Source organism: Lissotriton helveticus, chromosome 7 (genome assembly GCF_964261635.1).
Source record: "Lissotriton helveticus chromosome 7, aLisHel1.1, whole genome shotgun sequence".
Classification (NCBI taxonomy): Eukaryota; Metazoa; Chordata; class Amphibia; order Caudata; family Salamandridae; genus Lissotriton; species Lissotriton helveticus.
The window spans coordinates 901,987,630-902,131,808 of record NC_136068.1 but is presented as its reverse complement, the minus strand read 5'-3'; positions in this window follow the sequence as shown (position 1 = coordinate 902,131,808).

Below are 144,179 nucleotides of genomic sequence, written 5' to 3'. Positions count from 1 at the left end.
AAAGGCAGCGTTATTAAACCGTGGATAAGGCATGTTGCCAAAAAACCCGCAATCCTCTGCTGATGATGTCACTGAGCATGTCATGAATGATGTAATATGTGACATCATCAGTAGTGGATTATGGGTAATAGTATCTCTAGTTTACTCCCCTATAGCTGTCTTTCTTTTAACATAAGTGTGTGTTTCCTTCCCTTATACTTACTGTTTTTGGTTCGCTTCCAGTTCGCGTACCAGCGAGCGAACTAGGAAGCGAACTAAGAGAAATAGAGGTTGGCACAGTTCCAAATATTGTACCAATTTTTTAATAACGGGGAGGTAGTTCTGAAAAGAACTTTTTTTTTTATTTTTCTGAACATTTTTTTAATGTTTTTGAATTTTTCGGAACAGTTTTATATTTTTTTGGGTTTTTCTTGGAGGGGGCAATGAAAACGATTCATTGTAAAGGGCTCAACAGGAGCAACAAAACAAAAAAAAGAAGTATTTATTATTTTGGGCGTTTCGGACAAACTTGCATATGATAGTCAATAGCTCTGTTGATCAGAGTGATGCTTCTTTCTCCGTAGGAAATGAATCCATCGCAAAATACGCAGGTGTGTTTTACTTCACCAAATCTCATTTGTATATTTGGCACCATCTCCCTGCCCTCTGGTCCCGTTACTTCCGGTACAACAGATCTTCTGGCCATAATAGGGAGATTATCTAGGTCGTTCCGAAACTGTGCAGCACTGTAGTTGTTAGGATGCCACCTAGTCATATGGCGATGCATTGTGTAGTTTCCGAAACTGTATTTTTTGTCGGTCCCTCTGGACAGTCTATCTTGACATATAAGGCAAGTTACGTATCTTGCATTTACTTTTTTCTGACCTTTGGGAATTTTAAAAAATTGCCAAATGAAGTTTTCTTTCCGGTGAGACGTCTTGGGCTGCTCAGGCAAAAACTGCCTCTCTTCGTGCTCGTCCTCCTGTTCCTCTTCTTCTTCTTCTTGTTGAATTACAACTTGAGCAGGTGGTCCACTCTTCCTTGGATGTGGTGGAGGTGGTGGGGAAGCACCAGCTGAAGCTACTAAAGAAGCCATTGCTCAGTGATCACAAAGGGTCTTTCTCTCACAATGATGAAAGTCAGAGTGAGGAAAGAAGGAGGGATTTTCATCATTTGGGAAAAACAAGAGTTCTCAACCAATCAAAAGTGTTCATTTTAGATTATATGACCTAGTCTTACATCATTAGGAAACCAAAAGTGAAATGAACCAATGAAAAGTGTTATTACCAAGTCACATGACTTGCTGTGTTTACGTTAAGCGCTTTGCAGGGCCTCCCGGTTTGCTTCCAGAAACCTGCGCTTTGGCACTCGCTTCGCGTACCAGTTCGCTAACGTAGCACGTCATATGACGTATCACGCGACAACGTGGAACGTCATGCGGACGGGAGGCGTCACGATGTTGTTTTCTAACGCGGCACTTGCGGTAAAGAAACGTTTACCGGCTCGCGGTCTATTTCGCGGCATCAAGGTCAGCTAACGGGAAGCTTCCCGATTCGCGAAGCGGGAACGAAGAAAAAAAAATATTTTAAAAAAAAATTATTCATAAACATATAAAATATATTTTTGGATTTAAAGAAGAATACATTTTACAGCTACAGATATTAGCTGTTAAAAAAACAATGAAATTCACAGAAAAAACCATAGGTTATAGACCATATATAGTTAGGAATTAGCATTTACAAAACCTTGAAAATTCACTGAAAAAACCATAGGTTATAGACCATATATAGTTAGGAATTAGCATTTAGAAAACCTTATTTCACTCACACAAAACCATTGAAATTCCATATATAGTTAGTTGCACTAACTATATATCGCGCACCCGCAATCCACTGCTGATGATGTCACATATTACATCATTCATGACATGGTCAGTGACATCACTGATGACATCACTGATGACAACATCCAGTGATTATGTGTTTCTGTAAAGTTTAAATATGTTTTACATATTGAAGAATGAGTGGATGTATAAGTGTCTGAATGAAGGTTTTAGTAGGTGCGTGATTGACTGTATGAGTGAGTGATTAAATGCGTCTTACTAAATGCACGGGTTAGTGACTAAACTGTCTGAAAGTGTGCATCAGTATGTCTGTTGTTGTGCAAGCTGCTGCATGTGTTGATCAGTAGCTATATAAGTAGCTATATGGGTTATTGATTGGTTGCACAAGTATTTGTATGGGAGACTGAGTGTGTGTATGGCTGGCTGGGAGGTGTGTGACTCTGTGCAGATCAATGTGTACTTGTATCAGTGATTCTATAAGAGAGTAAGTATGTGTTAGTATATGTTTGAAAATGTAAGGTACTCTATGTTTAACTGTGTAGATTAGAAAATGGAAGTGTGATTGATTCTTTACAGGACTGACTAGGTGTGTGAGTAACTCCATGGATGAGTGGCAGAGTGTGAGTGTCTGTATAGGTGTATGAGTGCATATGATAGTGTTGTAAAGATGAGTGATTGTATGTATGAATGATTGTATGGGTGAATGAGTGAATGTGTGTGTAGACGTAGGAATCAGTGAATGCGTATGTAGTAACTAGTATTGGTGTGTCAATGGTTTCAAAAATTATACTCTGTATTTAACACTGGGTGTAACAGAGGTTATATTAAAGTTGAGGAGATGCATTGTATTGTCACATTAATGATATCATCATTGATGTGACCATTGATGTCAAAAGAGATATCATCAGTGATGTCATTTGAGATGTCATCAGTGATGTCATCAGTGATGTCACTGACCATGTCATGAATGATGTAATATGTGACATCATCAGCAGTGGATTGCGGGTGCGCGATATATAGTTAGTGCAACTAACTATATATGGAATTTCAATGGTTTTGTGTGAGTGAAATAAGGTTTTCTAAATGCTAATTCCTAACTATATATGGTCTATAACCTATGGTTTTTTCAGTGAATTTTCAAGGTTTTGTAAATGCTAATTCCTAACTATATATGGTCTATAACCTATGGTTTTTTCTGTGAATATATATATATATATATATATATGTATATATATATATATATATATATATATATATATATATATAAGCTCAAAATCCTCCCCAGTTCGCGGGAAAGAAGGCAGCACTCACGGAAGTATTCAGCAAGGCAGTTGGTTTATTTACAAGAACAGACGCGTTTCGGAAAAATGTCCTTCTTCGGTGTTTTAGACACATTCTGATAAACACAAATGAAGGACTACTGGCATCTCTCAGTTACGGGTGCACCATCTTGCAAGAGTAATACAAAGACCAAATTGCTGGCATTCTCTTATTGTGCTCAACGGATTGTATGGCACACGAAAAATTACAAAGTCCAAATCTTCAACCGTCATATATGACTGAATCTTGCCGTGGATCGGCAATGGCAACCAAAATAGGTTACCCAGACATCCTCCAATAGTATTAACACAATTACCAATTCCAGTGCAATGTGCCTACGTAAATTAAATCTTCTGACTTCAAAAAACTTAATCCAGAACTAACTAAACATTACAGATGAATATTCAATCATCACATTCCCAATGAGTATACGGTTCAATCATGCATAAATTCATAATACTTCATGAACATTGCATTGGAGATAAACATAGATCAATAATCAGTACTCGAATGTCACTTCAATTCATTGTCAGTGAAGTAGTTCATTATACACAGGATAACCTCAATATATTTTCACATGGACCCCATTCACTACCTGACACTAGTACATTCCTTTCAATTACCTAGGTGCACTGCCAATTCCTCCCCACTGTTCAAGCCTCCTGGGAACTTCGTCTGTAGATCTACAATGTACCGGGATTCCAGTCTCCACAATCTCTGCATTCTATCTCCTCCCCTCAGGTTTTCTGGTACATTGTCTAGACAGAAGTATTGTAGTTGATTTCTATCACTTTTATGCTTGATAAAAAAGTGGCGGGCTACTGGATAGGAAAAAAATTTATTCACAATAGCACGCATGTGCTCCAGGATTCTCAGCTTGACAGAGTTAATGGTACTCCCTATTTAGTTTAACCCACAGGGACATTTCAGGCAGTACAACGCGAAGGATGTATGTCAAGACATAAATGTGTTGATCCTCTTTCCCTCCTTGCAGCCCTTTACCTTATAGGACACTGTTCTTTTGCTGAAGGCACAAGCTTTGCATCTTCCACAAGGGAAGAATCCCTTCGCTTCCTGTAGTGACCCTAATTTCTTTACGATAGAGTCTAAGTGACTTTGTACCAGGTATCTCGGAGAGACCGTGCTTTTCTAAAAGTGATCAGAGGAGCAGGTGGCATGTCAGAACCGATAATGTTATCGGTCTGCAGCACATACCAATGTCTCCTCATGATTCCCCTAAACCAGTTAGAGTCTTGTGAAAGGAGGTTATCATCCAAAGCCTCCCATCATCTTTCTTCGGTTCAGATTTTTGAAAGAGGGTCTCCCTAGGTAGCTGTTTAACTTTATCAAGTGTGTTTTTTAAAAGTTCTTCATTGTAGCCTCTCGATAAGAATCTATCAATGCTTTCCGTGGCAGCTTTGTCAAAATCCCTTTTCATCAAGCAATTACGCTTTAACCTGGGAAATTCCCCATAAGGGATATTATTAATCAGGTTTGAAAGATGGCTACTAGACGCATGTAGTGTACTGTTCCCTGCTGTGAGTTTTCTGTAAAGGGATGTTTTAATCTTTCCTTCCTGTACCTCTACCTTCAGATCCAGGTTGCTTGCTGCCACCAAGCTCACCTGGCCTGAAAACCTTAAATTGATGTCATTCATATTCAGTAATCTTATATATTCCTGTAAATGAAGCTGATCGTCACCCCCCAGGGCTATAAAGAAAAAAATGTTGGGGGGTGGGGTCGAAGGTCCTCAAAGCCGCTGGGACCACCACCCCGGGGGCTTTATGTATTGTGAGAGGGGGACTGCATGGGCCCCCTTCTGGAGCACTCAAGGGCCCCGTTACCCCTCGGGGCTACAAAAAAAAAACATGCCTGGGGGCTGCAAGGTCTCCAAAGCCCCGGGGACCACCACTCCCTGGGACTTTATTTATTGTGGGAGGCCGGCTCCTGCAGTGTCCCGGGGTGTCTATCCTCCCCTCCCATCTGTTCTATCTTTCAACATCTAAATCAGATTGCTTTTCCACATGGGGGGCTGCATGTTAGTAGCTCACCATGTGGAAAAGTAATGCCGGCTCCGAAACGCGTAGAAGTTGTGCACCAAAGGCGCTGGAGTCGCGCACCCTTCAGAATATGAGTCGTGCCTCCAGCGGGTGCACACCATGGGGCCGCACTGAGCGCTGTGCTGGGTGCTCGACTTTTACTTTTACCGTAAAAAAATAGCCCCTATCAGTAATTCCTAATATTGCCGGGGACTGTGTACCCCGGGTCTTATAAAAAAAGTTGGGGACCGTGAAGTGAGCCACAATGGCCCCATGTTCCCGCCAGTTCCCCGCGTCCTTCGGGAGCCGGCATTGCTTTTCCACAAGGGGAGATGCTAACTTGCATATGGAAAAGTTATCTGGTTTGGATTTTGAATGTGAGAACAGATTTCAGTGCTCTGTCTTTCAAAATGCAAATCAAGTTTGCTATGGGAGGGCGAGAGCCGCGAGACTCCCGCCCTCTCATAGCAAACAGCAGTGTCCCAATGCTAGGCACCCCGGGACACTGCAGGAGCCGGCCCTGGGGGAGGACCACGGAGCCTCCCTCCCACAATACACAAAGCCCCGGGGGGTGGTGGTTCCCGGGGCTTGAGGGGGTCGTTGAGGCCCTTCCACTGCTAATTTTGCAGGGGTGGGCCATGGGGTCCACTCCAATCATTTATTTTAAAGCTATGAGGAGTGGCTATCACTGTTGCATAGCAAACAGCAACAGCAATATTGAGAAAATCTTCCGGTAGGATAACAGAGGATTTTTAAGTCCATTTTCGGCGTTTTTGTTGTAGGTTGTTGCGTTAAAGCGGCGACAATTTTAATGCTGTGTTTGTAAATCTGTCCTTAAGTTTTGTAATTTCGACAATCTTGTCTCCCATTTAAATAGGCACGCAGTATTTTTTGAAGTGCATTGTTAATCGTGAAGCAATACTGTCTAATTGTGATCGATAAAGAATTGAAAGAGTTGTGTACTTCTTTGGCTCGTAATGTGCATAGGGGCAGATTTACAACTTCTGTTACTGTTGCATCATTTTTAAGATGGGAAAAGTGACGCGAAAGTGGTTCAAGGGGCTTGTAAATCTGCTAGAAAGTGTTCTGTCTTACTTTTCTTTTCTTTCTGTCATGTAGAGGATCCTGGGTAAATATAACAGTTTCTGTACAGCCAGTACCTTTCAACGCTACCCCCAAACTGCTTTCTGCCTGTTACCATAGTAACAGTTCATTGAACACTTAAGTGAGCACAGAGGTTAGAAGTTCATCACACTATGTTGGTAATCGAAACAGTTACTGTGCTGGAGTTTTAAAAGTTTTCCATATTAACCGTTAGTCGTAGAAAAAGTCAGTGGAAAATATAATAAGAATAATAGCGGGGGTTCGCTGGGGCCCCCACAGTCCCGGGGCTTCACTCATGTTGGGACGGGGGTACAGTAAGCTGTGTAAATTATATCGGGACAACAACAATGCGGTGTATTGCGTCTTTTCTTTGATATAATGTGGAATAATGTTTATTTATTAGGCAGTGTTCACTTTTGTTATGGATAGAGTCACTTTGTTACAGGAAATGTGTTAATATGTAGGACAGCGTGTTTTGTATGTGTGCGTGGAACAGATATAACGTTTAATTGGCTAAGGTGTTCCAACAACAAGCTTAATGTTCATTGGGTGCGAACTATTGAAAGTAGAAGTGTTTTCTGCATTTCACTTCTGCTCCGGAGAGTAGCAAGGACATCTAATTGGCTTACATATTGTAAGGAGGACTTTCCTGAGCTTTGTGTTGGTTTGTTGCGAACTATTGAAAGTAGAAGTGTTGCCAGCCATTCACTTCCGCTCTGCGGAGTAGGAGGGACATCTAATTTGCTGATGTGCTCCAAGGAGGACTTCCCCAAGCTTAATGTTGATTGGCTGTAAACTGCTGAAAGTAGAAGTGTTGTCAGCGATGTCTTCCCTCTTCGTGGAGTATTAGGGACATTTCATTGGGTAACGTGTTCCAAGCGGGATCTTACGACGCTTAATGTTCATTGGCTATGCAGCATTAAAAGTAGAAGTTTTGGCAGTCATTCCTTCCTCCTCTGCGGAACAACATGGACATTTTATTGGCTAAAGTGTTTCGAGCACAAGTTTGCTCCTTATTTGGTGGGAATGGTTCACTGCTGTCAGTGATTTTGTGACGCACTTCCAAAGGAATATGGGAAAAGAAAGTAGTAGAGGGGAGGTTAGGAACACTATTAACTCTGTACAGTGGTAACAAGGTAATGGACAGGGATTATGAAGGTATAAATTGTTTTTATATGTTTTAAGGGCCATTTATATAATTGACGTGTGCTGTAAAACTCACGGCGGAAAAATGACACCGTCTTGCAGTGTTTTTTTTATCAAGTTTGCGGGTAGGATACTTCCCAGGAGCACTATTTACTTATAATGTGGTGTTTACTTTTCTGATGGGAAGGTGTGGTTGCGCAGCAAAAATTTCAGTCTAGGTTTGAAACAGTTTTTATTTAGCTAATACAAATAAACGTTCTTCAGAAACTGATGCTGTATATATGAAGGGGTGACAATTAAATATGCTATTTCATAAAATATCAGTTAAGTGTGGCCATACACTCTATTTTTCTGCTATAGTTTGTAAAAGTGTTGCCCCATATTCTTGATAATGTAAGAGGGCATCAGTTACTTTTAGATAAAGTAGAATAGAAGTGCTACCACAAACACTCCCGCACTACATTGTCTGAGGTCAGGAAAACAAGTAAAATGCTGTTAAAACAAGTGACTTCATGTTACATAGAAATGTATGCATTATTATTTTTCAAATTTGTATTCTGTAGAATTCAGGAATGTTCTGTCGTAGTGCTTAGAGGTCGCAGAGTGTTCCGCTAACAAATCACATACTCACTTAAGAATATATAGGATGGTACTATTATAATATACAGTACTGGTCCTACCTATTTTTCAGGGAGAAGGTGAATAGGAACCGCAAATGAAAAGAAAAGAAATTAGAAAATAACATTCAGAAATGTAGGTTTTATCAAATATTTAAAGTAACAAAGTATGTATGAAAGCTATATTTGTTATTCTGCAATTTCGTAAAAATATGCTCCCTGAAAAAAAATCTGATCAATTACGTTCTAATGTTTTCTAATCTGTATTACAGATGGCACCAAACAATCTCCTATTCCTCTTCTATAACAATAGGACAATCTATTACAATATAACAATTGATATCATTGTTACAGTAAAAAGAAAAGGAAAATAAAGTTATCTATTTAAATACTTTCGAGCGGTAATCATTTTCTGAGCTTCTTTTCTCCGGGAGCTCAAACAGTTTGATATTCGTGGCAACGGGTCATAAATTCCTCTGAGATCATGACTGTGAAAATTATAATATATATATTCACAGTATATGATCGAAAGGGAGCAACAGACTAAAAACTAGAAGCTGGTGACTTTGCTTATATATCTTTACTCTTAGTGACGACGGGTCATGAACTCCACTGAGATTAGCATAACTGTTAATATTATAATATACATATATAATCCCTAGGGGAAAACACACTAACAACTGGAAGGTGGTAACATTGATTGTAAATGTTTAGGGTCTGCGCCGACGGGTCACCAACACCTCTGAAGCGAAGTACAGTGTCAATATTATAATATAGAAAGTCGCAATATATAGGCTGAAAGGAGCCAGAAAAGGAGCAATGCTTGTTGTAATCTATCTCTTTTTGAAAACAAGCTGCTGACGTTACAGATAAAAAGGGAAAAGCATGCAATAACACTTTTTTCTAGATATAAATGTTTTAATATTGACAAATAGCCACAAATTATAACTATCTACTATGCCATAATGAAACAACTTACAACTCCGGAATATGTTTGTTGATGCAAAACAAGAATCCGATGCTAGAAAAGGGAACCTGCATCACAGATTGGCGACACAGAAATAACTCGCGTAAACGAAACTAATCGCACAATGGGTGTCGTTTATATAGTTTTTGGTTGTTTAGTAGTCTATGGAAGGAAGATTTGGCCCCGCCTATGTAGATGTCACGTTTTACAGTTTACACATGCTCACGTTTTAACTGTTTTACATATGCACGTGTTGGGAAAATTTACAAACTGTGAAGCTGTAAAGGTTTCGATTTCCATCGTAACACGTATTAGGTCCTTATTATCTACATACTATGGAGAGTTTAAAAAGTGTTACCCGGTAAACTGTGTCCTTTGTATTGTCTTGATTAAAAACATCTAAATAGAAAATTTAAAAAAAGTATATCGTTTACAATAGAAGAAAAAAAAGAACGTATTAATATTTGTTATCACTATGCTTTTTAATTAAAAAAATGCAGCATTTGTAAAGCGTAAAGGTGTGCCGATCATTGGGGTGTTGGGAAGATTAAGCAAGGTGTTACCTACAGTGAGATAGTGGTGGGCTAAGATGGTGATGAACTTTGCAATCGAACTGTGAACGTTGTTGTTGAAAGTCAGGTATTATAGGTGCTGCGTCATACTTTTACCACACTTATATGTTAATTACTGCTAATTAAGTTGAAAATATTCTTAAATTATAAGGGGGCTCCTTGATTTATGTTTTTTATGATTTTTACTAAGCATGAGCGTAAAATCCGTTACGCTCGCGGATTTTACGAATTTTCGGTAAATTCGCGATCCGCGAACTCCCGCGAATTTACCGCGAATTCGCAAATCCGCGAGCGGCGGATTCCGGGGGCAAAAGTTCAAGCCTTGCTGGCCTGTTGTAACTAATTTACGATGGCACCGGCAAGCTGCCAGCGCCATCCTAAGATAGTTACTAAATTAGCTTCAACAGGAAGCTCTAATAGATAAGATAAAGCAGGTCATCGAGCGCCTGCTTTATTTTATCTATTAGAGCTTCCTGTTGAAGCTAATTTAGTAACTATTTTAGGATGGCGCTGGCAGCTTGCCGGCGTCATCGTAAATTAGTTACAACAGGCACAAAACGGTGGCGTCTTCTTGAATAAATATGAAGGGCAGGGTTCATTCTGGCACGACGGTCCTGGCACAAAAATGAAACCTCAACTGCAAGCACTTACAGATATCGATTAAGCATGTGCCCTAGTTGAAGCTTAAATTCAGTGACTCATTCATCGGCCCAAAAAACAATCGTGAGCGTTGTCAAGGCTGGGCGCATGTGCCTTCTTCCCTAATATACCATCGAAAATCAGCTGTGATGCTGGACAGAGGCCTTTGCATCCTTGACTTTCACGAGCGCAATCCTCGTGCTGTTCCTGTGGCCAGGAGCTTCTGTATCTTCATCTGTTGCTCTGATCGGTCTCTGACCTTTAATGCACACAAGAGGCATGTGCACTCGCATGGAAGCCCCGTCCGTTTGGCCCCGCCCACACACTCGTGGTGTGCACCGTCTTCCCGCCATTTACCCACTATGATGGACAGCTCACTCAAGGGACCCCTGCGCCCTTCGGCGCGATTGCATAGTAACACACACCTGGTCGCTGTAGACAACTCTCTGGCACTTTAGGCTGCTGTAGTGTAGTAAAAGCACTATACATCTACCCAACGAGGTAGCTCTTACTGATTATCTAGTAGAAAGTACTCCAGTTGAGTAGAGGTATGGCACAAAACGGTGGCGTCTTCTTGAATAAATATGAAGGGCAGGGTTCAATCTGGCACGATGATCCTGGCATGGAAGCCCCGTCCCAAATCCGCCGATCCGCAAAATCCGCGAATTTTGCGGATCCACGATCCGTGAATACGCAAATCCGCGAATCGTGGATCTGCAAAATCCGCCCATGTTTTTACAGATAAATACAGACAGAAAAGTATTTTCCTCTCTGTATTTATTTTAAAGTGTGGATAAAAATGGAAATTGGGTTATTTTTTGAGTGTTTGTAAATGCTGTCAATGATGAGTAGTAGGCCAATAGGTCTGTCGTTCTAAAAGTAAAAGGGTAAAAATAATAAAAGAGCCATAAAGAGCAATGTATATCCTCGTATAGGAAAACTTGCACATTTCAATATGAAGATTGTGTATAATTTATCTTCTAAGAGTGTTTACATGAGTGAAAACGGTCAGTCTTTCAGCCATGAGTGCATATTTATCAGTAAAATAAATGTGGAAATATACTAATTTCAGATTCATTTTTTACAAAACTCGAAATATATATAGGTAAATACACATACAATTATTAAGTTATACTAAAGAATTATCTTTTAAAAAACCTTTGAAATTCACTGAAAAAAACATAAGTTTCAGGCAGGTTATAGTTAGGAATTATCATTTAAAAAACCTTTGAAATTCATTGAAAAAACCATAGGTTTCAGGCAGGATATAGTTAGGAATTATCATTTAAAAAAACTTAGTAATTCACTGAAATATCCATAGGTTTCAGGGGTGTATAGTTAGCTGGACATTTCACTAATACAAATCCATTGAAATTCCACTGTTATAGTTAGTTGTACTAAGTATAACTCGCGCGCCCGAAATCCACTGCTGATGATGCTGATGATGTCCCCCTTACCCCACCACTCTGCAAATGCACTTACCACGCGCACTGCTGCTTGGGTTAAGAAATCCACTTTATTCTTGAGGCCCTAATGAAGCAAGGGGACCTCATTCCTCTACCTTCAGAGCACTGAGAGGCACGTTTGCAGAGTGGTGAAGAAAGGGGGTGTCGCCTCTGACCACCTCTCAGCAATCTCACTGTGTTGGGCTTACTGGAGGTAACAGGATGCGTTGTTGGCCCCTAAGGACCCTCAGCAACTAAGTTGACTTCATGCCCCAACCAGCAGGCTGCGAGAAGGTGCATTTGCAGAGTGGTGGAGAAAGGGGTCAGGGCCTCCAGTGAGTTGACGTTTTTTTGTTCCTTTTTCTACTTTTTTTGAAGGAGGGCCACATAGCCCCCCTTCCCTGGACCATTTTGGGCCTCAGGGACCCCATTCCCCCAGGCCTGCCTCTTTTTAGAATTCTTTTTTTTTTTTTTAATAAAGGGTGGGGGGCTGCTCAGTCCCCCTCCTAGGCATATTTTGACCCCAGGGACCGCATCTCTGGAACCAGACTTTCTTTTTTTTTTTAAAGGAATGGCAGATCCCCTGTCGGTGGCAGTCCCCGGAGCTGCAGTATAGGCCATAGGTCCTCCCCGCATTGTTTTTAAAAAATGAATCCATGTTTGTAACCAGGGAGGTGCCCGCCTGCATTTGAGTCATTTAGCCCAGGGAAGGTGGTGGTCCCTGGAGCTGTGGGAAGGCCTCCTCTGCATTCATTCATTTAATAATTTGTTTATGTATATGCAAAAAAGGAAAGAACTCTGGGTAGTTCCCAAGTTTAGGTGGAAGGCAGCTCCTGTATAGAGCACCCTCAACACCAGCGACACTCTAAATTTCCTCACCTCAAATGTCTGTTTTTCTATCAAGGTTTTTGGGCATAGGATTAGCACAGTGCTATCCACGCCGAGATAGAAATGGACAAAGTCTTTTGCCATTTGTACAGCAAAGTCTTTAAGCATAGGATTAGCAGCCGAGCTGTGAAATGACAAAAGCCATTTATCACTCCAGGCACAATATTACAGCTTTGAATTGGTAAAATACCATCCAAGCCAACCTGAAATGAATAAAAGCAACCCCTGACACGTGTTTCGCTCTCATTACAGCTCTTCAGAGAGGTTTAGATTTGTCCAGACACAAGGGAGCACCCAGTATAAGTCAAAACAATACCCTTACAGGCATAGAGTGATGCATAAATTATGCAAAAAAAGAAAAAGAAGGAGAGAACTGTGGGTAGTTCCCAAGTGTAGGTGGAAGGCAGCTCCTGTATAGAGCACCCATGTATATATATATATATATATATATATATATATATATATTCACTGAAAAAACCATAGGTTATAGATCATATATAGTTAGGAATTAGCATTTACAAAACCTTGAAAATTCACTGAAAAAAACATAGGTTATAGACCATATATAGTTAGGAATTAGCATTTAAAAAACCTTATTTTACTCACACAAAACCATTGAAATTCCATATATAGTTAGTTGCACTAACTATATATCGCGCACCCGCAATCCACTGCTGATGATGTCACATATTACATCATTCATGACATGGTCAGTGACATCACTGATGACATCACTGATGACATCTCAAATGACATCACTGATGACATCACTGATAACAACATCCAGTGATTTTATGTTTCTGTAAAGTTTAAATATGTCTTACATATTGAAGAATGAGTGGATGTATAAGTGTCTGGACGAAGGATTTAGTAGGTGCATGACTGACTGTATGAGTGAGTGATTAAATGTGTCTCACTGAGTGCATGGGTTAGTGACTAAACTGTCTTAATTTGTGCATCATTATGTCTGTTGTTCTGTAAACTGCTGCATGTGTTGATCAGTAGCTATATGAGTAACTATATGGGTTATTGATTGATTGTCCAAGTATTTGTATGGGAGACTGAGTGTGTGTGTGGCTGGCTGGGAGGTGTGTGGCTCTGTGCAGATCAATGTGTACTTATATCAATGATTGTATAACAAGGTAAGTATGTGTTAGTATATGTTTGAAAATATAAGGTGCTCTATGTTTAACTGTATAGACAAGAAAATGGAAGTGTGATTGATTCTTTACAGGACTGACTAGGTGTGTGAGTAACTCCATGGATGAGTGGCAGAGTGTGAGTGTCTGTATAGGTGTATGAGTGCATATGATAGTGTTGTAAAGATGAGTGATTGTATGTATGAATGATTGTATGGGTGAATGAGTGAATGTGTGTGTAGACGTAGGAATCAGTGAGTACATATGTAGTAACTAGTATTGGTGTGTCAATGGTTTCAAAAATTATACTCTGTATTTAACACTGGGTGAAACAGAGGTTATATTAAAATATGAGGAGATGCATTGTATTGTCACATGAATGATATCATCAGTGATGTGGTCATTGATGTCAAATGAGATGTCATCAGTGATGTCATCAGTGATGTCATTTGAGATGTCATCAGTGATGTCATCAGTGATGTCACTGACCATGTCATGAATGATGTAATATGTGACATCATCAGCAGTGGATTGCGGGTGCGCGATATATAGTTAGTGCAACTAACTATATATGGAATTTCAATGGTTTTGTGTGAGTAAAATAAGGTTTTTTAAATGCTAATTCCTAACTATATATGGTCTATAACCTATGGTTTTTTCAGTGAATTTTCAAGGTTTTGTAAATGCTATTTCCTAACTATATATGATCTATAACCTATGTTTTTTTCAGTGAATTTCAATGGTTTTTTTAATAGTAAATATCATAAGCTGTCGAATGTCAAGTACGTGGTAAGTGAAAACATTTTCGTGTTTATGCACACTGATCTGCTTTGAATGGTGCCCCCCCCCTCATTTCTATTAGGAGTACTCTCTCTTTGCACATAGTGAAGGGTAGTTAACGCAGGCCTTTGCCCCCGTTGTAATACGTCGTGCCTGCTTCTCTCTCCATTTGATTGATTGTTATCCAAGTATTTACTGTTTTAGAATTGGTTCTCTTTGGTTCATTCTCTATTTACAAACAAACACAGAGTCGCAATACTCTGTTTAGTCTTTGCAGATAACGAAAAATCGTGTAAAAAAAAAAGAAAAGGAATCGAGCAAAATCAGTAGGCCACTAACGGGATCTCTTTTTGACCTCGCTAAAATAGAAACATTAGGAACAACCCCTCATGACAAATACAAAACTAGTGAAATGAACTGAACTCCACACAATGATGGCTGCAAAACAGCTCGGCTCCACCACCCACCCCGCCCAAAATAACGATAAAGAGCGGCTGCCATGATTGGTTGCGGAATGGCCACGACGGAGCTACGAAATGGTACTGCTCTCATGCTAACCCCAGCTTCAGTCTGAAACATCCAGAAACACTGTAGACTACCAATTCGATCAGTTCCGGTAGCGCCCCAATGTAACCCGGTAGAGAAGAACTAGCCCTCCCCTCTTTGACTGATGGTTCTTGTTGCCTGTCCCTTCTGTTGTCATTTAACAGAACTATTTAGCCTGCTGAAAGGGGTTGTGTTCCGACCGCTGGTTGGTGGAGACATTTTGACTATATTCTGGACCTGCGTTGTCGCGTAATGCGTCATATGACGCACCGCGTTAGCGCATCCGGAAGTCATCCGGGGCGCGCAGCGCGTAACGTAAGCATAACAAGTCATGTGACTTGTTAATAAAACTTTTCATTGGTTCATTTTACTTTTCTTATTCTAATGATGAAAGGCTTGGTCATATGACCTAAAAATTACGCTTTTTATTACTTCCGAACATTATTTTTTCTTAAATATATGTTATAATGTTCCAGGCTAATGTACTTTCCCGGAAAATTTACAACTGTCCTGCAAGTAAAATATATTCTTTTTTCGAGAAAAAGAGCGTTTCTTCGTCCCATGACGGAGCCGTTGAGCAAAAGAGGGTCGACCTGCTGTCTTAGTCGCCGATACGCCTGAATATGAGATTCTTATCGATCACTTTATGTTGCAGGAATAGAAAACACAACAGCCCTTGACCATTTATCTTTACTGCGTTCCTTCGTATTATACCTTTTACCCTTCATGTAATTGGTCTGCTTTATTTCACTTGCCTTTTAATGATTCTAAAACAGTGACTATTATTAAAAACTTTACCAATGTATATACTACTACCATGTTTTCTTTTAAAAACCTTTATTGTGAAAATTTCATTATACAAATACGAGCCTATAACCACGTGGGCCGGCCACAGAGCAAACTGTAATCGTATATGATGAGTAGACATTTACACTGTAGAGGAACGTAACGGGCGGGCCATTAGGTTGCAAGAACCAAGGTGTCTAACAGTTACGGAATCGGTGGACGTACATTTTATAATTAAAATACGCCAGGGCCAGTTACAATAAAATTATCTAGATATACATTTGCGGGCAAGTACCATGGGTGACGTTAATTCGAACTTTCAATAGTACAGTAAGCAATAACACATCAGAACTTAATATCAATAGGGATGTCGAAATATTCAATCAATTCTCGTCCCCGCCCGCCATGTGCTTCAAAACTGCATACGTATCTCGTGATTTCAAGGTTCTGCAACCAGTACACAACAAGGAGTTACGAGTCCCATTTATTCCGGCGCCATTTTGGGCGAGGACGGGCAGGTCCAGGATATAGTCAAAATGTCTCTACCAACCATCGACTATGATGATGTTCATATGCTGTATTTATTAGAGTAACACTCATCTGTCCACATGAAATTAATTTGCCACAATCTAAACATGTCATTTTAATCTTTCCAAAGTTCTTCTAAATATTTGGGACCGTTTCCCTTGCCTCTGATGCTGTCAGTGCCACTTCTTTGATGAATGTACTAGCAGGTCAGGTGTTCTCCTCCAAATCTCTCTTTTATGCAGCACTATAATTAGTTGGTGCCACCTCTCCATATGACGATGCATGGTATAGTTACCATAACTATATTTTTTTTCGGTTCCTCTGGAGAGTTCATCGTGGCAGATGAAGCGTGTAACGTACCGGGCATTTACCTTTTTTTGCATGTACAGGAAAGGAAAAAAAAATCGAGCGTCCGAGTTCTAAGGTGTCGCAGGGCCATTTTAGTGGACCAGGCCCAAATCCAAAGAACAGGCCGCCATTTTGAGAGTCCTGTTGCAGCCGCCTGTCGCTGTAGCATCAAGAGCAGCCGAAACTCAGCTGAAAGGCAACTGAAACAGTAAAGGGGCGCCCCACTACAGCAGACGAGCCTCCACCTAGGAAGGCCCGTTCACGCCGCCTCCCCCCCCCCCTTCGGGCACCCCACGCCGTTATTCGGAGCAGTATTGTAGGATGGCCACACCAGTGCGGCAACTTGCTAGACATCACCTCGGTGGTAACCGAATCTCAACGCCTTGTGGTGTCTTCTATTCAGAAAACATTGTTATGCTGCCTTCGACATATTCGCCGCAAGTGCGCACACAACTCAACTGCATAGCTTGCTAGACACCACCTCGGTGCCATCCGGATCTTGGAATCTCAGCGCCTTTTGGTGTCTTCTCTTCAGAAAATATTGTTGCGCTGCCTTTGGCCCCATTCGCACATCGGTCCGCTACTGACGCCATCTCACAGGCTAATGGGGCGCCCCACGCCGAGTTTCAGCATTGTAGGATGACCACACCAGTACAGCAACTTGCTAGACATCACCTCGGTGCCATCCGGATCTCGGCGCCCCACTGCAGATGAAGTGCCTCTCAACTATGAAACCACCACGGTGACATCCGGATCTTGGCGCGTTGTGCTGCCTTCCGCCTATTCGCACATCGGTCCGCTACTGACGCCATCTCACAGGCTAATGGGGCGCCCCACGCCGAGTTTCAGCATTGTAGGATGACCACAACAGTACAGCAACTTGCTAGACATCACCTCGGTGCCATCCGGATCTCGGCGCCCCACTGCAGATGAAGTGCCTCTCAACTATGAAACCACCACGGTGACATCCGGATCTTGGCGCGTTGTGCTGCCTTCGGCCTATTCGCACATCGGTCCGCTACTGACGCCATCTCACAGACTAATGGGGCGCCCCACGCCGAGTTTCAGCATTGTAGGATGACCACACCAGTGCACCTTACTAGACACCACCTCGGTGCCATCCGGATCTTGGCATCTCAGCGCCTTGTGGTGTCTTCTATTCAGAAAATATTCTTGCGCTACCTTTGCCCCATTCACACATCGGTCCGCTACTGACGCCATCTCACAGGCTAATAGGGCGCCCCACGCCGAGTTTCAGCATTGTAGGATGACCACACCAGTACAGCAACTTGCTAGACATCACCTCGGTGCCATCCGGATCTTGGCATCTCAACGCCTAGTGGTATCTTCCATACAGAAAATATTGTTGCGCTGCCTTTGGCCCCATTCGCACATCGGTCCGCAACTGACACCATCTCACAGGCCAACAGGGCGCCCCACGCCGACTTTTACCATTGTAGGATGGCCACACCAGTACAGCAACTTGCTAGACATCACCTCGGTGCCATCCGGATCTTGGCATCTCAGCGCCTTGTGGTGTCAGTCAGAAAATATTGTTGCGCTGCCTTTGGCCCCATTCGCACATCAGTCCGCTACTGACACCATCTCACAGGCCAACAGGGCGCCCCACGCTGACTTTTACCATTGTAGGATGGCCACACCAGTGCCACAACTTGCTAGACACCACCTCGGTGCCATCCGGATCTTGGCATCTCAGCGCCTTGTGGTGTCTTCTATTCCGAAAATATTGTTGCGCTGCCTTTGGCCCCATTCGCACATCGGTCCGCTACTGCCGCCATCTCACAGGCCAACGGGGCGCCCCACGCCGACTTTCAACATTGTAGGATGGCCACACCAGTGCGGCAACTTACTAGACACCACCTCGGTGCCATCCGGATCTTGGCGCGTTGTGCTGCCTTCGGCCTATTCGCACATCGGTCCGCTACTGACGCAAACTCACAGGCCAACGGGGCGCCCCACGCCGACTTTCAGCATTGTAGGATGGCCACACCAGTGCTGCAACTTGCTGGACACCACCTCGGTGCCATCCGGATCTTGGCGCGTTGTATTGCCTTCGGCCTATTCGCACATCGGTCCGCTACTGACGCCGCCTCACGTGCCAACGTATTTTCTCCGCATTTTATACCCTATGCCGCACAACAGGTCATGTGACTTGTTTATAAAACTTTTCATTGGTTCATTTTACTTTTGGTTTCCTAATGATGGAAGGCTTGATCATATGACCTAAAAACAACACTTTTCATTGGATGAAAACTTTTTTTTTTCCCAAACGATGAAAGCCCCACCTTGTTTCTGGATGTTTCAGACTGAAGCTGGCGTCAGCATGAGAGCACCACCATCTCGTAGCTCCGTCGTGGTCATTCCGCGAGCAATCATGGCAGCCGCTCCCCACCAGAAGCCTACAGGAGTCGGGGGCCCCCAAAACTTTTGATGAATCCTCAAGGCGGAGGGGACGCTTTCGAGAATGGGGTCCAAGACCTAGCAGACAAGCGTCCGATTTCCAAGGTGTCCCAGGGCCATTTCAGTGGACCAGGCCCAAAAAGGAAACAGCCTGCCGCCATTTTGAGAGTCCTGTGACAGCCGCCTATCGCTGCACCGCAAGAGTGGGCGCAACTCAGCTGAATTGCGGCTTTTGACACAGTGGACCAAAAACGGACGGAATGGCAACTGAAACGGTAAAGGGGCGCCCCACTACAACAGATGACACTCCACCTGGAGAGGCCCGTTCACGCCGCCTCCCCCGGGGCGCCCCACACCGTTATTCGGAGCAGCATTGTAGGATACCAAAACCAGTGCGGCAACTTACTGGACATCACCTTGGTGCCATCGTTCTGCTGCCTTGGAACTATTCGCACAACAGTTTGCTACTGATGACCCACCCCCCGCGACGCCCCACGCCGGAAATCTGGACGTTGTGCTGCGTTGGGACTATTCGCACAGCCGACCGCTACTTCGTTGTTTTTCCCTAAAAATGTTTATATGTTATTACTATTTTTGTTTTCTTGTATATATTTATAAGTTATTAAAGTTTTATAATCTTACTACTTTGTCGGAGTGCTATATATTTTTAATGTGACCCATAATTGTAAAAACTTTGATGTACAAAGAGTCATCCCTGGAATCTTCCGCTTCAGGCTCGGTCCCCTCCCCAATCACAATACAGGATGGTTTTCAGATAATAGGAACGCGTCTGCTGTGACGGATCTCATCGAGTGTGGGCCTTGATCTACTATAACTCCTTTGAAGAGGGGTGATTCTTTACAGCTGGGGCCATAAACTACATCTGCAGGGCTAGCTGATACCCTAGGACCGGCCTGGACAATCGGACACAGAGGAAAAGGAGTGTCAGAGGGTGCGGTAGTGAATAGGGCGAAAGGGAGGTGTCGGGCGGGCACAGGGTGTGATTCTCAGGGAAGAGCAGCGCAGATGGGGGAGGTTTATTACCCATGCATAAGACAGAGAGCGGGGGTGACCACTGCCTGGGGGAGATGCTTGCGAGGGTGGGGAGCCATGCTAAGGATCGACAGCGTGCACAGAGTGGGTCTGGTCAAGGCATCTAAAATGGCTGCCGTGCAATACAAAAGTGTGGCATTTGAAAAAAGACAAGATGGCGCAGACAATGTTTTTCAACACTTCCTGATTTCCTTAGAATCGAACGTTAACAGACGTTGGGGCATATTACCAAAGTTAAGCGATATTTATCCCTAACGATGCTTAGCAACGATTTTTTTACCGCTAAGCATCGTCAGAAATTATCGCAGATAAACCTTGCTATTATCAAGGTTTATCGCAAATACGATAAAAAACGACCGCAATGCATTAATATCGCTGAAAACTCAGCGATATTCATGCATTACCGAGCTAATGCTCTTAGCCATGTTATCCACCTCCCATTGGATAACATGGCTAAGAACTGCTCAGGGCAGGTGCTAGCTTTTGTAGATATTCGCGCTTATCTCGAATATTTCCAAAAGTTGATAATAGGAGATAGCGATGTTAGCGACTGTTTCCAGTCGCTAACATCTTGGCATGCCCACTTTGCATGTCATTAGTGATAAATATCACTCACATGCAAAGTGGGGCCCAAGATGGTCGCTATCTCCTACTAGCCGTCGCTAACTGGTGTTAGCAGCAGCTAGGTAATACAGATATAATTTTATCTCCGCGAAGCGGAGCGCTGTTACAGATATATATCTTTTTTTGAACGTTAATTTCTCAAAATCCACTGAAGCACATATATTGAGACCTAGCAAAGGCACATCGAGCTACCAGTCCCTACAATTTTGCCAAGTTTCGTGCAAATCCATTCAGCCGTTAGATTATTATTATTATTTTTTTTTTGCCCCGCGGGGCCCTTTTAAAACCTCCACATCAAACCTAAGAGGTCAAGGAGGATCTACTATGCCCCCTTATGGTCATTTGCCCCTTCGCTTTGGCCTCCTCTTGTCTCTCGATCCTACCGAGAGACAAGATGGCGGCCGCTACGGACTGTTTGCAATGTTTACAGACGCCGGAGAACCAATCAGCTTCGCAAACCTCCGTTACGCGAAGCGGAGCGCTGTTACAGATATATATCTTTTTTTGAACGTTAATTTCTCAAAATCCACTGGAGCACATATATTGAGACCTAGCAAAGGCACATCGGGCTACCAGTCCCTAATATTTTACCAAGTTTCGTGCAAATCCATTCAGCCGTTCGATTATTATTATTATTTTTTTTTTTTGCCCCGCGGGACCCTTTTAAAACCTCCACATCAAACCTAGGGGGTCAGCGAGGATCTACTATGCCCCCTTATGGTCATTTGCCCCTTCGCTTTGGCCTCCTCTTGTCTCTCGATCCTACCGAGAGACAAGATGGCGGCCGCTACGGACTGTTTGGAATGTTCACAGACGCCGGAGAACCAATCAGCTTCGCTTCACAAAGCTCCGTAACGCGTAAAGTCCGCGAACCGGAGCGCTGCCCGGTCCGCTGTTACAGATATATATCTTTTTTTGAGCGTTAATTTCTCAAAATCCACTAAAGCACATATATTGAGACCTAGCAAAGGCACATCGGGCTACCAGTCCCTACAATTTTGCCAAGTTTCGTGCAAATCCATTCAGCCGTTCGGGCTAAAAGTGAGGCCAACCGCCCTATGGAAAACTCAATGTTAAAAACACGTTTTGGGACCCCCCTTTTTTCTCGGCCCCCCCTTGACGAACCCCCCCCAAATTTTCAAGGGCTGCTCAGAAACAAAATGTGCCATTTTCCTGAAAATTTCAGCCAATTCCGTCCACAAACGCCAAAGTTATTAGACATAGAATTTTCAAAAATCCCATAGAGAAAAAATCCTAACTATATATACCTACTGGCGACCGCCAGTAGGTAATATATATATATGTATATATATATATATATATATATATATATATATATATATATATATATATATATATATATATATATAGATCTATATATATATATATATATATATATATATATATATTTTATTGAATTTATATACATAACATTCCTGGTGCACAATGAACCATCAAACACAAAGCATACATATCATACAGTGGTGAGTAGGTTACAGAAATATAAAACACATGAAAATCATCTGTAAATAAATGTACCACTGATGTGGGATGCCCATATAGCAAACAGACACACGACCCTCAAAGCTTCCCACCCGCAAAGTTATGTCGACCCGGAATCCAAGTCACCGTAGTTATGTGGCACCCGAGGCAACACAGCAGGCTATGGGCTACACAAAGCATTCATTTATTTAAATAACCCCAGGGAGACGGCGGCATGGCCCCCCACATTCCTGTTATATTTAACCCCGGAGAGGTGGTTGTCCCCGGGGCAGCAGGGAGGCCATAGGGCCTCCCCGCATTATTTACTATTGTCTTCTGTACCCAGATGAGGTGGTGGTCCCCAGGGCAGCAGGGGAGCCGTGAGGCTTTCCCCCTAATAATAATGTGACTGCCCTGGGAGGGGGCGATCCCTGGGGCTTTGAATACCCCAAGGAAGGGGGCCCATGCACACCCTCCTGTAGTTACACATGCCATCAGGACATGGCCCACCCGCGGGCTGATTTAAAGCAAAGTGCAGGAACCCAAGCTTAATTTAAAAACAATTTTGGTCAGAGTCACAGATCCAGTGTGACTCCTGCCAAAGTTAAAAAAAAAATAGGGGGTCACTTTGGTCCCTTTGGAACCTCCCCAAGAGGCATAGGAGGTCAGGGTGTTTCTACCCTGCCCCTTTTCATTTTTCAAAAAAAAATTTGTGACTTGATTCAACCGAGTCACAAGATGGCTGCCAACACTTCCTGATTTTAAGTGTTGGCATCCAATCACATCTCATTCACAAGATTAGGAGGGGTCATGGATCCACCAAGGCCTTAGTTGTATATCTTAAAAATCTTTACATTTTTCAGCAACTAAGGAATGTATTTGCACCATTTTACAAAAAAGGGTACTTACTGGACCAAGAGCTACCTTTCTGCCAAATTTGGTGTAATTCTGTTAGCCATGACTAAAGATTCCTATGGAAATTAACATGGATAAAAAGTGTTTTTGACCCCCGCCTTTCTCACGGCCCCTGCTTCATTGATCACCATGCAATTTTCAAGACAGCAGCTGAAGTGAGTGTTGTATCAGTTTTGAAAATGTTATTTCTTTGAGAACCCATCCATTCCATTGGCACGGCAGAGAATATTGATGCAACGCATTTTGCTGATCATGGGAAGCCCACTAATGGAGGAATTGTGTTATTATAATCAATGAGCTGGCAGCTTAGGGCTTTATCAAGAACTGTTATGTTTCATTTCAAAGACTACTGATCCCAGAATACAATGTTTATATCACGTGGCCCTCACCTGTGGGCAATAAAAGATGTTAGTGACGTGTATCAGAAGTCTTTTGCCAGTTATTTTGCTACCGCTCATGCCTGTGATCAAGGACGCATAGAAATTCTGAAACGCGTAGGGCATATTTGAAAGTACCTGTGAATCTGCTGACTGCGTTGTTGCCTTAATTTACGGAGAATTGCCAATGGAGAGTGCATCCTAAGCTTTGGGAACTTGTGGAACTTGATTTATTCACTGCAGCCCTGCTGTTGGGATTGCACCACCGTGGACGACAGCGGGCCGGTGTGCTCCTTATGTTTGAGAGCTGAGACCGGTCCATTGGCACGTCAGAGAATATTGATGCAACGCATTTTGCTGTTCATGGGAAGCCCACTAATGGCGGAATTGTGTTATTATAATCAATGAGCTGGCAGCTTTGAGCTCTATCAAGAACTGTGGTGTTTCATTTCAAAGACTACTGATCCCAAAATACAATGTTTATATCACGTGGCCTTCACCTGTGGGCAAAAAAAGATGTTGGTGAGGTGTATCAGAAGTCTTTTGCCAGTTATTGTGCTACCGCTCATGCCTGTGATCAAGGACGCATAGAAAGTCTGAAATGCATAAGGCATATTTAAACGTACCTGTGAATCTGCTGACTGCGTTGTTGCCTTAATTTACGGAGAATTACAGATGGAGAGTGCATCCTAAGCTTTGGGAACCAATATTCTATTCCCAATAACTTTGGCGCCAGTTGACGAATCTTCGCGAAATTTTCAAAACTTTTGGCCAGCTCCGGTCGGCTCTTATCCTGATAGTCTTGGAGTGATTCCTCAAGCGGGGGCTGAGATAAAAGGGGGGTTCAGAAATGTGTTTTTTTCAATGCAATTTTCCATTGGAACCTTTAGTCGCAGCTACAAACCAAACTGCTGAAAGGAATTACACCAAATTTGGCAAATACGTAGCCCTTGTTTCAGAGTCATGCCTTTTTCTCAAATAGTATAAATCCGTTCAGTAGTTGCTGAGAAAATCAAAAGTAACATCATATATATATCTATCGCCACGGTGGTTCTGCGCACCCTGCCGAGCACGAGCTGTATGATAATTGGCCATCAACACTCCAAATCCGGAAGTGTTGGCAGCCATCTTGTGCCTCGGTAGAACCGAGGCACAAGAAGGCAGAGAAATAAACGTGCAAAATGAAAAAAGGGTGCAGGGTAGAAACACCCTTACCCCCTAGTCCTGCTTAGGGGATCCCACAAGGACCCCCTGGGCCCCCCAATATATATTTTTTTAAATCGTTAAGATCCACGCAGGGTGTGCGGATCCTGCCGGTAATAAAAAAAAAACAAAGCGCTGCCTCCCACGCTTTATTAATATTCAGCCCCCGGGTGGGCCAAATCCCGGGAGCAATGTTAGATTTGAGTGAGGAGCCCAAAGGGACCCCCCAGCCCTGGCTTTGTGAATGGTGGGTGTGGGGCTGAGCGGCCCCCCTCTTGGAGCCCTGTTATGGCCCTGGTGACCACCACCCCCCAGGGTCAGCTCCTGCACGAGTTTGCTATGGCGGGGTGGGAGCCTCACGGCTCCCGGCCTGCCATTACAAACTGCTTGGGTATTTGGAAGAGAAAGCAGGAAACCTGCTCTCTCTTACAAATACCAAAGCAAATTGCTTTTCCACAGGGGGAGCTGCATCTTAGCAGCTCCCCGTGTGGAAAAACAATGCCGGCTCCTGCAGGACGTTGGAAGTCGGCGGGACCGTGGGGGGATTGGGGATCCCCCCATGACCCCCAACGGAGAGGGCCAGCCCCAGGGGATGGGGTCCCCGGGGCTATTAGTGGCCTGGAAGGGGGGCCACGCAGCCCCCTCCCCAAAATGTAAAAAATATATTGAAAAATAAATAAATAAAATAAATAAAGGCCTGCCCCGGGGGATGGGGTCCCCGGGGTCATAAATTGCCTTAGGAGGAGGGCAAGGCAACCCCCCCTCCAATATGTTAAACATAAAGAAAAAGGGCATGCCCCGGGGAATGGGGTTCCCGAGGACGATTATGGCCTCGAGAGGGGGGCCACACGGCCCCCTTCCTGAACATTTCATTTTAAAATATAAATTCGGATGCAGGCCCTGGGGGATGGGGTCCCCAGGGCCAAAAAATGAGAAAAAGAAGGGGGGCTACACAGCTCCCCTTCTTAAAAAAAAAGAAAAGAAAAGACCGGCTTCCTGCCAGAGGACACGCCCCCTTAAAAGGCACCGCGGGGCGCGTTTGCACAGTGGTGAAGGGAGGGGGCTGAGCCTGAGGTGACATGTGTGAAAGCACCCCCTGTTGCGCGTTTTAAGTTGAGGAATTAATACGTCTTCAATCCTGAGGGTCCTGGGGGGCCAACTAGCCCATCAGCACCACGGAGCTGCGTTGCAGAGTGTTGTAAAAAGGGGCGTGGCTTCTGAATACCTGTCTGCAACGCAGCTCTCTGGCACATTTTGGAGGTACCTGGTGGGCTAGTTGGCCCCCAGGGACCCTTAGGATTGAGGAGGAATTAATTCTCCAACTTAAAACGCGCCACAGGGCATTTTTGCAGACATGTCACCTCAGGCCATGCCCCCTTCCTTCACCATTGTGCAAACACGCCCCGTGGCGAGTTGTAAGTTGGGGAATTAATTCTCTTTCAATACTGAGGGTCCCACGGGACCAACTAGCCCAACAGGTATCTCCAGTATGCATCAGGGAGCTGCGTTGCAGACAGGTGTTCAGAGGCCATGCCCCTTTTTACAACTCTCTGCAACGCAGCTCTGTGGCGCTTACTGGAGGTACCTAGTGGGCTAGTTTTAGCCTAGGGAGGTGACTTGTGCAAACATGCCCTGTGGCGCGTTTTAAGTTGGGAAAATAATTCCCCTTCAATCCTGTGGGACCCTGGGGGTCGTAGTAGCCACTCACCTGAACTTCAGGAGGTTCTGATGGGGCACTGCTGTCCCTCCTATCCTTCTGGACACTATCTCTAGTAGTAGTTGGTGGGTACTGCGCCAGTGAAAGTGCTCAAAGGGAAGGGATGAAAAGTGAGAGAGAAATATAAAACAATCTGCTGACCGGATTCTTCTCCAGATTTCCTCAGGAATGGTGTGCTTGGTCAGGAATGGGAATAGGTCTGTCAAAGGACAAGAACAATGAGCACATTACTCATGAAGATCCCTATAGCATAATACGATTATGAATTGACAATACCTACATGTACAATACTAATTCCCTCAGAGAATGATTGACATAGATTGACATATCAACTTGTTAGGTTTCTCCCTTGACACTACCAAGTAAGTGGAATTCACATTCTCACCTCAATCAGGGATTACTCTTTTTAGGTTCTCCCTTCATGCATCAGGGAATTATAACCAATATTAAAGTAAAATACACTCTCTCATTTCACGTGCATAAACAAAGTGCAAATTGTCCAGCTGTTCAGTCTCTCTTTACACAGACTGGGCTCATAACTAGGCTATATAATGTGTGCACGATAAAAGATTATCTTGAATTTTTCACTCTTTTTTGCTTCCTGCACATTGCTTAAATACCTTGTAATTTTCTTTTTCTTTTTTTTCTTTCAGGAATGCTTACCTGCCAGGAAGACTGCACCACTGGGGGCTACGGATGCCGGGAACTGGGGCACAACTCGTTAAGCCGGTGTACAGGTGAGGTTCTCAAAAATGAGAACAAGTGTAGTCTCATGGAGTGGGTGCGGTTTTAATAGCTGCACCCGTAAAGATGGCCGCCAGAGCAGGTGGAAGACCATGAGCACCGTGCATACTGCAAACATGCAATCTGGGTCAAAACGTGAACAACATGTGGAATGGGAATTATGGGCCTGGCTATGCCACCAGGGAGTTGGCAACCTGGGAAACATGTTGAGTACACAGTACATATGTATTAATATTGAGTTATGAATCATGAATAAAGAATGGAGGGGGACCACAATCTAATCAATGATGAAACTTAAATGCCGGGCACAACAAGGGCCTCCTGTTGGAGGTTTGTGGACCGCTGTGGCAGGAATTGTACTACTGTGGACAGCTGTGGCAGGGATGGTGGCACCGGCCTTGGCAGGGACTGTGAACCATTCAGTCCCTTACTAGAACTATCAAAAAGTGTACTCAAGAATGGGGTGGACATTTCTGGTTGTCCCTGACCCTCTGGTTGTATTTGTAAGGGGTCAGTCCAAATGTTGTGACACAGATGGCCTTCATGAAGGAATACTTGGTCTGGTCATCTACCCCTAGTGTGAGTAGTGTATCCCTCTGTTAGAAATGGAGACTCTAGTTGGCAGTGTTTTACAGCCTGTCCAAATGGGAACCCCTACTTAAATCAGGGTAAGTGTAGAACACTCTAAGTTTACCTGTGCTCACCCACTGGTAGCTTTGCACAGAGCAGTCAGGCTTAATTAATGAGGCAATGTGTAAAGTATTTGAGCACACACACACACACAGTGACATAGTAAAAACACCGCAACATTTCTCCTCAACAGTTTAGAAAAATGGTTAATATTTATCTAAGTAAAACAAGACCTAAGTGATCAAACAAGCACCAGTTTAGATAGGAACTTTTCAAGATTAAATGCAGTTATAACACATAGAAACACAATAGCTCTGGTCAAGTCTATCTCAATGTGCTGGTCGGAGTCGATTCCACAGGTTAAGGTCAATGGAGATGGAACGTGGGCCAGCAACGAAGTCGTGCAGACCCCAGTACAGTACCTAGGTAAAGTTGAAAGTTAAGGACGATGCATGGCACTGTGGTGGTGAGGTGTTATGGGGCAGTTGCAGCATTGGTTCCTTACTGCTATACAGGTTGTTGGCACGTCAGTGGTCGGGGACAGTGCATTGCACAACTGAGGTGAGGCATCACTGAAGCAAGGGAGGTGTGGGTTCCTGGAGGCAGTGCAGAGTCATTGAGCCGCTGATGCCCAGGGACAATGCGAGGTGCAGGGGTGTTGATACGGCGGTTGCAACCAGGCGTCGGTTATGATAGTGGTGCGGTGTCGATGAAGCATCGAAGGTCATGCCACGACACATCAGTTTTGCAGTGTTGATGTCACACCACAGGGGCAACTGGTGTAGAAATTGAGTTGGAGTGGGGTGTCGCGAACTTCAGTGATGCCGTACTCAGGACGCAGTTTTTCGGAGGCGTGAGTTGTAGGTCGCGGTTATTGCATTATGCTGGGACCACAGCTTCAGTGCAGGCAGCAGCATGATGCCAAAGAGCGGTGCTGCGTCTGAAGAGGTGCTCAAATTTGATTTGCTGATTTTCTTCTTTTTAGTACAGAAACTCAATTCCAAGGGCCCAGGAACTGGATTTGTCACGACTAAGCAGAGTAGGGCTCTCAACAGCGGAGGCTGTAGCCAAAGTCTCTGATGGCTCTGAGACTTCCAACAGGAGGCAAGCTCAACTTAAGCCCTTGGAAAATCTTAGAAAGCAGGATGTAAAGAGCAAACTCCAGTCTCTCAGTCCCAGGACAGAAATAGTAAGCAGCAGAGTTCACATTGGATTGTCAATCAGTGAAGAAAACATACTTTACTGAAATACTTTTTTTTCTATGGAGTACAGAGTTATAGGCATTGATTATTTCTCTATTGGTGATTGCGCTATATCCTTTAGTATTCATTATTCCTGTACACTGAATACCAACAAAGTTTTACAACAATACAAAAAAATGCAAATAAGAAAAAAGTAAAGTAAATACTGAAAACATTATCTAATCTCTCTCAGACATGCATTTGAGATGGTGGTCAATATATCCATGCAACTTAGTATATCTCAGTCTATATAATCTGACACTATTATTTCAATACATGCTTGTGAATACTTTCCATAATCCGTCAAACTTTGCACCACCACCATACGTTATGTAATGAAATTATTCTTGACCCATACTCATTCAAGCTTGTTAAACTATTCGTTGTAGGAAGAGGATTCCATTTTTAAACAAATTAAATTACAAGCCAAGGTTGGACTGAGGTAGAATATAACAGCCCTTGTTCAATATGGTTCTGCTAGTTATTCCAGCATCTGAGCTCCCCAACATTGCTGTAACACATAAACATGTTGATATTCTTGTGGGCGACTTTTGTACGTTGACTTTCTCTTTATGATATACTCTGTCTGTCCTGATTCATTAATTCTGGAATAAGAGTGTATATCATGCAGCAATATCTACAAAATTTAGCATACAACATGGGAGTATGCTATCTCATTGTCTGTATGACTTGAGCTGATTGAATGGTCAGTTACACAGTCTTAAGCACATGCAATTTCTATACACAATGTAAAAAGATTCTACAGATGTTGGTGTTCGTTGTTCGTCAATATTCAATCTTTATTGGTCCTTTGTCCAATGCCAACACATGTTTTTCATTTGATTGTCTTGTCCCACGACTTCATCAGGGCTAAAATAAAACAGGAGCCTGTATTTTACACAGGCCAAACATATGTTCCTGAGCGTGAAAACAATCACCCTGTGACATGTGCATGCTCCTCATATCCAAATGAGTAGCCATATAGTGGAATCCCATGCACCAGTTAAATACATAGATAAGTCTAGTATATCAGACATAATCATCACATCAATAAATGCTAAATTCATAAATTGTTTATAATTCAATAATTAATCGAATATACATATGTAGCCTCTTGTGTCACAAGCGGATTGCCCCACCATCAACTAAAAAACCTCAATTTGATCACAGTTGAAGCCAATAGAAAAGCCATTCCCTGATCGTTCATGCTGAAAGTGACACTTGATGTTGTGTTACTGTATGCAAGTATTAGGCATGAGAAGGGAATAACAGCACTCAGACACATTAAAACACTAGGTCTGCCAGCTTATGGGAGCACATTGAAACGTTGTTGACGATGATGGCATTTTTCTTGAAAAATAATGTGTTTCTGTTTAACAATGATTGTTATAGACAATTACAAGGAACTGCAATGGGTTCCAGATTTGCCCCTGCATATGTGAGCCTCTTAATGGCGTGGCTGGAGAAGGGTCAGATTTGGGGCCCATGTGATGCTAGATGGAATGAGCACATTTTGTAGTGGGGGCATTTCATAGACAACTGTTTCATTACATGGAGAGAAAATGTGATGCAACTTGAGGATTAGTGTGAATATATGAATATTAATGACTCAAATATATAATTCACATGCCACTATAGTAAGGAGAGGATTGTCTTTCTTGATGTTGAACTTTATATGAAAGACAACAGAATACATAGTAGACTAGTGATACTAGGTGTACTTGCTGTAGGATCTCTTGCACAGAGTGAGTGCGATTTGCAGTATGTGATGGGCAGCACTGAGGGAGGGAGCCACACGGAGACTCTGTGGATTTAGCGGTATCTGGGCAAAGGACCCTTATGCAGTTCTACAATTTCTTTTACCAGAAACAGCTTTTTCAAATAGATTGAGAGAGCAGACACGCTGACTCTTTCCCACAAAACATGAATGAGGTTTTGAACTTGGTAAGCATTAGTGTAGTGGAGAGTGGGACATGAATCTAGTAATATAAGTGATATTTTGATATATTGGCATATGGATTGCAGCCTTGACATGTTATGTAATCATTACTTTCAGTGATACAGTCGCAAGCCTAAAAACTTTCTCGGGCACTGCACCGGACTGGTGAAACTTTCCCTTGTGTTGGGTAGCAGGCTCATATATGAATTTAATTCACAGGAGGTGTGGGTATTATAAGATGTTCTCAATTTCCTTACCAAATCATTTAAATAAAAAGACAGGTATTTGTAGCACAATTGGTGTTTTGGAATCTTTGTTGATACTCATGTGTCTTGGCACTATGTTTTGGACAATGTTTTTGTCAATTTAATTTTAGATTTCAATCAATCAGGGTTTATAAAGCATGGCTACTCACCTGTGAGTGTCTCAAGGTACTGGGTGGGAGAGTGGCGGGGCTGCTGATCTGTCTGAAGGATAGGGTTCAGTCCACCGTGCAAGGAGAATCCCCATACATCAATCCGCCACTGCAAAGACCACTCAGCACCTGTCATGGCTGCAAGAACAAACCCATCTTGGGACCTCGGTTGAATAAACTGACGCAGTACCACAATCCGCCACCGCATTGATAACCAGTTCATCACGAATTTACATGCATCGCACCTGTGCGGCAAGTTTTCCCAATGCATCACCCGCACACCAAAACTGCCTTGGAGTTGACGCATGACTTCCCCCTACAGTCCAGATTCAAAGAATCACTTCTCCTGAGAGCTGCAGAACTGTTGTATTTCCTCCCCAAGGGCTCAGGAACTGACCTCTCTGCAGCTGTTTTGCCTTGTGAATTTTAAAGCATCAATAGGTACTTTATGTAGAATCATGCATCCATAGTTTTCTATGGACCAAGTTGCTTGAAACCTTTTTAAAGTCATAGTCTTATTACATGTATAGTTGATTTTTGTTCTTTTGGTCTTGTTGAGTTTAGATAAAGATACTTTATTTTTCCTAAACTGGGGTGGGATCCATTTGTGGTGTTATCACTGTATTACTGTGTTTTTTTAGTACAAATACTTTACACATTGCCTTTGGGATAAGTCTGTCTGCTCGTGACAAGTTACCCAGGGGGTGAGCAGAGATTAACTAAAGTGGCTATCCCCCTAACCCTGACTAGAAGCAAGGGTCCCTATTTGGACAAACCTCTGCCAACTCGAGACCCCCATTTCTAACACATGCCAAATTTGGTATTTTGTAAGAGACTTCTCTAATCGTATTAGGGTATGTTCCAAAAATGTAGTGCATTATTGTAGTGCACAGTTCCAATCATTTTCAAGACTAATTGATAGATGGCTGCAGGACTACGCTCATTGTTAAAAGTTTGATTCTATGACTCTGCAGGTTCAGCTGTATGCCATATCAGGTGGAGAAAAACTATTACCTTTGGAGTATTATATCTCTGTTATATAGGTAATTATCACATTGGTGGCCTCAAGGGTGTAACATTCCAGACAGACAGAATGTTAAGAGACAGGCCATGTACATTTGTTGTTAGATTGAAGTGACATAAATTGTTCTGTTTTGAAACTCTTTAAAACTATAGGATTAACCAACATGATTTAAGATGCAGGATCTGGGGAGGGTGGCTAAATGCCAAAGATGGCAGTCGCATCTACCTTGACCTCCCACTGGGTGCCTGAGATTCACGCACCATCCAGCACTATCCTTGCCTTACAAGAAGCTGCAATGCTTCCTTTGTGAGGTGAAATTCACTCTCCATCCCTGGGGACATTTCTGATAGTTTTACATGTAGGAAAACTCAGCGATTAATATGAGCTGCATGGAGGGCAGCCCAGCCCACACACTAAGAGGCTTCGGTGAATTGCATTTTCTCCCTCTGTCGGCTCACCTTAAGGGACCCCGGTGAGTGACCAGGGACATCAAGACATTTAGGAGACCCTCCCACCAACATGGCATTGGCCTGTCTGGGAACCGAGGGGGCCTCCTAATGTCAACGTACACCGGCAGAAAGCAGAGTGGCCTACAGGGGTGACTCGGTGACACTCGGCGGCCTAAGGTGAGAGACGCGGGCCCTGGATGAATACACTTGGTTAATGGCGGCTTTGCCAAACCGGTTGAAGGCCCAGAAAAAGAGTGTGGACTCCACAGCTGATGATTTCCTTACCCCCCTGCTTGCATGTTGGTGCAGGTCAGGCTTTCCCCTGTGGCTGATGGCCCACAGAATGCGAATTGGCCAGACCAGGTGGGCCATTCTCAATCATGAATCATGGGCTTGGGACTCCCTCCTTGCCCCGGCATATCAAGAAGCTCTATCTTCGTTGATGACACTGCATCAGAAAAAAGGCATTTTTCCTATTCTCGCTGAGTAGTATAGGGTTCCTGCTCTACCTGTGCTACCTCCTGATCTGAGGCTGCAGCAGACGAGACATGCCAGCCTAGTGGGTTCACTCTAGATTGGTGGCGGCCTCCCCGGATCTGTTGGAGATGCTGAAAATGCAAAGATGATTCCACCATGGCCTGTTCCCTCTCCCCTGCTTCCACACTGATATGGATCTGGCTCCCCCTGATGCCTAGTCGCATATGGGAGATTATTGAATGGGCTTGACCACATGAGCCTTCGGAGTTGCACTCTACGATAATAGCACATATTCTCAATTTTAGGGGCCGTGATATTTTGCTACAGAAGGCCAGGAAGAATGCACCCATAGTCATGGAAAATGCAAATGTGTCCCTCTTGCTGGATTACACGTTGGTGGTCCAGCGCTGCAGAGCGTCCTTCCTGGCAGTCAAGAAACAACTGAGGATATTGTGACTCACCTAAGCATTACTGTTCCTGGAACTCTTGAAAGTAGTCCATGATCAGCACACTTTGTTCATCAACATCTTATAGGCAGGATGAGACTGGTTGGAACACCACTACCCCAATGCATGTCGCCCTCCTCGGTCAGAGCCATTGTCTAGGTAGGTACGAAGTCCCCCCAATGGCACCGCTGTTGATTCCCGAAACTGACGGCTTCTAGAGCAGTCCACTCCTCAAGCCCTGGAGGACAGGCGGCCCGTCACAGCAACTGTCTCCTCCATTAGGAAACAGCAGCTGTCAGTCCCGGTAACTAGACACATTATCAAATAAAAAATATAGAATGGATAGAATATTAAATCCAAAATATAGAATGGACAGAATATCCAATGGACATAATATAGCGGTTAATATCGAAATGCAGGTAAGTAATATCGACTGTCAAAATATCGAAGTACATAATATAGGCATTCAAATATTTCGAATGTTTAATAATATCGATTTTGTTTAGTGTTTTGTATGTATATTATTTTTTTAATGTATGTTTATTTTTTGTAAGTAATTAATTTTATGTTATTTAATGTTTGCATAATTTAATTCCTTAGCGGGTTGTGGGTTTATAGGGGAATAGGGTGGGAAGTAATTTAATTCTAGTAAATTAAATATGAATTTTTAGGAATTAATCATTATTTTTAATTTAATTTTGCTTTTTAGTTCTGTAGCGGGTTGTGGGCATATAGGGGAAAAGGGTGGGAAGTAATTTCATTGTAATTAAGTAAATGTTTATTTTTATTTATTGGCATTGATAATTAATTTATTGTTATTTAATGATTAATTGTATATAAATGTTTATTAATTGGTCATTAATTTAATTGTATTAATTTATTGTTTGGAGTGGGTTGTGGGTTTATAGGGGAATAGGGTGGGAAGTAATGTAATTGCAATTAACTAATTATTGAAATTAATATTGTGTATTGATAATTAATGTATTGTTCATTAATTATTATTTGTTCTTTGTATTACTTATTACATTGTTGGTATTGAAAATGAATTGGTTGTTAATTAATTATTAATAGGTAATTTTCTTTTTCAAATAATATTTATTGGTATTTATAATTCATTAATTATTAAATATTGTGTCCTTGGTAATTAATTTCAATTAATTTTTATTGGTATTGGTAATTAATGTATTTTTATTTAAAAAATAATTCATTACTTTCGCTACTGTTGCACTCACTGGAGTGGGAATAGTAATTTTTACCCCTACGCTATCTAACGCTTTCCCTACCTACTGTTGCACTCTCTGGAGTGGGAATAGTAATTTTTACCCTCCTGATATCCAACGCTTTCCCTACTGTTGCACTCAATGGAGTGGGAATAGTAAATTTTACCCTCCCGCTATTCAACACTGATGTACATTTATTTTTAGAGCGTGCATATATTATTTATTAATTTTAATATTTTTTAATTAATTTTAAGAATGTTTTATTTAAATATATTGATTGTTTCATTAAGTTAGTATTACTTTTAACATATTTAAAAAATTCGATATTTTTTACAAACTATATTTTATACAACGATATTTTGTCTTCGATATTTTTGTATTTACCTGTTGGTAGAGAGGGAGCCGATATTCTGATCTTCGATATTTTGGTGCTGATATTCTGTCCATTCTATATTTTTGTTGTTGATATTTAGTCAGTGATCTGTCAGTCCCCTCTAATCTTCAAATAGTACTGCCTCCGATTTGGATTCCAATGCCCACATTGCTAGTTTTCCCTCTGTGATACCACACGCAGCTGACAATGTGATTTAAGACTGTGGCCACTGTGAGGTCCACCTTGCTTTCCGCCTCTTTTCACCCCCTCTATCGCACTATTTTCAAAGGCCACACTTAACTGGGATGGAACTGTTGTTCATTTCTTCTATTCCCCTCATAGGCATTTTTTTCCTATTGTATCTTGATGACACCCATGCGGGGTACCCGAACCTTTACTGACCTGTACACTCTTGTCTCGCCTTGCAATATTGTTGGACACCCCCAAAGAAAGTGCAGGAAAAAAACATTTTGTTATAAGGGTTTAACAGTTTTTTACTGTTTGGTAGAACAATTATTTTTCACTGGACCTAGTATTGGGTGAATGTTCTCATCTTTTTGCCATCACTTGCTCTAATGTTTCATGTAACATAGAATATGTAATGTGGGTTCTTCATGTGTATACTGCGTATATATTACTTATATGCTACTTTTTATATAGCATTGTAAAATACTGACCTGGAATGTCAGGAGTATGGGGTGTGTCTACAAACGCCACAATTCTATCCCAAATCCACCACTGCAAGGCAGATATAGCCTATTATAGGAAACGCATATCTCCACCGCTGAAGCACTTAAGTTCCAAACTAAATGGAGGGATCAATTGTTTGTTACTACATACTCTGTGTTTGCCGGAGGGGCAGCTGTCTGGTTGAAGACCGGTGTACACTTTGAAACTAGTGGCACTAAAATGGACGCAAATTGTCAAAATTGTCTTTGTCCATGGAGTATTGGATGGCGAAATGATAGTGCTGGGATTGTGTGTATGTTCCAAATGCGGAACTGGGTGTTTTCCTGAGATGTTTGAAAGAGCGTTATGCCACAGAGTAACTTCCCCTGGTAGCAAGCTAAACTCCCGAAGGAGATTCTTCCAATGTTATTCAACAGGTAGACAATAAGTTGGAATCAAGTACTGTTTATTCTACATGGTAGTTGAGGCCAACTTCAAATTTATTCTAGGAATAATATCTTTCTAGACATGAATGACCCAAGTTGTTCAGACCCTTGTTCAGGCCCAATGCATTTCGGGCGAACCCTTCATCAGAGGAAGTTAGATCTAGAGAATAATGAAATGGAAACCGCAGATGTAAAAGTAGCCTAATCCAGGCAACACTACTTGATTCTAACTAAGTTACCCCTCTAGCAGGCCTCGCAGCCTTACGGCAGGGTGCACCATACCACAGGTGATGGCATAGCTGCATGAGCAATATGCCGCTACAGTGTCAGTGCCATTCACACACATTGTAAGGGCAGCGAAGCCATTTTGAGTACATGGGCTGGGAGTTTGTTAACACAAACTCCAACAGCTCCATGATGGTTTTGCTGAAGACTGAGATGTAGACAACTTCTCAGCATATTAAACCTACACTGATGCCAGTGTTGGATTTATTATAAAATTAACTCAGAGGGCATTTTAATGATGCCTGTTGAAAAACAACCGACCTTTTGTGCATTGGCTGACTGTCCTCGCCAGCCAGACGCCACCAGAAAGGTTTCTGACCTCGTGGGGTAACAGCCTTTGTGCTCTTGGAAATCAGAAACAAAGCATGCTCTGGGTGGAGGTGCTTCACACCTCTCCCTGCCAGGAACAACAAAACTTGGTGGTAAGCCTCAAAGGCTCTCACCTAGTGATGTGCTGATTTGGGAGCTCCAACTAGAGGAGATGCCCACCCCCAGGACTGGCAGAAAATTTGTAAACAAAGTAGGAGTGTTCACCTCAGCCTGGCACATCCCCGGGGTCGCCAGGAGCTGAGGAGAACCCCTCTGTTAGAAATCCTCCATCTTGAATTGGAGAATTAGGTTAGTAGGCATGGGGATGTACCCCTCTCCCCCTCTCCCCAAAGGGAGAGGGCACCCAAAGAGAACAGTAGCCATTGGTTTCCCCCGACCTCAGTAACACCCTTAAATTTAGTATTGAAAGCGTTCACCTGAACCTTGTTCCCCAGATTCGGTGGACCAAAGAAGGAGATAGAAGAGAAAGCTGCTGGAACAGGAACTCAACCACTGCAGACAAAGTCTCAGCAAAAACCCTGCCACCTATTTACTGGACCAGCTGCCCTTCCAGAAACACTGCAAGGCTTCCACAACACTCCAGAGACCTTCCAGCCTTCAACCAATCTCCAAGAACTTCTCTGTGGGCTAGAGGCTCTAGTCCCCAGCACCCATCGGCACAAAAACTCTAGTAGTTGAAGACCGACACTTGTATTGACATGACTCACTACTTCAGAAGAACCCCAAGACCGCAGCGGAAGAGGACCAACACATTCGTCGATGTGACTCTGACCTGCCAGAAGAAAGCATTGTAACTATACAGCCTCCATGACCCAGAGGGATCATCTCGGCGCAACAACCCAAGCTGATCACAGCCCTGTTATGTACCCTCTTTCAAGTGGCCCTGTCGGCCCCCACCTGCACAACAGTGGCCTCTCCAAGACGGCCCAACCTTGGTGGGATTCCTCCATCCCCTGCGCATCTCCATAATCCCGAACCCGACTGCTGGGCCTCCCTTCGATATACTGTGGCCCACTGATGACAACCATGGCGGTTTCAGTGTTGGCGGTCTACCTCCATTGCTCCTCTCCGACCGCAAGAGCAACCATCATTGCTGGCAACGACTGCTGCACAATAGGTACTGAACCCGCACCTCTTCAAGTGCTCCCATTCTCCATTGACTAGCTGTGTGCTCGGCAAACCTGCACCCATCCACCCCAGTGCTGCTGGTGGTGGTGCAGTACTCACCCTAAACTGACCCTTGCTTTGTGCCATTCTAAATCCCTGGAGCCTGGAAAAGTAAGTTGTGTACTTACCCGCTGATGAATAACTCTGTTTTTCCTTCCTTAGGATTGCATTGAATCTATCAGTGTTACCCAACAGGCTACCTGTTTCAAGTGTCCAGTGTTACTGTTTCTGATTAACAAGCACAAAAGTATTTCCAAGATTATAAAGCATTTCAACTACATGTTTTAGTACCGCAGAACAGTCTACTAAGTTCAACTTGGTCCCTAGAAATAAAAGTAACTAAAGTAATATTCTTGTACAAACATTGGTCTGGAGTCCATCATTGAGTGTGTGTTCCTGCCTTGGATGCGCATGTACACCAAATGCATTCACATTACCCTCTGATAAGCCTAACTGCTCAGCCCAGCTACCAATAAATTGAGAGTAATGTTCTATTTACATTACCCTCTGACAGTCCTTTGCAGACTCACTGGAATCGGTGCACATTGTACCTCTTTTTGGTATAGTATATATAGAGCCAGCTTCCTACATTAGCTAGAAGAAAATAATGTGTATCACAATAGTGTCATTCTGTCAGTCTGTTCTAGGTCACTTTCTCAAAGTGACACTAATTTAAAGGCATATGGGGTGCTTTCATCGGCTTCTCAGTTTCTTTCCATGAAAAATAACTTTTTAGGTAGACTGATAGTGATAAATAACTTGCAGTAAACCGCACATAACAAGATTCACACAATCAATATTGTCTTTTAATCAAAAAGTAATTTTTTAATGTTTTCAATATTTGAATGCGCTGACAAGCATAGTACAACAAACAATGACGTATTAACAATTACACAAAAAAAATATAGTGACTGATGTGACAATTGGTGAAGTGAACCATCAAATTCATACACAACAAGACAACCACATAACTATAAAATGTCTCTGTCCTCTTCTGAATTTCAGCAGTAACCCACAAAGTCTCTAGAGTATATGGTTACTTGGAAACAGGACATGAGGAAATGGCTTTACTGTTGAAATTCGAAAAAGGACAAGAGCTTTTTATACTTATATGGTTGTCTTGTTGTGTATGCATTTGATGGTTCATATCTTTATTTAAGAACTGTTGCATCAGTTGCCTTTGCTAATTTATATTTTATTGTGGAGTTGGAGTTCACACACTGAACTTTGGGGGTGGTATGGGGCATGCAGTTTCCACTCTATTCCCAAACACTCACACATCTTTTGTACAACTGCAGCCACAAACTCACCCAGTTGCTATTTATGCCTTGGGAGACCCCAAACCAGTGCATGATATCTTTCATCAAGCATCGCACAACTTTAGTTGCATCATTCTTCCTTGTGGGAAATGCCTCCGCCTATTTTGAAAACTGACCAGCAAATATTTAAATCCATTTACTTGGGGCATATAAGCAAAACCAGTTGGCAAATTGGTAAAGGGACACTGTAGTACTGACAAGTGCTCATGTGTACCAGGGGACTGGCCTTTAGAATGTTGGTCACAGACAAGACATTGAGAGCAGAATTGTGGTGCAGTAAATGCTGTTATCCCTGGTACAAACTAATTCTGTTTAATCAAATAATTCATCCCCCCTTTTGCCGCATGTGTGTTTCCATGCACAAGTCTTGTAAGTGGAAGGAACATGCCACATGGGGCCACAGCTCTGCTATCATGGTGTGCTTACAATCCCTCTTCATTTTGCTCGCATTCGACATCAATTTCCACTCTCTCCTCATTTTGGTGTTGCAGACCTTTGTGCTTCCTTCACATCAGCTTGCAACAATTGTATCTGAATATACTGAATTATTGGTATGCTTGTGACCCTTAACGGCACAATCTCTACTGGCTGCAACATGCACTCCCTTGCTGTAGTGTCAGCCAAGGCATTAACTCTGGCAATCTCAGTATTAGGTCCTGTGATGGCTTCAGATTTTATTACTGATATCTTGTGGAATAGTAATATTGTCTTTAATAAGTTCTTTACTAAAGGACCACTTTGGATTGGATGCCCTGCTGCTGTTATGAAGATACAATACTGCCACAGTTGGCCAAAATCATGGACAACTCCAAAGGCGTAACGTGAGCCAGTTTCAATGTTAACAGTCTTCCTATCAGTTAGGAAGCATGCTCTTGATACATCATACAGCTCAGCTAGCTGGGCAGACATACCAAGAGGCAGAGCTGCACTCTTAACTATGGTGTCAACTATTGTAATAGCATATCCTGCTCTGTAATGAGTGTTGGTTAGTCTTGTGGAGGAACCATCACTGTACCACTCATAGTATTACTTTTCTAAAGGTGTCTATTATAAATCTGGCCTAGATGCAGTGCATTTTTCTATAAACTCAACACAGACATGCTCAGGGGCCTTATCAGTATTACCAGCCAATAATGTTGACAAATTAATAGGCGGGCATCTTTTAATAGTGATATTAGTGTAAGAAAACAAGGTGACCTCATGACCTGTGTGCCTGGCAGCTGAAAATGTGTGTGTTGCTGCAGATTACAACCACAATTGTACCCAAGGTTGCACATAAACAATACAAGGGCAACACAATGACCATTACAGCTGCTTTGGCCCCTACTCACAAACAATCCGGATGCCCAGTCACTGCAGAAGGCAAGGTCACAGAGTAGTATGACACCAGTCTTTTTCAGTACCATGTTGCTGTGTCAGCACACCATTTCAAATGCAATTTCTTTCTGACACATAAAGATGGAATCAGAATTTATAATATAGCAGCTCCAATGCTGGTGCAGTGCACAATGTTTATTTCAGTTTCTTTACATTCTGCAAGTTTATTAGTCCATACAATGTTGAGTGTATCTTTTAGTGAACATTGTCTTAGGATAGCATCATGGTATCTGTACTCAGGGATCCACTGACGGCAGTAGTTCATTATTCCGAGGAAGGACATCATCCCTTTCTTGGTAGACAGGTGTTGCCTTCTCTGAATCAATGTCATCCTGTCAGGTGATATGCGGCGTGTACATTTGGATACCGGATAACCCATTTAAATCACCACTTTTTAGCAGCACTGAAATTTTGACAATGAGGCTTTGTGTTCTCTCTCACGGAGGTGGTTTAGCAGAGCTACAGTATCTTTTTCACAGGTCTCAAGTGATGACGATACCACAAGGAGGTCGCCAGCATACTGCAAGATGATACTATCACCTTCCAGTGTCGGCTGTGCAGGTGTCAGCATTACATTCACAATCACTGTGGCCACTTTCTGGCCAATGCTGGGACCTAAGTTGTACCTCACTGCTGATATTGCCACTCCACTGTCTATCAAGAAATCAACCTCTTTACCTCCTCCTCAATTGGAAACATGGGGTTTTCCTTGAGAAAGTCTTATACTTTAATCATAAAACACTGGTTCAGGAATTTGGGTAACCATCTTTCTCTCCACATTGTCCTATGCTGATCCTTGTTGCCCCCTGAAAGAGTTCCTTATAGAGTGCTGTGTCTCTTTGATGTCTTTGGACACAGGTGGCACGGATGGCTGGCCTAATTCCTTTCAAAAATATCATTCCTATCATTTCTATCATTCCTGTCATTTCCCCATGTTTCTCTCCTATTCTCTCTTCCCCTAATAATTCTGCAATCCTGGCCCCAGTGCCAGTACTTCAAGAAAATATACATTGATCCCCACGCTTGCCTCTTCTGTAGTACCCTTGTCCTCCATCCTTTATATATGGTGCCCCCTGAAAGTACATTCCCTCTGGGCTCCCCTTTCCCTGCACCTGCTGCAGCATCATCCCTTTGTCACTTTTAACTGTGTGATTCTTTTCCTTGAAAATATCTTCCCTCCCCATATTTATAAGTAGCGTGCACAACTCTTGGTATCCTTTAGGGGAACGATCAGGGTGGCGTAGTTTACAACTATGGGCCACTGAGGCAAAAAATCTATTCCAAAGTGTTTGAGTAGCTAATAATGAATATGCCGCTGTTGTATGCAGTACCCCTGCACTATTATCCCATGCTTCATTGTACCTTAAAATGTAATCAGCCACTGACTCACCGACTTTTGCAATGTGGCAGTAAACTGAGTTAAATCTCAGTATTTCACTGCTAGGCCATTAATTATATCCCTTACAGACTCTAACCAATCCATCATTCTTCATTCTGTTGCATCCACATTATTAGTCAGTACTGTCAAATCCCTTTCCTGTGGAATTTGGAGCACATTTTTTTCTAATGGTCATCTACTACCGTACACACTTTTCAGTAACATTTCTACATCCCTGAAAAAGGGGTGTACGCAGTGCACATTTTATGAAGTCATTCATAATATTTCACACTGGTTGTGAATGGGTCAGGCACATCCATCGACATCTGGGCAGCCTCAAAGGGAATCCAGGGCTTTAACATAACTGACACTCCCAAAACTGTTTTTGGTGCCATTAGTTTAGTGTTCAATAGTATTTAATCATTATGTTATTCTCACTCATTTCTGGTGGCGCCCATGGGCTTGTTTGAGTTAATATCAGTCTTTTCCTGTCCTCTAGCTTGCGCTGAAGTTTATTAAAGGAATGTTGAATTTTATCCCTCTATGTGATTATCTCATACTGGAACTCGTCTGCCTCTATCCTTAGTTGATCTAACTCTTTGTATTTCCCTTTGTTTGCTCTTTCTTCTGCACTCAGGCCAAAATTATCACCCAGGCAGAAGGTCAAAGTCGGTGTTTCAAAACATGTGCCATATGCCCTCCAAATTATGGGGTCGATTAGGATCGCGGACGGACTTGAGTCCGTCCGCGACCCCTGAGGAGGAGGGAACGTCCGCATGGGCTGCGGCGTTCCCTCCGATCAAATTAGGATGTGACCGCCAGTGTGGCGGTCACATCCTCCATCTCTAACATTGCGGCGGGTGCAGCTTCAAGCTGCATCCGCCGCAATGTAAAAAATCCATGCACAGCATTTGCGTGCACAAAGCGGCAGGCACCGCGCGGTGCCTGCTGCATTGTGCACGCAAATGCCGGGGGGTACCATAGGTACCCCCCATGTGCACCCCCCACCCCACCTTCACCCAGGGGGCCCGCAACGGGCCCCCGAAGTGAAGGTCCGTATGCTTTTCCACGGCGGTAAAGCCGCCGCGGAAAAGCATATATTTTCAGACATCCTAATATGCCTGGCGGTGTCTGATAGACACCGCCAGACATGTTAGTGCTTTTCCGCCGCGGTCGCCTTCCGACCGCGGCGGAAAAGCGGCGGACAGATTATCAGACCCACCAGCCATCCTAATTTGGCGGTGGGTCTTTGGAGTCTCCGCCGCGGTTTTTCCGCATCCTCCAGGCCGGCGGACACTTCCGCCGGCCCGGAGGATGCGGAAAAACCGCCATCCTAATCGACCCCTAAATCTCCGTTTAAGTGTGGTGGGAGAGGTCTGTTAGTACGTAGCCAATAAATTTAAGGCTAGCATCGGTTTCTATACTTCCTTCTGCCAAAACTGTAACTCCGGTTAGAATGATGATGTAGTTTGATGCCTCAGTGGGTAGGTCTACATAATTTCTGCTATTAAGTTGTGCCTTGTGCGTTTTGGGTGCCTTAGTTGGAACTGTACTTTTAGCAGTAGGGAATTTCGAAGAACCTATTTTGGTTTTCTCTCTATGCTGCTGTTGGTACAGCTCCATTCTAGAAGGAGCGGTCTGGGGAATCACTGGTTTGGGTATGGGGTGATCCGCTTGGGGCCTAGTTGTTCTCTGTGTAGGACATGTAGTTAACGGGCAGATTACCTGGGAAGTAGATTGCTTTGAAACCTCTTCGTTGGATTTGGAAACTTCCAATAAACGGTTCATTTGATCACCCAGCCTCTTAACTCTCTCTGTGAGCGGTAGCAAGAGGGATTTTACGAGGCATTCCATTGCCTCCATTAGCCCTTTTAAGGACGAACCTTCTGGGAGTAAACTTATTATAGGGCCTGATGGTACAACCCTCACTGGATCTATTGATACATCAAATATTTAATATCATCTATCTCAAGAGAACCAAATTCCAGCCACCTCTCAGTATTACCTGCCCATTTCCTCACTAGCGTGCGAAAGGGGCTTACATACTGTAGACAATTTGTCTCCTTAACTACCTAAGCTGCAGGGCAATCTGGTGGTAATTTAAAATATGTCTTTCCTGTCAACTGTCTAAGCAACTTTCTAGTCGTTTTCTGTATATGGGGGCTTACCACCTTCCCGTTATGTTTAGAACTTTTGTTGCCCATTCCTCCAGTGAAATGTGCACTTTCTTTATGAAAGATAAACACAATAAAATGTTACCTGCAAGAAAAGATGTTAGGTAGGGGACAAAGAGAGAGAGAGAAAAATCAACAACTGTTGACAACTCAGAGACACCTCATTAAAACAGTTCAATTTGCAACACAGTGATACACTACTTCACATATAATTCAAAGATACACTGGTCTATGCAAAAATGAAAGGAAACACATCTGAACATCACCATCAGTGAACATATCATTCAACTAAATCACTATTCAATAACCAATGGCACTGTGTGCACATTTCAAAAGCATTTCTCTGTGTTCTGGTGCAACCCGATAATCAGATGTTTCCCCCGCCGCACTCACGGAGGAAGTCCTTGAGGTCTCCCGAATCCCCCCTGGCTTAGGATCTTCTGCATGGAATTTGTGATTGTCCATAGGAATCAGCCATTGCTGGCTAAACATACCGATACGGAGCAACTGGTAGTTGACTCCTCAGTCCCCTTTTTCATCACCAGAGGGAAGGGGGAGAGCCAGCTCTATTTTAAGAGCCTGATTTAGATCTTGGTGGATGGGATACTCCGTTACAAATGTGATGGATATCCTTTTCACTGTATTACAAGTGACAAAGGAAATAAAGCACTTGTAATACAGCAGATCTGTCACTATTGTATCCCATCCACCAAGATCTAAACCAGGCCCTAAGTGTTGAATGGCCACAGTGACAAAGCACTTATCTCACTGCCATCACCTCCCTGTGCAGCCATCATTTGTCAGGAAATAACTGTGCACCCTCACCGTAGCAACGAAAATATAGCACCAGGGGCTCAAGAACAGATGAAATGTAATTGTAGGTACCAATGCTTGTTTGAGAGCCAAGGAAGAAAAGGCGAGTGACCAATGTACAGACCTTATACAATATTCAACAAAGGAAGCACAGTGACAAATATAAGCATACATAGAAATGCAGCACAAGCATAAACTGAACTGAAACATCTGTACCATATCTTACTGTGTATGCAACGGTGAGGGAGATAGCCCTGAGAGGCAAACTACGTCCATGCATTTAGAATGTCCTAATGGGCTTAGCTAACATGGGAGACAGGAAAGGTAGTATAGGAGTTGCAGTGACATGAGTGGCACCAGAGGCGCATGGTATGATAGAGAGCGAAGGACCTCTAAAAGGGGAGAGGGTGTTAGGCGACGTGTGTAGTATACAGCTCCCGAGGCTTTTTGTCAAGGGGCAGTGAGAGCAATGGCCCAGGGCTGGAATATGATCTGTGAAGGAGGAGGGGGCGCTGTGAAGTACCTGGCTGTTAACTTGTGCAGGGACAAGTGGGATATATCAGTAGGTCAGAATTTAAACTAAGTAAAATATGAAGTACATACATATGAATATATATTTTTCCTAGCAAACACAAGGAGATGATTGATGGAATGTTGAAACTTTTCAACCGCTCACCCCCAGTCACAGGTCTGGGATGAATCCATCATCTTTCTTTAGCTCACTTTGCCATCCCAGTTCAGACACAGCTATCTGCAAATCTGTCTTGGCCCCGTGCTTCATGGGAACAGTCCAGCCTGATCTGCCAAGCCATGTCTTCCCTGGACCGGAAACAAGCATCCTGGGACAATTTTCCGGCTAACAGCCTTCATCAGCCAGGCTAGCATGAATCCAGTGCCAAAGTGAGCAAGGGACCCACGTCTGGGCATACCCTGCCAACTTAGGGTGAACAAAGCAAACACAAGGAGATGCTGGACGGAGTGCTGAAACTTTTCAAACAGTCACCCCCAGTCACAGATCTGGGTTGAGTCCATCATCATTCTGTAGCTCACTTTGCCACCCCAGTTCAGACACAGCTATATGCAAATCAGTCTTGACCCTTTGCCTCATAGGAAAAGTCTAGCCCTAACTGCCAAGCCATGTCTACCCTGGACCGGAAACAAGCATCCTGGGACCATTTTCGGGCTAACAGCCCTCTTCAGCCAGGCTAGCTTGAATCCAGTGGCACAGTGAGCAAGGGGCCCACGTCTGGGCATACCGTGCCAACTATTTTTCCTAACAATGTGGGCACTGCATCCACCCTACTCATAAACAATGGAAAGCGTCCAAGGCAGTGCTTAGGGCTGTGTCTATTGCCACAGCTACTGTGGCCCAACAGTCAGCTTTGAGAGACCGCCAGCATATCAAAACACAACTAGGGCTCCTCGAACATGCAGCAGCACATGATGACACACAATTGGATGCCTTACAAGATGCCAGAATACAACATGTGGAGCTCTTGAAGTGCACTAGGGTTATAAAATCATAAAACATATCTACAGAAAATGTATACAGAAGGTGATAAAGCTGGTACACTACTGGCCCGTATGATATGGCCTCCACCATCTCCAGTCCTTTCAGTAATTACCCCCTCCAATATACATTGCACTACTCAAAGAGGCCTTACGTCTATCCTACACCAGGCTCTATGTTGCTCCTCCATACCTCTAGAGATATGGATGCCTTCCTGAGTGATCTGAGACTACCACAGGTCTCAACTCTGAAGAGAGCTGAATTCGGCACCCATCTGACACCTGGCGAATTGCGCCAAGCAATTGGGGATATGTAATAAAACGCATGGGATAGATGGTTTACCCATTGAATTTTATTCCACGTCCCCCCGGTGGATTCCACAGTTGGAATGACTTTACAATTCCTCCCTTGAAGTGGGATCATTGCCACCCACCACTTGCCAGGCTCTGGTCACCTCCTTTCTTAAACTCGGCCGCACACCGGATTACCTTTCTTCTTATAGACCCCTCTCCCTTCTGACTTCAGAGTATAAGATATTGAGTAAGGTACTGGTGAGATGTCTGTTTTTCCCGCTCCCTGAGTTGATACATATGGATCAATGCAGATTTTTACATGCAGGAGTGATCTTTGAATATAGGGAGGCTACAACAGGTAATGAAGATAGCTCAAGGACAATACCCAGCAGCGGGCTGCCTTTTCCTTAGATTTCCAACTTGAATTTGATACCTTGGAGTGGGAATATGTGTTTTCGAAGCTGCTTAACTTTAGCATTCCCACCAACTTTATCCGTTTGGTGAGACTACTAACCCCATACCTACGGGCAAAATGGGGAGGTAAATTTTATCACAGTACCGAATCTCTTGAGGAAACAGACAGCGCTAACGACTATTGCCCCTATTGGTCATACTGGCAATGGAACCCCTGACACAAAAGCTCAGGTAGGCAGCTGGGGCTGAGGCATCCCACAAGGGCCTCAGATCCATGCAGCCTCCATGTATGCGGACGATATGATAGTACGTACTCGCAAACTGGGTATGTACGCCACATTGATATTTACTCTACTTCAGTCCTTCGGCACCTGTCTGGCCTGCAGGTCAACCATGATAAATCACACACATTTGTGTTTCAGGACACAGTGCCTCATGACACATTGTTACTAAGTATGCAAACCATATCGGTTGCACATTGTAAATCTCGTTACTTGGACACCCAAATTTACAGATCACCCACAGATTTGATAAATTTGTTGAAAATTATCCTGTCACTGAATTCCCAGGTGAAATTCTGGGTTACATTGCCCCTGTCGGTGGCAAGCCGAATAGCGTTATCTAAAATGGTGATGATGCCCCGTTCATTATACCACTTTCTAAACCATGTCTGTTATTGTCGCCGAGGCCATTTTTAGAACATTGAATACCCTGCTGATTGGCCTCATTTGGGGTGCGGGTCAATGGCCAGTTAGCCTACAGAAAATGAAGATGTCACCGGGAGAGGGAGGGATGGGTCCACCCAACTTAAGGGTCCATTACCTGGCTTGAAAGCTACAAAAGCTGTCCTACTGGTTAGTGGGGCTCCACTCAAACAAAATTGGCTATACAACTACAGTATCCAGTCTAGCAACGTACTGCTGACTAAGAACTACGTGGGACTTACACGCTCTTCACCAGGAGTTGGCCTTGTTTATCTAGGTGCGTGTGTCATCTCGCAGCGCCTGGCGTCATTACGCCGACCGCCATATTGTTTTCCTCATATTTAAATCTGCCGATCTCCATCTACGATGTGTTGTCCTCCGGATCACGGCAATGGAAATATAATTACCTCTTATGCGTGACTATATTTTGACTTAAGGTACTGTACTTTCCTCAACGATCGTGAGTGTATTTCACTTAAAAGTACTGTGTTTTCAACGTGCTGGATTTGTTTTTTTCCCGTGAACTTCCTTCAGTTCTTTTTACAACTACTGACTACTACCATTAATATATAGTGACATTACATATTAGTACTGCGTCACCATGGTTAATATTTAATATAGTGATGTCCCGCCATTGGGAAGGTATGCAGTAAATGTGGACACATGGGACAATTTAAAAAAATGTGTAAAGACATGTCTGTCAAAAGGAATTTGTATTAAATTTCGTCACCCAACTATTCTAAAGGGAAAGTTGCTACTACACCCCACAACTTATCTTCTAACAGAGACATTCAATCTAAATTAGAATCAGGAATAGTTGTTTCTATTCACAATTCTTTTGATATATCTCTAGCTGATAAAATAGGTCCGCCATGTGTATTGTCTGTATTTTAGGTAAGAATCTTGAACTCATGGCAGACCCCGGGTCACCGTGGACTATTATCACTAGACAGTATTGTTCAGGGATGTTTGGCAATCTAAATGATACTACACGTTTATGCAAACCTGATGTAGTAGCACAAAATTTTGATGGATCTTACATTGATTTTATAGGTTTCAAAGAAGTTTCAATTGAGCGCAAGGGTAACAATGCCATTATTAAACTGTATGTAGCATTCAAAGGTGTGAATTTATTAGGATGGCGTGATCAAGCCAAACTTGGGGTTAAGTTAAATCCCAGAGACAAAGAACCAGTTTCTGTAATTGCTGTTATGTGTCATAAAGAGCAAGATGTCATTGATGTTATTCCCACTGTTAGAATGCTAAAGTGCTCTTGCAATGAAGAGAAAGAAAAGAATGTAATTTCTGTTGATGACAATGTGGAGAAATTTACAGTGTTATTTCCCGAGGTTTTCTCTGAAAAATTAGGTAAACTGAAAGGTTGCAGTCACAGAATAAAAGTCAAAGAAAATTAGTTTCCAGTCAAACAAAAACTCAGAGGGGTACCGATTAGCATTAGTGCAGAACTTAAATCAATGTTGGATGACATGGTCAAAGGAGGGATTATTGAAGAAATTGAATCTTCAGAGTGGGTTTCACCCATTGTTTTAGCACAGAAACCTGAAACAAATATTAGGTTGTGTGTTGATATGAGAGCACTTAATGCAAATTTAGTTACAGATTGTCATCCCTTGCCTAATATTAACGAAATGGTGTGTATGTTAGAGGGTGCGAGCATTTTTTCAACCCTTGATCTCCGCTCCGCATACCATCAAATTGAATTAACGGAAGACTCTAAACACTTCACGGCTTTTATGACTCCCCATGGTCTCTTTCAGTTAAAAAGAATGCTGTTTGGGCTAGCCTCGGTGGCCTCTCTATTTCAGAGAGATATGTACCATATATTTAAAGATTCTAGTTTATTTGTCAAATGCTTCCAAGATGACATTCTTGTTTTTTCTAAAAATGAGGATGAGCACTTTCTTCATCTCAAGGAAGTTTGTGGAAGACTGAGAGAGAGTGGTTTGACACTTAAATCTAATAAATGCAAATTCTTCCGCAAATATGTGGAATATTTAGGCCACACTTTGTCCAGTGAAGGTGTAGTACCAAAGAAATCCCTTGTTGACGCCATCATAAATGATCCTTCACCAGACAACAGAGAGAAACTTCTCTTTTTCGCTGGACTATGCGAGTACTATAGCAAGTTTATTCAAAATGTTGCCACCAAGATGGAACCTCTCAGAGAATTAACCAGGAAATCTACTGAATTTTTATGGTCTGACAAACAAGAAGCAGCGTTTAAGCAGATTAAGAATGAGATTGTGAATGCCCCTACTTTTAAATCATTTTGTATTAACAAAAAATATATCATTACTGTTGACGCCAGTTGTTATGGCCTAGGTGGAGTTTTGAGTCAATGTTCGGGCAAGGAAGAATGGTGTGTTGTTTTTGCCTCTAGGACTCTGTCTTCTAGAGAGAGGAAGTATGCGGTAATTGAGAAGGAATTGTTAGCATGCATTTGGGCCATAGAGCATTAATGCAATTATGTGTGGGGTAATAGATTTATTCTCAAAACTGAAGACAAGTCAATTGTAAATATAATGTCACCGGGTGGAGGGTGGAACTCTACTGCCCGCATTGCATGCCTCACTTCCAGACTTCAAGAATATGACTTCGAAGTAGTGTATGTTCCTGGAAAAAGTAATGTCACCGTGGATTTTTTGTCTAGATTGCCTTGTTCGGATAATGATATAACTCTAGAGGAACAAGATTTGGATATTGTGGCTACAGTTAAAGATTTTATTTCAGATGAGTTTACTAGTTTGGCTGAATCTGAATGGATGTCTGAAATGAACAAAGATATAGTTTCCCAATTTATTTTTGGTTGTTTGGAAACAGGTTGGCCCAAAGATAAATCCATTTCAGCTTATTTTGCCTCTTTTTGTCAGGTCTCAACAGAAATTGAAGCGATTGGAGGCTTACTTTTTAAAGGTGGAAAGATAACTCCTCCAGTCTCTTTACAAAAGAGGATTTTGGCCCTTGCACACCAAGGGCATCTTGGTATGTCCTCAATGAAACGTCTCATTAGGGCAAATGTTTGGTGGCCTGGGCTTGACAAGGTAGTTGACAGATCCGTAAGGGAGTGTCCTGAGTGCATAAGCAGTGACAAAATGCTTAGGGTTTCTTAAGCTCCTCTTAGACCAGTGTCGTGGCCCAAGTTTCCATGGCAGAAAGTAGCTTTTGACATTTCTGGTCCTTTCAGTCATCTAGCCTGCAATGCTCGTTTTGCTTTGGTTATGACAGATTACCACTCGAAGTGGCCGGGAGTAAAATTTGTTGCAAGTGCCAACACTCAAGTTAATATTTCTTTCTTTAAGGAAGTTTTCGCATGTGAATGTTCTCCAGAAGTGTTAGTTACGGACAATGGCGTTCAGCTTACTTCAAAAGAAATGGAGGATTTTCTTTGTAGATGTGGAATCAAGCATATTACTACTTCCTTATATGAACCAAGGGAAAATGGTCAAGTAGAGTAATTTAATCGTGTTCTTAAAGATAGTGTTGAATTTGCTTGTAAGTCAGGTGAGTCTTGGAGAGATGTTGTGAGGAAAAGATTATGGATGTACCATGTCACACCCCACTCAGTTACTCAGGTAAGTCCTTTCAGACTTCTGAAAGGGAGAGAACCTGTAACTGATATTTGTCAGTGGTGGGTCAAGAGAATTAACAAGGAGGTTAATTGTATTGATATAGGTCAAGTTGCTAAACGAGTGGGGATTAAGCAGGAAAAAATGAAGGCATTGTTTGATTCCAACATGAATGTAAAAGCACCTGATTTTAAGGTGGGAGAGTGGGTAAGGATCAAAAAACCAGGGTTCACATCCAAAGGTACCTCTAAATTTGGTAATCCTATTACAATTGTTAAAGTGTGTAAAAATTCTATTATCACCCAGGATGGAAAGGTTTGGAACAATAGAAGAGTTGCCAAGTGCAAATTTCAAGAATCTTGCAAAAACTTTCAAAATGATTCTCAACAAAACTCTGGTTCCTCACAATCTATAGCTTCCAGAGTTAAAAGTAACTATAGACCCATTGTGATACCTTCCAGATTTTTGTCATAATGTTTTTATTTTTTGTAAGGGATGAGATATGTTACATCCATTGTTTCTTAATTATGTAATTTCTCTAGAACATGGAATGTAGTGCCTGCGTGTACTTTTGTATTCCATGTTCCGGGTTCTGTTCTTGGTCAGTTACTGCCTGGCTGCTGAGTGTAGCGTTTGCGCTGTGCCACTGCTGAAAAAAACCTAACTCTCCTTTTTTCAAATTTTGGGACACTATTCTTTACAGCTATCTATGAAATTGGCACTGGTAGATACTTAGTCAAGTGACTCTATGGAGGGTTTTGCGCCCATCTGCATTTTTCTTTAGACCCCTTACGAGCGCAGCGGAAACAGACCTGACCTGTGCTTTAAATGATAAAGAATTCCATCCAAGTGTGATATCCGGCAATACCCTCTTCAAAAGTATTCAGTTTTCGCTCTTGCACACCGTTGAAACTTCATGCAATCTTCCCCATGGCATCAACTGCCTGCCCTAGATGTAAGGCAGACACTGCAGACTTGCTACACATGTTATGAGCCTGTCCTTCATCATCTTCCTATTGGGGGAACATTAAGGGATCACTCTCGACACTCACAGAGACTACACAATGGGACACTGCTGAACATTGCCTTTTGGTCCTATACACTATAGACTATGGCTCAATGTATCGATCTGGTGCTCCTTCTAGCTAAAGGTCAGATAACACGATGGTGGAAATCCCTTAGAGCGCTCATTGTCACAAGTTGGCGCGAGAAAGTTAAGAGCTGGGGAAAAGCAGAAAGTTACGCATTGCGCATGGAAGAGTATCATGGTTTAGGTAAACCACCTATAGCTATTGTGTGGTATGGTTTATTGGAGCAATTTAAATCTCAGGGAGAGGATGCTACCTGATCACTACCCGCATAATAGAGATAATACCTTCATGACTCTGTCTTATGTCATTCCCTGTTGATATTTAGGCAGGACATGTGGCAGCCCCTTTACTCACCTACAGATACAGGATGATCTCCCCCCCATAATAAGATTTATCAGAGGCGTGGACTAAGGGTGGCAGTTTCGGATGGTGGTGGGTGGATGGAGGTTCTTGGGAAACTTTTCTATTTCTTTTCTCTTCTTTTTCAGTATTCGTTTTATTTAACATAACATAACATAACATTACATATGAGTGGTAACTGCAATGTTTACCACAAATTATGTGTCATTTATACTTACTCCTGTATTTTGGCCGGCATTATTAGTTTATATTATAATGCATGGCTGTATCTCTTTTGTTATGTTTTCTTTTATTGTTGAAAATCAAATAAAATACGTTTAAAAAATAAGATAGAAGACTTTCAGATAAAAATACACATATCATCCAAAAATGTTTTATACTTGCTTCAACTAGGGGAAATATTTGATATTGTAGAGAATCAGAGAAGCATTTGGTTTTAATATCTGTGACGCGCTGTTAATCTGTATGCAAAGCAAATTTAGATACATTAAAAAAAAAATCTCCATTCTGGATTTTCTAATTAACAGTCCTTGCTGTTGGTATTAACACACATGCACATGCATACCTTTCCTGCACACTTTTAACTTAGGCAGTATGGGATGATCTGGACAAATTATGGGGATGGAAAAGTGAATGTTGTGCTATGCATCTACGCATCCTTCCCCTTTACAGCCTCTGCCCCCTCAGCTCAGGATCAAACAAATCTGGTAGACACTGTATCAGTTTCCCTACCTGTATTGGACTACTTCCCCCCTTTAGATCTCGAAACCCTGGAGTCCGTGGCTCGCAAAGTAAAATCGGAGTCTCCTAGCGACCCGGCACCTCCTGATGTCATGATGTTAGCCTCCCAGGTCACTTTACCTACCATTATGGACCTCCTGAATGCATCCATCACCTCTGGCACTGTCCTCCAGCTTGGAAGCGGGCCATGGTCCGCGCCCTGCTGAAAAAACCTAATCTGGATCCATCGGACTTTAGCAATTATCGGCCCATCTCCCTGCTCTCCTGGGTGAGCAAAATCTTGGAGAGGTACATCAACCTCCAGCTGGTGAATTTTCTTGAAGATAACCAGCTGTTGGATGCCACCCAGACGGGCTTTAGACCTAGACATGGAACAGAGTTCGCCCTCCTATTGAACACCGAGAAATCCAGAAAAATCCTAGATCAAGGAGGATCAGTGGCAGTGATCCTCCTTGACCTTAGTGCGGCATTCAACACGGTCAGCCATGACACCTTGCTGAGCCGTCTTTCGAATGTCGGAATAGTGGATTGGGCGTGGCTTTGGCTCAAATCATTCTTGAGTGACAGATCATTTCAAGTATTTGATGGAGAGACAGCATCCACCAGTAGGCCTTTGAGGTGTGGAGTCCCTCAAGGCTCCTCCTTAAGCCCCGCGCTTTTCAACATCTATATGAGACCACTGGCTGAGGTTGTTCGTCCATTTGGGGTTAAGATTATTTCTTACGCGGACGACACCCAGCTGGTGGTCTCACTGGCGCAGGAGGCTGACCGGCCACCATCAGGAGGGCTAATAAAGTGCCTAGAGGAGGTAAAGCCCTGGATGACTTCGTCATCCCTCAAACTCAACGGGGATAAAATGGAGCTGATGCTCCTGGGCCCCTCGAACCCCACCTTCTTCAACTCACTGTGGCCCCCCTGTCTAGGCACCCCTCCAGCACCGAAGGACAACATCAAGAGCCTTGGGGTGTGGCTGGACAAGAGCCTTTCTTTTAACACCCAGGCTACAAAGCTCTCGGCTACCTGCTTTGGCCTTCTTAGGATGTTAAAGAAAGTCCTCCCTCTCTTACCTGGGGAGGCAAAGCAGGTAGCCATTCAGGGCCTGATACAGTCCCGTTTAGATTTCAATAATGTCCTCTACCTTGGGGCCCCGGAGTACACCCTACGTAGACTGCAGATAGTGCAGAACTGTGTGGCCCGCACACTGCTACGGCTTCCACGCAGACTATCAGTCAAAGCCGGACTGATTAGCCTGCATTGGTTGCCAGTGCGTCAGAGAGTCACCTTCAAGGCCATGTGCATTGCCCATGAGGGTTTTTGGGACACAGGGCCTTTGATCATCCGCGGCCTAGTAAACCAATACAAACCAAGCAGAAACCTTTGATCTAGCCAGGCCTTTATGGCTATAGCTCCGAGAATAAAAAAGGCAAGGTCCGGCGGAAGGACGTTCACCTATAATGCAGCCAAAACCTGGAATTTACTTCCTCCTCATCTCAGATCCAATCCCAACCTTTCTTCATTCCGAAAACAACTAAAGACGTTTCTGTTTAACTCCCCTCAGTAAAACTTAGCCAGCTACTCTAGTACGCTATTCCCATTCTGGTTCCTAGCGCTTGGACGCCCCCGGGCAGCAACCGCGCTGTTATAAATCTACTTTTCATTTCATTTAATTTCATTTCATGCATAAATGCTAATACATGTCTATTTCAATCAATCAATCAATCAAAAAATGTGTAAAGTGCACTACATACCCGCAAGGGTTTCAAGGCGCTGAAGGGAGGGGAGGAAGGGGGTGCTGTTGCTTCTGGTCGAACAGCCAGGTCTTGAGTTGTCTCCTGAAGGATAAAAGGTCTTCGGTTTGTCGTAGGATGAGGGGGAGGGTGTTCCAGGTCTTGGCGGCGCAGTGGGAGAAGGATTTGCCTCCGACTGTGGTTTTATGGGTGCGTGGGACGGTAGCCAGGGAGAGGTCTGCGGAGCGAAGTTTCCTGTTGGGTATGTAGAAGGAGAGTCGGTTGTTGAGATAGGCTGGGCCGGTCCTGTGGAGTGCCTTCTGTGCATGGATCAGGAGCTTGAAGGAGATTCTTTTGTCGACAGGGAGCCAGTGCAGGTTCCTCAGGTGGGGGGTGATGTGGTCGCAGCGCGGGACGTCGAGGATCAGGCATGCAGAGGAATTCTGGATTCTTTGCAGCCTGTTGATAAGCTTTGTCGGGACTCCAGCGTAGAGGGTGTTTCCGTAGTCGAGTCTGCTGCTAACTAGGGCCTGGGTGACTGTTTTCCTTGTGTCTGTCGGTATCCATCTGTAGATCTAGCGGAGCATGCGGAGGGTGTTGAAACAAGTGGAGGAGACAGCGTTGACTTGTTTGGTCATGGTGAGTTTCGAGTCGAGGATGACTCCCAGATTGCATGCGTGGGTGGTGGGTGCGGAGGGTGTCCCCAGTGATGTGGGCCACCAGGAGTCGTCCCATGCTCAGGGGTTGGGCCCGAGGCTGAGGATCTCCGTCTTGTCTGGGTTCAGTTTGAGGCGGCAATGCTCCATCCATTCGGTGACGGCCTTCAGTCCCTGGTGGAGGTTGGATTTGGCAGTGAGGGGGTCCTTGGTGAGGGAGAGGATCAGTTGCGGGTTGTCGGCTTAGGAGATAATGTTGAGGTTGTGCTGTCGGGCGATGCATGCGAGAGGCGCCATGTAGACGTTGAACAGCGTCGGGCTGAGGGAGGATCCCTGCGGGACGCTGCAGATGATCTCGGAGGCTTCAGATAGGAACGAGGGGAGGCGGACTCTCTGGGTTCTGCTGGAGAGGAAGGAGGAGGTCCAGTCCAGGGCCTTGTCTCGGATCCCTGCGTCGTGTGCGTATTGTGCTATGGCAGACGGTGTCTCAGGCGGTGGAGAGGTCCAGAAGGATCGGGGCCGCTGTCTTGCCGTTGTTCAACAGGGCCCTGATGTCGTCTGTGGCGGCGATGAGGGCGGTCTCGGTGCTGTAGTTGCTGCAGAAACCTGACTGGGACGGTTCCAGAATGCTGTTGTCTTCAAGGTAGTGGGTGAGCTGGATGTTGACTATCTTCTCTATGACCTTAGCTGGGAACGGAAGCAGGGAGATGGGCCGGATGTTTTTCAGTTCGCTTGAGTCCGCCTTGGGTTTCTTCAGTAGGGCGTTGATCTCTGCGTGTTTCCAGCTCTCAGGTAAGGTTGCGGTCTCGAAGGAGAGGTTATTGATGTTGCGTAGGTGGGGTGCGATGGAGCTGCCGGCTTTGTTGAAGATGTGGTGTGGAAAAGGGATCACTGACATAATATCGACGACACAAATATCGAGATACACAAATATCGAGTCAAAAATATCGATTGACAAAATATCGACTCCCTATCTTCAAACAGGTAAGTACCAAAATATCGACTCCAAAATATCGACTTACAAAAATATAGACTGTCAAAATATCGATTTTTTTAAATGTCTTAAAATTAAGTTAAAACTATTATAGTAATAAATATATTTAATATAAACTTAGAAATAATTAATAAAAAAATGTAATTTTAATAAATAATTTATATAATTAAAAAAATTATATCACCAAAAATTACACACATATATATATATATATATATATATATATATATATATATATATAAACATATTATTAAATAAACATATATAACATTTTAGAAAATGTTTAAAATTTATTGTTACAACTATAGTGAGTTCAACATTAGCAAAAGTGTTGGATAGCGTAGAGGTAAAATTTACTACTCCCACTCCAGTGGGTGCAACAGTAGGGAAAGCGCTGGATAGCGTAGAGGTTAAAATTACTATTCCCACTCCAGGGATGTATGACGTTACAACGCATACTTTTACAACGCCTACCATTACAACAAAACTTTTACAACGCAAAAACTTTTACAACGCATACATTTACAACGCAAGATTTTACAACGCATATACCTTTACAACGCATACCATTACAACGTAAGTATTGGTAAGTATATAATAATTTTTTGAATATAAATTAATAAAAAATATTATAATATAATTTAATATAATTTAATTTTATTAAATAAATTTAATTTAAATGTAATTTTACTTTATTTTTACAAAGTACCCCTGTACCCCAAAAACCCAAAACTGACCCTGAACCCTAAAAATACCCCTTTACCCAAAAACTGAAAACTGACCCTGAACCCTAAAAATACCCCTTTACCCGAAAACTGACCCTGAACCCTAAAAATACCCCTTTACCCCAAAAACTGAAAACTGACCCTGAACCCTAAAAATACCCCTTTACCCAAAAACTGAAAACTGACCCTGAACCCTAAAAATACCCCTTTACCCCAAAAACTGAAAACTGACCCTGAACCCTAAAAATACCCCTTTACCCCAAAAACTGAAAACTGACCCTGAACCCTAAAAATACCCCTTTACCCAAAAACTGAAAACTGACCCTGAACCCTAAAAATACCCCTTTACCCCAAAAACTGAAAACTGACCCTGAACCCTAAAAATACCCCTTTACCCAAAAACTGAAAACTGACCCTGAACCCTAAAAATACCCCTTTACCCAAAAACTGAAAACTGACCCTGAACCCTAAAAATACCCCTTTACCCGAAAACTGACCCTGAACCCTAAAAATACCCCTTTACATAAAAACTGAAAACTGACCCTGATCCCTAAAAATACCCCTTTACCCCAAAAACTGAAAACTGACCCTGAACCCTAAAAATACCCCTTTACCCAAAAACTGAAAACTGACCCTGAACCCTAAAAATACCCCTTTACCCAAAAACTGAAAACTGACCCTGAACCCTAAAAATACCCCTTTACCCAAAATCCCAAACATATAACCTTTTAAAAAGAATTATATACTTACTAATACTTACATTGTAATAGTATGCGTTGTACCGGTATCTGCGTTTTCAAAACATACTTTGTAAATGTATGCGTTGTAAAAGTTTTTGCAATTTAAAAGTTTTGTTGTAATGGTAGTGCATAGTAAAAGTAGCGTTGTAAACGTTGCATACCCACTCCAGTGGGTGCAACAGTAGGGAAAGTGTTGGATAGCGTAGGGGTTAAAATTACTATTCCAACTTCAGAGAGTGCAATAGTAGGGAAAGTAAATACTTCACAAATAGATATAAATAACATAAATAGTAATACCAATTACAAATAATTAAAATATTAAAAAAGTGTATAAAAATATTAAATATTTATTTATAAATACAAAATAAAATTATTTAATTATAAAAATTGCCTACTCATACTAATTAATTACCTATTAACAATAAATTAATTTACAATTTAAAAATTAATAAATTAATTTCAATTACCAATTATATTTTAATTAATTACCAATTAATAATTAATTAACAATTAATTCTAAATAAATATCAATAAATAAATTAACATATTTAATAAATTATAATTAAATTACTTCCCACCCTATTCCCCTATAAACCCACAACCCACTACAGAAAATAAATTACTAAAATTAAAATATTTATCAATTAATCAATTATAATTAATTACCAATTATATTTTAATTAATTACCAATTAATAATTAATTAACAATTAATTCTAAATAAATATCAATAAATAAATTAACATATTTAATTAATTATAATTAAATTACTTCCCACCCTATTCCCCTATAAACCCACAACCCGCTACAGAAAATAAATTACTAAAATTAAAATATTTATCAATTAATTAATTTTAATTAATTACCAATTATATTTTAATTAATTACCAATTAATAATTAATTAACAATTAATTCTAAATAAATATCAATAAATAAATTAACATATTTAATTAATTATAATTAAATTACTTCCCACCCTATTCCCCTATAAACCCACAACCCGCTACAGAAAATAAATTACTAAAATTAAAATATTTATCAATTAATCAATTATAATTAATTACCAATTATATTTTAATTAATTACCAATTAATAATTATTTAACAATTAATTCTAAATATATATCAATAAATAAATTAACATATTTAATTAATTAGAATTAAATTACTTCCCACCCTATTCCCCTATAAACCCACAACCCGCTACAGACATATTACACAAAAAATAAAAATTATTATTAACTTACCTTAAATTCGATATTTTTCTTGTCTATATTATGTCTAGTCGATATTATGTCCATTCTATATTTTTGATTCGATATTATGTCCATTCTATTCGATATTAATTTTCTCTAGTCGATATTTTTGTTGTCTATATTATGTCTAGTCGATATTATGTCCATTCTATATTTTTTACTCGATATTCTGTCCAGTCGAAATAAAAGACTCGATATTATGACTGTACACCGTGGAAAAGGGTCGGACGGTGAGCCGGAGTGGATTTTGCCCATGGTCTTGCTTGTGTCTTCGATGCTCACGTTGGCCCAAGTTGTCAGGGGTCGTAGTGGGTGGGGTGTGGTGGTTCCTGCGTGTTGGGACCTGTAGGGGTCATCCGGGGTGAAGCTGTTGTGGATGACGATACTCAAACCAAGGATCTGTGTAGTTTTCATCTGTCATGACCTACTGGGTACTAGTTCAAATACCAGAAAGCTGAACTCGGCCTTTCAATTTTCCAAAGTAGATAAACGTAGTGACACGGAGTCTATAAAGGGCTAAGCCACGAGTGACGGGGTTTAACTTCCAGATAGTAGTTGCCTTGGCGTGAGTGAGCAAAGGGGGCATGAACTCTCACTTCCAATATGCACTTGCTCCCATGAGCCAAATGGGTCAAAAGAGAGAGTTTGGTGAAGTAAGCAGGGACCATGGCAGCAGTGTGATCAACACTGGCTTGTTCAGATGTTAGGTGGACAATAAATGGCAAAGCATCCAACTACATGACTCCCCTCACTCCCCTACCTAATTTCATCTAGGCGTGCGCAGATGTGGAAAATAATCTGGAATATGCCCTTATAAATTCGAACAATGGTATACTAAAATATTGATTCGGATGCTTTGTGGTTCATGGAAACATATTCAAAATTCTGAATTGTTGAAACGCGTTAGGGGACGCATTTGTCCCTGAATGCTGTGGCGATAAGACTATTATTATGTATATTGCAACCCTCGATTAAATGCTGCTTACCCTCAGGTGCTCAAATCGAGAAGCAACTACCATACTTGCATCGATTAATTCAAATGCATGTTGTAAGAACCAACATTTTGCCGATACTCCGCAGCATGAATATGGAGGGATAGATCAAATGATGCCACAGTATTTTAGGAAACATGTTCATTGCTATAAATAAAGCCAACACACTTAAATCTAATTCTGCAAAGCAAGTCCACATGACATTAACATTTTTTCAACATCCAAAAAATCACACAGCTGTGATTCTTATAAGGTAATTAATGCATTGGAGAGCACAGTGAACAAAATAGATAGTTTTAAATAGAAATGCTACACTCACTGCGTGGCTGGCTATGAAAAATTGTGAAATACCAAGAAGCTACTGTATATAGTTTTGGAAGACGTAAAGAAAAAATTCTCCATGCCCGTGAATGGTCTTCTTCAGTGTTCGATTCTTCCGAAGGCACGGACATTGTGATTTTCTCCTTGTTGAAATGTTACTGTCCTTCCTGTGCCAGCGCCAATATTCCCCCCTGATTCTTTGGTGAACAGCCCCTGGTGCAATGAGCAACCTTAGTTTATTTGGGCACCTGTGATGACCCCGACAAACTGATATACTAATCACAACCCTGAGGTATTTGAATACTACTCATGGCATGCAAGACTTCACATCCTATAAGCAGAAGTCTTAAACATTTTGTAGCTAGCTGTCCACTGCATGATGTAAACCTGTGGACTGTGCTAATTAGTATGTTTTTCTGCTTAGCCCTATGTTAACCTTATAGTGTGCATCGATTAACCTTATAGTGTGCATCGATGAATCCACTGGTGACGCTTCGGAAGACAACCTTTTCATTCAGAAATAAAGGGGCATATTTAACAGAAAGTCACGCAAAGCAACAATACAAATTGCTGCGCTGCTTTACGTGACAGTAAAAAATGAATTTCATTGCGCAGGCTGCATCGCATTTGGCGATGCAGCGCGCGCAACAAAATTCATTTTATTTATTTGTATACTTTTTTTTATTTTTTTTATTTTCAAAACCTTTATTGAAACAAACAAAGGCGAATAAGGGTGAACAGTTAGTCTGGTACAAATCATTATGTGTATATATACAATCGTTTCCTTTGGTTCACAATAAGTTCAGAGTATACAATTTGAGCACCTAAGTAGAAAAGGCAAAGTGAAACAAAGCGAGGAAGTCCATTCGCAGAGCCCAGTTGTCATCCAGGTCCAGGGCGACATGAAGGAAAATAAAACACTGTGATATCAACATTAGTCCAGCGATCCCGTATGACACAACAAAGGTGGAACAGATATAAGGGCAATGTTCCTTCACCCAGTCGCCCATAACCTCCCCAACACCCTCCCACCTCCCCCCCCTTGCTGCCGGGCCGAGCAAAAAGAGCAAGGAGATAAAAAAAAATGTTTTTTTGTTTTTTGTTTTTTTGTTTTGTTTTGTGGGCTTTAGTCATGGGATAGGGTTGAAGCTACCCTACCTCTGTGTCGGGTCCTCATGTGCCGGGCTGTTTTGAGTAAATGAGTCCACCTGATCTGTGCATGTGGAAGTCAGTGTCTGCTGTGATAGCGGGGCGTCTAATCTCATCAGTTCCTGGATCATCACTCCCCAGGCCTGCAGAACCTCAGGTAATTTCCCATCCCTCCTCATATGCCTCATATGCGCTTCTTCCGCCAAAGCCCATTCCCCCAGATCCACCCTCCACCTCTCTGGCAATGGGCCCTGTGGGGACAGCCAGTGAATTGCAATACGGCGTAGAGCCGTAACTAGGCCCAATATAAGGAAACGTCAGCTCACTTTACGTTTTGGGTCCTTGGGGATGAAGCCCAGGAGGCATGGGCGTAGGTCTAAATCAATTGCCCAACCTGTAATCCCTATCAGGGTCTCCAGAACCGACTTCCAATAAGATTGGAGGGTGGGGCACGTCCATACCATATGGACAAAATCCGCGTGGGCAGTGCGACATTTCGGGCAGTGGGAGTCTCTGGTAGCATCAATGACCTGAAGCCGTTTGGGGGAGAGGTAGGTCATGTGCACTATATTATATTGAATTTGTTTAAAGCGGTTACTCACCGACACCTTCCGCACACTCTCATGTATTTTTTCCCATTCGCGGGAGGTGATTTCCTGCTGACACGCCTGCCGCCATTTGTCCTCTATAGTCAAAGGTCGTAACGTTTTTTCTTCCCGGAGAGCCCTGTAGAGGTGGGTCACGAACTTCCGGCCCCCCGCCATTTCTAGCATAGTGACTAAGGTATGGGCGTGAGTTGGGGCCTCCGGAAACGAGGGCCATAGCTGTTGCGCGGTAGCCGCAAGTTTAGCGTACTGAAGGAACTGTCCCGGAACGAGCTCAAATGTCGTGCCGCATCTTGGTATGTGATAAATTGTCCGTCTGGGTATAGGTCGGCTAACATCAAGCAACCCCCCTCCAGCCATTTGTCCGTGGACATGACCCTCGCAATCCGAGCAAAGGGTGGCATCAGCCACATATTCATGTCCGGGGCGGATGGGGTACGTCCATTATGGCGTCTCACCACCCGGTGGAGATAGAGGCCCCCAGCCGCACCAATGGGGGAACATCATCTTGATGTCCCCCTTTCCGCCAGAGTAACGCTCCCAGCTGTTCAGTCCCACAGGTGCCCTCCAACAGGGTCCGCTCCCAGGAGGGGTCCGTGTCCAGCCATGCGATAGCATGCTGCAGCTGCGACGCAAAGTAATACAGCTCCAGATCGGGGACTTCCAGGCCCCCTGCGCCCCACTTGCGCTTCAGGACTTCCAGGTCTACTCTGCACCGTTTCCCATTCCACAGGAGAAGGATCAGGAGGGAGTCCAGTTCGCGGAAGACCCGGTGCGGTATCTCGTAGAAGGAACCCTGCATTGTATACAGGCAGCGCGGGAGAACCACCATTTTTATTAAAGCGATCTTCCCCATCAGGGAGAGCCTCAGGGTGTTCCAAAAAGCTATGCTCCCCTTTAGACCCTGGAGTATCCGTCCCATGTTGTGATGGTAAAAATCAAGCGGAGTCCGAGCGATCCGAATCCCCAGATAGCAGAGCGTGTCCTCCACCCAAGGGAGTCCCACCTCCGGGCGCTGGGCCCCCTCCCAGTCCGCCTGTCTGCCTATAGCATAGAGTTGGGATTTTGCCCGGTTCCCCGCGAGGCCCGAGGCGGCCGCAAAGTGTGATAGTTCAGTCATCAGGATAGGGAGCGATTGCCCCGGTTGGTTCAGATAAACCAGGGCGTCGTCCGCATAAAGGGACACTATATGTTCCATTGCCCCCACCCTAATACCCTGGCCCTGTAAAACGGAATGAAGATGGCATGCAAGTGCCAGGGCGAAGAGCAGGGGTGAGAGGGGGCACCCCTGACGTGTTCCTCTCGAAATTGGTATCTCCTCCGAGACCCACCGGCCCGTGCGAACTTTAGCCACCGGTCTGGTGTACAACAGCTGAACCCATTTCACAAACCCCTCCCCAATGCCCATTTTCAGAAGCACTCTCCAGAGGTAAGCCCAACGGATAGAATCGAACGCTTGTTCCATGTCTAGGAAGAGCAATGAATTATGCTCGGCTCGCCCCTCCAGGGTGCGCATGACATGAGCCAGGCGGCGGATATTGCGCAGAGTGTTCCGACCCGGGATAAACCCTGAATGATCGTCGTGGACCAAACGTCGGAGATGGGGAAGGAGTCTGGAGGCCAACACCTGGCTAATAATCTTCAGGTCCACGTTCAACATGGAAATGGGCCTATAGGACCCGGGAAGGGTGGGGTCTTTGCCTGGTTTGGGTATCATTACTATCGTCGCCGCCCTCATAGACTCCGGAAGGGAGCCACGATCATAGGCCTCCATCGCCACTGCTCGGAGTTTTGGGACGAGCACCCCTCTGACCTCCTTATAGAGTTCTGACACCAACCCGTCCATCGCCGGGGACTTCGCCGTCTGTAGGTCGGCAATCACCGCACGTAGTTTGTCCTCGAGGAGAGGGCCCCCTAGGTCTTCCTGGCTATCTGCTTCCACCATGGGGAGCTGCACCTCAGCAAGGTATAACTCTATGTCTCTAGTGCCAGCGACTGGTTGAGATTCTGAGTATATCCCACTCAGATGGGCAAAGAACACACCATTAATGGCCTGTTGGGTATACACCACGCGGCCCTTGTCGCTCTGTAGGGCCAAAATCGGGTGGGGTTGGGTTTCAGCCCGGATCAGGGGTGCCAGAAGTTTCCCGGCCTTGTCGCCCTCTGCGTACCATCGACGCCTACTAGCCGTCCTATTAAATTTACCTAGCGAGGCCCAGGCATCACCCAACTGTTGCCGCGTGGCCGTCCATTCGGGTCTCTGCTCTTTGTCAATGGGGAATTCCTTTTCCATCTCAGCTAGGCGATCCTCGTGTTGGCGAAGTTCTCGTTCTAGTACCCGTTTAACCCCTACCTCCGTAGATATACATGTCCCACGGAGGACCACCTTCATGGCGTCCCATTCGGTCGCCCTTGTGGTGGTTGAACCCCAGTTTATCTCAAAATAAGCCTCTAGTGCTTGCGCTATGGCCTCCTTATACGTGGGGTCCTCAAGAGCGTCCGTGTTAAGTCTCCAGAGTGGGATCCGAGGCCGTGGGCCACCCAACGAATAGGTGAGCAAGAGCGGGGAATGATCAGACAGGTATCGTGCAAGATAAAGGACCTCTTCTACCCGGTCCAACACCATGCCCTGCAGGAAAAAATAGTCCAGTCTACTGTGCGTATTGGCGGCAGGCGTGAAGCAGGAGTACACCTGAAGAGTGGGGTTGCGGTGTCTCCACATGTCAGTAAATGTAAATGTAAATGTAAATGTAGTATACTTGTAAAGTGCACAGCTGCCCCAGCAACGGGGCGTCCCGGCGCTGTATAACTCTGGGGAACCCGTCCTGGCTTTCCCTGTGGGATGGTCCCTTGCTGGGAGTCCCCAAGGTGGAGCCAGGCATCCCCGGAATTGGTGGGGCCGGTGTGGAGATTAGGCAAGCTAATGCCCAGAGTTGCCGAGTGGAACCCCTGATTAGAGTAAGCACCGAAGCGAGAATTATCGAGTCCACTGACCAAGGTCCACGACCCTGCCGCGTCGGGAATTGAACCCTGGTCCCAGGCTGACTTCTGCTCTCAGGCCTGCCGCCTCTAACCAGTGAGCCACACTACTCCACAGTTAGGTCATAACTTTGTAGCATCTGGGTCATTGCCTCCCGCATTTTGGGTTTAGCATCCGCCTTCGGGGGGCAGCGGTCCAGAGTCCAGTCTAGTGGGCAATTGAAGTCCCCTGCTATGATGAGCTCCGTTTCAGGGTCAATATCCAACTGTCCCAACACATTGCCAAAAAATCCCCCCTCGTCAGTATTAGGGGCATTAATATTTATGAGGCATACACTACGCCCATCCAGGGTGCCAACCACTATTACAAACCTGCCCTCCTGGTCTAGCTTGGTGGATGTAGCCTTAAAGGGAGTCCCCGGTGCCACCCAGATTAGGGCCCCCCTGGCAAACCCTGAGTAGGACGTAGCAAAGAACTGTCCCTGCCATCTACGCTGAACATACTTAAGGCAATCTCCCCAAAGGTGCATTTCCTGTAGGAAAGCAAAGCTGACCCCGTAACGCCTGAGATAGGTGGCTATTCTAATCCGCTTGATTCTATTGTTAAGCCCCCTAACATTCCAAGACAGAAATTTGTATTTGCTTATATCACCTGCCATGAGTTGACCCCGATGTGTTGAAAGATGGCCCGCCATTGAACTGACGCGGCAAACCACACAAAGCAAAAACAGAACAGGACCCGGCAGCAATCCTCCCCATCCCCAAACAAACAACCCCAACAGTGTCCACCCGCAGGCGGTAGTACCACATCTCCCAATTCAAACCGGGTCAGGAGTCCGCGAACCCCGCCCCAGAAGAAAGCACCCCCCCCTCTAACCCTTCCAATTCAATGCACAATTAGGAACTTAACATTAAACACTCTTCGTCTATGTGCAAACTGATCGTCTCTGTGTCCTTCACTCCCCACAGTCGGCAATGTTAATCTGAACACTGTAGTAGTAACGTGAAAGAGACGACCAAAAGGAAAATGGTGACCAGAAAATAAACTATAAAAAAAAAACCTCCCTACACCCCATGATTGAGCCTTCAGCCAATTGTCTGGCACCGCCCGGCGAAGGCCCGGCCTAGGCCTAGCCGGTCGTGGCAGCACGGTACAATTGGCCTCTTGCAATTGGAATTTAGCACAACAAAGCAGTCACTGGAATCAACAGGTCCTCTGTGCCCCCCTTCTCCCAGTTCAACAGTCTTAGAGTTCCGGAAGGCAGCCCAGTTCCAGGACCTACAGGTGGTAGAATCAAACGTGAGATTTTTGATCTCCTCACGGATGAATCCCCTGACGCACTCTTTATTACAGAGATGTGGCTCCGTGATAGCTCTGGACCAGATATTGCTGAAGCTCTCCCTGCTCAATATGCGATTGTAAGGCATGATCGCCCCAGGAAAATTGGTGGCGGTGTTGCAATAATATTTAAAAATATCTATCAATGCCATCTGGATCTGTTCCACTAAACGGTTGTGAGGCAGCGTTTTTTAAGCTTGCTCTCCAACCCAAAATCACCCTTTCTGGTCTACTGGTATATCGCCCGCCAGGTCTTAGCAACGCCTGGCAGTCACAACTTTCTGAAATCATAGCCCCGGCTATATCTATATCTAGCAATTTCGTACTCATTGGTGATCTGAACGTACATCTTGACGATCATAATGACAATTTGGCCTGCAACCTTATTGCAGACCTTGCTTCCATGAACCTCAGCCTATCTAACAAGGGCTCCACTCATAAAGGCGGTCACCTTTTAGACACAATTTTCTCTAATTGTATCCACGTAAAGTGTTCCATGGCTGTGCCACTCATCTGGTCTGATCACTTTTTAATTAAATTCACTGTCACAAATTATGTAAATACACCCACTCACAAACCTGATACCTACTCACAGAAAAGGGATTGGAAAGAGTTTGACCCTGATGTTTTCAATACAATTCTATCCGATCTTAAACCAGAGAATTTACTTACGTCCAATGATATGGATGTGATGGCCAGTGCTGCAAACGATTGGCTCTCGGAAGCCTTAAATACCTGTCTTCCCACTACCCGCAAGAAAGGGATTACTCACAAAGCACCTGCCCCCTGGTACGATGAGTCGCTTCGCTTGCACAAATCAAAATGTAAGAGATTAGAACGCCTATGGAGGAAAGACTATTCTCTTACATCTGGTACAACCTAGAAAACTGAGCTGAAATGCTATCATAAGGCGTGTGCTACAACCAGAGCCATCCACGTCAACAAATCCATAAGTGAAGCAATAAATAAATCAAAAACCCTGTTCAATGTGGTGAAGGAGCTCGCCGGTTCACAGACTACGGCTATACTTCCCCAATTATCCAACGCGAAATGTGATGAGCTTGCTCAGTACTTCACTTCCAAAATCACGAATATACATCAGGATATCCTTGCTCAAAACATAATACTTGTCTCCTCCACGTCTCCTCAGACTAGGAACGTGCCCACCAATTCTTCTGGGTCACCTTTGCCACTACTGCTGTCGTGCCCTGATCTCTGCTTGGAAACTCTTTTAGAAACACTGAGCACAATTAAATCAGGATCCCCACTGGACCCGTTGCCCGTCCCTATTCTGCGTTCTCTGAACCCTTCACATTTATCCACCATCTGCAAGATGCTAAACCACTCACTTGATACTGCTACTGTTCCTAGCTGCTGGAAACATGCCATGGTTACCCCGCTATTGAAGAAACCACAGGCGGATCCCAAAATAAACGCCAATTATCGTCCCATTTCGTTATTACCGGCATTCTCGAAAGTCTTGGAACGACACATCCATATCCATCTTTCAAAATTTGTGACATACAACAATCTGCTACATCCTTCCCAATCGGGATTTCGCCTTGGTTTCTCTACGGAGACGACCCTGCTGGGCGTCACAGATAATTTGTGTTTGCTCCTGGATCGAGGAGAAACAGTTGCGCTGATCTTGCTCGATCTCAGCGCAGCTTTTGATACTGTGTTACACAGTATCCTTCTCAAATCCCTTGCTGCCATTGGCATTGGCAACAAAGCATTGGACTGGCTTGCATCTTTCCTGTCTGACCGCACTTTTCAAATCTTCTCTAAGTCATCATCCTCTAAGAGTCACTCCTCTCCCCATGGGGTACCCCAAGGGTCTATTCTTAGCCCTCTGCTCTTTAATTTGTATGTTACACCTTTGGCTTATGTTGCACAATGTTCGGGATTAAATCTTTTTTCGTATGCCGATGACTCACAAATTGTTTTTTCACTCTCTCGAATTGATCCCACGGTCCCCTCCCCTTTGCAAACTGGACTGAGTAAGATAGCTGAATGAATGAACAACAATTTACTTAAGTTAAATGGCGGAAAGACGGAGGTCCTGATTCTTGGCAACAAACCCGATCTCTGGAACCTGACTCACTGGCCCGCTTCCATGGGTCCCCTTCCAAATCCATCTGAACAAGAGCGAAACTTGGGAGTAATCATCGATAGGGTTCTTTCCATGAAAGATCAGGTAAACAGAGTCACAGCCATCTGTTTTACCATCTTACGATGGCTGCGCAAAATCTTCTGGATGATCCCCAAAAACACCCAGAGATCTGTCGTGAACGCCCTGGTGACCTCCAGATTGGATTACGGCAACGTGCTCTATCTGGGGTCTCCAAAGGCCGTCATACGTCGCCTTCAGCTAGTACAAAATGCTGCAGCTCGGCTTCTCTGTGGCTGCCGTAAACGTGACCACATTACAGAACGCCTGAGAGAGCTACATTGGGTTTGTGTTGAAAACCGGATTAAGTTTAAAGCTTTGAGCTTTATGCACAAGATCAAAGCCGGATCAGCACCCCTCTACCTTCAGGCCCTTGTCAGCCCTTACCATCCAGCTCGCTCTCTCCGTTCCTCAGCTCACCATTTTTTCAATGTACCTAGGTTCAAACTTACCAGAATGGGCGGTAGCTCCTTTTCAAACCTAGGACCCAGACTGTGGAATTCACTTCCACTGGCCTTACGTATGGAAAACAGTCACACGCGATTTCGCAGAGCAGTGAAGACCTGGCTCTTCGATCTCTAAGTTCTTCTGCCTTATGTTGTCGTTCTGTCTCCTAGCGCCGGGAAACCCTTATGGGTAGCTGTTCGCGCTTAACAAGATTAATTAATAAATACATAAATAAATCTCCCCCCTGCAAGGAACTAAAGATATACTCACAATGTCAATGACCCCTCCACAGCAGATACTGACCACCAGGTGTAGCCATCAGGTGGCACGCGGCTGGCCGGTGGTCGGGTCGTCGGTACCCCCCTGGTCCGACTGTGTCTCCTGCACCAGGCAAAGTGGGGAGAACTGGTTCTGAGTCGGAATTTCCTTCATCTCTGCCCAGAGGGTACCATCCGGGCCCACCGTGATGCATTCATTCTGTGTGGCGGAGCGCCCGCCCGGGGACTGACCTCCTCCCTCTCTGCGATTGCTCCGGCGCCTGGCATTCCGTCGTCTTTGCTCCTGCCAGCCTTGCGTGTGTCCGCGATCCTCCAGGCCCTGTGCGTCCATCCATTCTTTCGCGTCCGCCGGGTGGTCAAAGAAATAAGTTCGGTCACCGTGTTGCACTCGCAGTCGGGCTGGAAAGAGTAGGCTGTATTTCACCTCATGGGCCCAAAGTCGTTGTTTGACTTGCAAGAAATCATTCCGCAGGTTCTGAACCTTCTTCGTGTAGTCTGGGAAGATCCGGATCTCGGTGTTCTCATATTTAGGCGGTCCGGACCTGCGAATATGCTGGAGGAGTATGTTGCGGTCCCTAAAAAAACGGGCTATTATCACCCGCGGCGGGGCTCCAGGTTTCAGTGGCGGTCCCGAAGTCCTGTGGGCCCTCTCAATAGCAAACATTTTGGACAGCCGTATGCTCGGGAAGGACTTGCCAATCCAGTCCTCTAGAAAGAGGTCCGCCGTCGGCGCCTCTGATCGTTCGGGAAAACCCAAAAAGCGGAGGTTATTCCTCGGGACCGGCCCTCGGCGTCCTCCGCCCGATCCTCCAGCCTGGTTGCGTGCTCCTGGAGGGCCGCCACCGACTCCCTCAGTTGTCGGACCTCTGTTTGCAGTTCGGTGAGGCCCCCTTCTGTGGTGGTGACCCTGTCCGCCACCTTCCGGAGGTCGAGGCGTAGATGGTTAATATCCATGGCCATGCCGTCCATCTTCCCCTCCAGCGCCAGCCTGGAGTCTCGGATTGCCGCGAGGATATCAGCCTTGTCCTGCGCGGCCGCCTCCGGGCGGGGCTCCATCCTCCGGTCAAGGCCCTGTGGCTCCGCCGTAGTGGGACCGGGGACCGTGTATTGTACTATCTTGTTTGCCTGGGTCCCTCTCACCGGTCGGTCTCTTCCCATACTAGTCCCAGGGGTGCCTCCCAGAGGATAATACAGGGGGCCAGGTAGCGTCTGCGTTCTGTGACCTCAAACCCCCCACTGGGTGACCAGGCAGCGTAGTCCACTGGTCTGTCGCGGTAAATGGCTGCCACAGCACCGCAACCGGCACGAAGCCCTCCGGTGGTATCAGAGCAGCTCTCCGCCCCAGGGGCCCCAGGGGCCCCTCGGAGCCTTTGGCAGCCAGTGATCTGGCTCCAGGGCACCGCAAGGAAAAGGAAGGAGGGGCACGCCGGGGCTCCACACCCCTCCGCAGGTGGAAGTCTGGCTCCGGTCGAGATTCTCGGCGTCCGCGCACCGTCAGTAGTGCGCAGGCCTCAGCTCACCGGCTTCGATTTTGGAGCCCGTCCTGGGGGTCAGGCGGCCCACTCCGCTCCGGGGCGCTCACCGCTTACTCTCAGCACCGTCCTCCGTTCGGCTATAATCCTGAGTTTACTACCCCCTAACCTGCCCCTCCCCCGCCCTGCGTCACCGCCCGGCAGCACACCCTCCAGGAGCCGCTACTAGCAGGAAGGGTTACCTTCCTGCACAAAAACATTCCAAGGCATATTTCACTTTCTATGTATGGAACGCAGCACACATAGAAAGAGAAAGTAACGAGGAGAAATAAAGGTATTGCTGGTCATTATGCTTTCCCTAAGAGCACATATCTTTTTGACACATTCCCTGGTCTACTACTTTTGATAAATCTGGCAACGCTTCAAAAACCATGGGAGTTGCGTGTGAACACCCATGCAACGCCTATTGAACACCTTCAAAAGGCAAAGTAGCTCAACTCAGTGGTTTGCGCTGCGTTGGGTTACTCTTGATTTATGAAGCCATTCAGGGACATGCCTAGTGGCCTTGCTTGACTTCATAATTCACATTTTGGACTTGCGTAGCTCTTGCACCATGTTTAGTGGTCCAAGAGCAACGTAACTACTCTCATAAATATTTCCCAAAGCCTGTTGGAGTGAGGCTGCATATTGGTAGTGTAAGTGCAATTCCAGCGAGGAGTGAAGATGGCTGCTGCCCTCTCTCTTTAGTACATGGTCTGTCATGCACTGGTGGCAGTGGAATTCTAAACCAGGGTGCAGACCTCTGTACCTGCATCCCTTTAGGAATGCTGCATTTTCTCACCCCTGTAAAGATCCATCCAGCCCCTCATACTGGCACCAGGGGCCTAGCCTTATGTGTGGGACATGTGACAGAAATATGTTTTGAGATTATGGGTGAGGTAAGAAGAGTCCTACTGATAGTTGCATATCAAACATGTTTTACATTCTTCAGCATCAGGACATCATGTATGCTCTTATATATTACTTTCTGAGGCTTCAGCGTGGAAGGTTAGATACCTGAGGAAACTAAGTACTCATTTCCTTTCTTAGCACCCTGAGTGACAGATATGGGATCCTTAGTAGGGTGCACCCTACACCCGTTCCTAATCCCAACACAGTGAGCTGAGCCCTGGTAAAATGAGCAACCTTTGTTCATCTGTACATCAATTATCTTCCCTGACAATCTGACATATTGAACCGTAGCATGGTTGGACACCCTCCTTTGCCAGCAGTACCGTGATATATATTGTCAAAATGTTGCAACATGAGATCTGCAATGCATCATAAACTTGTTCTAAGCAGAGGAGTTGTGCATTAACCCCTTCGCTGTAGGCCTTCCGCCCCCCCCCCCCTCCTCCCCAGTGCTAAGCCTTTTTTTGGCTAATTGGGGAAGTTTGCGCTTAGACACCTGTAACTTTTCACCACATAAGGCATCCACACCAAATTTGCGTCCTTTTCTCCCAACATCATGGGAATTCTAAAGGTACCCAGGGTTTGTGGATTCCCCTGGAGGGGACCCAGAAATTAGCCAACATACAGCTACATTTTGTTTTTCTTGGGAAAAATGGGAAAGAAGTGCTGCAAATTAAAGCGTCCGTTTTTTCCCTGCAAATGATATCAACAAAGGGTTTGTGGGGCTGAAATCACCATCTTCCCAGCTTTCAGGGACAAGCAGACTTTTGTCAGAAAATCAACATTCTTTACACAGTTTTCTCATTTTTCTAGGACATTGTTTTTTTTGCAATTTTTTGTGCTTTAACCTCCTTCCACTTAATGGTAGAAATGGGTATTACAGCAACAATGGATCCTGGAAAGCTATATATTTGTGAACATTAGGCAAGATTCTGAATTCAGTAAGGGGTCATTTGTTTAGATCTGTCAAGGTTTCTTTATAGAAACTAACAGTTAAATATAGAAAACATTCAAAATTAGTTGAAAAAAACAGCCATTTGTGTCAACGTTTTCACCTGTAACTTCTTTTAATTATGACAGCTGTTTGAAAGCAATATACCGTTACATCCGCTTGACCTTTTTGGCAGTGGCGATATATAGGACTTGTAGGTTCATCAAAAACCCGATGAGCCCAGAGCCAATAACTGAGCAGCGTCTTGCAATGGTTTTTAATTATGTACTGGGTATATAGCAATTATTCTGGGAAAATGTATACATGGAAAAATCGGTATGAAAGACACCTATGTACTTCTGAAATGGGAACAAAATATAGAGTTTAGAAACAGTAGATATTTGCACATTTCCAAAATTGGGAGTACCCATACTAGCATGAGAATTATAGGTCATTTTTCAAAATGACTTATTTTTTACAAATTGTCTTTCATTTGGAAGGCAGAAATGCATCAAAAGTCAATGGGTAATAGCAGTTGCTCTACAATTCTGTGTTACCTAAGTCTCCCGCTAAAAATGGTACCTCACTTCTGTGGGTAGGCATATTGACCACAATAGGAAACAGGTCAAAAAGCAACGTGGACACAACACATTTTTACAATGAAAAATGACCCTTTTTTTGCCTAGCTGTAGTTTTTTAACCCTAGCTCTGCCGGCACGTAGGGAAAATGTCGAGCTGATTCTGATACAAACAGGATTCCACAGGAGCGAAGATGAAATTCCCGCAACTTCCAGAAAACAGTGCCCGCAATGCAACTTATAACACACACTCACAGATAGGTGTTCCCTAAAAGTATGGGGTATAAACCATAGAGTGTCCACCACTCTTCCCCAGAAGATGTTGACAGGAAATTCTGTAATGAGTTGACAGGGGAAACTGGGCGATGTAAACAAAAAATATCGTTTATAAACAAACATTGAGAACCTTAGCAAAACCTTGTAAACATTAATTTATGTCAATTTCAGTGGTCCACTTACCCAAGTTATGTCCCCGAACCTCTTGAAAAGCAGCAGCGAAGAGCCACTATGACGAAATGGAAATAACTGTGGGCGTCTTCGAGAATAGGCTATTATTTCTGTTGAGGGGGCCTGGTGGCATAGGGCTCTCTCATACTGTCGTTCACACAAAATATGACTGAAGGAACTCAATGGTGGAAAAAAAAAAAAAAAAAATTGGGGGGCTGATCAAATACTATTGTGCATTCCGTTCTTGGTAACAACATAGAGCGGAACAGCAAGGAATAGCAACACAAGGTGAGACAGGGGAAGTGTCCCGTCCGGCTCCGAGGACTGAGAGGAGCAGAACAAAAACTCAACTCAAGAGGCAAGGTGAGGTGCTCCGTCTGGCTCCAGGAGATAGTGGGAGCAGAACGAAAACACATTCAGGAGGCAGGGTGAGGTGCTCCGTCCGGTTCCAGGAGATAGCGGGACCGCAACGAAAACACACTCAGAAGGCAGGGTGAGGTGCTCCGTCTGGCTCCAGGAGAGTAGCGGGAGTGAACAGAGACACACTCGGGTAGGTGGGGTGAGGTGCTCCATTCGGCTCTAGGGGGTAGCAGAGCGGAACGAAAACACACTCAGGAAGCAGGGTGAGGTGCTCCGTCCGGCTCCAGGAGAGTAGCAGGAGCGGAACAGAGACACACTCGGGGAGGCGGGGTGAGGTGCTCCATCCGGCTCCAGGGGGTAGAGAGAGCGGAACAGAGACACACTCACCAAGGAGAAAGGAGGTCTCAAGGGAATGGATAATTCGGACTCCAAAAGATACAGGCAGGAACTTCTGACACAGGGAGTGAAACAAGACGCGATACGGGAATCAGAAAGCAAAGAGAAAGGGGGCATGGTCACGTCAGTGAACAGTAAGCCAAGCAGCGGCTTACATCGGAGACGGCTTTTTACGTAGTTTAGGGACCGTCTCCTAATTGCCACTAGTAAGGGAGGCAGATCTTTGAACATACATTAAAGTTTGTTTCACTTGCCCCTCACCCCTAATCTACAGTCTATTCCTAACAGTTCTCCCGCCCAAAGGCCTTCTCACAGGATGGGGTCTGGTGGGATGGAGAGCATGGAATCTGCAAATCAATCTGGGGGTATGAATGTTTTCTGCTGGTTCCTAGGATCTATGTTCAGGGGCATCGCCTACCCAGTCAATGAGATACTGCAGTTTACCCCTATGCCTACGAGAATTAGGAATTTTATTTACTTCGTATTCTTCTTCTCCTTCTCCTTCTATGATTATTGGAGGAGGTGGTGTCTCAGGTATTTGAGGTGGAATGTATTTTTTTAGCAAGGAGCAGTGAAATATTGGGTGAATGGATAATTTGCCCGCCACCTGGAAGACAACAACATCCTGGACCGGTCCCAGTCCGGATTCAGACGAAACCACAGCACCGAGACAGCCCTCATCGCAGCCACAGACAACATCAGGCGCCAACTAGACAACGGCCGTCATCCTCCTGGACCTGTCGGCATCCTTCGGCATGGTCTGCCATCGCACTCTAAAAACACGCCTACTATTAGCCGGAATCCAAGAGAAGGCCATTGACTGGCCCACGTCCTTCCTCTCCGGCAGAACCCAGAGCGTTCGCCTCCCACCCTTCAGATCCGGAGCCACTGACATCATCTGCGACGTCCCCCAGGGCTCATCCCTCAGCCCAACACTGTTCAACATCTACATGGCCGCCCCCGCACAAGTGGCCCGCCACCACAACCTCAACATCATCTTCTACGCCGACGACAACCAGCGCATCCTCTCCCTCACCATTGACCCACACACCGCCAAAACCAACCTCCATGAGGGAATAAAGGCCGTCGCCGACTGGATGAGGAGCAGCCGTCTGAAGCTGAACTCGGATAAGACGGAGGTACTCATCCTCGGACCCACCCCCTCAGCCTGGGACGAATCCTGGTGGCCGACCACACTGGGAAAAGCACCAACACGCACCGACCACGCACACAACCTAGGATTCATTCTCGACTCCTCCCTCTCCATGTCTAAACAGGTCAATGCCGTCTCCTCCTCCTGCTACAACACCCTCTGCATGCTCCGCAGGATCTACAAGTTGATCCCGACCAAAACAATGAAAACGGTGACACAGGCCCTCGTCAGCAGCAGACTGGACTACGGCAACGCACTCTTCGCAGGCATCCCAGCTAAACACCTACGACGACTACAACGCAACCAAAACGCCTCGGCCCGACTGATTGTCAACATCCCCCGCCGCAGCCACATCACCCCCCACCTGAGAGAATTACGCTGGCTCCCCATCGACAAGAGGATCACCTTCAAGCTCCTCACCCACGCACACAAAGCACTCCACAACGCCAGACCAGCCTACCTGAACAGCAGACTCAGCTTCTACACCCCAACCCGCCAGCTGTGCTCCACCAGCCTCACCCTCACCCTCGTCGCTGTCCCCCACATCCAACGAACACACTCAGGCGGCAGATCCTTCTCCTACCTCGCCGCCAAGACCTGGAACACCCTCCCCACCTACATACAGCAGACCCAAGACCTACTCGCCTTCAGAAGACTCCTCAAGACCTGGCTCTTCTAACAGTAGCAGCCCCCCCCCCCCCCTCAGCGCCTTGAGACCCTCACGGGTAAGTAGCGCGCTCTACAAGTACTCTGATTGATTGATTGATTGATTGAATGTTAATTTCCGCAGGTAATTGCAATCTCACAGTAACTGGGGTAATTATCTTCTGTATGGGGTAAGGACCTATAAAACGAGGCTGCAGTTCCTTAGATCCTTATAACCTTAAGTTTCTTGTTGATAACCAGACTTTCTCTCCAACTTCATAGGGGGGTTCTGGCCTACGATGTTTATGAGCTTGTTGTTTCATAGTTTCCTTAGTCTTGACTAATTCTGCTTTGGCTCGTTTCCACATGGACTTGAAACTTTTATGATGATCCTTAAGTGCAGGAATCCTTTCTAACTCAGTGGGAAAAGAGATGGGTAAAAACTTTGGATGTTGTGCAAAATTGAAATAAAAAGGGGAGACTCCCGTGGAGGAATGTGTAGTGTTGTTATAAGCAAATTCTGCTAAAGGAAGTGCTTGAACCGATGTACCGGTGATATTGGTTAGTAAACAACACAGATACTGTTCTAAGGTCTGGTTAGTTCTTTCAGTTTGACCGTCAGTTTGTGGATGGTATGCCGTAGAGAGTCTATGATCAATACGAAGAGTGGAGCACATACCCTACCAGAATCCAGACACAAATTGAGGGCACCAATCAGAAATAATAACAGAAGGAAGACCATGTAAACGTACTACATGTTCTAAAAATATGTGAACAAGATCTTTAGAGGAGGGTAACTTTTTTAAAGGAATAAAATGAGCCATCTTGGGCAACATGTCTACTACTACATATATGGTATTGTATCCTTGACAACAGGGGAGATCAGTAATGGAATCCATGCTAATGAAATGACATGGCGAAGGTGTTTTAGCTGTGGTTTTTAGCAGACCAGTAGGTGCACAATGTGATGCTTTTTGTCGAGCACAGGTCGAACACGAGCTAACAAAAGTAGTAATGTCTTTAACCATGTTCTCCCACCAAAACCATCTCTGACAAGTTTTTATTGTCTTACTACTCCCAGGGTGTCCTGCTAGTGAACTTTTGTGACACCAACCTAATAGTTGTTGTTGCAAGGGGACTGGGTATGTTCAACTTGTTCTCGTGATAGTAGAGGCCATCCTTGATCTCATTCACAGCATCCTTTTCCCATTCATCAGGCGGAATATTTGCATTCTGAACTCTCAACTGCTCAATGAAGTTTTTTGTTGCTCTATTCCAATGTTCCCCTACTCCTATGATTTTGTGTTCAGGAATAATGGGTAGAGAAGACTCACATGACTCAGATTTGTGTTGCCCAAGTCGGGATAAGGCATCTGCTTTACTGTGCTGAGGTCCAAGGCGATAGGTAATGACAAAATCATACTCACTAAAAAAGGAGACCCATCCCATTTGTCTGGGTGTGAGTGCCCGCGCTGATCTAAAGAATTGGAGATTTCTGTGGTCGGAATAAATAGTTATCACATGTGGGGAGCCCAGCAGATAGTGCCTCCATTCTTGAAAGGCTAATTTGATAGCCAATAACTCCCTTTCCCCAATAGTATAATTTTGTTCAGCAGGTAACAAGACTTTGGAGAAATATGCATCAGGGTGTAACTGTCCGTTATTTTTTTCTCTTTGAGATAGAACTCCTCCAACCGCATATTGTGAGGCATTTGCCTCCACGAAATAAGGTTGTGTATTGTCCCTGTCAGTTTCACCTCCTGGCTATGCCCAACACTGCCAGTTCAGGACTGCTGTGAGACTGTAGACATTCCAGGCTCCAATATCCACAAATTGTCCATTAAAATTCAAAGAGAAATGTGTCCTCAATAATCAAGAAAGAGCATAAGGGGGAAAAAGTCCGTAGACATAAAAAAAACCCGCTCCACTGGTACCAAAAAGGAAACTCCAGAAAACTAAATAGAAGGGGCCACTTTGTGAGGAACAAAAAATGAAAAAAGGGTATAATGCTGACGAAATTTTCAGCATTCGTATTTACGCCCGAACTCCACAGAAGAACGAGGAGCGGATACAAAGTTCCAGGAAATAGCCAGTCCGTGAATGGGAAACCAACACGCAGCCGCGTATCGGTACAGGGACGCGGTAATCCACAGGGAAAGAGAAACAGCACTCGGAACTATACCAGAGCTCCTACGCCAGATGACAACAGGCGCGGGGCTATCCAGAAACCAGGAAAGAGGACCTGATAATCACCGGATCCCAAACAACGAAGTGGAAAAGGCAAAGAGACTCCAACGATCCTGGGAACCGCAGGCAAAGACAGAAAACGCCTTCCAAATCATTCCTGGTGAAATATGACGAGGCAAAGAAACCAAGCAAGGTATGTGAGCTAAGAGCTCCCTTTTAAAGTGCACTGCAGGGCAAGCGCTAGTCCATAGACCAGGTGTCCTGAATATACATGGCCATAGAAACAGGACTGGGGAGACCCACTAACTCCTAACAGTCCGCATGTTTATTAAGGGGAGCTGAGGTTAATTTGTCTTTCAATGTACAAAATGCCTGTTCTGCCTCTTCTTTCCAGTCAAATTGCACACCTTTTCTCAAAAGGTGGAATATGGAGGAAATTAAATCAGAAAAGTGATCTATAAATCTTCTATTGAAATTCGCGAATCCTATAAAAGATTGGATTTCTTTTACAGGACTGGGACTAGGCCAATTGACTAATATCTTGATTTTCTGAGGGTCAATTTGAACACCTTCTGGTGAGATTACAAAACCCAAGAAGTCTACCTTTGTAGTATGGAAGGTGCTCTTCTCCAGTTTGGCAAATAGTTGATTATCCTGTAACTTACTCAACCTCTTCTTCACATGAAGGATGTGTTCTTGTTCCGACTGAGAGTAGATTAATATATCATTGATATATACAATCACAAAGATATCAATGGTATTCGCTTAAAATATCATTGACAAAATATTGAAATGCAGCTGGAGCATTACAAAGGCCAAACGGCATTACGCAATATTCGTATAACCCATATTTTGTTGGAAATGCTGTTTTCGATTTGTCCTCCTCTTTGACACGAATGAGATGATACGCTCCCCTCAGAACTATTTTGATAAAGATTTTAGCTCCTCTGACCTGATCTAATAGAACTGAAATAAGCGGAAGAGCGTACTTTTTTTTTTTTTTAAATTTATTTATTTATTCATCATCAATTCATAGTTTCATAATTTTATTATTACACAGAATGGATACAATAAATCATATATTTTCATAATTGAAAACAAAGCAGAGAAAATTAAAGAACATGCCAATTTTTCTGTTTAAACAAATCAAAATATCTTAATCGCCATATCAAGTATATTCTTCAACCTCCCTGATGTGCGGAGGAACTCATAGCCCATTTGCTTACTATTGGTATCAAATCCCCGCTTCAGACAACTCTTCTCTCCTCCTATCAATTTTACATCCTCTCTCCCAAGAGTACCGCCCTGTGGATACAATGCACTTGACTCTTCCCCTCTAGTTTCTCTCCATACTCTGCTTCCACTCTAAAACTGGAGCCCAAATTTGTTTCCCCAATTGCTTTGCCTTCCGTCCTTTCTTCTCATATAAAGCCTTCTCAAGATTGTATGTGGCTAATAACCGTGTCATCCATTGTTGAAACGTTGGAGCGTTGGGATCTTTCCATAGAGATGCTGTGCATATCTTACTTATGGTCATCGCCAGAAATATAAATTCCTGATGAACTACAGGGACCACTTCTCTTGTTACCCCCAGTACCATCACTTAATTAGTTAGACTTATGGGGATCCCCAATGCTCTATCCATAAACTGTTCTATTGAGCTTTTGAATAGATCTAGGATGGGGCATGAAGCAAACATATGGATTGTATCTGCTTCCATGCTTTGGCATCGCGGGCAGCTTATACCATTTGTTACCCCCAGCAAGCTATTCTATGCGGTGTGTAATATAGCTAAAAAATGGTCTTATAATGTTGAGCCTGGAGGTTCGCTACTTTTAATACTGTGTTTTCAAGTTTGAGTGAGTTTTCAAACTCGTTCCCAACTGTATTTAATTTCATTCTCCATTTTTCCGAGACTTTCACCCGATCATCTTCCTTATGCTGACTCGAGTCATTGTATATCTGTGAGATCGAGCAGCCCTCCTCGCCTTGCAATCTCCTCATAACTTCTTCTCTTTTAAAGATCATCTTACCCCCTTGTTTCTTTAGTAGAACTGATCTAATCTGGAGGTATTTGTACAAATCTCTGCACTCTAGGTTATATAGCTGCTGCGCCTTATCAAACGTAATTAAACCTGTAGAGTCAGTAAGATCCCCCATAGTTTTTACCCCCAGCATATCCCATCATCTCATTACATTGTCGTGAAACACCTCCGGTAATGAGGGGTTCTTGAATAGGGGAGTATAATAATTCATTCTCCCAAATTCCATCTTTTTCTGGACCGAGGTCCAGACTGATATTGCGGCCCCCAGTGTCTTGAACTTTACTTTCTTATGGTAGTTTGTTTCGCTAAACGTTAATAGCCATTTGTTGGCCTCCGATATTATAAGTTCATATATGTCTGGGATGCCCTCATTGCCCCTCCACCTATCTTCAGTGTTACCACCCAATAGTCCTCTGGTATAGTGGAGGATAGCCGCCCAATAATATGCCTTAAAATCTGGAACTGTCAAGCCCCCCGGTCTTTTGATAGGGACAAAAGCTAGATAGCCCTTCGCGTTTTGCCTTTTGTCCAAATAAAGCGATTAGCAACTCCCTTAATTTCTTTAAACCAATTACTATTGAATTTTAGTGGAATTGTCCTAAAGAGATATAGAACTTTAGGTAGGAATAACATTTGTATTATATTGCAGCGACCTATTATTGTCAAGTGCAGATTGTTCATTCTATCTAAGTATTTTTTAGATTTTTGAATCACAGGGGCCAGATTTTTTTCCACAATCTTCGTTCGATCAGACATTATTGTTATTCCCAAGTATGCCGCTGAATCTTTTACTCTTTGATCTGCCAATGTAATTTTGTTATTGACCACAATTTGCGTCTTGCCTTTATTTAGTTTATAGCCAGATAGTACCCCGTAGATATCTGCTTCGCTTTCTATTTCCACCAAAGCCGAAGCAGGATCTGATGATGTAATTGCTCCCCTCTGTGTCTGGATCATGAGTCTGCTAATATCCTCCTTAATATAGGAAAACATTTCTAGTAGAATTCAAGTGGGATAAGATCGGGCGCAACCGCTTTACAGGCGGGGAGATCGTTGATTGCTCCCTGTATTTCCTCAGGTGCGAAACAAACCTCCATTGCTCCTTTGTCCTCCATTGTTAATCTCTCAATTGATGCAGACTCGAGGTAGTGCTCTATTTCATCTCTACCCGCCCCCCTATCTGAGCTATATAACTTTTGATAAAAGTCTTGGAATATCAGGCAGATCTCCTTAGGGGTGGTAGCTGTTACCCCAGCGTCTGATATTAACTCTGGTATTTCCCCTCTAGTTGCTGCCTGCCGAGTTCTGATCGCTAATATGCGCCCAACTTGCTCACTATATTCATATTGATCCTGCTTCCAGGCTAAGAATTTTCCAGCCGCCTTGGAGGCGAACGATTGGGTACTTGTTTTTTAGGGTAACTTTGTTTAGTGAGCGATAGCCCAAGCACCCTCGTAGACCTCCTTCTCTCTTGGGTATAAAAAAGAGAGGCGAGGATACAGGTGAGGTGGAATGCCTTATGAATAATTTTTGTATCATCTCATCCAAGTATTTTTTTAGATATTCAGTTTCAGAAGCGGTTAGAGCATAAATCTGACTGACTGGTAATTCGGCCCCAGGTATCAAGTCTATTCGACAGTCATAGCTGCGATGGGGGGGCAGCTTGGTGGCTTCAGCTTCATCGATTACTGATTGGTATTCAGCATAGATTTCAGGAAGACAAGAAGTAGCTGCGATGGTATGCACTGCACAGCATAATGAATTGATCCACTTGCTGGCTTCCTGGTAACAATGGAGCATACAATAAGGGGACTTCAATGTTACTGTCCAAGCAACCCAATCTATTTGGGGATTATGAACCTGCAGCCATGGAACTCCTAAAATGGCCTCAAAGTTAGGTGCGTCAATGAGATTGAATGTAAGGTATTCTGAATGTCCCTTACCACAAACCATCACAATAGGCGGGGTTTGATACGTTATTAATCCAGAAGATAACTCTGTGCCATCCACCGCTCTCACCAGCTCCGGACGTGATTTTGATATAAAAGGGATTCCAATCTTTCTAGCTAATTGTATATCAAGGAAATTCCCTGTAGCTCCAGAATCTAGTAGAATAGATAGATTATGTCTGTCTTTTAGGGATATTACCAGAGTAAAATATTTCGGGACCAAAGGTATAACTTTCTTGGGTTTTGAGATCTGGTTTATCATTACACTTGAAGAATCGATCTCTGCTTTCTTCAAGCATTCTAGTTTTCCTCCACAAATGATTTACCTTGTCTACTTGCAATGTTCTTGGAAGGAGTACGAGGTCGAATTGGATAGTCTTTGGTGTAATGTCCCCCTTTTCCACAGTATAGACAAATATTGTTTTTTTGTCTTTTATCTTTTTCCTCCATAGATAGGGGACCCCTTAAGCCTCCAATCTGCATAAACTCGGAATTGTCCTTGGGTTCTTTCTTCTCGGCTCGTGTCACTCAGTACCAGGAGGGATTAGGATGACATTTTTCACCTCTTCTTTCCTGCAATCTATGGTCCAGTTTAACCGTTAAGTCTATGAACGAAGGGCAATCTTCAGGTGGGTTCACTATTTGGGACAAAATATCCCTTCAATTCATCACTTAGTCCCCGATAGAATAATGATGTTCTCTTTTCCTCAGGCCAATAAGTCTCTGCTACTAGTCTGTTAAAACTAGTGATATAAGAAAGGAGATCTTTAGACCCTTGTCTGAGATTGAAAAGAGCATTGTCACTGGCCTGCATAAAAGTATGTTTGGAAAAGAGGCTTTTCATCTTTTCTTGAAATAATGTCAAGTTGTACAATAAGGGATCATTATTCTCTACCAATGGCACAGCCCAGTCGGCCGCATTACCTGCCAGGTAGGATATAAAAAAGGCTACTTTAGCTGCATGGTCTGGGAATGCGGCTGCTATACACAACTGTAGTTGGCATTGGTTCATAAAAAAGCTGAATTTTGAACTATCTCCATTAAACCTCTCCGGCATGGCAAGAGGGACCGGGCTGGGGTATGTTTAGTGAAATGAACAGGAGGTATGTTACTTTCTCCTTGTAAGGAGGAGCCAGTGTTATGAGAAGGTACAGAGAAATGTGCGGGTTGAATGCAACTCTTTCTACTCTTAGGAATGGTACCTGACCCTCTAGCCTCTGCTGATTTTTGGGATTTCAAATGCATACCTTCTGCCTGTAATCCCTGATTCTCTGTTCTTAATCTCCTGACTTCTGATTGGAGATCAACTAATGCTATAGCTAGCTCTTCAACGGATGGGCTCTGTCGAGCAGTGTGTAGGGATTGACCTAAAGGAACACTAGCGCCGTCTGGTGGAACACAATTCGTGGGCTTGGCTTTCTGTTGAGCAGAGCCTGATTCAATCAGGATTCCACAGGAGCGAAGATGAAATTCCCGCAACTTCCAGAAAACAGGGCCCGGAATGCAACTTATAACACACACTCACAGATAGCAGTTCCCATAAAGTATGGAGAATAAACCATAGAGTGTCCACCACTCTTCCCCAGAAGATGTTGACAGGAAATTCTGTAATGAGTTGACAAGAGAAACTGGGTGCTGTAAACAAAAAATATCTTTTATAAACAAACATTGAGAACCTTAGCAAAACCTTGTAAACATTAATGTATGTCAATTTCAGTGCTCCACTTACCCAAGTTATGTCCCCGAACCTCTAAAAAATGAGCAGCAAAGAGCCAATATGATGAAATGGCAATAACTGTGGGCGTCTTTGAGAATAGGCTATTATTTCTGTTGAGGGGAACTGGTGGCATAGGGCTCTCTCATACTGTCATTCACACAAAATATGACTGAAGGAACTCAATGGTGGAAAAAATTAAAATAAGGGGGCTGATTAAATGCTATCATGCTTTCCGGTCTTGGTAACAACATAGAGCGGAACAGCAAGGAATAGCAACACAAAGTGAGACAGGGGAGGTGTACCGTCCGGCTCCGAAGAGTGAGAGGATCAGAACGAATACACAACTCAAGAGACAAGGTGAGGTGCTCCGTCCGGCTCAAGGAGATAGCGGGACCGGAACAAAACACACTCAGGAGGCAGGGTGAGGTGCTCTGTCCGGCTCCAGGAGATAGCGGGAGCGGAACGAAAACACACTCAGGAAGCAGGGTGAGGTGCTCCGTCTGGCTCCAGGAGAGTAGCGGGAGTGAACAGAGACACACTCGGGTAGGTGGGGTGAGGTGCTTCATTCGGCTCTAGGGGGTAGCAGAGCGGAACGAAAACACACTCAGGAAGCAGGGTGAGGTGCTCCGTCCGGCTCCAGGAGAGTAGCAGGAGTGGAACAGAGACACATTCGGGGAGGCGGGGTGAGGTGCTCCATCCGGCTCCAGGGGGTAGAGAGAGCGGAACAGAGACACACTCACCAAGGAGAAAGGAGGTCTCAAGGGAATGGATAATTCGGATTCCATAAGATACAGGCGGGAACTTCTGACATAGGGAGAGAAACAAGACGCGATACGGGAACCAGGAAGCAAAGAGAAAGGGGGGTGGTGACGTCAGTGAACAGTAAGACAAGCAGCGGCTTATATTAGAGACAGCTTTTAACGGAGTTTAGGGACCGTCTCCTAATTACCACTAGTAAGGGAGGCAAATCTTTGAACATACATTAAAGTTTCTTTCACTTGCACCCTGACCCCTAATCTACCCTCTATTCCTAACAGAAATCCAGCAAACCTATACATTTTTTTAAACTAGACACACAGAGTAATCCAGGATGGGGTGACTTGTCTGGCTCTCACCAGGTTTTGTTCCCAGAATCCCTTGCAAACCTAAAAAATTGATAAAAAAACACATTTTCCTCACATTTCTGTAGTGGAAAGTTCTGGAATCTGTGTGAATCCACAAAATTCCCCTCACCGCGCATTCCCCAAAGTCTTCAGAGAAAAATGGTACCTCACTTGTGTGGGTAGGCTTATTGCCCGCGAGAGGAAATGGCGCAAAACGCAACGTGGACACACCACATTTTCATTGTGAAAAATTACCCTTTTTTTGCAAAGTGCCTAGCTGTTGTTTTTTAACACTAGCTCTGCCGGCACATAGAGAAACCTAGCAAACTTATACATTTGTGGAAACTAGACACCCAGGGTAATCCAGGATGGGGTGACTTGGCTGGCTCTCTCCAGGTTCTGTTACCCAGAATTCCTTGCAAACCTAAAAAATTGACAAAAGAAAACACATTTTCCTCACATTTCTGTGGTGGAAAATTCTGGAATCTGCCTGGATCCACAAACTTCAACCCAACCTGCGTTTCCTAAAGTCTGCAGAAAAAAATGGTACCTCACTTGTGTGGGTAGGCTTAGCGTCCTCGACAGGAAATGGCGCAAAATGCAACGTGGACAAACCACATTTTCACATTGAAAAATGACTTTTTTTTTGCAAAGTGCCTAGCTGTATTTTTTAACCCTAGCTCTGCTGGCACCCAGGGAAACCTAGCAAACCTAAACATTTGTGAAAACTAGACACTCAGGGGAATCCAGGATGGGGTGACTTGACCAGGTTCTGTTACCCAGACTCCCTTGCAAACCTAAAAAATTGCCCAAAAAAACACATTTTCCTCACATTTCTGTAGTGGAAAGTTCTAGAATCTGTGAGGATCCACAAAATTACACCCACCTCACGTTTCCAAAGTCTTTCGAGAAAAATTGTAGTTCACTTGTGTGGGTAGGCCTAGTGCCCGCGACAGAAAACGGCGCAAACGCAACGTGGACACACTACATTTTCACAGTAAAAAATGACCCTTTTTTTGCAAAGTGCCTAGTTATTATTATTATTATTAGGGGTATTTGTAAAGCGCATGGTTACGCAGAAAGCGTGTCCCCGCGCTGGAACTGGGGCTTAGAAACAGAAGGAGGGGGAGGCCTAATTAACTTTGAAAGAGGTGCGTTTTAAGTTTCTTTCGGAAACTTGCTTCAGAGGGGTCCAGGCGAAGGTTGAGGGGTAAGTCATTCCAACTTTTCGCCGCCAGGTAGCGGAAGGACCTCCCTCCCATGCGAGTCCTGCTAACCCTAGGGACTTTTAACAGGCCTCCGTGAGAGGAGCGCAAGGCGCGTGGTGGTGTATACCTGGTGATAAGGCTATGGAGTGGGGCTGGCGCCTTTCCAGCCAAAATGCGATGACAGGTGCATAGTGCCTTGAATGCAATTCTGCTTTTAACTGGCAGCCAGTGGAGGGTCTGAAGGGCAGCTTTGGAGTTGGATCTTTTGGGGAGATTGAGTATAAGGCGGGCTGCCGCATTCTGTAGCACCTGAAGGCAGTTAGTTGCCTTACAGGTTGCTCCCAGATACAGCAGGTTACCGTAGTCCAACCGTGATGTGACGAGTGCGTGCACCAGCGTTCTACGGGCGGACGCCGGCAAGAGAACAAGGACCTTCCGCAGGCTTTTCAAAACACTGAAGCAGACACCCGCCACCCGGTCTATCTGGGGTCCAAAGGAAAGATCCGCGTCGAGCCAAATGCCTAAGTTTTTGACTTCCTGTCGGGGCGTTGGAGCTTCCCCCAGGCATGGTGGCCACCACGCCGATGACCAAGCAGACGGATTCTTCCCTACCACGAGCACCTCGGTCTTGCTGCCATTAAGTTTGAGGCAATTGGTGGACATCCAGGTTGCTAGTTCTTGCATGCAAGTTCTGAAGCTGTCCATAGCAAGGTCGGGGGCACGTGAGAGGGAGATCACCAGCTGCGTGTCATCGGCGTAGGACACAATTTGCAACCCGTGCCCTACGGCAATGGAGGCTACTGGGGAGACATAGAGATTATAAAGAGTAGGGCTCAGGGATGATCCCTGGGGAACTCCCTGGCCCAAATCTATGTCCCTAGAGTAGTGGTCGCCCTGGCGGACCTGAAAGCTCCTCCCAGTCAGGTAGGATTGGATCCATTGGAGTGCAGCTCCTGATATTCCTCCATTATTCAGACACTGTAGCAGGGTGGTGTGGGCTACAGTGTCGAATGCTGCACTCAGATCCAATAGGATGAGGGCCATAGTGTGACCCTCATCCGCCCCCTGGCGTAGGGACTCCACCGCTGTCAGGAGCGCAGATTCTGTGGAGTGGCGGGGACGGAAACCAAATTGGGTATCGTGAAGTAAGGCAGCCTTATCCACGAAATCCATTAGTTGCCGGTTGACCGTTTTTTCTGCCACTTTGGCCAAGTAGGGCAGAAGGGAAATTGGTCTCAGATTATCAAGTTTATCAAAACTGACGTTCGGTTTCTTTCTAAGGGGTAAGACCACCGCCTTTTTCCAGTCATTTGGCACGGTCTTGGTGCTGAAAGATATGTCCAGTAGGTGTCGTATGTAGGGTTCCAGTACCACTAAACTATCTGTTAGGCGTTTGGGTGTAGTGGGGTCACGTGGAGAACCCGATTTCACAGATCTGCAGATTTTTAGAAGTTCATCTGAGGGCGGGGTGATAAAGTTGGTCAGTCTTTGTCTATCCCCCCATGTCCTGGGTCTTTCAGTAAATTCTAGCCCGGTGATGGGTTGAGTTGGGAAAGCCGAGTAAATGTTTGTTATTTTTTTCGCGAAGAAATCTGCGATCTGATCGCAGGATTCAGGCGAGCAGTCAGCTGGGGTAATTGCAGGTTTTCCACTAGAAAGAGTTTTATAGATCAGAAAGAGCTCCTTCATAGAGTTACCAGCTTCGCTGATTCTCGCTGTATAGTAAGTTGACTTGGACTTTCTGATTAGTCCATGGTAGAGGCGCCTCACACTCAGGTAGGTGTCCCTGGTTTCTTTAGAGGGTGCCCTCTGCCAGTTTCTTTCTGCTCTTTTCAGTGCGGCTTTCCTGACTCGCAGTTCGTCATTGAACCAGGGGGCTGTTTTCTGAACACGACTGCCTGTTTTAGCTTTTGAGAGTGGAGCGGTGGCGTCAAGAGCCTCATTAATGCGCTTGCAGAGATTGATGTTAGCCGTGTCGGCATCATTCCCTCCGGGGTTGCCCCCTTTGGTTAATGCCTCGCAAAATTTGGATTGGGAGAAGGTGGCCCATCTCCTCCTAAGGTGGTAAAGCGCCACTGGTGGCGGAGTTTTTCTTCCAGGAATACATATGGAGAAAGGTACTAAGTGGTGGTCAGACCAGGGGTTCGGGATAGGGGTTGAAGCTTCTATTTCCTTCCAGTTAACAAATATAGGGTCAAGCAGATGTCCAAGTTGGTGCGTAGGACCCTTGACAATTTGGCTCAGTTGAAGGGCTCCTAATGCCTGACAGAAGTTCTTGCTGACGCTATCTGAGGGGTCGTTAAGATGTAGGTTGAGGTCTCCGAGTACCAGAAATTTTTCATTGCATAGAACCATTTCTATGATACCCTCGACCAGGCTCTCTTCGAACTTGGCCAATGGTCCCGGGGGTCTGTAAATTAGCACGCCCTTCAGAGTACAACCATTATTCACTTTGATGGTGAGGCTCCCTGCTTCACTATCTAGGATGGGGGAGTGATCTAGTTGGCAGCGTAATTTCTCTTGGGCTATGATTGCAATTCCGCCTCCTCTTCCTTTGGGTCTATCCTGTCTGTGCATAGTATAGCCCTCTGGGAGTGCCTCAAGGGCATCCGGAGTGGAACCTTCGTCAAGCCAGGTCTCAGTTAAAAACATAAGGTCCCACCGTTTCTCTGTGAGTAGATCATGTAGATCTAACTTATGTTTCCGTAACGAGCACACGCTAAGTAATCCGCATTGCAAGATATGATCTGTAGTGACTGAGTTCGCGTCAGGGTCAGGGTCATAGGAGAAGTGACAATTTTCGCAGCCTATGTTATCCTCCACTCGTAAGGTATGTGTGCAGGATGTGGCCGTGTTATGGCGAAATTTTGTCAGTTCCTGTTTGCTCCAACGGATGCGAGTCTCTTGCGGAGCATAAGGTATGGCCCTGGACCGCGTTCGATCGCGGACGGGCGCAGACGGGCTTGCCTTAGGCGCGGCTTCGGCGCGCAAACGGCGCTCCCGCTGCGCTCGTCCGCTGCGCTTCCGGGGTAAGCACATTTATGTGGAATGAGGGGGGCGTGGCCTAAGGGTGGTGGGCGTGGCCGCTGTGATTCGACTGAGTGTCGTCAGCCGTGGAGAGTTTCCCTGACAGCGCTCAGATCGGCTGTGCTGGGGAAGCAGTGGGCGAGTGGCAGGTAGGAACTTGTAATTAGTTAAAAAGCACAGTATCACAAAAGAGTTAAAAGTTTAAAAACAACAAGCAGTCTTCGCGTTTTCCTCCCGGCTTTCCGCCTCAGGAGCTTACCAGTTCTCTGGTCGCGCTATTGTTTCAGCGCGCCTAAGTACTGCGTGAGGGGGGGCGGCCTAAGGGTGGTGGGGGTGGCCGCTGTGATTCTACTGAGTGTCGTCAGCCGTGGAGAGTTTCCCTGACAGCGCTCAGATCGGCTGTGCTGGGGAAGCAGTGGGCAAGTGGCAGGTAGGAACTTGTAATTAGTTAAAAAGCACAGTATCACAAAAGAGTTAAAAGTTTAAAAACAACAAGCAGTCTTCGCGCTTTCCTCCCGGCTTTCCGCCTCAGGAGCTTACCAGTTCTCTGGTCGCGCTATCGTTTCAGCGCGCCTAAGTACTGCGTGAGGGGGGCGTGGCCTAAGGGTGGTGGGCGTGGTCGCTGTGATTCGACTGAGTGTCGTCAGCCGTGGAGAGTTTCCCTGACAGCGCTCAGATCGGCTGTGCTGGGGAAGCAGTGGGCGAGTGGCAGGTAGGAACTTGTAATTAGTTAAAAAGCACAGTATCACAAAAGAGTTAAAAGTTTAAAAACAACAAGCAGTCTTCGCGTTTTCCTCCCGGCTTTCCGCCTCAGGAGCTTACCAGTTCTCTGGTCGCGCTATCGTTTCAGCGCGCCTAAGTACTGCGTGAGGGGGGCGTGGCCTAAGGGTGGTGGGCGTGGCCGCTGTGATTCGACTGAGTGTCGTCAGCCGTGGAGAGTTTCCCTGACAGCGCTCAGATCGGCTGTGCTGGGGAAGCAGTGGGCGAGTGGCAGGTAGGAACTTGTAATTAGTTAAAAAGCACAGTATCACAAAAGAGTTAAAAGTTTAAAAACAACAAGCAGTCTTCGCGCTTTCCTCCCGGCTTTCCGCCTCAGGAGCTTACCAGTTCTCTGGTCGCGCTATCGTTTCAGCCCGCCTAAGTACTGCGTGAGGGGGGCGTGGCCTAAGGGTGGTGGGCGTGGTCGCTGTGATTCGACTCAGTGTCATCAGCCGTGGAGAGTTTCCCTGACAGCGCTCAGATCGGCTGTGCTGGGGAAGCAGTGGGCGAGTGGCAGGTAGGAACTTGTAATTAGTTAAAAAGCACAGTATCACAAAAGAGTTAGAAGTTTAAAAACAACAAGCAGTCTTCGCGTTTTCCTCCCGGCTTTCCGCCTCAGGAGCTTACCAGTTGTAGTTTTTTAACCCAAGCTCTGCCGGCACCTAGGGAAACCTAGCAAACCTATACATTTTGGAAAGCTAGACACCCAGGGGAATCCAGGTTGGGGTGACTTGAATGGGTCTCACCAGGTTCTGTCATCCAGAATCAGTAGCGGTCAGTGGTGGGAGTAGCTGCCGGGCAGTGACGTGGGGAGTGGGAGGGGCAGAGTGGGGGGTAGTATTCTATGGATTACGGAGGATTATAGGTAAGTAAACATATAAATAAATAAAATGAATTTTATTGCACGCGCTGCATCCCCAAATGTGATGCAGTGCATGCAACGAAATTCGTTTTATTTATTTATATGTTTACTTACCTGTAATCTTCCATAATCCATAGATTACTACCCCCCACCCTGCCCCTCCCCTCGCCACATCACCACCCGGCAGCTACTCCCACCACCGACCGCTACTGTTCAGAATCCCTTGCAAACATAACAAATTAACCAAAAAAACACATTTTCCTCACATTTCTGTGGTGGAAAGTTCTGAAATCTGTGGGGACCCACAAAATTCCACCCACCTCGCGTTCCTCAAAGTCTTACAAGAAAAATGGTACCTCACTTGTGTGGGTGGGCTTAGTGCCCGCAGCAGGAAACGGTGCAAAACGCAACGTGGACACAGCACATTTTCACAGTCAAAAATTACCCTTTTTTTTGCAATGTGCCTAGCTGTAGTTTCTGAACCCTAGCTCTGCCAGCACATAGGGAAACCTAGCAAACCTATACATTTTTGAAAAATAGACACCCTGTGAAATCTAGGTTGGGGTGACTTGACTGGATTTCACCAGGTTCTGTTCCCCAGAATCCCCTGCAAACCTAAAAATTGGACAAAAAAACATATTTCCTCACATTTCTGTGGTGGAAAGTTCTGCAATCTGCGTGGATCCACAATATTCAATGCACCCCGCATTCCCCAAAACCTCCTGAGAAAAATTGTACCTCACTGGTGTGGGTGGGTCAAGTACCCACGACAGGCAAGCGCCTAAAACCTTTTGAGGTGACATCAAAATTACCTATCACAAACCAACCTGGTTTTGCAAGGGGGGTCCCATGAGCTTTTGGCCCTGGGCTCGGCGGCCATCTAGGAAAACCACACATGTATGAAAACTAGACACCCGGGCCATTCCAGCGAGGTATGGCTTGTGTGTGTGCCCTAATACTTTCCTACCCAGAATCCCCTGCAAACTTCAAATTTAGCGTAAAAAATCAATCAGTTTTTCTCAAATTTCTGTGTGGGAAAGTTATGGAATCTAAGTTGATCCACACATTTCCTACCACCCAGCATTCCCCCTGGTCTCCCGATAATCATGGTACCTCATTCGCATGTGTTGGTCAAATATCCGCGAAAGGAACGGGCCCAAAACCTATTGATGTGACATCAAAATTACCTATCACAAAACAACATGGTTTTGCAAGGGGGGTCTCATGAGTTTTTGGCATGAGATTCTGGGTAGGAAAACGTTGGGGGACCCACACAAGCCATACCTCGCTGGACTCCCCTAGGTATCTAGTTTTCAGACATGGGTGGGTTTGGTAGTTTCCCAAGATGGCCGCCGTGCCCGGGGCCAAAAACTCAGTTGATCCCCCTTTGCAAAACTAGGTTGTTTTGTGATAGGTCATTTTGATGTCTACTCAATACGTTTTGGGCCCTTTCCTGTAGCGGGTACTTGACTAACCCTGAGCGAAGTACGATGCTACACTCACGTAGCTTGCGCTTATTTCGCACTACACAAATTGCACAGTGCAAACATGCGTAGGGTAGCGTAGTGGTAATTTTTTGCTTGCTCGCGGTCCTCAACATCAAGTTGGTGACCGCGAGTGAGCAAAATGACATCCCGGCGAGACTTTTTCCTCGTTCGCGATCAGCAACATCAAGTTGCTGATCGTGAGTGTGGAAAATAAACCTCCCAGCGAGATCCTCAACGTGGGGAGGTCAGGTTTCTCCTTGCGAGTGGTCGCGTATGCTCGCGACCGCTCGCAATGAAAAACTACCGTCCGCATTGAGAAAGCTGCCGCTCGAGTAGAAAACTACTCGAGGTGCAGAAAACGACCGCTTGCACTCTGCAAAATGCGGTTTGCACTGATTGCACAGTGCGGACAAGCATCCGGCGCTGTGCAATCAGTGCAAACAGCATTTTGCACAGTGCACTAAGCAGTTTGCATAGCTACGCCTAGCTCGTGTAGTACGAAGCGCACTTCGCATAGCTACGCGTAGCGCTACTACGTGAACTACCCCAGGATAATACTTGACCCACCCACGTGAGTGAGGTATCATTTTTATCGGGAGACCTGGGGGAACACTGGGTGGTAGGAAATTTGTGGATCCACGTAGATTCCAGAACTTTCCCACACAGAAATTGGAGAAAAAAATGATTTCTTCACCTAAATTTGAGGTTTGCAGGTGATTCTGGGTAGGAAAACGTTGTGGGACACATGCAAGCCATACCTCGCTGAACTCCCACGGGTTTCTAGTTTTTAGAAATGTGTGAGTTTGGTAGGTTTCCCTAGATGATTGCCATCCCCAGGACCAATTCAAGTACCCGCTACAGACAAGGGCCCAAAACTAATTGTGTGGACATCAAAATGACCGATCACAAAACAGCGTTGTTTTGCAAGGGGAGTCGCCTGGGTTTTTGGCCCCGGGCTCAGCAGCCATCTTGGGAAACCTACCAAACCCATACAATTTTGAAGTCTCCACAGTACGATTTGGGTAATTTCCTGTTGCAGCCACTATTCCTACCCACACAAGTGAGGTACCATTTTTATCGGGAGACCTAGGGGAATGCTAGGTGGTAGGAAATGTGTGGATCCACGCAGATTCCAGAACTTTCCCACGCAGAAATTTGAGAAAAATCTGATTTTTTCAGCTACATTTCTGGTTTCCAGGGGATTCTAGGTAGGAAAACGTAGGGGGACTCATGCAAGCCATAACTCACTGGAATGTCCCGGGTGTCTAGTTTTCAGAAATGTGTGGGTTTGATAGGTTTCCCTAGATGGTCGCCGAGCCCAGGGCCAAAAACTCATCTGACCCCTCATGCAAAACCAGGTTATTTTGTGATAGGTAATTTTGATGTCGCATCAATAGGTTTTAGGTCCTTGCCTGTCGCAGTTACTTGACCCACCCATGCAAGTGAGGTACCATTTTTATCTGGAGACCTGGGGGAACACTGGGTAGTAGGAAATTTGTGGATCCACGCAGATTCCAGAACTTTCCCACTCAGAAATTCAAGAAAAAACGTATTTTTTCAGCTAAATTTTAGGTTTGCAGGGGATTCTGGGTAGGAAAACGTTAGGGGACCCACGCAAACCAAACCTCGCTGGAATGCCCCGGGTATCTAGTTTTCAGAAATCTGTGGGTTTGGTAGGTTTCCCTAGATTGTCGCCGAGCCCGGGGCCAAAAACTCATGGTACCCCCCTTTTAAAACCATGTTGTTTGGTGATAGGTAATTTTGATGTCGCATCAATAGGTATTGGGTCCTTGCTTGTCGCGGTTACTTGACCAACCATGTGAGTGAGGTGCCATTTTTATCGGGAGACCTGGGGGAAGGATGAGTGGTAGGAAATTTGTGGATCCACGCAGATTCCAGAACTTTCCCACACTTAAATTTGAAGAAAAAAAAAGATTTTTTCAGCTAAATTTGAGGTTTGCAGGGGATTCTTGGTAGTTAAATGTTAGGGGACCCACGCAAGCCATACCTCGCTGGACTCCTCTGTATGTCTAGTTTTCATAAATGTGTAGGATCAGTAGTTTTCCCTAGGTGGCTGCCGAGCCCGGGGCAAAAAACTGTTGGGACCCCCTTGCAAAACCAGGTAAGCGTGAGGATCGGGGAAGGGAGATCCAGCTCCTGCAGGACTTGCCATAATGTGTGCCTGGGGTTGAGATAAAAGGCCGACTTCAGGTCGTTAAATGCTATGTAGAGACTACCCCTTTCTATGGTGACTGTGTTACAGGCCAATTATGAGAATCAAAAAACCTGATAGATGGTGCTAAAGTTCTGTCTAAAGCCTGCTTGGAATGGGATAGAATGTTAGTCTCCTCCATCCAAGCTGTGATCTTCATAAGAAGTGCACGGGAGAAGACCTTTTGAGTACCATCAATCAGGCCTGTAGTTGGATGGTAGCGTGGGATCGCCTGTGTTAAAAACCTGGAAACCGTGGCTCCCTTCCACAAGGGTGGTATTGGAGCCCCAACTGCAATTCCATTAGCAAGTGCCCAGATATACTTGGACCAGTTGTCAGTGTCATGAATAAAAATATTGCTAGGTACGCCATCAGGCCCCAATGCTTTGTTCCTAACCACTGAGCTTATTCTTTGGGAGATTTCCTCTAAGGAAATAAACTCAGAGGTTCGGCGGCTCTCACAGTTGGCGATTGAGCCTTCGCTAACTTTGGCTCCTATTCTAGTATTGACTGCGAAGAAGTGCTCATGCCAGGTGGAAATCGCAATGTTGTTGGTCTGTAGTGTAGTTCCTATATTCCCAATAGGCTCTGCGCATTGGAATAATATCTTCAGTAGTATAGACTTAGGACTGAGGTTAACTAGGTCTTTTACTGACGATATTAGACTTAAGTTTTTGCCAGCTAGCTCAGAGTTCATTAGAAACTTTCTCGAATAAGCGAGGAGGAGTTGAACCTCCCTGAATAGACAAGAAGGGATTTAGTTTCTGACAACCATAGAACATGACAACTTTGCTCTCCCTGATTAAGAGTGTATCTCTAGAGTCGTGTGAAAACAAAAGACAGCTATTTTACTCAGTCAATATGTGCGTACTTAGTTTCACCAGATTGCAGAGAAAAGAAGAGACGGGCGTTTTCAATACAATTGCAATACTTATAGTTAAGTAAAGTGCATACAGTAAAAGCAGGATTATGAAATAATACTGTAAAAGCATTGATATGGTTTCTTAGCCATATGATACTTTAAAATGGATAAAATAGATACATACATATATACATTTGACTAATCGTACTCAACTGGTGCTTCTAACTATGCCTACCCCGGTGTACCTGACCTAAGCCTAATACATGGGATGGAGTAAGTAAGTAGCAGTTTAGTTAAGTTTGGTTTGCCAAGAATCTGACTCAAGAATTCTCTGTAAGGGTTTGGTCAGTTCAGTACCTGGGGATTTGAAGGCAGGAGGGCTGGTATCTCTCTCTCAGAACTCGATATCCCAGTTCACCCGCAAGGGCAAGCTGGAAGCGCCGGAAGCTGGATTTCTGGGCAGAAGAAAAGACAGCGTCTCTCTCAGCACTTAATAATGGAGGGGCAGCGTCCGTGGGCTCTCATCAGCTGGGCTCTCGGCAAGTAGTCGCTGCTCCAGATTCACCACCACCGTGTCTTTGCTTAAGGCAGCGTTGGTATATTTATACCTGAAAGGTGCCGGGTTTGACGTAAGGATGGACATAAGACGTCAATAAAGATGTCATTAAGAACTGGTCGTTCTTACAGTATTACAGGAGTTCTCGGACGAAATCAAAACAATAGCAGAGGGGATTTCCCAGTTTAGCTGGAGGTTTGGATTTGTTTAAGAACTCGGTGTGCTTTCTAGGGGGCTGGAGGAATAGGCTTGCTTAATGTGACAGCATGCGCTATGACCGAATTATGAAAAAGGGTTTCTGTGCCGTTTGCAGGGATATTATTGATTTATAACCGGACAAGGGCAAAGAATAGGATATTGATTCAGGTACCTAGATAAAACACACTACAGGTCTCGGTCTATTGTTGTCACCCGTGATCACTAGAAGCTAAAATTGTTGTGAGTCCTTACTCTGGCAAGCATTCTTCATCTGGAGCCATCGATTCTCACCCCAGTCCTTTTGGCGTTGGTCTGTGCTTTCTTGCGGGATCGTCTTGCTTCTTTTAGATCCATCAGGTTATTTTCTCTAATGGCAGTGACCAATTGTAATCTTAATTTTCTGCACTGCTGGTTAAACCCGAGGGAATGTGGCCCAGCTGAATTTGGTTTGCTTTGAAGCCTAAGGGGAATACAAAAATATGATGCTATCTGAATCAAAAAGTGTGTGGGGCTGGACATATTCTTTAGAAACCAATCATACTGCTCAAGTAAGCTGAGTAGCTCACTAGTGCTCTCTACGAATTTGTCCTTCATAGCTTCTAATTTTGAGATATTGGTAGCTACACATGCCAACTTGAGTCGCCTGTTGTTGTTGGTCGGGCATACCTCCTTGGTAGAATGTCTTAAGTGGGGGGTACCAGGATTTGTGTGCCACTGTGATGATATATCAAGCTCTAGAGGATTGTGGTCACTATCAGTGGTCGACCCAACTATCATATCCACAGTCTGACATCTAAAAAGATGTAATCGATACGGCTCATATTGGTGGTCCTATTAAAGGTGTTTGGCCCCATCTTATCAGCCATTGGTCGCCCTAAGCCCATACTCGAGGGTTAAGAGCATGTAGCTGTAGCGCTGTACAAGTCCATTTCTTATTAGGTGGCAAGTCTAGGGGGAACGAGCCACATCTTGTCTACCTTGTTACTGTCAGTTACGTCCGGGGAGTCTAGGGGTTCAAAGGTGATGTTGAATTCCCCTGCTACTATTAACGGAGACTGTAGCTCCCTCTCCTCCAGACAATTTTCCAAAGCCTGAAGGGTGGGAGAGCTACAACCGGACTTGGAGCCCTGGGCATAACATTAAAGAGATTGAGTCCTGTGCCATTCCTACCCCTGAAGTGCATTGCTAGAAAGTTGGGGTTTTTGGTCTTGAGTTCCCGGACGGTGCACTTGAGATTGATTTTTACCCAGATCAAAAGTCACCCAGTAGGGTGTCCTATTCTGTTGGTGACTGCTGTGCAGCAGTAGGTAACATATCCAGGGATGAAGACAGGGGTAATGGACCAAGTTTCCTGAAAAAATCAGATTTCAAATTGCTCTATATGCTGGATCCAATGAGCAGGAGCCAGTTTGGGACTCACTCCGGCAACATTCCATGATAGTATACGAAGTTTAGAAGATGGTCCTCCAAGAGCTGGGCAGATAAATTGAGTCTCCTTCGTTATGAAGCCTATCTCTTACTTCTCCTAATAAGCAGATTATCACATCTTGTCCTGAGCAGTCAACATATATTGGGTCTGATTCACAAAGGTAAACATACACTTTGTAGTAGGTTTACTACTATTTTGGTATTCACAAGATACAAGTGTAATTTTACGACTAGTAATTTTATGATTTTACTACTGGTAATTTTACGACTGTGAAAACTCCACTCTCGAAAAATTAGAGGAACGCCCTCTGAGCCACTTAATGATAAAACCAACAGCCACCTGTTTGAAGGCAGGTTGATTAGGCTCACTAAAGTTCCCTTCTTTACATTCTTGATAAAGTCGAAGGCAAATTCGAAGAAGTATTCTGAAATCTCTGTTTGTCCCGGCTGACAGTGAACTGGGATACTTGTCCGACAGTCAGGAAGGCCCATTTTTCTATTGCTCATTCTGTGGTTAGAAGTACATCTCCTTCAGCTCTTACCTATTGCAAATTTCTTCCTACCCAAGCCTTTTGAGGAGCCTCTGGAGGGGCCACCAAAGGATTCTGCAGCCAGCCCTCCGGATAATCTCCTACGGCAAGTCTGTCTGTTTCCTATCCCACTCAAAACTTTGGGCACTGCAGTTATTCTTTTCAAATTAAGCACTGTCCGTGTTCATCCATATGCCCACAGACTATCATTTTTCCCTCAAAGAGGATCCTTGCAGATCTCAGAATGTTCAGAAGGCACCCATCATGCACATAGGGAGTTTATGTAAATCTTCTCTTCCTGGCAAGGCAAAAATACATTTTCTTCAGGCAAGTTAGTAATCATGAACCACTCAACCGCTTGGATCTCTAAAATCACTTCAGGATGATAGGCATTTACCTTTTGAGAATATGTTCCTTTTGGGTGCCTGGATGGTCAGGCTATATCTGGAGGAAGCATATTTCTCCATTGTGATCTCCGAAGGTCCATAGGTCTTGCTGAAGTTCCAAATATGTCAGTTCTACTGCCAATCATTTGTCTTGTCTTCTACTCCTTGATGTTTCATCAGGAGGGTAGTGGCCCACCTTAAAAGCCAGCTTATCGTTTGCTAGGGCACCTTTTTCAGCGTCTATCCAGGACAGCTGTCCATAATAACAGCATTACTGGGTTCTGGGAAACTGGAAGTCCACACACATCTGCTGATTGATCTCCTATTCAGACCTTAACTCCTTGGATAAAGAGTCTCCCTCCATGCCTTCCTGGTAGCTTTCTAACATGGAGGCCTGAGAGGGTAGTATATTTTTGATTATTCTCAAAACTGAGAGCAAACTGGTGATGCTGAGGGGCCACCCTTAAGGCACATAAAACCAAGGCTCATTATTGCCTCTACATCAACTAGCTGCAGATTTGTGCTAACAATTTTTTCATCAAGTGTCTGGCCATGCAGAAGAAGCAATGATATGTCCATATAAGGTGAACATCTTGCTTATGGCAAGGTACTGCAACAAACTCAAGGTGCAAAGTTGAGGACTCTTACAGATCTCTCCATGAATCTCTGGTCTGTTGAAGATGACAGCTGGTTCATACTCCCACCATTTCCAGGATTCGAGAAACTGGAGGTTAAGCACTTCGGTCTTTCTGGCCATTTCTACCCTCTGGACTTGCAGTTTGTCTGGACCTGCATTTCTTTGCTTCTCATAAACATCCATTAATATTGATGGGGTGTCTAGATCTGGAGGCCTGGATTTCCAATGCCTTACTCCAGGACTGCTCACTACTTTAACCCTTTCCTCACCTTCTGGTCGTACTCCTCTACATTGGATGATTTGCCTGCAAGATTACCATTGTTGCCTCTGGCTAGACTTCCCAATGATGTTTCTCTCCTCTCCTAGAACTAGTTACAAACTTTCTCTTCCTTCTTCATCTATTTATCTCTCTCCTCCTGAGCCAGAAAGGTCTTGTCCAAAACCTGTTTTTTAAGACGGTTTGTATCTCCTCACTTGGAGATTATTTGGAAATCCTGGAAATGGGCAGGCCTTTTTGGATTCCGCAGCCTTGCACATTTATTCCTCGGCTCTTGGAACTAGATGTGCATATAAGTCTTTCTAGTCGTCGTTCTTGGTATATTAGATTTAAATCCAATACTTATTTTTAGTATCCAGAATCCCTCATACATATTCCTTTGAAACTCTTTAATAAAGTATTGTCCCACAGAACATTCAATTTCTAATGCTCAGAAGTCTCAATACAAATGCCCCTTTAGAATTTGATTTCTATCCCTTTGTTGTGCCATTCTATGCCGTCTGATGAATATTGTTTGCTCCAAGAGACTTTTTATCTTCAGTACAATTTCATCTGGTACCATCCTCTGTTATTCCCTCCTGTCCAAGAGTTTACCTAATTCATTGCTATCTCTTAAGGGCTTCCTTTTTAAGCTTGCACCAGTTCTCTGTCTTGTGCCTTGCAGACGTGTCTCCAGGGCCAGACTAGGAACTGAAAACAGCCCTGGCAGTTTTGTAGGAGCAGCCCCATAAGGGGCTGGAGGGTGTGCAAGTGTGAAGCACTGCTGCTTTTTTACTGGGACAGACATTTCAGCACTGCTACAAAACCGGCCCCAAGTAACAAAACCGGCCCCTACAGCTGCAAAACCGGCCCCCGCCTTTACAGTCTCCCAGGGAAACATCTGATGCCCGCTACAGCAAGTCAGGCCCTACGTGTCTCAGACATCAGGGCTATGACTGTTTCTGGTCTGCATTTTCTCCAGGTGGAGCCATATTTAACATATCTGTTTGAATCAAGATAGCCTCCTGTTCAGTCCTGCGTGTGTATTTCTTTCCTCTTCTTACAAATACACAGCAACGAAACAGCAAGCCAAAGCAACAGGCGCACCTCCCTCCTCTATCACCACCTCATTTAGGTCAAGAGTTTGTGTAGAAACATTGTGTGCACAACCACTGCACCTGCTGTTTCAAAAGATGCAAACTCCACGGCTGGAAAGATTTAGCAAATAGACGTGGAGTTCACCACACAACAAATGTTCACAAATATAAGTCCAATCTTGTGATATGTCATCAAAGATAATCTTTATTTTTCTTGTGAATGGAGCTGAACAGCCAACGCGTTTCGTTCACTACAAGTGAACTTCGTCAGGGCTGTGTAATATGCAAATACATTTAATATAAGACCACAGAAATACAATACAAAATACATAACAATTAAAAACATATTAATATTTAAGAATATATTCAACATCACAGAGACCACCCAAGGGATAGAGTGACAGAATATCTGAAGACCCAACATACAAACATAGTGACATGAAAAGGACATTAAGAACCATTTTATTAATGCCCTGTGACATGGTATGTTTTTTAAAAGATTCGAAGAAAAAAGTAAAAGAAAAAAGTCTGTTTGAGTCTGAAAGGGTCTCTAAAAAGGAATGAATTGTTTTAAAGAGGTCATAGTCAGCCCCTTATGTCATATCGAAAGATAAAAGTGTCAACAAGAAAATAGATACCCCATGTGAAAGAGAAAGTAAAACAAAGAATGGAAGCATAAAAAAGAGACATAATGCGGAGAAGAACTAAAAACATACAGTGAGTAATGCTTTCCAGTGTATATATAGGTTACCATTGGGGCATTCCACTGGGTTGCATATACTTCCATTAATGTTATCTTCTTAAGTAAATGAGCAAATGTGTTGCATCATAGTTGAAATACAATGGGGCGGAGGCACCTACAAATAATTGTATGTAAACCTTCAGTAATAATATGCTATTGGTGCTGACTTTTAATAAGTATTTATAATTTCCAGAAATATCTGAGTGCCAAAATAATAAATTGATAATAACACATTGAATGTCATACTGAAAGTTGCATAGATTTGGCAAGAACCTCATAATAAAGTCAATGGGCTGAGAATCCAAGTGACAGTTAGATGAAGGGAATAAAAAAGTCATGGTGAAAGAAAAAGTTGTGGATGAGAACATTGGGCAAGTTAAAAAACTATCCTATTGCTGTAAAGGAACCGGTGCCTAGTGCTAACAAAGCATTGTATTTCTGAGGTCTTAAATTAGATGTATGTGTATGTTTTACAGCCCTTATGAAGTTCACATGTAGTGAACGAAATGCGTTGGCTGTTCAGCTACAATCACAAGAAACATAAAGATCACCTGTGATGACATATAACAAGATTGGACCTACATTTGTGAATATTTGTTGTGTGGAGCACTCCACGTATATTTGTTGATTCTTTCCTCTAGTTGTGTGTCATTGTCTGTCTGTCTGAAGGAACAGTATCATAATGAATTGTAAATGGTATGCCCTGTAAGGTAAGGTGAAGTGCATCCCCATAGACATATTTGCTCCGAATATTCCCTGCTGCCTGCTTTTTTCACCTCTCCTTCTATCTCCCTCTAGCTGTCATGTTCTTCACTGAAATTTGTAGCTGTTATTTCAACTTGTGACCTTGTTACCTGCAGGTTATTAGCAATTCTCTGCATCAAGCACATTAATACTTTGAGCTATGCTACAAGCATTCAAGCCTGTGACATGGATTACAATCTGATGTACCTTACCAGCAATGAAATATGAGATCTGCTGTATCTCTGTCGCAGACACCTTAACCCACTCGTATATCTCAATAATGGGTGATCTAGGCCAGCAGAATCAACTGGTGACATAGGGCAGTTTGTTCATGTTCATATGGTGGTAAGCGCTGAGTAGCTTGGGCGTGATAGGGCAAAAGGAAGGGCTTTGCCCTGTGGAATGTTTTGGTGCAAACGTCGAGCTGTACTCAAGTGGATAGATCTTTGATTTGAATTGAGCCTTAACATCAACAATTTATTAGCATATCAATAACAGTGAAGCACATTTTCCTCACAAGAATGACAGAGAGTATTAGATGTGCAAACCATTTAGGTTTATTAGCCGATTACCAAAGTTGTAAACTCATATCAGTCAGAATACTCATAAATAAATAATCACCTGGTTTAGAGCTTAAGTCAGTATAAGCCAAGCAACTTCAGAATATTGTATAAAAAAAGCCAAGTTATTTGAGAATTATTGTAAGCAAATCATGAAAGATTCAGTTCCCTGATGCTAAGCTAAGTTTTCAGAAGTGGGGTCTGGAGAGTTGAGCACCTGGTGCCAGTACATATACCCCTGAATACAGACTTAAAGAGAGGCTCTAATCAAAGAAGAAATGTGCTTGTTAAAGAAATTACCTCAATGTGCAGAACACAAATCACACAGAGTCTCAACAGGGGCAAATGATATCTGCCTTCAAAGGAGGACGGGGGACTATCTGTGTGTCTAACATAGCTATGCCCAATTAAAACATAGAATTCAATAATCTGGACTCTCCTTACTATTCCCACAGAAAAGGAACCAATCAAAACAAAGAATTCACAAACTCCAGGGGTTGGCCCTCTCCCATTGAATCATGCAATGGAAAGTTACAGTGTGATAGCTTCTATAAGGGATGGTAGGTTTCATCTGGTCCATCTCACGTATAAGTGTTAAGATTTACTATTCAGGTACTTAAGTGAAAAATTCAATGGCCTTCACATGGAATTTAACATAACAGCACAGTTCTAATGAGCACACTGTTGAAACTTGGCTTCTGGAACGAGACAAAGATTATACACAGCAAGCAGAAATGTAGCATTTCATTTAACATGGGGCCTACAGTGACTATGGCTAACTTAACATACACTCTAAATATGATTAATTGTTAACATAGAAATCAGTATGTCAGAACCACGTTCAAGAGGGCCATGGGGCAAGTAGGATCTACTGAGCCCAACTATGGAAGTTGAAATCTTTTATTTCTGATGTCCTAGGGCCTGGCCTACTATGGATTTTGAGCAACTGGGCCAAGTACCACTTGACTCTCAGTGGTAGTGTGGGTCAAGCAGTCTAAGGCTTCTCAGCAACTCAAAAATGTTCAACAGCGATTGTCGAGTCAAATCCTAAAAATAGTATTTATGTAGGAACATTGAGTAAAATAGTACATGCACAAACAAAACACACAGTCCCCTGAGGTCAGGACTTTGGTGTTGTATAGGTGAGTTCCTGAGCCCACTCCCCTCTTTATAGTGGTTATTCCCCATTCACTATAGGTGACAGTCAGGTTAAGCTCCACTAGTAATCCCGGTCCCAGGAGTCCCACATCGACTCTTTATGAAAGTCAAAAGTGTTCCTGCGCAGAAGCACTATCTAGCAGGCAAGTTCCCCTAGGACCGTCTAGTGCGTAAATCAGTTTTACCCACACCAACAGAATCTGAATGACAGGAGTCTTAGAGCATGCTCCCTTCACGGGCACTGAAGCTGCATTGGCTGTCTACTGTAAGTTCCTCATATGTGGCTTGGGCGGGACAGTAGTTTGATATCCTCGTGTTCCTCACATAGGGTCCTGCGGAGGCAGTGGAGTGGGGAGGCTCATGGTGCTGGTCCTCGGTCAGTGCTTGGGCCCACTCGAGTCACTAAGCCGGCCTCCTCCTCATGACAATGGTCTCCTCGCCTGGTCTCCGTGGTCCCCTCTGGCATACGTGGGTCAGTGCCTCCACTCCATACACAGGATATGTTCGGATCAGCACAACAGCAATCTTCAAAGCAGCCCCACCTGGCATATGGTGTCACTAACTTAACCCTGCACATGGGCAACAGCCCAATCAGAACAACACAACTCTTCAGGGGGCCCACCTGGCATACGGGGGTCACTGACTTACAATTTTCACAATGGCAATACCCCGTTCGACACGGCTCACATCACGACAGCCCTCCTATTGCATACGGGTGTCGCAGACTTTTCCCTGAAAACGGTCAAAGACCCAATCAGTGCAGCAGCCATCTTCCCACACCTTACTACAGGGATCCAATCGCCAAGATCCCCCAATGGACTTCACTTCCTCCGGTAACCTCCTCTCCCTCACAGGGCACACTGGTTTTGACAAACAGACAAGCACTGTTGATGTCCCCTAACCCAGCTTAGAGACTGACATACCTTGACCCCAGTCCTGATCACAGAGCTTCTCCAGCTGTTGCAGTCCCAGGGTCAAGCACCAAAAGCATAAAAGCACCAGCAGCCCTTTCTCTCCCTTGTGCAAGAGTTTTTAAAAGAGGTGGAAGGATCTCGAAGCCAGGCACCCCTGGCCAATCGTATGGAGCCACATCACCTATCCACCTGTTGTAATTTAGCAGCGATTAGGTTAAGCATTAGCAGAAGACATCTTGTATTTAGAGACTATCTTGTCCGTTTTGTGGAATCCATTTTGTACTTCTGGCAGTTATGTTCTTTGCCATGTGCTCTGTCCTACATTTCTGTTAACTGCTCTTGAAATCTGCCTAGAGACAAGATATATTTAGCATCTTCCACCTTCGCACATGCTCAGTTGAGCTTGCAGCACTTATAGTCTGTAACTGTCAGGATGTGTCCACCAGAATTAGCTAACTGTTAGCCCCTCCCACTTGTTGCCAGTACACTTTCTGTATGACCTTATATGTACCTGGAACCAGCATTCTGTACTTGTACCGCCTTCATTTGAGACCCTGTGTGGGAATAAAAAGACCAAGCTCCTTCTATTCAGTTTGCTACGTCATACATTACCGAAGGGTGTTGTGTGAATTTGGTTCCACCTCATGAGGTTTAATAAACTCTGTACTTTCTATTGTAGTTTCTGTGCCAACTTCTTCCTATTTTTCTGAGGACTCTGTGCAGAGAAGGACGAATCCTTTGCACTGGTAGGCCTTGCTGAGGCTCACCACCACACACCCTTATCCCAAGTTCATGCGGGGACAGTTGAAGATGGTGTCATCCAGGAGTCACTGGTCATATCTGCTCTGGGGGCCTCACCTCCGCCCCTCACTGACATCACTGCCAGGTCCTTTTCCACCAAAACTTGAAAGAGGAACCCCCTCCTGTGTTGATTGCAGTTGCCGGGCTTCCTTCTTTGTTCAGTGGGACTGGGATGTCTCCGGGTCTGGTACAGTGGGACAGGTAATTAACAGATGCTGTTTTCATCCTATCCCCTTCCTCGCCTGGAGCTGAGGGAAGCACTATTAGGTGAGACAGCCTTTGCTCCTGCTGCAGGAGAGAAATATAATTAACTTGGCCCAGCATGGTGGCAAAAGGCCTGGGCTCTGATCCTGAGCTGAGCCAGAGAAATGTGACGATTCTTGGAGACCCATACGTTTTGCATGTGTTGGTGTGCAGAACCTAGCGCTCTAAGTCTACCACTACTCTAACCAAACTGGGCCTTCCTCCAATTAGAGTAGACTCTCTTTTCATCCATTGTTCTGATATACTCTCTGTCTATCCAACCCAGAAGTGACGGTCCTCAAATGCATCATGTTCTGTCGATAGAAGGGGTAACATTTTAGGGTTTCCCAGGCACATCAGTCAGCTGCTCAATTAGGACAATCAATTGACAGCCTACTCCCAAAAAGTTCCACTTAAAATCTTTCTCTAATTTCACAGCTTTCAGAAATAACAAAAAGACTCAATAAGAGTCTCAGGCAAGTTAAAGTTTGTTAGTTATTTTATTAAAGATTCAAAATTCACTATGTAAAGTAATTTCTTCAGCAGGTCAGTTAACCATATGATGCTTTTATTTAAAGCACTAGGCCTTTGGGCATGAATGGTTCTAAATCCACTTGCAGACTTACAGAGTCCCACTACCCATAAGGCAGAAGGATGATTCTCCAAACTAACAGAATTTATCCTATATGGCAAAGGGAAAGTAACATTTAAAAGTCTTTAGGGCGAATCCATTTAGCATGAGGCTTAAGCGACATGGGAAGTTGTGGTTCGGCAACAAAAGGTCTCAGTCCATCCGCAACTGAATGTAGCATCGACAGATAGTCCAAAACCAAAGTATGGTTTGATACCTCCAAAATCAGTCAGAATGAAAGGACAAAATGATTGAGCTTGGCGCATGGCACAAAATAAATAGGAGTGATCAAAGGAAAACATTTATTTGAGTGTGTTTCCCCTCCTTTGGGGTTTCTTCTTTTATACGTTTATGCTACAATGTCTGAGTAATATGGCATCACACCACCATCAAAAGACCATCAGGTGTTCAGGATGTGCATTAAGTCACCTAGATAGTCACAACATAGACATGGTTCCACATGCTTGTCATGAGAACAAACAGATTAATAATTCCACACCAGTTATTGATGAGGAAAAGACACATAATAGCAATACACAGGATAATAGAAAAACATACAGCCTGATTCATAAAGCGAAATAGCGCCCGCAATGGCTGCGAAAATGCAATTGCGGGTGCAAAAAACGGAATCGGCATTCAAGTACAAAATAGCGAATTCGCAAACACAGAATAGCGATTATAATAGCGATTACGCTATAATAGTCGCAGAGTCCCGGTAGTCGCGCATTAGCGATACGGAAATATCGACCAACCACGGAATCTGCGAAATGAATAGCGAAACGCAATATATTCTCAATCGGCATTCATGAAAAATATACAATAGCGGAAAAACCCAAAAGCGCTATTTAGCGCGGCGCAAATTAAGGACAACTCAAAGCAGGTGGTAACCATAAAAGCCATGATTAACAAAAATTTGAAAAACAGTTGGCCAATCACCAACAGGTCCAGGCCTGACCAATCACACATAAGGACATTCAGCAGCAGCATTAGGCGTTCCACAATGCCAGGAATGTACATGGTGGTGAGGCGGCGAAGGCTACAGCGAGCAGCACGGAGGAGACGCATGAGGCAGGAAAAGATTTACCGGCAGCGGGTCACCTTGCTGGGCCAAACCAGAGAACAGATATATGCTAAATACAGGCTGAATGGGGAAATGATCATCTGGCTGATACATGAACTTGACCCCCTCATGCAGCACCCAACAAGGCGGAACAATTCGGTGCCTACACATGTGCAGGTATTGTGCAGCCTGCACCTCCTGGCCTCTGGCAGTTTCCAGGGCATAGTAGCGGCTGCTGGGGGGATATCCCAGCCCACCATGTCACGCTGCCTCCACACTTTCGTTGACGCCATGCTCACCCAGCTCCACCGCCATGGAGTTCTGGACTTTTTTTTGGTTCCGTCCAGAGGTGTCAGGGACAACACCCGAAGACCCCGGAGTTCAACCTGTCTTGGTGCACAAACAAACAGAAACACGGGCTTCTCGATGGTGGCGTCAAAGACCAAAGGTTTATTACTGCAGGGACACAGAAGTCACAGAAACTGCACACGGGCAGTGTCTAGGAGCCTGTTCGATTTGTACAAAGAGGGTTGTTCCTTATATACTAAATATTCTGCTCGGGGCAAATTCTTTACATGTTACCACAGTTCTAAACATTCGTGTCTTAAACAATAAATATTTGGCGTTGCACAGGAATCGTCAACAGTATCTGATGTCAAAACATTACGAATGAAGGGTTCCCACTAGTCCATCATAATCCCATGTCAATTCTTCATTCAAGACCCGGACCGCCTCATCGTAAATTTCGTTACCTCCCCCTAATAAAGGCCCAGAAGGAAAGGAGCAGAGCCAGGTGTAGAAGATAGAAAGACAGGATAAGAAATGTTTGTGGGTCGTAAATGGGCACGGTTACCAGCTTCAGCCGCCTAATCATGATCAGGCCAACGAACACAAGAACCAGTATAGCAGGACTGGCCTCAGGCTGGGGAGGCCGCTCTTGCCGAGTCATGCTGCCACAGCGTTGCTGGCCTAAGGTGCACGTGTCACTAGCAAGGTGAATCGCCGGTTAAAGCCTACGTGTCCTTAAATGAAAAGAGGTCATTGCGTGTCCATTGACTATGTGAGGGCAAGGAATACAAAATGGCTTCCGTGTTCTAAGATGGATGCCATGGGTAAATCACAATTGTGTTGGTAACAGGAGTGCTCTTGCTCGTAGCATAGCGAAAACACCAGGATATACTAAATGGATCATTTGCGGTCCACTGATACCAAAATTATGTATTTACGACAATGTTACAAACACGAGTAAAATCGTCACGGAACCTCAGACCCTCCTTTTGCCCTTACATAGGCAATTACTCAGTCTATATCAGAGTCAGAGTCTAATTCTATGCTCATTAGGTCAGTGACATGTTGTTGTATCATCATCCTGTCTCGTGCCTTTTCTCCTAATGCAGGTGATTTTCTGAAACAGGTTGCAGCACAGAGACTACACAGAGCGGGACCACATTGGATAATAAGACAGCACGAGAACAGAAATACTAGGATGACACCAATGACCATCAGGACCTTCCATCCCCACGCTGATACCAGAGTCCAAAACCACTCCATGAAGGACCAGTTTCCCTTATCTACGTGTATAGAGTCGGAAATCTTGTGTAGCTTAGAGATTGCTTCATAGACTGTTGGAGCATTATTTGGAATAAAGACACAGCAGCTCGATTGGATCATTCTGCATACCCCACCTCGATCTGCAAGTATTACGTCTAGAACCATACGGTTCTGCAACGTCATGAGACGGTCCGCCTGAAGCTCAGCTGTTAAGTTACTAAGGGCACCAGCAGTTTCTGTAATAGTAGATTCAACTACCCGTGTTAGTTGACGTAGATTTCTACTATTGGCCATAGGCCCCCAAAACGGAAGGAAACCTTTGAAAAAGTCTCCAGCTTCTTGACCAGCGGTATCTTCCTTGCTGAAGACACCTCGTGCTACTCTGGTCTTGTGATAATCTGAAGAAGCAGTGTATGTCGGAGGTAACAATCGAGCAATATAACATGAACCTGAGAAGTCAGCAGGCAGCCATGTATAAGCTCTGTCCTGACAGATGAAGTAGGTACCCCTAGCAGTCAGAAAGGCAGGGGAGGAGTTAGACGGAAATACGTAAGTCTCAACGCACTCACTCCTCCCTAGCTGAGCTCTCGGATTTCTCCCATTTCCTTGCAAACAGACTTGACCTCGGTGAGGCACGACCCAAACTGAAGTGGAGCTTTTACGCTTGCTTTCTCCCAAACTAAGGCGATACTCTGTAGAGTTCCAACTCAAATACACCCGTAATTCATCTCTGGGGTAAGATGGAGTATTATTGACGTCTTTAATCATGTCAATAATTCCCTGGACTAAAGCTTTGTTGGCTGAGTTGTATTTAGTGGACCGTGGTGGACGCGCAGGATAGGTCTCAAGAGCATATGAAAAAATGGTCTGAAAGGCCTGAAATGATCCATTGTAGCTAAAAGGCAAGACTAAATAGGGAATGCCTTTATCCATAGTGTGAGGTATCAAGCCACACACCCAGCAGTCTGTAGTATTAACTACCAGTTGGTGTTGATGCAAGAGCTGTACAAATGTATTGTTAATAAATTCTGAGCGTCGAGCTTGTTCGTGTTCAGGAAATGAGTGAAAAGAATGCATAGAAGAAACCGTAGAAGTAGTAGGATCAAGGGGAGGTACTGTAGTTACTGGCATAAAAATCAAATGTACACCAAAGATGATTCCACCCACCAACGTTATCAAAACAATTAAAAATGTAACTGCACATTGCATTAGAAAGCATTTGCTGTGAAGTATTCTGTACAGTCTATTTCTGCGAACATAAATTACATTTTCTCGTTGCAGCTCAGGAAGCTCCATCTTCTACGACCGTTCGCGACCACTGATGATGTGTACGTAGATGAAAATGCCTCTATCAGCCCTGGGAGTTCCCAGAACTAACAGAAAGATCGACCTTGTGTCTGACCCCCGCAGATTCAACTAGGCACACAGCCACGACCCTACGGCTACCCAGACGGCAAGGCAATTTTAAAACAAAAAGAAACAATACAGAGTATTTAGCAAACTTCCTGGCTGGAGGCAATGTATAGCAAATTCAAATCTGAAAATAGGCAGTTTCCTGCTTTATTTGTCCATATTGCGAGAACGTAAGTTGTATCTCAGTTTTGCAGGAGCTGTCTGATCTGGAAACAATATATTTTCAGCTGACGTTGCAATGTTCACGTTCGCAGATGGCAAATGTCCTTTTGGTGCAGATGGCAAATGTTCAGGGTTCAAAAGAGCCGTTTCAGGAGGAGAGTCAGAATTCGGTGAATCCGTGATTAGTTCTGCATCGCTGAAAGGTATGAACCTGGGGACTTGTTCCGTTTCAGAGGCACCGATTCCTTTCTTTACCCAGTTGTCGTAAGGAAGTGGCAGAGGCACACGTTTAGCATGAGTCGTATGGATCCAATTCCTTCTTCCGGCCACACGAATAGCAGTTCTCGTTGCTAGCAGGACTTGGAACGGGCCAATAAATCTGGGCTGAAGATTTTTCGTTCTTGCAAAATTTCGGATGACCACCTGATCACCCGGTTTCAGCTGATGGCCTGGACTCTCCGATGGCTTTGGCAATGCGTCGAAAACCTGTTGGTGAATAAGACTCAATTTAGCAGTCAAGTCGAAAAGGTAATCAATTAACATTGGGTATTCCAGCTGCTTAAATTCTTTCGGTCTAGGTACCCCCCAAACATTTGCAGGACGACCGAAAACTATTTCGTAGGGACTAAGCCCTACTCTAGAATGTACAGTTGCTCTTGTTGATAGCAAAGCCAAAGGCAATGCGTCTGGCCAGGACAAACCCGTGGATGCTTGTATCTTAGCGAGTTTCAGTTTAAGGGTGCCATTGTAACCCTCGACTAAACCCGCGGACTGGGGATGATTCGCACTATGAAATTTTTGCCTAATCCCTAGGCCGGCACACACACTCTGCATAACTTTCCCTACGAACTCACTTCCGTTATCTGACCATACAATCCGTGGCATTCCGTATCGGGGGAAGTATTCTTTAAGAAGAATTTTGGCAGTGGATAAGGCAGTATTGTCCTTTAGTGGGTATGCTTCGATCCATCTGGAAAAAGCACAAACTACCACTAGGACGTATTTCAGGTTATTACAACGGTCCATGTGAATGAAGTCTAGTTGGATCACTTCAAAGGGGCAGGAAGGAGGAGCGAAGTGACCCGCAGGTGTGGGGATCCCCTTGCCAGGATTATGCATCAAGCATACCATACAATTTCTCACCACTCTCTCTGCACACTTACTAATTCCGTCATTCTTCCAGACCGGAGCCAACATCTTACAAATCCCTTTTGAACTGATGTGCGCTGATCCATGCGCCATCGTCACTACTGCAAGCACATACGCATCAGGCAACATCCAACGCTGTTGTTCCGACAAGTCAATCCAACACCCACTCGAGTCCAATTTACCCGTGCTCTCTCTCCATGCACGTTTTTCCTCCTCAGTCGCCTCTTTCTGAATTTCTTTCACGCTTTCCACTGTGTCTTCACACATTCCAGACTCAGAAATCCATCTTGTAGACGTTGCAACATACATTCTACTCATCATATTTCTAGCTGTCTGTTTTGCAGTCTCATCAGCAAAAGCATTCCCACGACCAACATCATCTGTGATTGTTTTATGAGCACTGCATTTCACAATCGCAACTTCAGTCGGCAAGGTTAGAGATTCCAACAAGTCATTAACTATCTGGCCATGTTGAATCTTAGTCCCATGGGACGTAATGAAACCTCTCTCTTTCCACAAACGGCCAAAACTATGGGCCACGCCGAACGCGTATTGACTATCTGTGAACACGTTCACTCTCTTTCCCTTAGCTAAAACGCACGCTCTTGTTAGCGCGATCAATTCTGCAGCCTGGGCAGAATTCTGACTCACTCTTGCAGTCTCCACAATCGTACTCAAGGTCGTTACTGCATAAGCAGCAGTCACATCACCATTCTCCAATTTGAAGCAAGACCCATCAACATACAGCGTGCCATCTGGTTCTGACAACGGAGTGTCTTTTAGGTCGATTCGTCCTTTTGTTTCTTCCTCAGTTCTGAAACAACAGTCGTGTGGTTCGGAATCACTCGACTCTTGGCTAGTCGGCAACAATGTTGCTGGATTCAATACATTGCATCTTTTGATCTGAATATGACTAGCTAATAGTGTCAGTTCGTAGCCTGATAATCTAGCACTGGTAAGGTGTTGCGTCTTGGTTCGGTTCATGAGTGTATCCACAGCATGAGGAACCATAACTACTAGCATGTTGTTCATTACTAAACCAGCAGATTGTCGAATGGAAGCTGCAGCTGCGGCTGTAGCTCTCAAGCAACTAGGCAATGCTCTAGCTACTGGATCTAATGTTGATGAAAAATACGCACAAGGGCGTTGTTTATCACCAAATTTCTGCGTTAAAACACTCAATGCACAACCTTCTCTCTCGTGGACATAGAGCGTGAATGGCTTACTGTAGTCGGGTGTACCCAATACAGGTGCTGAACACAGTGCATTTCGTAACTCAGAAAAACTCTGCTGACATTCTGCAGACCATGGTACCGGACTCGGAACATTTTTCCCAGTCAAAGCTACCAATGGTTTTGCTAAAAGAGAAAAATTTGGGATCCATTGCCTACAATATGAGGTAATACCTAAAAAGGCACGTACTTCTCTCTGCGTGCTAGGAACATTCATCTGTGTAATTGCTTTTATTCTCTCTGGGGTCAACTTCCTTCCCTCCTTTGACAAGAGATGACCTAGGTAGGTCACTTCTTGGCAGCAGTATTGTATTTTTGAAGGTGACACCTTGTGATTCAAATCTGATAAGTGATGCAATAAAGAAATCGTAGCTGTTTTGCAAGTTTCCTTGTCATCGGCAGCCACTAGAAGATCATCAACATACTGTACTAAAGCAGAACCACGAGGAAGTACGAAGGAATCTAACTGACTTTTTAATGCTTGACTGTAAATGGATGGGCTTTCACAATAACCTTGTGGAGCGCGTTTAAATCTAAAACTTCGTCCTCCTAGAGAAAAACCGAAAATATCTCTGCTTTCCTCGGCTATTGGAATGCTGAAAAAGGCATTTTTCAAGTCGACAACCGAAAACCATGCTGCTGTAGCAGGAATCAACGTTAACAATGCAGTAATGTCTGGAACCACAGGAAACTGTGGGATCACAATTTTATTAACCTCTCTAAGATCAATTACGAACCTATATACTGGAGGCTTTGTAGGGTCAGTTCGTTTCAAAATAGGCAGTACAGGACTATTACAGACATTACCTCTAGTCTCTTCTACAACATCTTTCTTGATCAGGTCTTGTACTATCAGTAGGAGCGCACGCTCACCTTCACTAGAGATTCTGTATTGTGGAATTCGTGGAAGTTTGACATTTGCTTTCAAAGTTACTACATAGGGTGGAATTTCCAATAGACCTACATCATTAGGACCAGTCGCCCAAAGAGTATCAGGGAGTGAACGCAGCTCTGGTGGGAGCGCATCCATCGACAAGTACATCGGGGAGATGATTCTTTTACCCAACGTAAGCTGTACTCCTGCTGGAGAACAGTACAGTGTCGCGTACAGGCGTTTTAACAAGTCTAAACCAAGCAGATTTTCGTTACAACCTGTCGTCAAAATCAGGGGTGCTTTCAAATGACGGGGTCCAACAGAAATAGACAAAGGACCAGAAACAGGGTTGTGAACAGGGGCGCCCGAAAAACCTACTGAAACGTTTGTTGAGCCAGACAAAGGTGCGCCAGGGAGTTTCGCATGTATGATAGAACTTTTTGCTGCACCAGTATCCAACAGAAACGGTTCGACTATACCTGATGTTGCTACTGCGACATAAGGTCCACTCTGATCTACTGGTACTGATACTACTCCCTTTCTTTGTCCATGGCTGTCCTAGTATTCACTTTGCTGAATTTCCTCACTAGTTTCATAATAGTCTTCGACATGATACTGTGGAGACCTATTCTGTTGGGCAGATTGTCCATTTCGCTGATCGAAATAATTAGAGGGGCGATCACTCGTCTGCGGAGGCATAGCACCTCGTCCTCGACCTCTAGAGTTTTGCATAGAACTACCACGACCTCTCTGAGCTGCCGCATCATTATTTTGCGCCCGAACTGGACACTCACTTTTGTAATGACCTTCCTTTTTGCAATAAGCACATTGATTCCATTGATATTGTGGCCTTTGAAAATTATAATCCGTTCTTTGATATGACCCTTGCTGCATATTAGTTTGATTCGTGCGAGGCGGATAAGCTTGCTGTAAAAGTACTTTAGTTTTTAAATCTTTCGTCTTTTTATCTGATTTCTCCTTCTCTTCTTTATCCCTATTTTCGTAGTATTGAGCAGTCGCAAGTATTTGCGCAGTCGTAGAGACAGCCCACGCACTTTCAGAATTCTTCAATTTACTACTAAGTTCTGGCAACAGATTGTGCACAAATTTATCGACAAATAATCTCTGGCCCCCTTCTGTGCTCATATCCTGACCACTATGATCTACGAAAGTCTCTTCGAATCTTGTGAAAAAGTCGGAGACGCTTTCGTCTTTCTTTTGTTTGCATGCGGACAATTTATCCCAGTTAACGCGTAATGCAGGCATTAAGGTTTTCATTAAATCGATTATTCTACCAGGCAAATTAGCAATTAGGGGTTCTGGTTTGGAACCACCTATTTGTTGACCATCCGCTGCAATTATAGCTGCCCAGTCACCACCTAGGGCAACTGGATGATTCTCTTTACGAATTTTAGCCCAAATTGGTTGCGGTACTACATTACCAAATAGCAGATCTATGTCAGCAAGATTCAATACACAAGCGTCAACTGTTTGAGCCAACTCTTTGTAGTACCCTGCAGGATTTTTACGCGGATCTGGCAAGGCCTGTTTCACTGCTAACACTTCAGCTCGCTTCCATGGAATATGTATCCATACTCTCTGGAATTGTGCCGGAGCGGCTGCAATACCAAGGTTTACATTAGCTTGCACAGCTTCACGCCAAATTGGTGGAACCTCTCTCATTGGATATTGACGATTTCGTTTCGTACTACGTTTCTCTAACTCTCTCGGTGAAAGAAGGGATGAGTCGGATCTATAACTTAAAACCAGTTCCATCGCTTCTTTTATATTCTGTCCAACTATCATACCTGTAGCAAACTCTTTCTGAACATTAATTAATTCTCCTAGATTTGATTCAGGGTCATCCTCTTCCAATTCCTCACGTAGAAGGAAACACATTTCATCGAACACATATCGTTGTGTCGGTTCGTTCCATTGCATAAATGTATCTAATACATTTTGTACATTATATCTTCCAACTTTCGAAACCCATCTAAGAGCAGTGGAATCTAGTATTCCTCTTTCTTCAGTACTGGGAAGCTGACTACGCCTCTGCACAGAGTCAGGGGTAGGAGTCTTAATCAGAGTTTTATAGAAGGGAGATAGAATATTAGAGACAGAATCAGTGATTCTTCGACGAACAGAAAGCGGAGTCATAATATTAGCAGAGGCAGTGAATAGAGTAGCAGTTGGAACAGATAGATTAGGAACAGTAGGAGTAGCAGGCAAGATAGCTTGTGAACTAGCAGGTGTGAGCGACACAGGCATAGGTAAAGAAGTCGGCAACCCTAGAAGAGGGGTTGTCGAAGGAACATTAATATTGACCACAGGAGGTACAGGAACTTGATTCAGGGGAGCGAGAACAGGGACACCAGGTTGTCCAGCAACCGGTAATTGAACATTCGGTATAGGCGGAGCCGTAGCACCCTGTGCATACGGTGGGGGTGATCGTAACAAGTAAGACAACAGGGGATCCTTTTCAGGGTCCTCTACTATCTTAGTCGTACTCGTTGGCAAAGCAGGATAGCACTTGTCTATCGCTAAATTACGCTCTCTATTGGCCACCTCCATCGCTTTTTCAGACTCGTTGAGTTGCAGCTGCCTAGCAGACTGTTCTAAAGTCAACTCTTGCTCTTTCTGTTCTTTCTTCAACTTTTTAATTTCTCTCTGTTTAGATTCTTTTCGCCAATAACGGAAAGAATCAAACATTGCCGGCCGGGCTTTCTTCTTAAATAACCTTCTTTCTAGATTATCGAGAACTTCAGGTTCAAAACTACCATGTAGTGGCCAACTAAGGACACCATCTTTCTCTGTGAAGCGGATCCATACCTCGTTATAAGAGATAGGGCCCACACCAAATTTGCAATATAGATCATAAAGGGGAGTTCCAATCGGAGGAACCAAACACGAGTCCTCCAACCGGGAATCACTGTTGCAACTAAAACAAGACAACATACAATTTTTCCGACTTACCATTTTATAATCCGGAACACAAGACAAACAAGACACAAACAGAAAAGATGCGCACTCGAACCACGAACTTAGGCCTACCAGAACTGACAAATGTATCGATACCTGAACTGAACAGAATGATTATCGTAACCAGAATAACCAGTGATAATCTTACAGAACTGAACTGAACTGAGAACTAAAAGGATTATCCAAACAGGAGCAACCCTCACAAAATAACCAACTAGCAACCACTAAATACTTAACTGAGGCACTGAAGACGTCACCAAGGAGAAACCCGTCACGTTTCGCCGTACTGAGGACTGCACCTCGGGTCCAAGACAGGGCGACGGTCAAGGCAACGGAGCACTGCAGCCGTCTGAACGGGAACCCTCGTGGAAGAGGACGTCGGGGCCACTTTTGCGATATGCCGGGATCGATGAAGTGGGGCGCCTCCCTCTGAAATCTTCACACGAAGCTCCTCGAATTCTTCAGGCTTTTGGACCGGTACCGAATGACGTCGCCCCACGTTGGGCGCCAATTGGAGTTCTGGACTTTTTTTTGGTTCCGTCCAGAGGTGTCAGGGACAACACCCGAAGACCCCGGAGTTCAACCTGTCTTGGTGCACAAACAAACAGAAACACGGGCTTCTCGATGGTGGCGTCAAAGACCAAAGGTTTATTACTGCAGGGACACAGAAGTCACAGAAACTGCACACGGGCAGTGTCTAGGAGCCTGTTCGATTTGTACAAAGAGGGTTGTTCCTTATATACTAAATATTCTGCTCGGGGCAAATTCTTTACATGTTACCACAGTTCTAAACATTCGTGTCTTAAACAATAAATATTTGGCGTTGCACAGGAATCGTCAACAGTATCTGATGTCAAAACATTACGAATGAAGGGTTCCCACTAGTCCATCATAATCCCATGTCAATTCTTCATTCAAGACCCGGACCGCCTCATCGTAAATTTCGTTACCTCCCCCTAATAAAGGCCCAGAAGGAAAGGAGCAGAGCCAGGTGTAGAAGATAGAAAGACAGGATAAGAAATGTTTGTGGGTCGTAAATGGGCACGGTTACCAGCTTCAGCCGCCTAATCATGATCAGGCCAACGAACACAAGAACCAGTATAGCAGGACTGGCCTCAGGCTGGGGAGGCCGCTCTTGCCGAGTCATGCTGCCACAGCGTTGCTGGCCTAAGGTGCACGTGTCACTAGCAAGGTGAATCGCCGGTTAAAGCCTACGTGTCCTTAAATGAAAAGAGGTCATTGCGTGTCCATTGACTATGTGAGGGCAAGGAATACAAAATGGCTTCCGTGTTCTAAGATGGATGCCATGGGTAAATCACAATTGTGTTGGTAACAGGAGTGCTCTTGCTCGTAGCATAGCGAAAACACCAGGATATACTAAATGGATCATTTGCGGTCCACTGATACCAAAATTATGTATTTACGACAATGTTACAAACACGAGTAAAATCGTCACGGAACCTCAGCCACATCACATTTCCCACGAGCCAACAGGAATTGGACCTGACAAAACTTCAATTTTACAATGTAGTCCATTTTCCCCATGTCCTCGGCTGCATAGACTGTACCCACGTCGCCATCTGCCCACCAGCTGCCACGGAGTATATGTACCGCAACAGGAAGTCCTACCACTCCCTCAACATACAGATGGTCTGCAATGCCAAGACCATCATCACTGACATTGTCGCCCAGTACCCAGGGAGTACCCATGACTCCTTTATCTTCAGGCACAGCGGACTCCACACACGACTGCTCAGGGAAGAGTTTGGGGAAGGACACCTACTTTGTAAGTACACTTTGTCGACAATGTCACATTGCAATGAAGGCACTGGGCTGCACAGGCAATCAACATCTGCTCCTCTCATTCAGGTGACAGTGGCTACGCCCTACGGGAATACCTCCTGACCCCTTACCTCAACCCTGCCACACCTCAGCAACGGCGCTACAATGTTGCGCACATCCGGACAAGGAACTGTATAGAAAGGACATTTGGCCTGCTCAAGAGCAGGTTCCGTATACTGCACAAGACAGGTGGGGCCATGTATTACAGTCCTGCTGCCTGCTGCCGCATTGTGGCTGTCTGTGCAATGCTTCATAACATTGCAACCAAGTGCCGGATACCTGTTGAGATCTCAGGCAGTGAATCAGAAGGGGACGACCGGCCACCAGCACACGCGCACCATGCACGCGGGGAGAACCCAGCTGAAGGCCACAGACGTCGCAACCACATCACAGCGAACAATTTCTAGCCCACCCTCTACCCCCACCCCACATATCACAATTGCATGCAAAATGTAATGATCACACAAGGCTAATGTGTGCAGCAAAATAAATATATTTGTTTCATTCACAAGAAAAAGGTAATCTGTACAACTATTTACAACTAACAGTATTCCTTCATACTGCAGTGTGCAAGTCAATGGCAGGCTTATAGTCAGCCTGTGCCTGTGTTTTTCGGGCAGAGTCAAGTGCGCCTCCTGCGCGTTATGCCCAGCCGCCTCTGAGGCTCATCCTCCTCCGGGGCACCTGTACCAGGCGTTGCCCTGGTGCTGCGCCTAAGTGGCGGGACTAGTGTTGCAGATTGGCTGCTGACGCTTGAAGCCGCCTCACTGCCATCGTCACCCCCTACAGTGGCAGGTAGAGCTGGAGGGTGTAGTGCCGTCACCGTGGTGGTTAAGTGCTCCAGGACCCTGGTGATGTCCTCACAGCACTGAACTAGTTGGTGCTGCTGTGTGAGTGACCGGCGTGACAACTGGGAGGTGGCATTTGCAGCCACATAATTTGACCGGCTGTAGGAGGCCAGCCGGCTCATGAGCTGGTGGTGGCGCCGGCTTGCTGCCCTGCGCTGCTTGCTCACCGCAGCAGTGTTTGCCTCCTTGGCTGCAGTCATGTGGCCCATGGCCGCCGTCATGCGGTCCATGCGGTCTCTCACTCCCGCCACATTGCGCCCAATTTTGTGCAGCTGGAGCTGTATGGCACCTTGCTGCTGTGACTGGCGCTGATGGATCCTGAGCATGCGCCTCTCTACGCTCATACAGGCATGGCGCTGTCCATTGCCCCTCCTGCTGATTGGAGCTGTGGTGTGACGGTGAGAGCTCCCACGCCTGCTCTGCTGGCCTGTCACAGTGGCTGGCCGCTGTGTTGCCGCTGTCGCAGGCCCAGATGACGTAGCACCAGCTGCAGGTGGTGTCACAGCAGGCGTTGCTGGTGCGGCAGGTACTGGAGGCACATTTGTGGGGTGCCTGGCTCTGGCTGCGGGTGGGATGGCAGAAGCAGAGGCCACAACGGTGGGGGGCCTGGCTTTGGATGCGGGTGGGATGGCAGAAGCAGAGGCCACAACGGTGGGGGGCCTGGCTTTGGATGCGGGTGGGATGGCAGAAGCAGAGGCCACAACGGTGGGGGGCCTGGCTTTGGATGCGGGTGGGATGGCAGAAGCAGAGGCCACAACGGTGGGGGGCCTGGCTTTGGCTGCGGGTGGGATGGCAGATGCAGGGGCCACAACGGTGGGGGGCCTGGCTGCTGGTGTTGTTGCAGCGGCAGGGGCTGGTGCCTGGGTTTCCGGTTGTGAATCCTCCTCCTGGGCCTCCTCATCTATCTGCAGCCTCTCGCTGTCACTGCTTTCTGCGCCACCTATGAGGGTAAGTGGATACTCATTAGTTGCATGTGACTGCCAGACGTGCTGATGTTACATGCATGCTGGGTGACATTCCCTGGATGGCTGTGGATTTGCGTAATTTGGGACCTGTCTGGCTGCATAGTGGTACTACTACATTGTGGACATACTACATCTCCCACAATGCTTCAGGGCATTCCCTGATGCGCAACAAAGGCATGACTAAGGGCCAATAAGTGAGCCTATCTGGTCAGGGACGGTCATAGGGGACAGGGTCGCAGTGGCATGCCACTTACCTTGGGTGTCTTGGGTGGGGCGGGAGGAGTCCAGAGGGGTGACGCCAACGCACGCCTCCCTCTCAAGGGTGTTCTCGACCTGGTCCTCCAAGGGTGTGTTGGGTGGGACTGTCGGTCCGCCACCTCCAGTGCCCGATGCCTCTCCATCGGGCACTGGAGGTCGTACCATCGCTTCTTAAGCTCCTCCAATGACCTATCGGCCACACCCACCGAGTTCACGCTGGAGGCTATTCCCAGCCAGATCCTCCGTTTGTCTTGCTCTGGGACCTTCCTGGAGTTGATCCCGAAGAGTCTGTCATGGTTGGCCACCACCCCTTCTATCAGGTTCTCGAGCTCCTGCTCTGAGAACTTCAGCTTTCTCTTTCGTCCTGCGCTGTTGCTGGGGCCAGGGACAGGTTCCTCAGACATGGCAGCAGTTAGGTCGCTATTGCAGTCGTTAGTGAAGTCGCTATCGCTGGTTTAGCGGCTGCTTTCCGACTTGCTCCCTCGAAGGTTTGCCTCACTGTGGTGTTTGGGGGTGGGAACTGCCTGCTTCCTGGTTGTGATGTCATCACTGTGCTCGGAAAGCGACTTCCCGTTTTCCCGATCGCGCGAGAATGCGAGTCGCATTCCCGATCGCACGAGATTGTGAGTCGCATTCCCGATCGCACGAGATTGCGAGTCGCATTCCCGATCGCACGAGATTGCGAGTCGCATTCCCGACGCAGGTAGCCGGGAATAGCGATTTTTCTGCGATTTTAGTTGGTCGCTAACGGATTTAGCGCCCGCGTGCGAGTCACTATTTTTTTCCCGGAAAGTACATGAATGCCGTTTTGCGTTTCCTCAATAGCGAGTCGCTATGAATCGCTATTAGGGACATGCAAAACGGCCCGTACATGAATCAGGCTGATAGTTCTCTGTTTTGCTATTCCCATGGAAAAGTATTTCTGAAAATTGAAATAATTTACAATTGCATGACATGGAATGCAATAATACACTAAATCACTGAGCCATTGTTAAAACTGTGGAAAATGTCAGTACTAGAAATGTCTCAACAAAAAGCCCTTAAGTTGACTTCACATTTTCTCTGCTTTATCCCTTTTAAAACATTGTTAAATAAAATTAAAATCATAGTATTCATAACAATTACATTTAAGTCTCACAAATTATTATTACAAGGCACTAGTTAATGTTAGGATTACCTTATTTATAGAAAAAATCAATATTTTCATATAAATGCACATTTTCCTACATTAATGCTATAAAAATTGTTTCAACATTTTCATAAACTATATTATCTCTAGTATTAGTCTACAAAGTCTCAGACTCAAATCACATTGTTTACAAGCTATACCACCTACGTTTCTATGCAACAGATTCTCCACAAAAGCATTTCAATAGCACTAGGCCATTTCATATTTAGCATTAAATCTCACCCTTTGTATATGTAGTAGTGTAAATTTGCATATGCATCTCTATATTATGTTTAAAAGCACTCTTTTACGGTGCTTCTGCTAATCTTGTCTCTTTCAGATTTGTTCCTATCTAATGTGTGCAAAGTATAATTTCCAAATTCAGGTTCTCAGTTCTGCATCTCATTGTATATTATGTTTATACATTTGTGTGCGCTATCACATGAATGATCTTGAGAATGGGGAATATGAACTGGATTCACCTTTTCCACCCTGGTTTGATACCTCACTTTATAGACCTAAAGGAAGAAAAACTGCACTCTAAGGCAGATTTTCCCTATGTGTTTAATAAAGTGTCACTAAAAGTTGCAGGTCTCTCTCTTAAAGCTGACAAGTGCAAGTTTAATGTTAAAGAAATAGGGTACTGAGGACATTTTGTGTCTTCAGGTATCAAACCCAAAGCTTCCTTAGTGAATACCTATTTTAATCTCTGTGCTCCCCTAAACAAAGAAGACTTGGTGAAGTTTTCGGGCAATGCAAGTTCTACAACAAGTTTGTGCCAACCTTTGCTGGAAAAACGTGTTGTTAGAGAACACTACTCAAAAAGGGAAGTGAATTTGCGTGATCCCAAGACAGTGAGAAAGAGTTTGAGTGCATTAAGAACCATCTAAATGAAGCCCCATGTTTGGGAAATTTTGATCCCACAAAATTATCTTATCTCCTGACTGATGCTAGCTTGAAAGGGTTGGGAGCAGTTCTTTTACAGAAAGTTGATGGCAAGGAGAAGAGCTTTCTTTGTATCTCTAGACCATTGAGAGAGACTGCATGTAACTATTCAGTTGTAGAAAAAGAAGCTCTGGGTGTTTTCTGGGCTGTGCGTAAATTGAAGACATTGTTATAGAGCAAGAAGTTTAATAGTCTTACTTATCACAAACCTTTGAGAGAGGTGTTTGCTAAGAAGGGTATGATTTTCTCAAACAACAAACAGTAGGAGCGGGCTAAGGGGAATATTTTAAAGACCAGCTAGCATCCAATCCCCCAATCCAACTATCTAAACACAACAGGGATGCTAAGGGTCTACAAAAGACTCCTCAATTCATAAGTAGTTTATGTTAGGAGAGAGAAATGTAGTGTAGGATAATACCCATCAGCCCACCCACATGCTGAGTCTCATCATCTGGGTTTCGTTAGAGACTGGTATCCGCCCAGTACCTCCTTAGTTGTATATAGGAGGGTACTGCTGCTAGTACCCTCCTATATACAACTAAGGAGGTACTTAGCAGATACCAGTCTCTAACGAAACCCAGATGATGAGACTCCGCCTGTGGGTGGGCTGATGGGTATTATCCTACACTACATTTCTCTCTCCTAACATAAACTACTTATGAATTGATTAGTCTTTTGTAGACCCTTAGCATCCCTGTTGCGTTTAGATGGGTATGATTTTCTCTCAGATAGAATTACGGAAGTGGGTTGTGGCTTTACAAGAATTTGACTTTCACATTTCTTACCTAGTTCTAGAAATATTTTAGCAGATTGTCTTTCAAGACTCGCTGGTGATGTCTGTGAAGTGTCTGAAGAAAGTGAGTTATTTTGTCGTGAAGAATTGGAGGAGAAAGTTAATGTATGTGTGCTTAGTGAAGGGCTGATTTCTGGAAGTGAGTGGAGAGAATGTCTGATCAATAATCTAGTCTTGCAGAAGGTTATAACTATTGTCACAGGTGGCTGGTGTGAGAAGAAGGAGTGTGAGGAGTGTGAGGAGGCTCTTAAGGGTTATTGGCAAGTCAGGGAGGAAAACGTTGTGGTGGATGACCTTCTCATGCGAGGCAGTAGGTTGGTTTCCCCACATAAGCTGAGAGACAAATTAATGATGAATGCTCATGGAAGTCCTATGGGAATTGCCAGGACGAAGGAAAGGATTAGAGAGGCTTACTGTTGGCCTGCTATTGACATGCATGTAGAAAGAGTGGTTTGTGAGTGTGCTGAGTGTTCGTGTAGTGATAGAATTTTGAAATGCAAAACTCAGCCTATGGTCATGAGGGAGCAAGCCACTGTTCATGGTCTGACATTGCGGTTGATATCTTGGACCCTGTGGCGTTGAAATCTCAGGATCACTATGTGATTGTTTGCATTGATATGTTTTTCATTTGGCCTTAAATTAAGGTGGTTAATTCTGTTGACTCTAAAGTAGTGATTGAATTTTTGGAAGAGCTTTTTGAATATGAGTGTTTTCCTTTGTCAATATTGTCGGATAATGGGGTTCAGTTACGTCTAGCGAGTGCCAGAGGGATTAAGCTTAAAAAGGCAGGTCTCTACCATCCACAAAGCAATGGTGTGGTGGAAAGGTCTGTGAGAGTTCCTAAGGAAACACTACAACAAGCTGTGGTCTCTGGTGAGAATTGGGAGTTAGCGATGAGAAAGAAGGTTTGTGAGTATGGGTTGGCATCGCATTCACAACTGGTGAAACTCCTTTTTGTTTGTTTAAAGCGAGGGTAGCTAATAGGAAAGGGACTCCCTTGTGGGTGACGATTAAGAGAAGTTTAGTGGATGATATGGTGGGAAGTATGGAAGAGTGGAGAGAGAGAGAGGAGGAGAAAATGGAAAGAAGGAAAATCTAGTATGATAAGAGAAAGGCTGTGAAAAGTACTGTGCTGAATGTTGGAGATTGGGTTAAGATTAAGGAGCATAATAACAAGCCCCTATCGCCATCACAACATCACTTTCAGTGATGTATTGATGGCGATAGGTGCCTCATCTTTATTTACAAGGCAGTGTTAGGCCACTTAACATAGCTCAACACTGCCTTGTAAATAAGGCCCCCTTTCACACTGTGCTTAGCGTGAAAGGGGAGGGAAATGGATGTTGTTGTGGGTGTTCCACCGCAACATATATTGATTCTGACACTACCTCCTATTTAGAAGGGAGACGTAAATAGGAGGCAGGGCCAGAATTAAGACCAGGGAAAATCTGGTCTTACCCTGGTGCAATAATGAGAAATGTTTCATTTCTCCTCAAACGTGTTGTTTTTATTTGTTCTGTGTTGTGCAGCACACATGAAAACAGCAAAAGGCCAATAATTATTTATGTACTAATCCTATGGGCGGGCGTGGCCTATCCCAGGTTAACATCTAACCCTGCAGCAACCTTATATTAAAATGCAAACACTGGCATTAAACTCGCAGAGTCCATTTGCCAAGTGATTACCGTGGATTAGACACATGTTGTGAGACTCATCCACAGTAAAAAGTACAAAACTGGGTGATCCAAAAAGCAAAAATCTGGGTACAGTAACTGGGCATAAACCATTTTGCAACAATAATAAAATATTGCTTCCTTGCCATGGACAGGGCCTCAATTTGTTTTCTAGCAGATTGTCCAGAATGTCTGGAGCCTTTAACAAATGAGCTACCTATTGGGCACACCAACAGCTCAAGCCCCATGGTTAGATGATCTACATCATAAACCACCAAACATTGCAACATTCAGACAGCTGAACACTGTTATTTGAAGGCTGTGGGAGGCTTGGCTTTTCAAGAATGTCATGTACTGGAAGCATGGAAGACTGCCCAGGTCATTCCCCTTAAGAAAAAACCCAACATTCCCATCTCACAACTGCAAAACCTTCGCCCCATCTCCCTTCTTCCCTTCTGTGCGAAGATTGTGGAGAAAATTGCTAATAAACAGCTTATGAAACATCTAGAAGAAGAAACCCATCTCCACTCATCCCAATCTGGTTTCAGAACCGGCTACTCGACGGAGTCAGCCGTTCTATATTCCACTGAGCGCATAAGGCAGATAGCGGATGAAGGCGAGACAGCAGCATTAGTTTTATTAGATCTGAGTGCAGCGTTTGACACCGTGCTGCACTCCACGCTGATGTCTCGCCTGACGGAGATGGGGGTGACGGGGTCTGCGCTAGCCTGGCTGAAGTCTTATCTGGCTGATAGAAGCTTTCAGCTACACTGTCCTCCCTTCAGATCGTCCCCACGCAAGGTAAGCCATGGGGTTCCTCAGGGCTCAAGTTTGAGCCCCACCTTGTTTAACATCTACATGGAACCCCTGGCTCGCGTGGTGGAGGCTTTTGGGGTGGACATTGTTAGCTACGCTGACGACACCCAGCTGGTGTTTAAACTCACACCCGACCGTAGTCAAGACGCCATCAACTTCTCGAACTGTATGTCAGCAGTGGCAGTATGGATGAATGCCAACTGCCTGCGCCTCAATGGCGAAAAGACAGAGTTGTTGGTGGTCGGGAGAGCAACATCTACATGGTCAAGGCTATGGTGGCCCAGCGAACTTGGGGACCCCCCCATTCCGAGGGAGTCGGTACGTAACCTTGGCGTTATGTTGGACACCGACCTCTCGTACAAGACCCACGTTAATAAAGTCACAGGGAGATGCTTTGGCCTACTTAAGGTCCTTCGCAAGGTCTTAGACCTCCTACCTGCAGTAGCTAGAAAAACTATTGTCCACGCCCTAGTGACTCCACACCTTGATTACGGCAACGCCATGCTGTTAGGGCTAAGCCAAAAAGCACTTCACCAACTTCAGTGCGTGCAGAATGCTGCCGCACGTCTAGTGCTTGGCCTCCCGCGCAGAGCATCAGGAAAGTCTGCCCTGGCTAAGCTCTACTGGCTTCCTGTCAGGGAGCGTATTAAATTTAAAGCCCTCTGCTACGCACATCGCATAGCCCAGAACAAAGGTCCGGATTACCTTAAGAACCTCCTGGCCATACATCGCCCTACTCGCAATTTAAGATCTTCTGGTGCGATGCTATTTAAAACACCTCGTATTCTTAGGGCCAGAATGGGCGGACGCTCATTTAGGCACTTAGCCCCCAAATACTGGAATGCTCTACCACTGAACATGAGGATGGAGCCATCTGAAATAGGATTCAGGAGGAAATTAAAAACACTCTTTTTCCCCATTTCATAATCCCGATCTCTCCGGTCCTCTGTAGAATTTATCAGTGATTAGCGCGGGGACACACTGTTCTATGTGTAGCCAGGCGCTCTATAAATGATGTATTATTATTATTATTATTACTTGGCTTTTGTAGGAAAAAGAACACAAACACCCTGGCTTTTGCCAATTTCCCTAGTCCAGACTGACATGTGGACAAGGGCCACAGAGGTCAGGTCTATCTATATTCATTCACACAGCCAATCTCCATGGGCATCCACCTACTTCAACGATTAACAAGACAGGACCTCTTACTAAGCAAAATCAGGCCTCCTCAGAAAGGAAAACAATAATTGTTTCCATATTTTAATGACTTGTTACTTTCATTTCTGCAGAGCAACCACTGCCTGCTGCACTGTGTGGACACAGGACACAACAGGGTCCACCATGCACACAACACTGACAAGGACTATGATCTAGGCATGGTACACAGACGGAATGGCTGGAACCATTTTGCCCCACAGAAGTTGTGCAGGCATCAATCAAATACTTGTAGAGTGCACTACTCACCCGTGAGGGTCTCAAGGCGCTAGAGGGGGGAATGCTGTTTCTGCTCGAACAGCCAGGTCTTGAGGAGTTTTCTGAAGGTCAGGGGGATTTGGGTCTGTCGCAGGTGGTTGGGGAGGGTGTTCCATGTCTTGGCAGCGAGGTGGGAGAAGGATCTGCTTCAGGTGGTCGTTCAGTGGATGCATGGGACGGAGGCAAGGGCGAGGTTTGCGGAGCGAAGCGGGAGGTTTGGGTGTAGAAGGTGAGTCGTTTGTTGAGGTAGGCTGGTCCGGAGTTGTGCAGTGCTTTGTGAGCATGGGTGAGGAGCTTGAAGGGGATCCTCTTGTTGACCAGGATCCAGTGCAGGTCTCTCGGGTGGGCGGTGATGTGGCTGTAGCGGGGGATTCCGAGGATGAGGCGTGCAGAGGCGTTTTGTATGCGTTGCAGTTTTTTCTGGAGTTTGGCAATGGTTCCCGCATATAGGGGGGTTCTGTAGTCCAGCCTGCTGCTGACTAGGGCATTGGTGACCGTTTTTCTGGTTTCTGTGGGGATCCATATGTAGGTCTTGTGGAGCATGCGGAGGGTGTTAGAGCAGGAGGAGGAGACAGCGCTGACTTTTTGGGTCATAGATAGTGTAGAGTCCAATATGAATCCCAGATTGCATTCGTGGTTGGTGGGTGACGGTGCTGCTCCCAGCGTGGCCGGCCACTAGGAGTCGTCCCAGCCGGAATGGGTGGAACCGAGGATGAGGACCCCTGTCTTGTTAGAGTTCAGATTCAGATAGCTGGTCTTCATCCATTCTGCCACGGCCTTCATTCCCTCGTGGTGGTTGGATTTGTCGGTGGTCGGGTCCCTGGTGAAGGAGATGATCAGCTCTGTGTCGTTTGCGTATGAGATGATGTTGAGGTTGTGTGAACGGACGATGTTGGCGAGAGGTGCCATGTAGATGTTAAAGAGGGTAGGGCTGAGAGATAATCCTTGGGGTACGCCGCAGGTGATCTTGGTGGCTTCGGATCAGAAACAGGAGAGTTGGACTCTCAGGGTTCTGCTGGTGAGGAATGAGATGATCCAATCCATGGTTTTGTCGTGGATCCCTGCGGCATGGAGGCGTGTGAATAGGGTGTTGTGGCAGATGGTGTCAAAGACGAGGGCCGAGGTTTTGCCATTGTCCAGCAGGGCTCTTATGTCGTCGGTGGCGGTGATGAGGGCGGTTTCGGTGCTGTAGTTGCTGCGGAAGCTGGATTGGGATGAGTGCAGGATGATGTTCTCCTCTAGGAAGCGGGTCAGTTGTCTGTTGACAGTCTTTTCGATGAACTTCACTCAGAATGGGAGCAGGCAGATGAGACAAAGGTTCTTGAGGTCCTTTGGGTCCGCCTTGTGTTTCTAGAGCATGGCGTTGATCTCTGCGTGTTTCCAGCTCTCCGGGAAGGTGGCGTTCTCGAAGGAGCTGTTTATGATCTTCCGAAGTTGGGATGCGATGATGGAGCTTGCTTTGTTGAAGATGTGGTGGGGGCAGGGTAGGGGTGCTGAGCCGGCGTGGATGGTGTTCATGGCTCTGATAGTGTCATCATCATTGGCGTGGTTCCAGTAGAGCAGGAGGCCGGTGTGTTCGGTGGGGGGTGAGTCTGGAGTGTTGGTGTCGGAGTCTGTCGGGAGTGTCTGGGTGTCGAAGTTGCCGTGGATGTCTGTGATCTTGCGGTGGAAGAAGGTGGCTAAGGAGTTGCAGAGTTCTTGCGACAGTGGGATGTCATTGGAGCTGGAGTTGGGGTTGGCGAGTTCTTTCACGATGGTGAAGAGCTCTTTAATTTTGTGTGCGTTGTTGTTGATGCGTTCCTTGAAGGAGGTTCTTTTGGCGGTTCATATGAGTTGGTGGCGCTTGCGACTGCCGTTCTTGAAGGCTGCATGGTTGTCTGGTGTTTGGTCATGGCACAATTTCTTCTCGAGTCTTCGGCACATCCGCTTGGACGCCTGGGAGTCGGAGGTGAACCAAATGACCCTTGAGTTAGTGTGTCTGTTAGAGGATTTTCTGATCGGGGTTAGGGTGTTGGCGCAGTCGTCGATCCACTACCTAAAGTTGTGGGCCACTGCGTCAGTGGGCTTGTTAGGTGAGCTACGGGCAAGGGTGGTGATAAGCTGGTCTTCGGTGACTTTATTCCAGCTGCGGTGTGGGATTCGTTGTGGGTGGTTGTGCGCGGTGTGTTTCCTTAAAGAAGCGGGTGCAGTGGTGGTCGGTCCAGTGGAGTTCGGTGGTGTGGCTGAAGGTGACGTGGTTGCTGGCGGAGAAGATGGGGTCGAGTGGGTGGGTGTCGTGACAAGCTGTTTGAGTACGAGGTTGGTGAGGTTGTTGATCAGGGATGTGGGTGTGAGAGAGATGGGTGGAAAACAAAGCTAGGAGGTCTTACGTGAGGGTGAATGGTGATATCATTTATTGAAAATAACCAAAAAAAAGGAAACAAAGGTCCACAAATTCGGGTGGGTGAGGGCGAGGATAAGGGTGTCTTCAGCTTCTTTGCTGTTGCTAGTGGTTCTTTCTTTTCTTATGGCTGACGAGATTGTACAATCCCTGGAGTATGGAAAGAAAGAAGAGAGGGCGGTCAGTAAAAATGTGTTTCACTGATCTATAATGTGAGAGTCTCATGTTCCACCACTGTGGGGAAGAAGGAAGGGGTGGGGAAAAGTGAAAAGAAAAAGAAAGAAAATTCCATCTCGTGACCAGCCTCCCGGTCAATATGTCTTCGGTCTCCTTTCTTTTTCAGGAGATGAGCCACGGCGCTCCGGTGCTCATGACGAGCTCAGCTCGTCATGAGCCGTGGAACGCTCAGGAGCGGGGAGAATTCCCCTCCTGTGCTGAGCGTTCCACGGGAGGTAATACACCTGTGACGAGCTGAGCTCGTCATGAGCACCGGAGCGCCGTAGCTCATGACGAGCTCAGCTCGTCATGAGCATGGGGGCGCTGTGCGCGCCCCCCTCCCCCCCAGCACAGCGGGGGAATAACCCCCACAGCGAAGGGGTTAATGCATACTTGTAAGCACACAATTCCCCGTGAAATATGTTCTCAAGTGAAGCTTCATCAAGAAAACAAAATAAAAGGGGGATGTGATGGAAGATTTGTGAGGGGTTTAGGCGTGCCCAAGATAAAAATAAATTGTGACCAGTGAGGGTTCAGGGCAATGATGTGCTCTCTTACGCTACCCGTGCCCCTGGAGTCCTTTGGACTCGCCTCCTGCCTCCCTTCCCTATGCAACCCCCTGCCCAGTCCCACGTACCGTGGTGGCCACAGCTCTCCTGAGCTACGGCGGTGTGCTCGTGTCCACCACTCTTCGGACCACTCCTCCTGTTCGGCTCTGCTTCTCTCAATGTCTACTTCTCGTCCCGGTCTCCGGTGGTCCTCCTCGCCTGCTTCTCGTCCCGGTCTCCGGTGGTCCTCCTCGTCTGCTTCTCGTCCTGGTCTCTGTTGGTCCTCGGTTGTCCCTCTGCTGCTCTTCACTTTCTCCTTGACTCTCGTTGGCGTCTTCTGCCTTTTCAGTGAAAGTTCCCGCCTCTCGAAGCCATCCGGCCCCACAGGATTGGTGAGCGTCCAAAAAGGGGCGTTCCTGTTCCTGTGAACGATAAGGGCTGGATGAATTTAACCTTTCCCAGGATGCTTTCCGAATCGAAAAAGGTAGCCTGGTTACGTTAGGAGGCGGTAAGGTGGGGCATAGCGGGGTGATAATCTCTTCCCCCTCACAGTGGGGTTGCTGTTTTTGCCGTTCTCGAGGTGGAAGTACAGGTCTCCGAGGAGGATGTAGTCTGTAGAGGCAAGGGCGTGCATGCTGATGATGTCAGTAATGGAGTCGTTGAACTGTGGTTAGGGTCCGGGGGGTCTGTAGACGAGGGTTCCTCTGAGGGTGGTGTTGTGATCCATGTGGATCTGGAAGTGTAGGTGTACGGCCGAGCTGAGGGAGTCTTCGGTGTTGGTTGACATTCTAAGGGTATTCTTGTGGACAATGGCAATTGCTCCTCCTGGTTTGTTGGTACGGTCCCTGAGGTGATCTTGTAGCCGTCCGGGATGGCTATGGCTATGTCGGGTGTCGAGGAGGGGTTCATCCAGGTCTCCGTCATGAAGGCGACGTCCGAGGAGAATGAGTAGAGAAGTTCCCAGAGTTCCATGGAATGCTTGTGGACTGAGCAGGTGTTGAGTAGTATGCATCTGAGATGGTTCTGGCCTGACCTGGTGGGATGGACAGGCCGTGCAGGCTTTTGCTGGCTGGTGTAGCTGCAGTTTCGGCAGGTGAAGGGTCCGTGGTTGAGCTTCGAGGAGGCCTAGAAGCAGGTGGGCATTCAGCTGGCGTTGAGTGTGTGGTGGGTGTTGGCGTCATAGCGGCGTCGGGTGTCGTGGATCTCGCGGGGGCCAGGTGGGCCTGGTGCTAGACGTGGTTTAGGCGCGGACAGGTGCTGATGGGCTTGCCTTAGGCGCACCTTCAGCACGCCAGCCGTGTGTCTGCCATTAAGTAGGGGAGGGGGAGGGAGGTGCAGCTGGGAGGCAGGAGCAAGGGCAGGTGCAGCAGGAGTGGCGTGGGCGGTACAAAAAGAGGCAGAAATACCAGAACTGAAAGCGGGACACAGAGGGGTAAAAAGCAGTAAGTGAAATACAGTGAAATAATATCAGTAAGAGAATAAAAAGCCATTACACAATGGCACTAGCGGAGTTACGAGGGCGCAATGCAGGGGAGAAGTGTAAACACAGTCTCAGAGAAGAAAACAGTACCAGCAACAGGCACCAGCAGGCATGTGTTGTATCCATGTGAGAGAATTTCTTGCAAACACCAATCCTTTTAGTGCCTCCTACTGTATTCATTCCACATTTGCATTTAGAAAGATGCATAACTAAGGGCCTAATTATGAATAACAGCGGTCCAACCGCCCTATTACAAATTAGTTGGTCGGACTGCAATGGAACCACCGCAACCAGCAGGGATCAGAATTCCCTGGAGGCGTTGTGGCAGTCTTGAGGCTGTAATATGCTGGTTGGTACCACTGCTGCACCGCCAAGCATATTATGAGTTTCCTCTACTTCATGGTTTCCATGGCGCTGAGCCCTGCAAGGAAAATGTGGTGGAGAGGAAACAAAGGGGGCCCTACAGGCCCCCCTGTTACCTCAGAGCAATGGTGTGCATGCGGAGGGTGTATATGGTGTGCCCTCTGTTTGCATGCACTCCATTTCCTGCACGGCATGGACTTTGCAGTCCATGCCATGTAGGAACAGGTTTTGGCGTTCCCATTGCAGTGCCTTTTTAGTTGGCACCGCTATGGGAAAGCCAAAGGACCGCCCTCCAGACTACAAGATTGGCATGTTGGCCTGCTCCAGGACCGCCAAAATCTTAATCAGGCCCTAAGTCTCTTAATCACACTTAGCTTGCCAAATGTGGAATGTGATGGCATCTGCTGGAATTGAATTGATATCTATTCCTTTAGGACATACTCCACGAGCGATGTTGTAGCATCGAAAGCCTTTTACACTGGCCCAAGTTTTAAGAATTATTAACAAGACTGCAATCATATGGTTTAAACTTGCTTATTGTATCGGCATCCCTTTGTGGACCTCAAATGAGGGTTTTCCTAGGTTTAAGTCAAAAGAAACCTAAGAAATTATTAAAGACAAGCAGGTATGTATATAAAGCCTCCCACCCTTCTAAGTGGCTGATTTGGATAATACATAGTTTTAATTTCATAATGTACTGCGACGTATTAGATGCCTTTCACATATGGCTGTGTTGTTTCTTGTTGATCTTTCCATTGAGGACCTCATCCTCCTCACGTCTGACGTTTTTCCTTGCAGGATTCTCCTACTTGATTGTCAATCCTTAAGACGCATCTCTGCGTTTCTACCATTTCTAACTGGGTGAGCTTCCTACCTAATGTTGATGGATGGATTTACTTTCTAGAAGCAGGACAATAAACAGACAGTTGCTGGGAAGTGAGGCACGGTCTGATGCCTTTTATGGAGTGTATTCGAATGATGTGTTTGATTGTGTCTCTTTGTCACTGCTGAGGTGACAGGAACAAAGTGAATTTAGATTTCCTGTGTGCTGAAGCAAGGGACATTACCATTTTATTAACCTTGGAATGACAAGTCCATTGTGCTGGGACTCATAGGTTGAATAGCCACCTAATAGAGAGTTAACAAAATACACCATCTACCATATCTTTGAGTTCCTTTTCTGGTTTGACAATTCCTGCTACTTATAAACCATACCTTCACCTTCTCCTGTGACCGTATACATGCTCTTCTTTTGTAAGATTCCTCTTCTTCCCAAATCTTGGATTGTCCTATCTATTCCTTTTATTTGATCCTAGATCGTTCCAACTTTTGGAATGTCAATATTGCTCCAAATCTAATGTCATAGGGTATATGCCTTTATGAGCCTTCATAAAGTCACGACACCTCAGAAGGCAGGGATTTACAAGTGTTATTTTCGGATTTAGAAATATTGCTTTGCTTCCTTTGTCACTTTATAAATGGTGGCATTGGAATGCAAAACGCAGAAATCTTCTGCAGCTCTGTAAATGAGCCCATTCCGCATTCAGTAAACGAGCCGTTTTTGGGCCTCAGCGATTAGGTGGGAGCATCTGTGTTTTAACAGAAACTGCCCGTTTTTTAGGTCTCGCCTAGCCCTGCAGAGCCATGCGCTACACGCGTAAGCGAGTCTTATTGTTGCGGGGTTGCTTAGCGAAGTGGGACAGGAGAGGTGCACAAGCTTGTAAAGACATTGGAGACATGAGCTGTGAACGTGCGCTTTTGCAGACATGAGCTGTGAACGTATACGGCAGCGTTAGCAGTGTCTGTTGTCACGCTCCCCCATGCTTTCACTTTCGCTCACGCCGATGTGCACACTCACGGCTTGTTGTTACCACTCTTATTATGTCCAGTGCCATCGCGCTTTTCCCCTCCACTGTCCGTATTTCCATGAAATGGTGATGGTGTTGCGCCTGACTGAAATATGTGCCTTGGGCTCCCTATGCACATATAAGCATGTGCAGATTATTAGTTGAGCCGCTCTGCTGCTCGGGCTTTCCAAGGCTCTGTGTTGACATCATTCCTGTGGGCCACGCCCCTGCTCCCCATGCTCCTGGCTCCGCCCTCGGTGCTGCACAAGCGTGCTGGCTGTCCGCCAGTGTTCGAGCCACCACAGCTCTAGTGACTGTCGCGGAACCCCCTTCACCTGACCCACCCTCCTGGCGACACAGATTGTGACCCGTGCAAATGTAAGCCCCCTTGCACCCCCACACCCAAAGGAGGATTGTTTCCTACGCAGACCTTCAATCCTCACGTTCCACACCTGGGACTCCTAACACAGATAGATCAGTAGACTGGTTAGTGCCAAGATGACCCCGTCAGTGTACGCCCTGGGGTGGTGGGAGATTCTGCAGAATGACAATTGCACTTCTTACAGAGGCATCCCGCTGTAAAGCCTGCCTGTACCTGGGGACCCTTGCTAAATGATCAATAGATTTTTGCCCTGCTTGTCTCCTCCTTTTGTCAGCTACCTGACTAACACCTATGCACACAGGCCTACACCAGCTAGCCTCCTGGGAAAGTTAATTCGAACAGAGAATATGAAACTCCATGCAGAGACTCTGCTCCCGTCAGCCTTCTCTTCCCTTATTGGACATATTCCCATAGAATGTACCTGCTGTATACTTCTGCAAAGAGGTATTAACAGAGAGTGGAGAAGTGTGGCTCAATGGCTAGAGCGGCAGACCCTGATGCAGAGGTCCAGCCCGGGACCAGGGTTCAATTCCCCGCCTCGGCGGGTCTTGGGCTAAAAAATTCCACGGACCTGATAATTCTCGCCTCGGTGCCTATTCCAATCATGGAGTCCCAATCTGCAACTCTGGGCAATAGCTTGCTTAATCTCCACAACGGCACCCACAGCGCTAAGGATGCCTGGCCTCCACCTTGGGGGTGCCCAGGAGTGGACACCTCACAGGGAAAGCCAGGATGGGTTCCACAGCGGTATTCGTACAAGCGCCTTGAGACCCTTGCGGGTGAGTAGTGCGCTATACAAGTATCAATTTACATTTACAGACTTGTACCAAGATAACCTCCCGTGCTATGCTTGAGGTCGGTGGTTGTGAGGTGCGGGAATGCGAGGGATGGATCGGCACCTTGCCATATTGACCTCTCGTATTTTATCCTGCTAGCATCAATTACAGATATGTATCCGTAGACAGGTTAGTGTTAAGATGAGTCTCAGTCAATGCTACTAGATGTGAATATGTGAAGACACTGCCATGTCAAGTCAAGTCAAGTCAAGTCAGAGAATTTGTATAGCGCACTACATACCCAGAGGGTCTCAAGGCGCTTGAGGGGGGTGGGGAATTACTTGTCGAAAATCCACGTTTTAAGTTGCTTTCTGAATGCTAGGTGGTTCTGGGTAAGGCGAAGGTAAGTGGGAAGTGAGTTCCAGGTTTTAGCTGCCAGGTAGGAGAAGGATCTACCTCCCATGGTGGTTTTGTTGATGCGAGGTACAGTGGCAAGGGCTTGGTTGGATGATCGTAGCTGGCGGGAGGGGGTGTAGAAGGACAGTCGTGTGTTGAGGCATTCTGGTCCGATTTCGTAGAGTGCTTTGTGTGCGTGGGTTAGGAGCCGGAAAGTGATCCTCTTATTGACGGGAAGCCAGTGGAGGTTTTTCAGGTGACCAGAGATATGTTCTTTACGCGGGATGTCTAATATGAGCCTGGCTGAGGCGTTTTGGATTCGTTGGAGTCTTTTCTGGAGTTTAGCGGTAGTCCCGGCGTAGAGGGTGTTACCATAGTCCAGTCGGCTCGTGACCAGAGCGTGGGTGACCGTTTTCCTAGTTTCGGTGGGGATCCAACGAAATGTTTTTTTGAGCATGCGAAGAATGTTGAAGCAGGATGAGGAGACGGCGTTGACTTGTCTGTTCATTGAAAGTGAGGAATCCAGGATGACGCCCAGGTTCCGTGCGTGGTCTGTCGGGATGGGTGCTTTTCCATGGGCTTCTGGCCACCAAGAGTCGTCCCATGCGGAGGGGGAGGTACCTAAGATGAGGACTTCTGTTTTATCTGAGTTCAGTTTCAGACGGCTGTGTTTCATCCATTCGGCTACTTCTTTCATTCCTTCGTGTAGGTTAGTTTTGGCGGTGCTAGGGTCATTGGTGAGTGATAGGATCAGTTGAGTGTCATCCGCGTAGGAGATGATGTTGAGGTTGTGTTGGCGTGCGATGACCGCGAGGGGGCTCATGTACACGTTGAAGAGGGTGGGGCTGAGTGAAGATCCTTGTGGTACGCCGCAGATGACTTCAGTGGCCTCTGACTTGAATGGTGGAAGGAGGACTCTCTGGGTTCTTCCGGTGAGGAACGAGGTGATCCATTCTAGTGCTTTTCCTTGGATTCCGATGTTTCTGAGGCGCTGTAGAAGGGTGCTATGGCAGACTGTGTCGAAGGCTGCGGAGAGGTCGAGGAGGATGAGGGCGACTGTGTCTCCATTGTCCAGTAGAGTTCGAATGTCGTCTGTTGCTGCGATGAGGGCGGTCTCAGTGCTGTGTTTTGCTCGGAAGCCGGACTGTGAGGAGTCGAGGGATTTGTTGGCTTCGAGGAAGGCGGCGAGCTGGTTGTTGACAGCTTTTTCGATGACTTTGGCCGGGAATGGAAGGAGCGAGATGGGGCGGTAATTTTTGAGTTCAGTGGGGTCCGCAGTGGGTTTTTTCAGAAGGGCGCTGAGTTCAGCGTGTTTCCAGCTTTCCGGGAAGGTGGCGGAGTTGAAGGAGCAGTTGATGACGTCTCGGAGGTGCGGTGCTATGATGGAGTCTGCTTTGTTGAAGATGTGGTGAGGGCAAGGGTCTGTGGGGGATCCTGAGTGGATGGAGTTCATCAGGCGGATGGTGTCCTCAGTGGAGATTGGGTTCCAGTCATTAAGGATGTTCGAGGGGGGTGAAGGTCCAGCAGATGGTTGGGTGGGTTGTTCTCCGGGTTGGTTGTCGAAGCTGTTGTGGATGTCTGCAATTTTGTTGTGGAAGAATGAAGCTAGGGAGTCGCAGAGGGCTTGAGAGGGGGTGATGTCGTTAGAGTTGGCCGAGGGATTGGTAAATTCCTTGACGATGTTGAAAAGTTCCTTGCTGTTGTGGGCGTTGTTATCTAGTCGGTCCTTGAAGGCGGTTTTCTTGGCCTTTCGGATCAGTTGGTGGTGTATGCGGGTGGCGTTTTTGAAGGCGTCCTTGGTGCTGGTGGTTGGGTCTTTTTTCCAGGCCTTCTGAAGGGAGCGGCAGAGTTTCTTGGATTTCTTAAGATCATCGTTGAACCAAGAGGCCTTCTTGCTGCCAAGTTTGCTTTGTCGTTTTTTCAGTGGTGCTAGGATGTCGGCGCTGTTGGATAACCATAGGGTGAGGTTGGTGGCGGCTTGGTCGGGGTTTGAGGAGTGAGTTGGGGGGTTTAGCAGAAGCGATGAGGAGATCTGGTCGATGGTGATTTTGTTCCAGTTTCTTAGCAGAGTTGGTAGGGGGTGGTTGTTGGGTTTGGGCTTGTTGTAGTTAAAGTGAATGCAGCTGTGGTCAGTCCAGAGGAGAGCCGTAGTGTGGCTGAAGGAGACATGATTGCTGGAGGTGAAGATGGGGTCGAGTGTGTGACCTGCGATGTGGGTGGGGGAAGTGACCAGTTGTTTAAGTCCGAGGTTGGCGAGGTTGTCCAAAAGGGTGGTGGAGTTGCGGTCGTTGTTCTTTTCGAAGTGAAAATTGAGGTCTCCCAGAAGGATGTAATCTTTGGAGGGGAGCGCGTGTGGAGTGATGAAGTCCGTGATGTCCTCACTAAATTGTGCGCGGGGTCCTGGTGGCCTGTAAAGGAGGGTGCCTCTGAGTGTGGTCTTGGGGTCGATGTGGATCTGGAAGTGAAGGTGTTCAGAGTTGGCGAGATTGACGTCTGAGCTGGTTGAGATGTGGATGGATTTCTTATGGACGATAGCGATTCCTCCTCCTGTGTGGCCGGTACGGTCCTTGCGTGTGATCTTATAGTCTTCAGGGATGGCAATGGTGATGTCTGGGGCGGAGGAGGCGTTCATCCATGTTTCTGTTAGGAAGGCGACGTCCGGAGAGATGGTGTCTAGTAGATTCCATAGGTCAATGGCGTGCCTGTGGATCGATCGGGTGTTGAGAAGGATGCATTGTAGGTGGTTGGGGTCGGGAATCTGTGGTGTGGTCTTAGCGGAGTTGTTGTCGGAGCCGATGAATTTGCAGGAGCAGCATGAGAAAGGTCCATGGGTGTGTCCAGGAGCGGCTTGGACGCAGTTGGGGGAGCGGCCGGGGTTAAGGGCTAGGAGGGTGGTGGCATCGTAGGAAATGCGGGAGGGCTGGGCAATGCGAGGGCCAGGGGGTCTGGCGCTGGGCGCGGTCCAGGCGCGGACGGGCGTAGACGGGCTTACCTTTGGCGCACCTTCGGCGCGGCCGTAGCGCGTGGACGCTGCGCGTGGGGACATTGGCCATTAATGGATGGTGGAGGGGGCGGACTGTGGGAGGGTCAGCTGGGAGGCGGGATCGTGGAGGCGGGTCAGGGGATATCACAACACCAAAATGGAGGGCAGAAACGAAAGTGAAAACTGCGAGGGCACAGCACAATGCACGCCAGCAAGCAGTCTAAGGCTCCTAGGTACAGCAGACTAATTCTCCACTAAAAGCGCTATTCACCAAGCAAAGCACAAAGCGCGATGTAAATGATTGATATAAAAGTATCCTAAGCAGCTACAATACTCGCTGTTGAAATCACAGCGCTACAAGCACAAAGCGCGGTAAAATGAGTGATACAAAGTATCCAATGCAGCTACAATACTCGCCGTTGAAATCACAGCGCTACAAGCACAAAGCGCGGTAAAATGAGTGATACAAAAGTATCCAAAACGCTACACCAGCAATATCTTCTAAGCGCGGTTTATCTGTTTGGCGCTACAATACCAGGCGCAGTCTGTAGGTCTGTAGGTGCAAGGGGCTTCAGCTGCGTTGTAGGTGCTGCAAATCTATTGAGCAGGGGAGCGTGGGGGAGCGACCGTGTAGGATGGAATCCAGGTGGTCACCCCATCTACTTCCGTGCATACACCTTGCACACATCAGCAGAGAACATAGAGGCTCACGGGGAAGGCCCATTCACATCCTATTGGGGAGACAAACAACTTCTGCAAAGGCTACCCCAAAAAAGGGCAATCAACCCCACTTGAGCCATCAGGGCAAAACTATTTCCCAAAGGAATCCTCCAGCCCATGCAGAAAGCCCGAGAGAGTTAATGTCTTGTGTCAAGGCGTGTTGTTCATCAGAGTCGGACTGGGATCAAAAAAAGGCCCAGGCACAAACATAAAAGTGGACCCATCAGTCAATTAGTTGCCTAAAAACGTGTCAAGTTAAAGTTCAAGTTCAAATGTATTGTTTGATTAATTAAAATCATAACAATACCCCCCTAGTACGAATAAACGAATTACATAGACAATTTATCAATATATAAAAATCCATATCACTTTTCGTTAAAAAAAATAAAAAACTTTGTAACAATAAAATTTAGATATAAAAGATGTCGCGGTTGGCGGCTTTCAAGCATTAAACAGCAGAATTAGCTGAGTGACTCCGTTGAGAAGGGTATTAATGAGGTCTCCGTCGGCTTGCCGGAGAAGTCTACTAACTGCGATCATGTATTTGACTCCTCTGCATGCCAGGATGTATGACGTACCCTCTAACCAACGTATCACCGCTTGCCTGCTTGACCGGATGTTCAAGTCGTAGAAGATTGATTTTAGGTGCTGCCTCCTGAGATCTTGGGCTGCTGAGCAGGCACATAGTAGGTGAATTAGAGTTTCTTTTTTGAAACCACATAGTCGGCAGGACTGTGATTTAAATGCCTTTTTCCACAGAGGGAGTAAGTCCTCTGAGTTGTGGAGGCCCATTTGAAACTTTATGAAGCTCATTTTCAACTGAGAGCTAAAATGGGTGGATAAGTATGCTTGAGGCTTTAAGAGACGGTAGGAGTTTATGACTGTCCACCCATGCCGCCTCTCGTTGAGCGCCTTTTTGTCCTCCCACAAAGATTTTTTTTTGGCTGCGATGTTAACTATTTTGCCCAAGGTTACTCTGTCCAGCCCTGTGTCCCATGCTGTTTGAAGCCCCAACTCGGCCAACGAAACTCTCAAAAAGCTTCCCCAGGAGTTGGGGGTATCCAGCTCGCCCTGGAACTTGATTGCATCCCAGCATAAACTGTTCAGAGTTCCCGATTCTGAAGATCGAAATGTGTGACAGAGTTTGATGAAACTGCTCATTCCCCGGAACTTCTGATGCTGAAGGCCGAATTCCAATCTAACCTGGGCCGGTGTGACACATTTTGGTAAGTCAAAGACTGCTTTATAAATCTTTGACTGAAGCTCGTTCAATAGGTCCGCTTCTTTGCCGCACCAAGGGGCCAAGCCATAGGATAAGCTGGTCTGGATTTGTGCGGCCATTACTTTTAGCAAATGGGAATAGTTCGGGCAGTCCAATTGTTTGCGTAATAATCTGTAAGCAAAAATTAAAGATTGAGCCTTGGCTTTTAGTGCCAATTTATGTTCTTTGTGGGTTGCCCCCTGCCCGATTATTACGCCCAGATATTTATATGAGCTCACTTCTTCGACATTTGCCCCTTTGGCCCTCCATTTGAACTTAGTTTTTTTGCGGTCCACTAAGTGGACGACTTTGGTTTTATCTTTATTTAGCTCCAGCTGTTCCATGTCAAAGTAGGCTACGAGATTATTTATTGATCTCTGTAAGCCAATAGGGGTTTGGCTCAGCAAAACTATGTCATCCGCGTATTGTAGGATGGCAACCTCTTTGCGTAAAAATACACGCTGTTGTACTTAGCACATGACCAAGCTTAACTCTTGCCCATGTTTACGTGTACAATGAGATTATGGCATTAAGCATTTTGTTTGGCAAGCCCCATGCATCGAGTTTCTTCCAGAGCTGGCTCCTGCTCACCCTATCAAAAGCGGGTTTGATGTCCACAAAGCATGCGAACAGTTGTTGTTTTCTTATTTGTGCTTTTTCTGTTAGGAGTGCCATGATGGCGAGGTTGGATATAGTGCCCATACCTTGCCTAAATCCAGACTGGAACTTAGGAATTATGTTTTTTTCTTCCATCCAGCCATGCAGCTGAATTAGCAAGCAAGAAGCATACAGTTTTGCTTCTACGTCAATCAGTGAGATTAGTCTATAGTTTCCCGGCTTACGGTGGTCCCCCTTTTTAAATATTGGGTGGATGATATTACCCTTCCAGGAAGTGGGGCTGTCGGACTGATTATAGTATACATTGAATAGTGGGGTGAGGATGGAAGACCACAGGTCTGGGTTATCCCTAAAAATTGCATTGGGGATGCCATTTGGCCCAGCCCTCCCTCTGGCCTTAACTTCCGTATAAGCCCGCTTAGCTCATTCGCGTTAACCAGGATGTTAAACTCGTTAGCACGCAGCTCTAAATGTGGAGTGCTGCCTGCCTCGTGATCCCGCTTGTGGAGGCCCTCTTTGTCTTTCAGGTCGAGATCTTGCCCATGGTTCATTCCTTCGGCACCCGTCACTACCGGTTGTACAGGGAATGCACAAGGGCAATCCATGTGTCTGCACCAATTCCTGCTTCTTGCGTAAGTCTTGGGCCGGAAGATAATTTATTTATTATACCCCAAAAGGCGCTACTATTGGGTTTTTTGCTAGCAGAGAGTAATTGCAGCCAGTTGGACCCTTTGTGATTGATTTTTGCTCTCCCCAGATTCCTCCTGTAGGTGCGCCTTAATGCGTACAACTTCGCTTTATCAACTTTGAGGCCCTTTTTTTCCACTTGCAATTGCTGACGCACTACTCTCGCGACCTCTCTTTTTTGATTCCTAAGATCTTGGTTGAACCATGGATTGCTTCTGCTTGCTGTTGAAGGCGTGCGTCCCAGCACGACTGGAAACTTAAGGACTAAAGACTGGGCCAGCTGTTCCCAGGAGTTGACGCAGTCGATCTCTGCCTGGGGGCCTTGATTAGCCAAGAGGGCCAATACTGTCTCCTTAATGGATTGGGGGGTCATTCCCCGCCATTTTAACTTGCGCAGATTGAATTTTTCGGGCGCTTGCATAATGGAATTGATTTTTAGTGCACACATAACTTTATTTTTCAGGTTCAAAATGAGCGGGAAGTGATCGCTTTCAGCTCGTGGGATAATTTTATAATTATTGATTTGTGGGAGCAAGTTGTTGCTGATAATTTTAAAAACAATCGTTGAAGAAACTTTTCTGCTCAAGTATGTTACAGCTGCTGGGATATTCCCCGTAG